General features: G+C 53.6%; 3 protein-coding genes across 8 annotated transcripts; 2 read left to right on the top strand and 1 right to left on the bottom strand.

The window, feature by feature from the left end:
- Positions 1–15,279: 15,279 nt before the first annotated feature.
- On the bottom strand, positions 15,280–32,658 carry CRLF2 (cytokine receptor like factor 2). Its single transcript, XM_068963347.1, has 9 exons — positions 32,577–32,658; positions 29,628–29,660; positions 27,430–27,532; positions 25,518–25,681; positions 24,282–24,415; positions 23,321–23,483; positions 21,796–21,901; positions 19,192–19,276; positions 15,280–15,555 (listed from the first exon to the last, which is right to left on the bottom strand). The coding sequence occupies exons 1-9, from the start codon at positions 32,656–32,658 to the stop codon at positions 15,280–15,282; spliced, it is 1,146 nt and encodes a 381-aa protein (XP_068819448.1).
- Positions 32,659–47,678: 15,020 nt separating this feature from the next.
- CSF2RA (colony stimulating factor 2 receptor subunit alpha) lies at positions 47,679–86,841 on the top strand. 4 transcript variants are annotated; one of them, XM_068962052.1, is made up of 12 exons: positions 47,679–47,861; positions 65,170–65,271; positions 66,452–66,594; positions 67,974–68,097; positions 69,296–69,422; positions 69,517–69,689; positions 70,092–70,225; positions 74,742–74,771; positions 75,931–76,066; positions 78,238–78,334; positions 84,141–84,222; positions 85,345–86,841. In XM_068962052.1, exons 2-12 carry the CDS (start codon positions 65,229–65,231, stop codon positions 85,438–85,440), a joined length of 1,185 nt encoding a protein of 394 aa, XP_068818153.1. In that variant the 5' UTR covers positions 47,679–47,861; positions 65,170–65,228; the 3' UTR covers positions 85,441–86,841. The 4 variants fall into 4 exon arrangements, with proteins under 4 accessions (XP_068818153.1, XP_068818154.1, XP_068818152.1 ...); XM_068962053.1 differs by lacking the exon at positions 47,679–47,861 and adding an exon at positions 49,073–49,196; XM_068962051.1 differs by lacking the exon at positions 47,679–47,861 and adding an exon at positions 59,134–59,232.
- Positions 86,842–93,793: 6,952 nt separating this feature from the next.
- On the top strand, positions 93,794–119,866 carry LOC138070935 (granulocyte-macrophage colony-stimulating factor receptor subunit alpha-like). 3 transcript variants are annotated; one of them, XM_068962316.1, is made up of 12 exons: positions 93,794–94,005; positions 96,708–96,795; positions 101,639–101,778; positions 103,642–103,768; positions 103,885–104,014; positions 106,233–106,417; positions 108,020–108,153; positions 109,583–109,606; positions 111,498–111,633; positions 112,531–112,624; positions 114,576–114,657; positions 117,924–119,866. In XM_068962316.1, exons 2-12 carry the CDS (start codon positions 96,729–96,731, stop codon positions 118,095–118,097), a joined length of 1,293 nt encoding a protein of 430 aa, XP_068818417.1. In that variant the 5' UTR covers positions 93,794–94,005; positions 96,708–96,728; the 3' UTR covers positions 118,098–119,866. The 3 variants fall into 3 exon arrangements, with proteins under 3 accessions (XP_068818417.1, XP_068818416.1, XP_068818418.1); XM_068962315.1 differs by having other exon boundaries at positions 96,702–96,795; XM_068962317.1 differs by lacking the exon at positions 117,924–119,866 and adding an exon at positions 115,248–115,660 and having other exon boundaries at positions 96,702–96,795.
- Positions 119,867–141,252: the final 21,386 nt, after the last annotated feature.

Genomic DNA, 141,252 nt, shown 5'->3' with positions numbered 1-141,252 from the left:
GTCGCAGAGAGTCAGACACGGCTGAGCGAGTAACAACGCTCGACCAGAAATCTCCAGAAGCATGTGTGTGTTCCTTCCTCTTTCTTAGGAGCATTGTTTTACTTATTTTTTTACTGCTGCCCTGTCACCGTGTTATTGGCAGATTTCTGTTTATTTGGGGAGGGCGTGGCTTTAGCGCACACACACGCGCACACACACAGCCCGCCCCCGTGAGCTCCTTGTCACAGAAGAGAATCCTGGCTTCCCTCGGCTTCCGGCTTCCATCCGGCTCCGCGGTGACCCCCGGAGGCAGGAAGTCGCCACCCCGGCCCCTCCCCAGGCAGCAGCTGTCACTCTTGTGGCCTAGAAACAGAGTCGCGCAGAAAGGCTGATTTCACGCGCAAAGAGACCCCGAATCCGGGGGCATGCTGGCTGAGCCGCTCAGTGGTGTCTGACTCTGCCACCCCGTGGACTGTAGCCCTCCAGGCTCCTCTGTCCATGGGCTTCTCCAGGCAAGGATACTGGAGAGGGTTGCCATTTCCTCCACCAGACCCAGGAATCGAACCCAGGAAGCCACCAGGAAAGCTTGGGGAATAAGGCTACACAAATGCCTCCTCAAGGTGGAGTTACTTCCCGAGCTCAGAATATCAGAAAATCGCCTCCCTTTAAAAAAAAAGATTAAAGAAAAAGAAACCCCGCTGCCCCCGAAATCCCTTCTCCAGCAGAACTGATATAATTGAAAGAGTCGGAAAAATTATCATACTCCTACAGACTCACGTCATCACAAACTTTCTTATCACAGTTTGTGCTCGGAAAACCCCCTCGTTTCTCCAGAAAGTAACTTGTTTTCCTCGTGGTGCCTTTTGATCCAGCCAGCCTTCCACCCTCTCACCTCGTAAGATGTTACAGAAGCCCCCGAAATCCTAGCCAACCTCACGGGTGACTCAAAACACATCACAACCGGCAATGCCACTTCAGCCTGTGGGATGGTTTGCACTTAAAAGTCACAGAGAGCCAGTGGAGGAAGCTCTCTGTGTTCTGTTAAAGCACATTTCCACGTGTGATGGAAATGCTCCTTGGTAAAGCTGAATCTCTGCTTTTTAATATGCTGTCTAGGTTTGTCACGGCTTTTCTTCCAAGGAGCACGCGTCTATTTTAAAAGCACACACATCACTTTGCCGAGAAAGGTGCGTCCAGTCAAAGTTATGGTTTTTCCAGTAGTCATGTAAGGATGTGATGTTGGACCATAAAGAAGGCTGCGTGTTGAAGAATTGATGCTTTTAAGCTGTCGTGTTGGAGAAGACTCTCGAGAGTCCCTTGGACTGCAAGGAGATCCAACTGGTCCATCCTAAAGGAGATCAGTCCTGAATATTCACTGGCAGGACTGGTGCGGAAGCTACAATCGTTTGGCCACCTGATGCAAAAAGCTGACTCCTTGGAAAAGACCCTGATGCTGGGAAAGATTGAGGGCACGAGGAGAAGAGGGTGACAGAGGATGAGATGGTTGGATGGCATCACAGATTCGATGGACATGAGTTTGAGCAAGCTCCAGGAGATGGTGAAGGGCAGGGAAGCCTGGCGTGCTGCAGCCCGTGGGGTCACAAAGAGTTGGACACGGCTGAGCGGCTGAACAAATGATGAATCTGTCTCCCATACTGGGAAAAAGTTCTCTTAAGAACTTTCATCAGGAAACTATTAGAAGATGGCAGAGGAATAGGATGGGGAGACCACTTTCTCCCCCCACAAATTCATCAAAAGAACATTTGAACGCCGAGTAAATTTCACGAAGCAACTTCTGAATGCCGGCAGTGGACATCAGGCACCCAGAAAAGCAGCCCATTGTCTTTGAAAGGAGGACAAGACCCTTTAAAAAAAAAAAAATACAGCTGGGTTTGAAGCCAGTTGAGAAACCTATAATGTGTATTATTGATTATTTTCCCATCTCTGTGAAAGCAAAGATACTAAAAATAGTGAAGTCACTTATCACAGCCTCCTCCAAGGCCCTGTGCTGAATTTCGCATGTGTACTTTCCTATTCTTGAAGAGGACTTCCCCACTGCCTAATATGCAGGCATTCTAAAACCTGGATTCATTCTTGAACCTGTGAAAATCAGGCCACACCAGCCTGGGAATACAGTCAGAGACAGAAAAAATGTTTTTCTAATTCTACAGCATCTTGTTACGTTTAAAATAAATTAACAGGATTTTTTGGGGGGGAGAACTTTTATCAATAGACAAAGAGGCCACTTAGGATTAGTCGTGTCCGACTCTTTGCGACCCCATGGACTGTAGTCTGTCCGTGGAATTCTCCAGGCAACAATTTGGGAGTGGGTTGCCATTGCCTTCTCCAAGGATAAACCTAGAGTCTGTCATACACTGTGAAGTAAGTCAGAAAGAGAAAACAAATACCACATATTAACGCATATATATGGAATCCTGGAGAATGGTGCAGGTGGACCTCTGCACAGAGAGGAAGCGGAGACGCAGACGCAGGGACCAGTCATGTGGACACAGCCCGGGAAGGAGAGGCTGGAAGGAATGGAGAGACTAGCGCTGACATACCTACACGTACTTCTAAAATAATAATTTTTAACTTAAAAAATAATATTTTTAACATTAAAAAAGAGAATGCAGCCACTTAAATCTGCATAACAAATGTTAATAAATACCCTATTTCACCAGACTTTCCTAGTCAGCTCCCCATAATTTGCCTTCTCCCCAAATCTGTTTTCCTTTGATTCGCTTAAAAAGGTATGTGAGGACCCCTTTGAGTGATTGGCCTCTGGGGACTGCCAAGTGTGACTGAGACGCTGTGTTAATAAGCTTGAGTTTCTCTTCCTCTTGTTCATCTGTCTGTGGCCAACCTCAGTCATAGGGTTCCACACAGAGAACTTAAGATGAACAGAGGGAAAATCTGTCTTTTCTTCCATATGCTCAGCACTGAATTCTGCTGGAATTATGCATATTGCATGCACAAATCAGCTCTGGCATGGTTCTCCCCCGCTTCTTCTTAATCTTTTGTTAGTTTAATTCACAGGCCCCAGGCACAGAGCCTAAGAGGGTAGAGGGAAAATGTTTTTTCCCCTACAGTTCAAACCTCACTATGGAACTGTCCTCACAGATCAGTTCCTCTTGAGAACCACTTGCAAGCAGAGAATTCTGTAGCCATCTAGGTCTTGGGCCAAATTCTTGGGTCTTGTCCCAAATGCTTCATCTTCGCCATGCACCCAGTGGGCCTGGGGTGTGATGGACATGCTAAGAATGTCCCCGACGCAGCAGGAAGGTCCATAATGGGGGAAAAACGCAGGTTATCAGAGCCTATAAACGTTCATAGAAAGGAGCCTGGATTCCAGGAGGTCCTGACGTGGCCATACCTTTGTGACTTGCTCCTTCACCAGGAACCAGTGGCTGACATGGCTGGGTGGGCCTTGTCCAATCAGTTGAAAGTCTGAATAGAACAAAATCCTGACCTCTTTTTGAATAAAACGAAAGCCTGACACCTTGCTGATTGCTTGATTTCAGTTATGGAAACAGATTCTAAGTAGAAAACCCAGCTCAGAAATGTGTATGACATACACACTGTATGTTGTCAATATGGCCAAATGTGTTTGTAATAATGTGCTATGCAGCATAGCTAAATAAAACAATTTCTAACTCAGAATTTATATGCAAACCCACCTAGATGCAATACACTCAGACTTACAATTAGGGAGCTATTTTAACTTCCAGGAAAGAATAGGAAGCTTTATTTATGGCACTGGGATAGGAAATTATGTGTTTAAGCAAGACAGCAGACACCCACCCTAGACACCAAAAGTATTCTATGCATCCGAGAGGGTGAGTCCATAAAAATATTCTGATCCATGTGAACAAGCAAAGGGTCCTCAACACAGGTCATCAGTCATCACCCTTCAGATTTGATGTTTGAGGGAACCCAGAGGAGTCTGTCTCTGGCCAGAATTCCTAAATGTGGGTGAGCCAAAGATATGTAATGACTTTCATCGTATGAGAAACACCATCTTCCTAGGAGACATTTACGACTCTTTTCCTCCAAGGGGATTCAGATGCAGGAGGCAAATGACGCAGGCCTTAAACGCGTCCTTGCTTCTGCTGAAATGAGCTTCCGGAATCCCATATTTCCAGCAGAATAGGTGGGGACCACCCAGATGTGAGAGGCGGGAGGTGGGAGAGTGGAGGAAAATTGAAATATTCAGTCTTTACCAAGTTCTGGGTCTCACAGCCCAGGGAAGGTAAATAGAGAACCTGAGAAAGTAGGGTCAGCAGGCAACACGTGGAAATCACTCACTCCCTTGTTATAAAATTCAACTGCTTGCAAAATGCCCTCCACAAAAATCTGGGGGTATTAGAGTGTGAATATGTGAGTGTGTCTGTCCTAGCTTGATTTTGCATCCATGAACTCGGTTTAAAAAAATGTGAGTTTTGACTTAAGACTGGGAGCCTCTGAATTTATACAGCTCAGCAGCTCTTAAATTCATGAGGTTTTTTTGGCAGGCACACAGAGGCACGATGTGGAGGCTTCAAATATGCCTCTTAGGGGATTCTTTTTTTAATTGAAGAAAATGTGAAAATAGAGTCAGCAGTGATGTTAACAAAACATGGACATTTTTACTACTTTTCCAGGCCTGGAAAAGGTCTGGAATTTTTTTTTTTTTTTTCCTATTAAAATCCTGTTTGCCCTGTGTGACAGAAACAAGCCCAGAGGGCATTCAGCACTTCTCACCTGGTGGGTGATACGGTACAAAAGATTCTTCTGACAAACATAGGCAGAACATATTATTAAAAGGAACACCCATTTATTTTGTGGAATTTTTTGAGCGTATATTTTTTTCTAGAATCCATTGTTGTGTCAGATTTCCATCAGAAAACTCCTTCTTTCTATCAGGATTCCCTCATAAATTTTATTATTTCTCTGAGAAATCACATTATTTCACCAAGGTTTCCAAGAGATTTATCCATTTATCTGTTAGGATTCTCTCAGAAATCTACTTTCTGTCAGATATAGAGAAGAAGTCTCCTACTTACTCTCAGGTTTCCCTCAGAAATCTTTCTTCTTCTCAGGTTTTCAGAGAAAACTTGTTTCTCTCAGGTTTTAGATTCAAACCTATCTCTTTTAGCAGAATTTCACCAAAAAAAAAAAAAAATTCTTCCTCAGGACTCTACCTCAAACCTCTTTCTTTTCATCAGATTATCCTTCAAATCAACATATCATCAGATTTTATTTCAAAAGTACCTTACTTATGTTAGATATTACCTCAGAATGGCTTAGTTTCAATCAGATTTGCCTCACAACACCTAGTTCAGGTCAGATTTTAACTCAGAACCTCCTAGATTCTATCAGATTTGAACTAAGATCACCCTAGTTTCTGTCAGATTTTGCCTCAGAAGACCCTACTTTCTCAGAAACACCCTACTTTCTCAGAAGACCCTAGTTTCTATGAGATAGTAAATGAAAAACACCGGTTTCTGTAAGATTTGATCTCAGACTTCCCTACTTTCTCTCAGATTTTGCTGCAGAAGATGCTTTCTTCTGTCGTGTTTGCAAAAGAAGCCCCCAAGTTCTGTCACATTTTGGCTCAGAACACCCTAAACTCTGTCAGACATGCCTCACAAGGTGCTCCTTTTGGACAGACTTTGCCTCAGAGGTACTTCTTTCTGCCAGATTTTTACTCCAGAAGGTCCTTCTTTCTGTCGGATTTTGCTTCAGAAAGACTGTCTTCTTATCAGATTCTACCTCAGGAGGTCCTTCTCTCAGATTTTACCTCAGAAGGTCTTTCTCTTAGATTTTACCTCAGAAGGTCTTTCTCTCTGTCAGATTTTACCACAGAAGGTCCTTCTGTCTAATTTTACCTCAGAAGGTCCTTCTGTCAGACTTTACCTAATAGATTCTGTCAGATTTTAAGCCTCAGAAGGTCCTTCTTCATGTCAATTTTTACCTCAGAACCTCCTAATTTCTGTCAGATTTTACCTCAGAACTCCCTGGTTTCCATCAGTTTTCCTCAGAACCCCCTAATTCAAGTCAAATTACACCTCAGAACTCCCTCCAGTCAGTTCAGTCGCTCAGTCATGTCCGATTCTTTGTGACCCCACAGACTGCAGCATACCAGGCCTCTCTGTCCATCACCAACTCCTGGAGTTTGCCCAAACTCATGTCCATCGAGTCGGTGATGCCATCCAACCATCTCATCCTCTGTCGTCCCCTTCTCCTCCCGCCTTCACTCTTTCCCAACATCAGGGTCTTTTCCCATGAGTCAGCTCTTCCCATCAGGTGGCCAAAGGACTGGAGTTTCAGCTTCAGCATCAATCCTTCCAATGAACATTCAGGACTGATTTCCTTTAGGATGGACTGGATGGATCTCCTTGCAGTCCAAGGGACTCTCAAGAGTCTTCTCCGCAACCAGGGGTCAAACCCAGACCCCCTGCATTGGGAATATGGCGTCCTAGCCACTGGACCACCACAGAAGTCCCTCAGCTACTCGTGACTAGCAGAAAACCTTTTGTAAAAGAATCGTTTGGTTGCATGAACTTCCCCTTCACCAAAATCACATATACACGGACCCTCCCCCGACCTCTTCGGAGCAATCTCTCAGACCTTTCTGAGGTGCTATCTTCCGGGCTGCAGATCTCGTTCTGCCCCAGAAAGATCTTGCCTCCCGTCTCTTTCATGCTGTGCATTTTTTTTAAAGGTGACTGTGGACACCGTTCCTTCATTTTTCTAGACACCGCAGACCCCAGCCGAGGGACCCTCGTCCATCCAGGGCCTGATGCGGGGTGGAGGGGGGGCGGGGGTTGGCGATACCACCAGATACGCTGGATGGCCCCAGACAAGACCACCCCGTGTCCACAGCCGAGAGCGTCCCCGAGGAAGGGCGATCACAGCCAGAACCAGGTGCAGCCTTGGACACGTGGGCGGATGACAGTGGAGGGACACAGAGGAGCCAGGCTCCTCTCTGCCAGACAAGGGAGCCCCGAAATCCCGGGCAGGGAAGCTTGTCTCACCTGCCCTGTGCATAAAAGCCAGAAAAGAAGCTCGTGGGATCTCTCCACATAAAGCCCCGAATTCCCACCCACTCAGAAGTGAACACTCCTTTTTCTTTCTTGAAGCAGAGTTGATTTGCAAAGCTGTGTTAGTTTTCCGTGTGCAGCATAGCGATTCAGTAACATCTTTCAGATTCTTCTCCATCACAGTTTATGATAATGTATTGAGTAGAATCCTCTGTGCTACACAGCAGTCCTGGTGCTGAAGCTGAAACTCCAATCCTTTGGCCACCTGATGAGAAGAGCTGACTCACTGGAAAAGACCCTGATGCTGGGAAAGATGGAAAGCGGGAGAAGGGGATGGGATGGCTGGATGCCATCACCCACTCGATGGACACGAGTTTGGGTAAACTCCGAGAGTTAGTGATGGACAGGCAGGCCTGGCGTGTTGCAGTCCAGGGGGTCGCAAAGAGTCGGACACGACTGAGCAACTGAACTGTGGAATATCCTAATATATCCCTTCACCACTTTTCCCCTTTGGTAATCCTAAATTTGTTTTCTGCGTCTGCGTGATGTGAAGTGAAAATGATGCTCACCTCTCTAACTCTCTGCGACCGCATGGACTGTAGCCCACCAGCCTCCTCTGTCCATGGAACTCTCCAGGCAAGGATACTGGAGCGGGTTGCCATTTCCAGGTGATTTTCCCGACCCAGGAATTGAACCCGGGCCTCCTGCACTGCAGGCGGATTCTTTACCGTCTGAGCCACCAGGGAAGCCCCGAGGTTCTGAGCCTCCTCCAGAGAAAATGCTCACAGTGCTTCTAACACAAGCAGGCTGTTCGTGCGTGTGGTTTCCACGTGGAGAGAGTCTGCATTCTACCTGAACAGCAGGAAAAACGTATCAGCGTCCCGGGTGACCTTGGGTTCCCGAGGTTACCGCAGACCCCGCAGGGTAGAGCGTCAGCCGCCCAGGACGGCCCGGCCTCAGCCAGACGGCAGGGACTCCCAGCGGGAGGCGTGGGGCGAGGGGGCCCCCTGCTGGCCACTGCAGCACCTGCCGGAGGTCGCCGGCCGCAAGCTCTCCAAACCCCCGAGGTTCGGGGTTCGCGGAGGATCCCGGGTGCGTTAAGTCTCCGGGCAGGGCCCTCCTCTCCCCTCCCTGGAGGGCACGGGGTGGGGCTGAAAATTCCAAGCCTCGGAACACCGGATTGGTTTCCCTGGCAACCAGCCTCCATCCCGAAGGCTTCCAGGGGCCCCTGGAGGGTTGAAAGGGGCTTGCTATGAATAACAAAAGATGCCCTTCCCCCCTACAATCCTCAGGACATGCTGGGGGTTTTTGAAGAATTTTGTGTCTGGAACCTGGACTGAGAATCTATGTTAATAATGGTTAGGTCAGTACTCTTGCCTGGAAAACCCCTGGACGGAGGAGCCTGGTGGGCTGCAGTCCATGGGGTCCCTGAGGGTCAGACACGACTGAGCGACTTCCCTTTCACTTTTCACTTTCATGCATTCGAGAAGGAAATGGCAATCCACTCCAGTACTCTTGCCTGGAGAATCCCAGGGACGGGGGAGCCTGGTAGGCTGCAGTCCATGGGGTCGGGAAGAGACGGACACGACTGAGCGACTTCACTTTCCCTTTTCACTTTTCATTCATTGGGGAAGGAAATGGCAACCCACTCCAGTGTTCTTGCCTGGAGAATCCCAGGGACTGGGGAGCCTGGTGGGCTGCGGTCTATGGGGTCGCACAGAGTCGGACACGACTGAAGCGCCTTAGCAGCAGCAGTATCAGTACGAAAAGATCTGTCTAGTCAAAGCTCCAGTTTTCCCAGGAGTCACATATAGATGTGAGAGCTGGACCATAAAGAAAGCTGAGCGCTGAAGAATGGATGCTTTTGAACTGTGGTGTTGGAGAAGACTCTTGAGAGTCCCTTGGACTGCAAGGAGATCCAAAGGAAATCAGTCCTGAATAGTCTCTGGAAGGACTGAAGCTGAAATTCCAATCCTTTGGCCACCTGATGCAAAGAGCTGACTCCTTGGAAAAGACCCTGATGCTGGGAAAGACTGAAGGCGGGAGGAGAAGGAGACGACAGAGGAGGAGATGGTTGGATGGCATCACTGACTCCAAGGACATGAATCTGAGCAAACTCTGGGAGACTGTGAAGGACAGGGAAGCCTGGCGTGCTGCAGTCCACAGGGTTGCAAAGAGTCAGACGCGACTTAGCGATTGGAGAACAAAAGCAGGAGATATCCGTCTGTAGCACAAGTCGGCAAAAATCGGTCTTGTTTGGCATGACATTCAGTACCTGCAGACTCTCAGCTGCAACAGAACGTTTCCTTTTCTAAAAAAAAATTGTTTTAACTGGTGTGTGGTCACTTTACAGTGTCGTGCTATCTTCTGCCGTACCGCAGAGTGAACCCGTTCTATGTTTACGTGTGAGAGTGAAGTAGCAGCGTCGGTCATCCAGTCATATCCCACTCTCTGCGGCCCCATGGACTGCAGCCCGCCAGGCTCCTCTGTCCATGGGATGCTCCAGGCCAGAATCCTGGAGTGGGTAGCCACGCCCTTCTCCAGGGGACCTTCCCGACACAGGGATCGAACATGGGTCTCCTGCATTGGCAGGCGAGTTCATGACCGTCTGAGCCACCAGGGAACCCCATATGTTCATATGTATCCACTCTATTTCAGATTTCCTTCCCGTTTAGGTCACTACAGAGCATTTTCTAAAAGACACACTGCAATATTCATAACAGCCCTACCCCTTTACAGTAGCCGAGACATGCAAGCAACCGAAGTGTCCATCAGCAGAGAAATGGGTAAGTGAGAAGTGGTACATATATCCATCCTAAAGGAAATCAGTCCTGAATGTTCACTGGAAGGACTGATGCTGAAGCTGAAACTCCAGTCCTTTGGCCATCTGATGCAAAGAGCCGACTCATTGGAAAAGACCCTGATGCTGGGAAAGATCGAGGACAGGAGGAGAAGGGGGTGACAGAGAATGAGATGGCTGGATGGCATCACTGACTCGATGGACCTGAGTTTGAGCAAGCTCCGTGAGTTGGTGATGGACAGGGAGGCCTGGCGTGCTGCAGTCCATGGGGCTGCAAAGAGTCGGACACGACTGAGCGACTGAACTGAACATATATACAATGGAATATTACACAGCCATAAAAAGGAATGAAACTGAGTCATTTGCTGGTTTTTATTTGCGTTAGTAACAAATTCCAGAGGACCAGAATATCGTGCATAAGATACATGATAGCTAGTATGGCTAACAATATGGATAACGGTATAATACATGCTCTGTTGAGTAAATCCCATGCAACGGATTCCTCTTTCATAACGTCCGTGAACCAAGCTTATTATTAACTCTACGACCTTCTGGGCGTCCCCGGCAGTTCAGCAATATAGAACCCACCTGCCATTGAAAGAGATGAGCGTTCGATCCCTGGGTCAGGGAGATTCCCTGGAGAAGGAGATGGCCACCCACTCCAGCACTGTTGCCTGGAGAACCCCATGGACAGAGGAGCCTGGCGGGCTACGGTCCACAGGGCCATAAAGAGTCAGAGGCAACTGAAGACACACACACACACCCTGCAAACTCCTTGGGAGGAAGAGAAATACTCTCTTTCATAAATAAGCATGCAATCTGTTCATCTGAAAACAGATTTCTGTCTGGTAAATGGTGCAGATAAATGTTCCCCCAGGGAGAGTCTCTCACCCACAGGAATGGAAGTGGAAGGTACGGAAATCCAAGTGGAAGAGGAGTCTAACTCCACCTCCCGAGTTTCAAAGGCTTTGCAGACCCCTGCTTGCATCTGGCCCATGGTACACACCCCTCTGCCGGGGGACCTCTCTCCTTGGTTCTTTCCTCCAGCTGCCCTGGGCGGGACTGCAGGCTTTCAGAACAGACAGGCTCAGAGCGGTCCCTACCCTGCCTGAGGTCACACGGCCCAGCACCATCTGACTCCAAGCCGCTGAGTCCCCCTCTCCGAAGCTCCGGCCCCACGCTGGGCTGCGGTCCCAAGCCCTTCGGAGAGTGGACGTGTGCCCTTTGTGCAACAACGTTCCGTCTGCCTTTTCCCATCGCCTGGGACCGCCAGGCACACGTGGGTGCCCGGCTGGGGTTTTCGGGGGCGTGCAGCTAAAGGCCTTGAGAGTCACTTCTGAGGTTGATCACGGTGATAACCGTGCCTCCGGGGGGCGCAGGGGAAGCACGGCAGAGCGAGAAGGACAAGGTGTAGCCGGAGAGAGAGGGCAGATAGCATCTCTGACTCACGGCCGTCCCCGTACACCAGCCGATATCTTGGGGTGTGATAGGAGCTTAGCGTCAAGGACATCCCCCATCTCAAAGTAGCAGAAACGTGAGCAGCATCGCTCCGGGGCTGGGTCGGAGTGCAGGGGAACTCGGGGTAGAGGCCCTCGTCCTGACTTACGTCTATGGAATCGATTGTCACGGAGCTCCGGCGTGGGGTGTGGTGGAGGTTTATCAGAGTTGTGTTTTCATAGCCTGTGTGTACATGCTGAATGAGGAAGGGAGACCACCCCCTCCAGGAGAGACCAGCCTTTGTTCCAGCAGAGCCTTTTGGTGACAGATGGGCAGGGCCATCTGCTGGGACCCCCAAGCCTCAGAGCTCAAACCCCACCCCTCTACCCAGCCAGGGAGGGTGCTGGTGTCTTTAAGGAGCAGGAATTCTAAACCTCAGTGAGGTCCCCAACACCCCACGGCTGACCTTCTGCATGAAGACGGACACTGGAGCTCCCTGGAAAGGGGCCCGGGTCCCATCACTGCACAGCCCACCAAGAGCAGGACCCCCAGTCCACTTCACCAGGGTGTCAGCCACAGGCTTGGTCATGTAAGACTGTTTGTGACCCTGTGGACTGCAGCCCGCAAGGCTCCTCTGTCCATGGGATGCTCCAGGCAAGGATACTGGAGTGGGTTGCCAGGATACTGGAGTGGATTGCCGTGCCCTCCTCCAGGAGATTTTCCCCACCCAGGGATCGAACCTGGGTCTCCCACATTGTGGGCAAATTCTTCACCCACTGAGCCATCAGGGCCTAAACCTTAGTCCTGTAAGTTTAAGTAAGGCTTTAGCTCACACCCTAAATGATAAGGTTTCTAACACAGCAGACGTCAGCCTTGAGCGTCAATCAGATCTGGTACCACAAGTTCCCTGATGCTTCCTGGGGGGAAGGATGGGGGAAGAGATGGTCAGGGAGTCTGGGACAGATGTCCACACTGCCGTATTTAACATGCAGAACCAACAGGGCCCTGCTGGACAGCACAGGGAACCCCGTGTCACGGGGCAGCCCGGATGGGCGGGGAGTCTGGGGGAGCACGGGTGCACGTGTGTGCGGCTGAGTCCCTTGGCCGCCCACCTGCAACATCACAGCGCTGTTAATCGGTGGTAACTCAATACAGGAGAAAAAGTTCAAACTTTGCTGTTTGACTCAGGGAACTCAAACCAGAGCTCTGTGACACCCTAGACGGACGGGGTGGGGCGGGTGTGAGGGTGAGGCAAGAGGAAGGGGTCATACATACACCTATAGCTGATCCCCTTAAAGAACCCGCCTGCCAAAGCAGGAGACGCGGGTTCGATCCCTGGGTGGGGAAGATCCCCTGGAGGAGGGCATGGCAACCCGCTCTAGTATCCTTGCCTGGAGCATCCCATGGACAGGGGGGCCTGGAGGGGCTGCAGTCCACGGGGTCGCAAAGAGTCAGACACGACTGAAGCCACTTAGCCCAGCACATGGCTGATCCATGTTGATGCAGGCCAGAGACCAACAGAGTGTTGTCATTATCCTTCAGTGAAACAGAAATCAATTAAGAAAAAAAATAAAGTAAAAAGAAGTGGTAGAGTGTTGAAACCGATACCACCTAAGGATGGGGAGTGGGGTTCTGCCACCCTCATTTCATGGATGCCTGTCTGAAGACGAAGCACTGGAGACATGGTCAAACCCAGGGCGCCTGTGAGAGCTCTGAGCAGGACTGCTAAAATGCATTCACACCCTCCTTTCTCTGAACTGTTCAGGGGCCGTGGGATGCCGTGGTTTCAGAACAAAGCAGTTTTTTCTGAAACAGGATGTTCTAAACTTTCTCCCTGCTCACAAAGTCCCCGGCCAGACGCAACCGCCCAGCTTGGGATCTGCCTCGCGGAGCAGTGACTTCTGGGGTCCCTGCTCCCCGACTGGCCACCCTGCACAGCACCTCTGACCCGGACATGAGCCTTCCACACCAGGAGCGACCTGGTGAACGCCCGGCCTCCGCGGCAGGCGTTGGGGGCCCCTGACTGCAGCTGGAAACCTGGCCCCGAGTTGCAAAACCCACATCCCACAGACACAAGACACGTAGCCGTGTTTTCTGCAAAAGGCCCAGGGAACCGGTGGCTGAGCTGAAAAAAAAATGGGATGAGGGTCTTTCTCCGTTTGCAATACTGAAAACTAGTGAGCAGCCGAAAGCAGAGGGTTACTTTATTCGGTGGGAGTGTGTGTAGGACTCCGAGCCAGCATCTCCGTAGCTCTGAGAACACAGCTCTGAGGAGGCCGGAGGGGGAGTCAGGCTGTATGCAAGTTTGCAACTAAGGGAACAGGCAGGTCTGAACTCAAAGATCAGATATCAAGGGCAGGAATTCCTATGTAAGGGAGGGTGCAAGCTTGTGGGCTCACTGAATTCACTCCTTTCAAATGCACCTCGGCTGTCTGGGGCCAAGCCTGTTTCCTCGGCCACCTTAAGGAGTGAAAGAGGTCACGGATGGCTGATTCTTGCATTTTCCTCAGCCCCTCAGCCCCTTAGCGATCACCATGGGCATGGAGTGGCGGGGGGTGGGGGGGGCGGGGGGGGATGGTGTCTTCTGAATCACAGTTTTAGGAGCTCACAGTAATATTTGTCCCTTGGACTGCAAGGAGATCCAACCAATCCATCTTAAAGGAAACCAGTCCTGAATATTCACTGGAAGGACGGATGCTAAAGCTGAAACTCCAATCCTTTGGCCACCTGATGTGAGGAGCTGACTCATTGGAAGAGACCCTGATGCTTGGCAAGATTGAAGGCAGGAGGAGAAGAGGGTGACAGAGGATGAGATGGCTGGATGGCATCACTGACTCAATCGACATGAGTTTGAGTAAACTCCAGGAGTTGGTGAAGGACAGGGAGGCCTGGCGTGCTGCAGTCCATGGGTTCGCAAACAGACACGATTTGGCAACTGACCAACATTCGAACTCGGAGGGGAGAAATCGCTGATGGCTGTGACACGTCTCCTTTATTTGACACGGCAGGAGGTATTTTTCACTTCACACTGGCTTGCTGTTTGTTCACTGATAAAGGTGATTTCTTTCATTTCTACCTTTGTGGAGGAGTTTTCCAGAATGGGGAGACATTCTGCTAAATTAGACATCCTTGACACCACACAGAGACACACACACACACACACACACAGACTCCAGGTATATCTGATCAAGCTTGTTTCCTGCATCCTGAAGACACAGACAAGATAAATTCAGTACCAGCCAAAAAAAAAAAAACCTGAGAAATCAACACTCTCGACGTCTAGAAAGCTCCTGTACCTGAAGTCTAAGGGGATCCAGCTGGCATCTTCCGGTCTCCATGAACAGCAGCAACCACTTACATTCTACCAGAGTTATCCTGCTCACACTTTTAAAAAAATTTCCATATCGAAAAAGAAACAATAACGTCTATTCAACCTGGGACACTTTGTTCCTGCAGAGCGTCGTCACATTCAAGTATCTCTCAGGAGCAAGGTCCTGAGTCGCTGGTTAAACGGAACCCTGGTTTGCAAAAAGGCCTTGGTGATTGCAGGAAGGGGCGTTTCTGCCTGTGTGGGGCGGGAGGCGGGCGGCTGGTGCCAGTCAAGCAGGCGTTCTGCACCTCGCCTGCCGGGCACGTGTGGTGAGTGGCAAATGATGCGGGAACCGGTTGCGAGTGGAAGTGTGGGAAGGACAGGAGCGGGCAGGCATGCGCAACGCAGGGTGGTGTTGGTCTTCTTCCCTTATGATTTATGTGAGCCAGGAGACAGCAAGAACCAGCCCGACCAGGCGTCTGCCGCCTACAGGCAGTCCACCTTCAAGCCCTTGGACGTCGGCATGAATGGGATGCATTGGCTGGGGGTGTAGGGGTGCTGGGTGACCTCAGACATGGGTTGGGGCTTTGGAGCACTGTGTGACCTTAGACGTCAGCATCCTTGGTTCTGGGGAGTCCCCTTTGTGGAGGTTTTTTTGGCTCCCGAGATGTTCCCCCAGGTCGTCAAGCATCAAGGTAGACTGGGATGTTGGCTTGTGAGTTTGCACCCCCTCATAACATCATGTAAGAGTTGTCATTCATCACAAACGTGAAATCCCCAAGAGAGACCACCCCGTGGCCCTGGGGCGGCTGGCAAGGGAGCTGGCCGGAGTCCCCGGTGGCCTCTTCCTCCCCCATCCGTGGGTACAATGGGCTCGTCATCCCCACGGTCTTGGGCGTCTCTGCCTCAGCCGGCTGGACCACCACGGCGTCTTCAGGGGCGCACTCCAGCTCCCCGTCTTCCATTTTGTTCAGGGGCGCCACGTTCTGCGTGTCCTTGATCCACTCCTGCAAAGAGGAAACGTCTGTGATAACCTTATGGTCACCAGGGGGAAGGATGGGGGGAGGGACAGTCAGGGAGTCTGGGATGGACATGGACACACTGCTGGATTTAACATGGAGAACCAGCAAGGACCTGCTGGACAGCACAGGGAACTCTGCTCAATCCTCTGTAATAACCTGATGGTCACCAGGGGGAAGGATGGGGGAAGGGATAGTCAGGGAGTCTGGGATAGACATGGACACACTGCTGGATTTAACATGGAGAACCAGCAAGGACCTGCTGCCCAGCACAGGGAACTCTGCTCAATCCTCTGTAATAACCTTATGGTCACCAGGGGGTGATGGGGGAAGGGACAGTCAGGGAGTCTGGGATGGACATGGACACACGGCTGGATTTAACATGGAGAACCAGCAAGGACCTGCTGCCCAGCACAGGGAACTCTGCTCCATGTCAGGTGGCCGCCTGGATGGGAGGGGAGGTTGGAGGAGAGTGCGTACATGTATATGGATGGCTGAGTCCCCACTTGCTGTCCACACTGTTAATCATCTGTACCACAATACAAACCGTTTTTGGTGTTAAAAAAAATTAAAATTAAAAAAGTTACTGTGGCTCAGACTCTGTGTCGGAAAGCCCTGCCTCCGGACCTGGCGCATCTTCACACACATGCCTGGCGCGGACACTTTCCCCGGTTGGGACAAAAAAGGCTCTCCTGTCTAGCATCTCGGTCCGGAATCCTGTGGTTTTCACACCTGCCTTCTGTCATCAGCCTCAAAGCTCCGGCCTGTGGTCGCTGCAGACACACAAGGGTGCCTGAACATCTTTTCAGAAACCCAGATCCGTTGTTCACTCCCACGTATGCTGTCTGAGATGGGAGTGGTGAGGTGTCAGAAGGAGGACCTTCCGTCAGCAGTCGGCAGGTCCGAGCGGGTGGACGCTGAATTTCTAACAGGTGACCCAAGATTTCCTGAGGTTGGGAGGGACTGCCCTCCTCAAGGGGACTCCTCTCTCCCTTCTAACATGCCTCCCCGGCTCCTTCTTCTAGCCCCAGTTTTGGGGGAAAAAATTGAGGTTCCCTGTCCTAAATTCTGTCGTAATCCCCTTTCCTCTCCCTTGAGGGGAACCGGGACACAACTCCCCAATATGCCCCTTTGACGTGCGGAGGATGCTGACCCGCAGGCGGTTAAGTATCAAGAGTTGCAGAGCGTGTTCTCTGCTCTCCACGTATCCGCCCTAAAATCGATGTCAATATTAATTAATGCCCCTTTGGGAAAGTACATGTACACTTGGAAGAGTCCCCCAGTCCCTTGCAACTCCAGAGGCAACGCTTACCACCTGAGAGAGCTTGAGTCTGCCCAAAACCTCACTAAACGACTCTCATTTCTCATGGGATTCCTAGTCACCTCGTCTCATCTCGCCTGCCACTCACAGATCCCCAAGCCCTTTTCCTTTACCTAGTCTCTTCCGAACAGTCCATCATCCTTTGTTAAAACGGCAAATCAGTGCCACGGTCTGCCTACCTCTTGGGCGTGTTCACGTCTCTCTCTTTAATCTTTCTGGTCTGTTTAATTTGCAGGGCCCCAGGGACAGCACTTAAGAGGTTAGAATAAAAAAAATTTTTTTTTTCTTTTCATCTCCTACAACTAATTAGTTTTACAATTCACTTTGCTCCTCTAAGAAGCTTAATGGACTTCCCAGGTGGTGCTAGTAGTGAAAAAAAAAAAAAAAAACAAACAAAAAAAAAAAAACCCGCCTGCCAACGCAAAGGACCTAAGAGATAGCAGTTTGATCCCCGAGTCAGGAAGATCCCTGGGAGAAGGAAATGGCAAGCCACTTCAGGATTCTTGCCTGGAGAATCCCACGGACAGAGGAGCCTTGGGGGCTGCAGTCCATGGGGTCACAAAGAGTTGGATACAACGGAAGCAATTGAGAAAAAAAAAAAAAAAGGGACCGAACACTAAACTCTCTTTCTAAAATAGCGATATACCCACTTGCTACCCCTCAGAACGTGGGAACGGGACTTAATTTGGAAACGAGGTCTCTTCTTTGCAGACGTGATGGAGTGAAGGGTCTGGGATGAGGTTCCTCCTGGCTGGGGGTGAGCCTAAACCCCATGGCAGGGTCCTTGTAAGACACAGAAGAGGGGAGACAGGGACGCAGAGGAGAAGCCACGTGGAGACAGGGTCGGGGGCAGAGACGGGAGCGAGGCGGCCACCAGCCCAGGGACCGACGCCCGGAGGCCCCGGAAGCTGGAAGAGGCGGGGAGGACCCTCCCCTGGAGCCTCTGCAGGGAGCCCAGCCCTGGGACATCCTGACCTCAGACGTGTGGTCCCCGGGACCGGGGGGGAGGATGAGTGTGTGATGCTTTGCACCCCCAGGTCTGTGGCAGCCCCAGGGAATGCACGGCGCTCTGATCCCGGCGTGCTATCAAATCCACACTGGGTGATGCGGGGAGCCGGACCCCCCGCCTTGCTCCGTCCTCCCCAGTTCCTCCTCGGCCCCCTCCCTGTAAGCGCTTATCAGGGGAACGAAGTTTAACGACCATCAACGTTGAAAAGCGGAAATGCAGGTTTCGCTGTCGGCCCCCTGCAAGTGGGAACAGAGTAAGAACGGAACCTCCTGATAAGATCAGGAGGCGTGGAGGCTGGAAAATCCCATGGTCCTGCGGCGGCGGGGATGTCAAGAGATAGATTTCAAGAGAAGCCGCCCTCGGAGACCCTTGGATCCACTTTCTCTGACCGAAAGAGAAAAACAGTAAACCGCTGCTTCCGGATTCGAAGAGGCTTGCAGGCGTTTAAAGAGGAATGAAAGCCGTTTGTTGTTGTTTTTTTTTCTTTTTCTTTTTCATTAATGATGAATCAGCCCCACTGTTCATTGCAACTCTTTACAATGGCCCAGACCCAGATGCGGCCTAAGTGTCCATCCACACAGTAATTAATGAGCAGACATTTCCTCCTCCAGGGGGATCTTCCCCATCCAGGCGTCGAACCCACGCCTCCTGCTTTGCAGGCGTATTCGTTACCATCTGAGCCACCGGGAAAACCCCCGATAAAGGTCATGTGACGTATATATACACACGGGCATGTTGCTTACTCATAACAAGGATGAAAGAAATGCCATCTGCAGCGACAGACATGGACCTAGAGGTTATCAAACCGAGTCAAGTAAGTCACACAGAGAAGGAGAAATATCCCATGTCAGCCCTTTCATGCAGACTCTAAAGAGAAACGTTACAAGTGAACTTAGGTACAAAACAGGAACAGGCTCACAGGCTCAGAGAAGGAACTTACGGTCACCAGGGGGAGGGTGGGGAAGGGACAGTCAGGGAGTGTGGGATGGACATGGACACACTGCTGCGTTTCACATGGAGAACCAGCAAGGACGTGCTGTCCAGCACAGGGAACTCTGCTCAGTGTCATGTGGCAGCCTGGCTGGGAGGGGAGTTTGGGGGAGAGTGGGTACGGGTACATGTATGGCTGAGTCTCTTTGCTGTCCAGCTGAAACTGTCATTAATTGGCTATACCCCAGTGCAAAATAAAAAGTTGATTTCAAAAAATGCCTCTAGGCAGAAACAAATAAAACATGGAAGAGGGGTGATATTAGGCCTTGCCCAGAGCAAGCGTGTACAGGGAGATGCTGCTTACCTGGAAGTTGCCTTGGTGGGACTCAAAGAGCCCCAAGAAGGAGAACCTGGGATCAGGAACGCTGGGCATGAGAACCTTCTTAATCCTGAAACGGACATGGACAGTCTTGTCAGATGGGCTGGCAGCCCTGAGCGGGGCATCCACGGGGAAAGACCCCCACCAGGGGCCCAGGACAGCAGCATATGGATGTTGGAGACGCAGCCCCTTGGCGCTTGAGAAAAAGCAGAGCCAGGAGATGCTCTCTGCCCTCCCCCATCTGCCTGAAAGGAGAGCATCCCGGTGTGGGCAGGGCTGATTCAAAAATCTGCCTGAAAGGAGAGCATCAATTTCCCTCCTGATTAAAAAAAAAAAAAAAAAGGCAATAATTCCATTCATAAAAGCGTGCCCTCCTGTAGCAGGAAATGGAGAATGAGGCATATCAGCAAGATGGTGTCAGGATGGTTCCATTCGGACAGCCTTCATCTGCCTGCAGTTTGGATCACACATCTCTTAATCACCTCCCCACAATTTACACCCATCCAGACTCCCTCTTCCCCTGTCTGGTGACTTCTCCACAGATTATTGCCCTTTGTTAAAATGCTATAAAAGTCCCCAGATGAACTGCCTGGTTAGCTGTCCACTTGCTCCCTGTGAATGACTTGTGCACTTAAAAATATTACATCCAAAAAGAAACATAGGCATATTCTTCTGTTACTGTCTTTGGTTGGCCAGTTTAATTTGCAGGCCCCTAGCAGCAGAACCTAAGAGAGGTTCTCGTCTGATAGGATGCTAATCCGATGGGGGTGGGATCCTTATAATAAGAGGTGGTCAGCACACAGACACACGCAGAGAGAGGGAGGACCATGTGAGGACCCGGAGGAGACGGCCATCTGCATGCGCAGCAGAGGGGTCTCAGGAGGAGCCAGCCCTGCCCACGCCGGGACCTCAGGCTCCAGCCTCCAGAACTGGGAGAAATAAATGTTGTTTGAACCCCCAGTCTTTGGTGCTTTGTTATGGCAGCGCTGGGAGAATAATACAGTTGATTAGACCACTCACTGTAACAGAAGCTTTCTTAAAGACAGGAGGAGTGTTTCCACCCCGCCCCCCCCAAGAAGTGTATCCTTCAGACTCCCTTAGGAGTGCTTTCAGTTTTGAATTAAAAAACACCGCAGCAAAACAACAAGAGCCAAAAAACATCAGACCTGTCACTCGTCAACACCCCTATCTGACGGCCGCATCTCCTCCCCACTCCCTACTTCCTCTGTTCCCGAGCAGAGAATGACGAAGGTGGCGTCTGTCTGAGCTGGGGAGAGCGGGAAATCTCGACTGGAGAATTAATGGGCAATGTGCAAGAATTAGGAGAATTATCCCCATGCTGTACGCAACCATGGTGGAAGGTCCTTGAAACTGTCTGACTCAGCCTGCCTCAGACCCAGCGTGAGTGGTCCAGAATGGCACCCCATCTTTCTCTAGGCATCACTCCCGTTGTTGCTATGGAAACGGCAACCTGAGAAATAAAGATGGCGCCCACAGCCCTGGGCATCAGTCCCTTGAAACATCACCAACAGTCAAATGCCTGGGCACAACTAAGCTTGAATAAGGCTGGAAATGTCAGCAGTTAAATTATGGCCTGGAAGGATAACAGAGAGAACTATTTAATGCCACATTTTTGAAAAGTTTTCTATGGTTTCAGAGAATCATGTTTGGCTCTATCTGTAACTGGACTTACAAGCTTTTCTTGTCCAATTCTCCTCACATCACTCACCACGTTGTCCAGTTTAATAAATATCAATAAAAATTAAAACATGTTGTACATGCTTGTCATTCTAACATGATAGGAGGACAGAGCTCAGTGCGGTGTGCGTTTGAAAAACGTTCACTACAATAAACTTCGAACAGTTATTAAAAAGCTGAGACATCACTTTGCTGACAAAGGTTGGTACAGTCACAGCTATGTTTTTTTTCCAGTAAGTCATGTACAGATGTGAGAGCTGGACAGGAAAGAAGGCTGAGTGCCGAAGAACTGATGCTTTCAAACTGTGCTGCTGGAGAAGACTTTTGAGAATCCTTGGACAGAAACGAGATCAATCGAATGCTAAAGGAAATGAGTCCTGAATATTCACCGGAAGGACTGATGCTGAAGCTGAAACTCCAATACTTTGACCACCTGATGTGAAGAACTGACTCACTGGAAAAGACCCTGATGCTGGGAAAGATGGAGGGCGGGAGGAGAAGGGGACGACAGAGGATGAGATGGTTGGATGGCATCAGTGACTCGATGGACATGAGTTTGAGCAAGCTCCGGGAGTTGGTGATGGACAGGGAGGCCTGGCGGGCTGCGGTCCACGGAGTCAGACACAACGTAGTGACTAAACAGCAATGCCACCCATAGGAATGAGCATTCCTGCATCTTTTGGTCTTCGTGAGAACATTTCTCAAATTCTGCAGGTTTCTCCACACCTTGGCACTATTCACCTCTGTTTTCTTGTCATGTACCATGCGCATTAGAGAGAAAGTGATTTTCAGCTAAGTAACCACATCACACAAGTATTTTTTTCCCCCCAACTCACTACATATGGGAACCCAAGCCCATGTGTCTGAGGAGTCTGGCGGGGGCGGCCTTACCTGTGTAGTTTCCATAGAGACAGAAGCAGAAGGGAGACTGTCAGGAAGGAGACCATGCCAGCAATTAAAATAAATCTGGGGAAAAGGCTGTTTTCCCAGCACGAATCTAAAGGGAAGTGGAACGAGGCCTGTGAAGTTTGCAGCATGATATGGTCGCGCTCCAATCACCCCCCGCCCCAGCCACGGCCGTGTTTCTTTCCCTCGAGAATTGTCAGCATCAGCAGATCTTGCTTTTGGTGTGAAATATCCTGGTAAGGAGAGGTGGGTACTCTAGAGAGGGAGATGTCGGGCACAAGGGAACTCAGATTCACCTTACTCCCAGGGGTGTTTGAGGGTACCAGGGCTTGATTTGGTCCGTCTGTCTATCTGTCCAGCTGTCTGTGTCTCTGTCCATCTGTCTGTCTATCTATCTGTCCAGCTATCTATCTGCGCCTCTATCCATCTGTCTGTCTCTCCATCTATCTATCTTCCCCGCTGGGTCAGCAGTAGAGAATCTGCCAGCAATGCAGGAGACCCGGGTTCGATCCCCGGGTCGGGAAGATCCCCTGGAGGAGGAAATGGCAACGCACTCCAGTATTCTTGCCTGGAGACTCCCACGGATGGAGGAGCCTGGCGGGCTGCAGTCTATGGGGTCACAGCGTCGAACACGACTGAAGCGAATGAGCAGGCCTCCGCGCAGCTGTCTGCCATCTATCCGTCTATTATCCACCTACTTGTCTACCTCTGGTCACGCCTCTCTGTCGAGCTATACGTCGCATCTATCTGTCTCTGCCGTGTACCCATCATCAACTTACCTACACCCGCTCCCTAAGTCACTTCAGTCGTGTCTGACTCTCTGCGACCCCATGGACTGTAGCCCACCAGGCTCCTCTGTCCGTGGGCTTCTCCAGGCAAGATTACTGGGGTGGGTTGCCATGCCCTCCTCCAGGGGATCTTCCTGATCCAGGGATCGAACCCACGTCTCCTGTTCTGCATTGCAGGCAGATTCTTTACCACTAAGCCATCTGGGAAGCCTCTACTTATCTACGTCTGTAATCTACGGTCATCTCCCCATTAAGCATCTATTATCTCCCATCTCTCTTCTATTTACCGACACACCTATCTATGCATACATATATCCACAGAACAACATTCAGTCGTGTCCGACTCCTTGCGACCCCACGGACTATACCGTCCATGGGATTCCTCAGGCCAGAATGCTGGAGTGGGTAGCCTTTCCCTTCTCCAGGGAATCTTTTCAACCCAGGGCTTGAACCCAGGTCTCCTGCATTGCAGGCAGATTCTTTACAAGCGGAGCCAGCAGGGAAGCCCAACAACATTCAGAAATAACACTTATTATTCTTGCTGGGCCAATAGAAATGAAAGTGAAGCTTAGTGCGATGATAACGGCCACAGGAAGAGCCATTGCTTCCGCAGTGACCTCTGCAGAAGGCCTTGGGGTCATCCCCAAGGTGCCCCAATCCGCCCTCCCCGCACGGAGCCCGCTGGCCCGTATTGGGCAGCGATGCTGCGTGACAAGCATTACCTTGCAGCTCACCCCTCTGCTGGTGCGTCACCTCTGACCAGTCACTGGGGTACGTTTCTGAGCCGTAGGCAAACTCCAGGGCTTTCACCCTGGCCCGGAAGAAATAACACTTCTCAGGATCCAAACCGTCGACGGTGACGTTGCAGGTCTCAGCCTCTGTGGACTGGAGCAGACAAATCACGCACGGTGAGCCCTGACTGACGCTTTACCCGGACGCGTTCTTCTTGTCCCACAGATTTGCTTGAGGTTCCTGCTTCCAGGACTCCCTTCTCCTGTTTCACTTCTCTCTGGGCAGATGTTTATCCTCAAAACAACAGCAGAAGAAAAAAAAAAAAGCCCTTCTCTTCAAAAAGGAAATAAATCCGTCATAACGAACATGGTGAAAAGATGCTTTTGAAGACTTTCTAAGGTCTTCCTTTTTACAAAAGTAATTTTAAACATGTATTTATTTATTTGGCTACATCAGGGCTCAGCTGCAATACGTGGGATCTTCGTCACAGAACACCAGCTCAGTCATTGCCTCACAGGCTGAGCTTCCCTGACGCACATGGAATCCTGGGTTCCCGGACCAGGGATGGAACCCACCCACGTGGCCTGCTTTGCAAGGTGGATTCCTAACCACTAGACCGCCAGGGAAAGTGAAAAAGAAAGTGCCAGCCGCTCAGTCGGGCCTGACTCTCTGCGACCCCGTGGACTGTAGCCCGCCAGGCTCCCCTGTCCATGGGATTCTCCAGCAAAAATACCGGAGTGGGTTGCCATTTCCTCCTCCAGGGGATCTTCCCCACCCAGGGATCGAACCCAGGTCTCCTGCATTGCAGGCAGATTCTTTAGCGTCTGAGCCGCCAGGGAAGCTGATAATCGCGTGAGCAAGTGCATGAAGCCAGTCTGGATGTCTGTGTCTCTCTGCCTCTCCATCCCGGGGGTGCCTACTCACACCCGACCCGGGACGACGTAACCTCACCTGCCACACAGCGTCAAAGACGGTCTTGTGTTGGATTTCATACTGGAGGTCGTTGTATCCCAGGTTGGAGCAGGTCACCGTCACGGCCTCCTCGCGCCACTGGAAGCTCAGGTCGCCGGGGGATCTGGGTTTCACTGCGAATGAGAAAGCACGGTGAGCGGCACCGCCGCGAAGGTAAACACGGCCCGTCTCTGAGCTCACAGCGGTTCCTGGGCTTCGGTTCCCTTTCCTCTCTGCCTGCTGCCCATCCTCTCCCGAATACTGCATGAGACGTGAGGTTTCCTTGTCTTTATCGCAGGGACAGTTAGAAGGGCTAGCCAGCTCTCCAAGCACCCGTGAGGGTCTCGTGGAAAGGCGCTCCCCTGAAAGTGGGGGAGAAAGATTTCAGGATGTGCCACGAAACGAATCGTGTTCCCACCAGTCGCCTTGAGCTGCTGGCCCCTAGGCCTTCACCATCTCCGGAAAGAGGATCATTACAGAGGTCTAACGTAAGATGAGGTCGTAGAGACCGTGGGATTGAACAGGCAGACAGAGAAGCAAAAACATCCTGTGACATCCGTTATATGCAGAGTCTAAAAAGATAGGGCACAATGAATGTAGTTAGAAACCAGAAAGAGACAGAGAGCGGACTTATGGCCACCAGGGGGAGAGGACGGGGGAAGGGAGAGTCAGGGAGTCTGGGACGGACATGGACACACTGCTGCATTTAACACAGAGAACCAGCAAGGGCCTGCTGCCCAGCACAGGGAACTCTGCTGAGTGTCACGTAGCAGCCTCGATGGGAGGGGAGTTTGGGGGAGAATGGGTACATGTGTGTGGAGAATGGGTACATGTGTGTGTGTGACTGGGTCCCTTAGCTGCCCAGCTGGAGTCACCACAGCTTTTTTAATCGGCTACGTTGTTTAGTCGGAAAGTCATGTGCGACTCTTGCGACCCTTTGGATGGTAGCCCCACCAGGCTCCTCTGTCCGTGGGATTCTCCAGGCATCAATACTGGAGTGGGTTGCCATTTCCTTCTCCAGGGGAATCTTCCCCACCCAAGGGTCGAACCTCCCAGCAGATTCTGAGATGGACGTCTGACATTCCAATTGTCAATGAAAAAGAAAGAGAGAAAGGACCACTACATTACAGGAATGTAGATACGAACAGCACGCTTTGGAGAGACTGGGTCACTCCATGTGTACGGCGGCTCCTACCCCGAGACGCATAGTCAATGCTCAAGGTACTTAACACGTACGGTAAGTGCTGATCGCTAGGTTCTTGGTGAGAAGAGGCTGTGTTCCATTCCGGATGGAAAAATACAGAGGCCCATCTCTTTGCACCTCCAGCAGGCACCCGGCACTGCAACCGTGTTGAAGGATATAGCTGGAGCATGGTCTGTATTCCTCCTTTTTATCAAATCTGGAATTTTAAAAAGAGAATCACTCAGTCGTGTCGCGTCCTTGAAAATAGCATCTTGGGGGCTTCCCTGGTGGCTCAGCGGTAAAAACAATCTGCCTGCCGATGCAGGAGACTCGGGTTCGATCCCTAGGCGGGGAAGATCCCACGTGCCACGGAGCAAGCAAGCCCCTGAACCGTAACGCCGGCCCCTACTCTCATCTGCTTCGATGACCTCCCTCCCCTTATGACTACAGCAAGACCTGTCAAAACAGAAAAGGACCCCCCTCTCGCTCAAATGTTGACGGCCCTTCGATGGATCCCGTAGGGGTTGAACGGTGGCGCTGCAAATGGCCTGCCTACCCGCTAACCCGGAACCTGTGAACAAGACCTTATTAAAAAGCAGTGCCTCGGCAGCTGTGATGGAGTGATGGGTCTGAGATGAGGTCCGCCTGGATGGGGGTGGCCCTAAACCCCACTACAGGGTCCTTATAAGACACGGAAGAGGACAGACACGGACGCAGCGGAGAAGCCACGTGGAGACGGAGGCGGAGACGGGAGGGAGGCGGCCGCCAGCCCAGGGACGGACGCCCGGAGCCCCCGGAAGCCGGAAGAGGCGGGGAGGACCCTCCCCTGGAGCCTCTACAGGGAGCCCAGCCCGGGAACACCCTGACTTCAGACGTCTGGTTCTCAGGACTAGGGGAGGATACATTCCGTTTTTTCCCGTTGCTCCAAGTTACCCAGCTTGTTGTAGTTTGTTGAGACCATCTAAGATCCTATTAATGGTATCAATAATAATAATTGCTGTCACATATCAATACCATGAGCAATCAATAAATTGGTATCAATAAATAACTGACCTCCAGAGCAACCAAGCCCTTGATTCAAGGATGCACTTTTAACAGGGATGTGCCAAAATTGGGTAAAGCTTTGAGACTCTGCTGCAGTGTTAACGGGAAGCCTAGAGATAGGTTTACGCTCCATCCTTAAGACTCAACCCCAATCTGTGATGAGATCAAGAATTATCTCCTATATGACAGAAAAAAACGCTGCTCAGAAAGAAAAAAAAAAATGACACGAGCTATCTGTGAGCCCACCTATACCATCCGGCACTTTATTTTTTGCCCCATGAGTCTTATTTTCCCAACAAATTCATCTTAAAAATTTCCCTCTTCTGTTTGCCTTCCCGTCTATCTCGTGTTTTATCAGATGGCAACGACTCAAGCCCTCACTGAACACCCCCCAACTCTTTACAAAACTGAGACCAAATTCATTGGAAAAAAAAAAAAAAAAACCTGCCTCCCACGTGGCCGCTCAGGTCGTTGAGTCAAGCGAGGCAAAGCGCCCCGTGAAAGGGGGAAATGGGTGTTTCTTGGAAGGCGGCCCCTGGTGAGCAGGGAATATAGTTGAAGGCAACACGGTTGAAGGCGGGCAAAGACAGTTGCTGGCACGTTGCAGAGGGCCCCGTGGGGTCAGACCGCTCTGCACCTCCTGCGAGAATCCAGGCGGTTTCCAGCGAGACTCAGGCATCCTCGGTTAGAAGGTCTGGGAGCTGTGGTTACTGGTGGGGGGGTGGGGGGGTGTCCAGAGGGCACATCCACACATTCACACTCGAACTTAACAGTTCTTCACTTCCTGGCTGCCCCCATCGGTGCCGTCTTCCGAGGGAAAACGCTTTAGCCAAAGGCATGGTTTTCGAGGGTCGTGGGGGAGGGGGGGGCGGCGCCTTACTTGCAGACGGACCTGAAATTAATCCCAGTGACGGCACTTACTTGTAAACGAACGTGAAGTTAATCCCGGCGTATGCACTTGTGTTCCAGGTAACCTGCACGGTTTCAAAATTAAAGTTGATCACCTGAAGCTGCAATGCGCTTCCTGTGCAAAAAAAAAAAAAAAAATTTTTTTTAAGATAAGCAGAGAGGACTCTGAGGCGACGCTGGAAAGGCTTTGAAATTTGTAAAATGATGTCAGCACTCGTAAGAATGATGCGGTGCTTTAAAAAAACAAAAAAACAAAACGTTGATGCATCTTATTTAGCCCGGCGTAACCAGAATATTGGCCTGCCATGATGCCTCAGTGGGTAAAGAAGCCATCGGCAAAGCGGAAGTCACCGGAAATGCGGGTTCGATTCCTGGGCCGGGAAGATCCCCCTGGAGGAGGAAATGGCAACCCACTCCAGTGTGCTTGCCTGGAGGATCCCATGGACAGAGGAGCCTGGCGGGCTACAGTCCCCGGGGTCGCAAAGAGTCGGACACAATCAAGTCACTAAGCATGCACGCAACGAGAATATTATCAGTTCAGCATTTAGCCATCGTCATCATTAGATCATCCAGTTATTATCCATCTGTTCTCGGTGTTTATCTATCAATAACGATCACCTGTGTCATCTATCTAGGTGACCAGCTATGTAACGATGTACAGATATCTATCTCGTTAGCTATAATTATCAAGACATTTTACATTTTTACTATGTGTCTAGAGTCTGCGTGTGTTTGGCCCTTATAATACAAGAATGATACAGCTCTTCAAAGGGAGTATAGAAACCATTTTATAGTAACTGTAAAGGGGTCATCGCTTTTCACAGAAGCACTGTGCTGTACGCCTGTAACTGATGCATCGGCTACACGAGCGAGGGTGCGTGCTCCGTGGTGTCCGACTCTTTGCGACCCTGTGGACCACAGCCCGCCGGGCTCCTCTGTCCAAGGGATGCCGCACGCAAGAATCCTGGAGTCGGTTGCTATGCCCTCCTCCAGGGGAATCTTCCCCACTCAGAAATCGAACCCGAGTTTTCCGTGGCTCCTGCTCTGCAGGCGGAATCTGGACCGCTGAGCCACCGGGGAAGCTCATGCATCAGCTCTTTGTCAACTAAAACGTCTATAAATCAATTATCCTTCTGTTAAAAAAGAAATAATGTTTGTGTTTTTTTTTTAAAGGATTGAGTTGTGTGCTTTAAAGAGCTGAATCACCTGGCGAGTGAATTAACTAAGCTGTTAACCAGAGCATTACCCCCCATCCCCCATCCACCTTTTTTGCCTAATTTCATTTCCCCCAGATCCTCCTCACGTCTGACACAGACTTTGTCGTCTAACACGGGTGAGCAGGGAACCCCACGGAGAGGGTCTTGAAAACGGGAGCCTCCTATCTCACAGATCCAGATGGTCCTGAAAGGTCTGGGCGCTTTTGTAAACATGACTTCGTTTCTGTTAACTTCTTCTTTTTTTTTTTAACTTTTTCTCAGAAAACCAACCAACGTCATGAGCAATCTGGACGTGAACAAACGTACGAGCTGCAGGCCTCCGATAGGCAGACACGTCGTGTAAATACCAAGAACTCCCCGCACCCACCCCACCTCTCCCCAGAGGTAGAACCCGCTTCCCGATTTGGAGAGCGTATAGAAAAAAGCGCAGATGAATCGGGGGCATTGGTTCCTCAGATCAGGCGTTCAGAGGGACTTGGAGCCCAGCCCTGCTGGGTATTTCCGAGGGGGTGTGAGTAAGGTCGTCCAGGGCGGCAGATCATGGGGGCAATCGGCACATCATCCGCTACGTCGTGGGAGATAGAGTCTTAGGGCCTTTTTCCATCCGGGAAGGTTGGGGCAGTTCAAGCAGTCTTGGCTGTTACGGATACCACACGGGTTTTACATCTACACACGCTGCTGCTGCTGCTGAGTCGCTTTGATCGGGTCCGACTCTGGGCGACCCCATAGACGGCAGCCCAGCAGGCTCCGCTGTCCCTGAGATTCTCCAGACAAGAACACTGGAGTGGGCTGCCATTGTCTTCTCCACATCTCCATCCATGTCTGTATCTATGTCTGACTTCCCTGGTGGCTCAGATGGTAAAGCGTCTTGCTTACCATGCAGGAGGCCCGGGCTCGATCCCTAGGTCTACAAATAATATCTACGTAGTCATATCTACGTAATCTCATCCCGCTAGCTTCCCAGGTGGCGCTAGAGGTGAAGAATCCACCTACCAACACTGGAGACGCACGAGATGTAGGTTCGATCTCTGGGTCGGGAAGATCCCCTGGAGGAGGGCATGACAACCCACTCCAGTGTTCTCGCCTGGAGAATGCCGTGGACAGAGGAGCCTGACGGGCTACAGTCCACGGGGTCGCACAGAGTCGGACACGACTTGCTCACACACACTCCGTCTCTTGCCCACACCGCCTTCTTACTTCTAGAGCAGCTCGTGAACTCAAGGGCACAGCAGCGAAGACCCAGCAACAGCCAAAAGCAAATACATAGATAAAATTAAAAAATAGCATCTCGAGAGCCGTTGCTTTGTCCCGCGTCTCTGCTACAGACTCAGATTGGGTACCAGGTCGTCTGCTTCGACGACCTCCCTCCCCTTACGACTACAGCAAGACCTGTCGAAACAGAAAAGGACCCCCGTCTCTCTCAAATGTTAGCACCCCTTGAATAGGCCCTGTAGGGCTTGAACTGCGGCGCTGCAGATGGCACGCCTACGTGCTAACCCCAGAACCTGGGAACAGGACCTCATTAAGAAACGGGGTCTTTGCAGGTGTGATGGAGTGAAGGGTCTGAGATGAGGTTCCTCCTGGATGGGGGTGGCCCTAAACCCCATGACAGGGTCCTCATAAGACACAGAAGAGGGGAGACACAGACAGAGAGGAGAAGCCACGTGGAGACGGAGGCAGAGACGGGAGGGAGGCGGCCACCAGCCCAGGGACGGACGCCTGGAGCCCCCAGAAGCCGGAAGAGGTGGGAAGGACCCTCCCCTGGAGCCTCTGCAGGAAGCTCAGCCCTGGGACACCTTGACCTCAGACATCTGGTCCCCAGCCCTGGGGGTGTGTGTGTTTTCCTTGTAAGTTCAAGGGCATTTTTGAGGGGGGCAAAGGTGCCTCATCAGCAACCCAGGAACCCTGCCATCGATGCATGATGGCCTCGGGCGGAAATACTGATAGCCGTGAAGTCTGACTCTGCTCATTAAAAATGGATCAACTGAGTGGAAATGGCCCCTGGGGCTGGGGGGGGTCTCTCGACACAAGTCTGGGACCTTGGGTGGGAAGAGGGGCTGCTTTATTAAGACCATGCCCGGTGGGTTCTTAGGGTCTCACACCCGTAATGACCTCAGGCAAACAAAGGCCGTTCATAAAGTGAGCCCTGCATTTTCCAGGAAGTTCCTACAAAGGATCTGACTGAGCCCAGCTTCACAGGGGGATGAGCCCTCAGCCCTTCCAAGCTCTCTCCCATGTCCTTGAAAGAAAAGCTACGATAAACCTAGACAGTGTATTAAAAAGCAGAGACATCACTTTGCCAGCAAAGGTCCGTCTAGTCAAAGCTATGATTTTCCCAGTAGTCAGGTGTGGACGAGAGTTGGATCCTAAAGAAGGCTGAGCACCCAAGAATGGATGCTTTTGAACTGTGGTGTTGGAGAAGACTCTTGAGAGTCCCTTGGACTGCAAGGAGATCCAACCAGTCCATCCTAAAGGAGATGAGTCCTGGGTGTGCATTGGAAGGACTAATGCTGAAGCTGAAGCTCCAATCCTTTGGCCACCTGCTGCAAAGAACTGACTCATTTGAAAAGACCCCGATGCTGGGAAAGATTGAAGGCAGGAGGAGAAGTGGACGACAGAGGATGCGATGGTTGGATGGCATCACTGATTTGATGGACATGAGTTTGAGCAAGCTCCGGGAGTTGGTGATGGACAGGGAGGCCTGGTATGCTGCGGTCCATGGGGTCGGAAAGAGTCGGACACGACTGAGCAACCGAACAACAAAATCTTACTATTGTATTTGTGCTTAAGTGGTTCAGATTCCAGAGCTGGTCTACACTGCACTTTTCCACCCAAACTCCGGATGCAGGACTGGCAGTCAGGAGGAGGCGACAGCTCTCAAGGAGTCTGTGGCCGTGGGCCCGCCAGGCCTAGCCGGGTCTTCCTCCCTTACCTCTGTTGCTGGAAGACAGGAGGCCAGATCTGGACTCCGATCTGCACACAGCTTGGGAAATTACGTGAGCGTCAGGCCGAGGGACACCCCACATCCAGGCTCCCTCCCCCTCCCCCCTGCTGGAAGCACAGTTCTCTCCCCCCACACACACAGGGCTTCAGCCCAGAAGGTCCCCGAGAACCCGTCCAAACCAGCTGGGCAAGAGGCCATCTCCAACAGGGGTGGTCTAGCGTGGAGTGATGCCCACGGACAGTTCAGAAAAAACGTCAGGAACGTGCCGTCGTCAGCTTCCACCTGGGCCACCCTCAGCGTGAAAGCATTAGTCACTCAGTCATGTCAGACTCTTTGCAACCCCGTGGACTGTGGCCCGCCAGGCTCCTCTGTCCATGGGGATTCTCCAGGCCAGAATACTGGAGTGGGTAGCCATTCCCTTCTCCAGGGCATCTTCCCGACCCAGAGATCGAATCTGGGTCTCCTACATTGCCAGGTGGGTCCTTTACTGTCGGAACCATCAGGGAAACCCCACCACAGAAAGGTAAGTATTCCTTTAAGCAAAAGGCTTGCAACCTCTTTGCAGGCAGGCAGCACAGTGAAACCACCCAGATTTTCAGTTTTCTAGACGCGGGCTCTCGTATTTCTTTTTTTTTTTTCCCATCTGAACCTAGTCCTGAAGGCAATGAAGAGGAGGGTCCTTTACAACAGGCAGACTCGGGTTTGTAGAGACTTCAGTCGTAACTGATTCTTTGTGACCCCCATGGACTGTAACCCTTCAGGCTCCTCTGTCCATGGGGATTCTCCAGGCAAGAAGACCGGAGTGGACTGCCATGCCCTCCTCCAGGAGATCTTGCCGACTGAAGGAGGGGAACCTGTGAAAGCTCTTGTCAGCTTCACAAAGAAAACCGTGAGTTTGCAAAAGACATCATAAAAAGAAAATTTTTTTAAAAAGCAGAGATATTGAAAGCAAGGGCATTTCAGGCAGACAGGTGGCTACAGCTGCAAGCAGGACTTACCCGGTTTGGTTTTCCCTGAAGCGTTCGCGTGTCCCAGCAAGAAGACAGCGGCGGCCGCCCAGGGCAGTAAGACACGCCTCATGGTGGAAGCAGGAGGTGGAGGCATTGAGCAGAAAGTCGACTCCTCCAAGGGGACTTGGGCTCATGACTAACGTATGAAGGTCACCCCTTTTTTAAAAAGGTGGAAAGGAAACTGGGGAAATGACTACAGGAAACACACATGCTTTTATTTTAAAAGATGACTCTGGTCAGAAAGGAAAAAAAAAAAAAATGCAGAATCATTGTTTCAGCCTTGCCGATCATTTGCGCAGCCCTGCCGGATACAACTGTCTAGAGAGGCTGATCAGATAATGGATGTTGCCAGCCAGGGTTCTCAGCCTCTGGTGGGTCTTGAAAGTCCTGTGTTTGGAGACGGAGGCCCAGACAGGTCTCAGCTAGCTGATGGTTTCTGGCTGCTCATCCAGGGTCAGGGAGATTTGGTCCAGCTCCCGATGGTATCAGAGGAAGCATGATGTCTGTGTAAGGGACAAAGTTGGCTGGACTGCAGGGTCTCAGTGGAGAATCACTTCCCAGAGGTTGTCAGGGAGATTTGTCAATGGGCTTTGTCCTGTCAGTGGGCTTTGTCTCGTCAGTGGGCTTTGTTCTGTCAGTGGGCTTTGTCCTGACAGTGGGCTTTGTCCTGCAGGACGAAGCCTGGGTTGACCATCAGGAGCCAACTTCCTCCCACCCGTCAGGTCATAAAACCAGTCCATCCTTAAGAAAATCAAACCTGAATATTCATCAGAAGGACTGATACTGAAGCTCCAATACTTTGACCACCTGATGCGAATAACTGACTCATTGGAAAAGACCCTGATGCTGGGAAAGACTGAGGGCAGGAGGAGAAGGGGATGACAGAGGATGAGATGGTTGGATGGCATCACCGACTCGATGGACATGAGTTTGAGCGAGCTCCGGGAGTTGGTGAAGGACAGGGACGCCTCATGTGCGGCAGTCCGTGGGGTCACAGAGTCAGACACAACTGAGTGATTGAACAACAACTCATACTTGCATCTGAAAGCGCTCCTGGGAGTCAGTGTTGTGGTTCGGTCCACAAGTCGTGTCTGACTCTCTTCGACTCATACTAACAATAACACCCAGCTTGATAACCGTCCTTGTAAAATCATGTTTGAAAAACTACGAAGCTCTAGGACCTCCCTGCAGTCCAGGGGTTAAGAATCCACCTTCCTTCCAATGCAGGGGACCTGGGTTCAATCCCTGGTTGGGGAACAAAGCTCCCACATGCCTCTGGGCAAGTAAACCAGTGTACCACGGATAAAGACGCTGTGGGCCACGGTGAAAGACCCAACATGTTGAAACAGATCAGAAATCGCCAAAGAAATTAATTTAAGACAAATTAAAAACACACACGCACACACACACCAAAAAAAAAAAAAAAAAAACTTCCAACACCTTTTACAGATATTCGCTGATGGAATCTGTGGGCCATGGAGAAAGTGAGCGTAAATTGCCCCATTTTAGAGTCGGAACCTGAGTTTTCCAGAAGCTGACAGTGGTTGAATGCATGCTAAGTCACTCCAGTCGTGTCCGACTCTTTTGCAAACCCATAGACTGTAGCCCACCAGGCTCCTCTGTCCAAGGGATTCTCCAGGCAGAAATACTGGAGTGGGCTGCCATGCCCTCCTCCGGGAGGTCTTCCCGACCCAGGGATCGATCCCTGGCTGATGGACCTCCAATTGTTCATTGTGGTGCAGGGTGAGATTCAGGTCTTCCTGGCCCAAGACTAGGGGTGCTTTGGCCAAGACCATCCTTCTGCAGGTCAGAGGCTCAATGCTGTGGTCTCTGGGTTAAAATCCAGGTGTCAAGTAAGTACATAGATAGGCAAATAGAATAAGTATTTGGATAAACAGGATAAGTAAGTAGACAGAAAAGCAGGCAGACAGAATGAGTAGACACAAAGGATACGTAGACAGATAGGCTAAGTATAAGAAGTACTAAGCAGGTAAATAGAATGAGAAGACAGGCATTATAAGAAGATAGTCAGAATAAGGAGATAGAGAGAGCACATGAGTAGATGGATAATTACAGCATCCTCACGTAGGTCGGGATTTCCCAGCCTCACTCTCACGGACGCCTGGATGGATGGATGGATGGATGCATGGGCAGAGAGGATAAAAATGTGATTAGACAGTGACGCCAGTCCAGGGTTTCTCAGCCTCGGCACCGCCGATGCCTGGGTCTGGACGGCTCTCTGAGGCGGGGCGTCCCGGGTCCCGGGCCCTGCGGGGTGTGGAGCAGCGCCCCTGGGGTCACCCCACCGCACGCCGGGAGCAAGCCCTCCACCACCAGCCGCGACACTGAAACATGCCTGGACGTCTCTGCCCATCGCCCCGCAGCCCACCTCCCTCCTCCCTGCCTCATGCCTCCTCCAGAGAAGCTGGAGCTTTGAGCCCTTGTTTGTCCTTTGAGGGAACGCAAGGGGCATCAAAGGAAGGTCGAAATTCACCATGTCCTCCGGCGTCTCCTGGGAAACCGAGAGAGAGACAGCATGCTGGACATGTTACCAGCTCCGAGAAGGAGTACCTGCTGGGCTTCTGCAGTCTTGGGGGACTACCCGGGAAGCTCTTAGGTTCCCCAGTCTTGCCCTTCAAGGGGACATACAGCTGGAGAAGACGGGGGCAGAAAATAAGCGAGCAAACCTCCCCAGTCCCAGCCCCAAACTCCCCCAGCTCCCTTCCAGATTCCAGGATGGAAACACTCACTCCACGCGAATCCCGAAGACCAGTGGCGCCACCTCTCATGTAGATGACACACCGCCCCTCCCAGAAACCTCCTTCCCCACGCCCCGAGGGTGTGTGCAAAACCACAAGCTGATTCCCTACCGTGTGTTTCTTCCCACCCTGTCAGGCACGGGGTCTGAGTCAGCAAGCCAAGAAAGGCAACAGGGGCGGAGGTGGGAACACGTGGTTGTCCCAGCGGAGCTAGAAACGTCAGCCGTTCTGTCTTGCGGGCGTGGCTGCCCTCCTGCACACGTGGGGATGACTTGGGTGGGCTACGGCTGTGTCTCGTGATGCCACGACGCTTGGAGGCATCCGTGAGCAGCGGAGGGACGTGCCTCCTGATTGACAGCGTGGGTGCGCCTGGGAAGTTCTGCTCAGGGTTGAGAGGGACCACTCACAACGGGAGGCTTGAGTGCGGGGGAATGTGTGAGCATCTTCACACACACACACACACACACACACACACGGCCGCTGGGCTTGGAAAGTAACCCAACAGCTTGAGCGGTCTCTTCCCTGGCTGGGAGACTTGATTTGACAGTCACCCTTCCCAAGGGTCTGGTCACTTCAGCTATTGTCCGCTGGCCAGAGCCAGTCAGGAGCCAGCCCAGGCTCGAGAGACACGGAGCGTCCTTGAGAGGAGCTGTGAAGAATTCACAGCTGGTCCAGTGGTTGAGAATCTGCCTTCTTGGGGGAGGCAATGGCAACCCCCTCCGGTATTCTTGCCTGGAGAATCCCGAGGACAGAGGAGCCTGGTGGGGCTACCGTCCACGGGGTCCCAAAGAATCGGATGCAACTGAGCGACTTTCACTTTCTTCCCCTGGTGGCGCAGTGGTTAAAAAAATCCGCCTGGCGATGTAGGGAGCATGCGTTTGGTCCATTCTCCAGACAGACTCTTCCTGCAGCTACTCAGCCCGTATCCCACAGGGACTGAAGCCCACACACCCTAGACCCCGTGTTTGCAAACAAGAGAAGCTGCTGCCGTGAGAAGCCCTCTCACCACTGCTAGAGAGTAGCCCCCCCACCCCTTTCAATGCGACTAGAGAAACCCGACAAGCACCAACAAAGGCCCAGTGCAGTCAAAAGAAAAAGCACATGAAAAAAAAAAGAAGAATCCACACCCATACGAATGTCTGTTTGATAAGACTCAGCGAGCCGTCCAAAAAAGACACTTGAGTTTTGCATGAATTCAAGATAAGACGGGCTCACGGCGAGGACGCTGATGGCAAGGACGGTTCCACTGCCTTATAGGCCACAGCCTCCAGCCCCCGCATAGCTCTGTTGGAACATGCGAGCGTGCGGCGTGACATGACCTCTTATCTCTCCTCCAGCCGGCCAGGTTGCCAAGGCCAACTGTCACCGAACAGTCCCACGGCTGCGAGCCACCGCCCCCCCCCCCCCCCGGGGCGGTTTGCTATCAGATCCATCTCTCGGGTTTGACACTCCGGTGAGAGCTGTTACATAACAGAAGGGTTTCCGCCGCCCCAGCAGCGAGCAGAGGACGTCTGCAGGGAACAGAGACTGGGGGAAGCTCTCTGCTGGCTCATCTGGAGAGAGATTTGAAGGCGGGCAAGGTGATGATCGAGGACCTTGGAAAAGGAGGGATTGGCTGCAGGCGGCGCGAGAGTGGGACTCGGGGGTCACAGGGCGTCTGCACCACGCAGACCATGCTTGTTGCCCTGTCTGACTCTGTGCGACCCCGTGGACGGCAGCACCCCAGGCCTCCCTGTCCATCACCGACTCCCAGAGTTTACTCAAACTCATGTCCATCGAGTCGGTGATGCCATCCAGCCATCTCATCCTCTGTCGCCCCCTTCTCCTGCCTTCAATCTTTCCCAGCACCAGGGTCTTTTCCGATGAGTCAGCTCCTCACATGAGGTGGCCAGAGTATTGGAGTTTGAGCTTCAGCTTCAGTCCTTCCAGTGAGTATTCAGAGTTGATTTCTTTTAGGAGTGACGGGTAGAGCATCCTTCATTTGTGTCAAACTCTTTTGCGAACCCCTGGACTGTAGCCCACCAGGCTCCTCTGTCCATGGGATTCTCCAGGCAAGAAGACTGGAGTGGGGAGCCTTTCCCTTCTCCAGGGAATCTTCCCAACCCAGGGATCGAACTTGGACAGGTGCCCAATACCTACATCTCAAGGCAGAGAAAAGACAACCTCTTCACTGTCTTGGCCAGACAGCTGCAACGTTGAGCACCAAGGCCTCCCTCCGCCGAGTACACAACCTCTTAAGTGCGTGGAACCCACCCTGCTGACGCTTTGATTTTGCACTGCTGGCTCCCTGAACTGCCAGACGATACATTTCTGCTGTTTTCAGCCACCCCGGCTGCGGTGCTGCGTTACGACCAAGCCCGGAAACTCACACAGGTGTCACCCTAAGTATGGTAGGGGCAGTAAGCTTGGGCCTTCCGTCTGGTGTCCAAATGGCTGCAGTGGACAGAAAGTCCACCTGTTACCCCCAACCTGGCCTGTACTCTGACCACACGGAAAAACCCATCTCCGTGAGAGCCCTGTTCAGATAGCTGAGGATGGCACATGCTACCTTGATTTCCAGGTCAAACAAGCCTCCTTCTCTGATGAGCTCCAAGACTCTTCAGTAGCCTGATACCGTGTCAGATTCAAGATGCTGAGCGACCTTCCATGGACTTCCAGCAGGTGCCCAAACAGTAATGACGGAAAGGGTCCAAGTGCGTCAGTTTCAGAGATGGAAACATCCAGGAAGGGGAAGGAAGGGAAAAAAAGAAACAAAAAAATATATTTTCCCTCTATCCTCTTAGGTTCTGTCTCTGTGCCCCTGCAAATTAAATTGGCAGAAGATCAGTTTGTAGGAAAGAAGAAAGCAGACTTTCCATGTTCAGCAAACAAGGGGGAGAAACTCAGTGATGAGGAATCCCAAGGAACGGTTGGAGTTTGGGGTTTATATACCTAACTCGAGCTGCCCTGGTGGCTCAGTGGCGAAGAACCCACCTGCCAATGCAGGACATGCAGGTTTGACCCGTGGGTCGGGAAGATCCCCTGGAGAAGGAAATGGCAACCCACTCCAGTATTCTTGGCTGAGAAATCCCACGGACGGAGGAGCCTGGTGGGTTGCAGTCCATTGGGTCACAAAACAGTCAGACACCATTGAGCAAGTAAAGGACAACATGCCTAACCCAGGAGGTGATGGGGGGATGGATAAAGCACACTTCAATTCAGTTCAGTCGCTCAGGCGTGTCCGACTCTTTGCGACCCCATGAATCGCAGCACGGCAGGCCTCCCGTCCATCACTAACTCCCGGAGTTCACTCAAACTCACGTCCATCGAGTCGGTGATGCCATCCAGCCATCTCATCCTCTGTCGTCCCCTTCTCCTCCTGCCCCCAATCCCTCCCAGCATGAGGGTCTTTTCCAATGAGCCAGCTCTTCACATGAGGTGTCCAAAGGACTGGAGCTTCAGCTTTAGCATCATTCCTTCCAAAGAAATCCCAGGACCGATCTCCTTCAGAATGGACTGGTTGGATCTCCTTGCAGTCCAAGGGACCCTCAAGAGTCTTCTCCAACAACACAGTTCAAAAGCATCAATTCTTCGGCGCTCAGCTTTCTTCACAGTCCAACTCTCACATCCGAAAGCAACGGGCCTTGAGATGCATACGTGGGTTTTTCAGGAGAACCAACAGGAGCTGAGAGAGGGGGACAGTGTTTACACAGATAACAGTGAATCTTCCACCTCCTTCACGGCTGCATAATTGCCTTGGAGATGGAATTTGCGGGGTGGGGGTGGGGGTTTTTTACTGTCTTCTCCCACCTGGGAGAAGATACACCCCAGAGGAAAGGTATTTATGGAGCCCTATTTCTCAGAAATTGCTGCTTTTGATCAGATAGGGAAGCTCCAAGAAGGCCTTTCCCCCCCCCCCCCCCCCCCGTATCTGTTGCAGTTCAAAGGTCTTCAGCTTAAAACAATATTGACACCAAAAAAATGTCATCTTTCGGGTGTGGTGTATTCAGATCCCACAGCTGAGGAGTAGTCTGCGGAGCCCCTTTCGCCTGGAGGAAACTAAGTACTTCATGAGGCTTCGAAGAAGCAGGTGGAAGGAGAGCGACGGATACCCAGCAAGACAGAAGGACTCACACCAGCTCCTGGGGGCACCAACCCACTGAGCAGCCCTGGAGAGGGCTTGACCGACCGGCACTTTTCGACGAGAGCACCCCGAAAGGGGATCTGTTATTTTCTGCCACCCCCCGCCCCAAGAAATCTGTATACTGGAATTTCCCTGGTGGCCCGGTGGTTGAGAACCCGCTTTGCAGTGGAAGCAGCTCACTGTCCCCGTCCCCTGGAGCTGGGCGGGGTTGCAGCTGCGGGTGTGAGTGGCTGCGTCACCGGCTCTGCACTCACAGCACACGTCTCACTCCCGGCTAACTCCATCCCTGGGCGGGAAACTCGGCTCCCACGTGCTGGAGCAAGACAGCCTGCACACCGTGCTGGGCGAACTCCACTCGTACCGGAGGGAAGAGCGTCAGTGCCGAAACTGAGCTCCAACGCAGACAAGTAAATATAAGCCAATTTTTTTTTTTTTTTAAATTGAAGATTAACTGCTTTGGGCCTCCCTGGTGGCTCAGGTGGTAAAGAATCCGCCTGCAATGCTGGAGACCTGGGTTCCATCCCTGGGCTGGGAAGATTCCCCTGGAGAAGGGAGCGGCGACCCACTCCACTTCTAACTGGTTTACACAATTTTGTTGCTTTCTGTCAAACATCAACAATAAACAAATACTAAAAAAAAAAAAAAAAGAAAGAAAAAAATCTAGCCGTATTAAGCATGATCTTTAGAGTCTGGGTTTCCCTGGTGGCTCAGATGGTTAAGTTTCTGCCTGCCATGCAGGAGACCCAGGTTCGACCCCCTGGAGGAGGAAGAATCCCTGGAGGAGGGCATGGCAACCCACTTCAGTATTCTTGCCTGGAGAATCCTAAGGACGGAGGAGCCTGCTGGGCTACAGTCCACGGGGTTGCAAAGAGTCGGACACGAGGGAGGGACTTCACTCACTTTCAGAGTTCCGGGTTAGCCAAGAGGAAACCTGGCAAAGAGAAAGAGGGGTTCCAGGTGTGGAGGGGTGGCTGACACGATGCAGGGTCTGTTTTTTTCTGCGATGCTATCTGGATGTGGCATCCTAAGTCACCTCACGCCACCTCAGAGTTGGGCTCCTTCACGTGGGCTGCAAGGAGATCCAACCAGTCCATCCTAAGGGAGATCAGTCCTGGGTGTTCATTGGAAGGACTGATGCTGAAGCTGAAACTCCAATCCTTTGGCCATCTTTGGTGAAGAGCTGACTCACTGGAAAAGGCCCTGATGCTGGGAAAGATTGGGGGCAGGAGGAGAAGGGGACGACAGAGGATGAGGGGGCTGGATGGCATCAGCGACTCGATGGACAACAGTTTGGGTGGACTCCGGGAGTTGGTGATGGTCAGGGAGGCCTGGTGCGCTGCGATTCATGGGGTCGCAGAGGGTGAGATGGGAGTTGGTGACTCAGCAGCAGAAACAACAGATGTTCGGCCTCTGGAGGGGATCAGGCTGGTAGCCCTGCCGTCTCTCCCCGCCCCGTGCGGTAACACGGAGGAGGAACACTTGCGTATTCTCTGGACACGCTGCAGACAGCGGCACACCGGATTCACGGTCACAAGGGGAAGAGGGTGGAGGGAAGCCCCAGAGGCGGCGACCTTCTCTTCAGTAGAGACTTTATTTTCAGAGCATTTTACGTTTGCAACCAACCTGAGAAGGAAGTCCAGGCTTTTCCCATATGCGTCCTGTCCCCCACACGGAGAGTTCCCCTGGTGTCAGCAGCCAGCCTCAGCTGGGTGTACCACGTCTCTTAGATCGATATGGATACGTGGTCACTGACACATTGATTGCTATCAGCGTGTGATGAGTGTGATGCTGCGAACACACGGGTCCATTTGAGCCTGACGTGATTAACCTTGTTGTTGAGTCTCTAAGTCGTGTCCGACTCTGGGCAACCCCCTGGACTGTAGCCCGCCAGGCTCCCCTGTCCGTGGGATGCTCCAGGCACGAGCACTGGAGTGGGTTGCCGCGCCGTCTTCCAGGGGATCTTCCCCACCCAGGGATGGAACCCGCGTCTCCCGCGTTGGCAGGAGGGGATCTGTACTGCTGAGCCACCTGCTAAGTCCCTGTTTCAGGCAAAGGACCCAAAAGCGGAAGGAAAGGACCAACAGTAGGAAAAGCCAGCAACTCTGACATCTCCATAGTTTATAAAACAGCAGAAGGGAGGCCTTACATGGCATGCTGTGCGAAACCTGGTCCTTTTTTTTTTTTTTGGCATTGAGCTTACGTGGGCATCCCAGGAGGTGCTCGTGGTAAAGAACCCGCCTGCTGATACACGACACACAGGAGATGTGGGTTCGATCCTTGGGTCGGGAAGATCCCCTGGAGGAGGGCATGGCAACCCACTCCAGTATCCTTGCCTGGAGCATCCCATGGACACAGGAGCCTGGCGGGCTGCAGTCCACAGGGTCGCAGAGAGGCGGACATGCCTGAGGTGACTCAGCACGCACATGGCCTGCGTCAGCCACGGGGTCTTTCCAGCTCACCGTCGGTGGCCCCTGCTTCCCCTTTGCGGCAGATACGCCTCTGAGGACCGGCCGCAGGGCGCCAGGCGGGGGTGCGGCCGTGCAAATCTGTGGGTGTGATAGCTGCTCTGGAGTCACGGCCACGTGTAGCTCCACGGTTACTGACCATCCCCAGCGCTGTGTTTTTGTACAAATATCCCCGGCCACCCACGGTCCTGATTCATGGGCTCATGACGGGGGTGGGGGTGGGGGTGCAGGGCATTGCGCCAGGAGCCTGTGTCAGGTTGTGGAGACAGGAGCCCAAAGCTGGTCGGTCGGAGGGAAGACACAGGAGAGTCAAACGCAGCAGCCTGCCTGTCAGAGCTTCAGACCGCGTTCCCGGGCGGTGGGGTATCTGGGAGCCCGCAGGCTTCTCGAAACCTGCCCCTGGTTGCTGCTCTGTTTCAAGCTCCTGCTTGTTGACTTTTCCTGCACGGCGTCCACTGCTTTCCTGAAAGATATCACCTCCTCGGAAGACAGGAGAGGAGAGTGTTGGCAGTTTGGGGTGGGCAGCTGCAAACCTGGGCTTCCCTGGTGGCTCAGGCGGTGAAGAATCCACCTGCAATGCGGGAGACCTGGGTTCCATCCCTGGGTCGTGAAGACGCCCTGGAGAAGGGAACGGGTCGGAATATTATGTAAAAATATATATATATGATGGGTAAACAGCGAGGTCTTCCTGCAGAGCGCAGGGACCTATATTTGATAGTCTGTGATAAGTCACAAAGGAAAAGAATACGAAAAGCACACATACGTATATGTGAATCACTCTGTCACGCAGCAGACATTAACTCAACGCTGTAAATCAACTCTGCTCTTGTCGTTCAGTAGCTCAGGCATGTCCGACTCTTTGCGACCCCGTGGACTGCAGCACGCCAGGCCTCCCTGTCCATCACCAACTCCCGGAGCTTGCTCAAACTCATGTCCATTGAGTCGGTGACGCCATCCAACCATCCCATCCTCTGTCGTCCCCTTCTCCTCCCGCCCCTCAATCCCTCCCAGCATCAGGGTCTTTTCCAGTGAGTCAGGTCTTCCCATCAGGTGGCCAGAGTAGTGGAGTTTCAGCTTCAGCATCAGTCCTTCCAATGAATATTCAGGGTTGATTTCCTTCAGCACTACACAGTCTGATCTCCTTGCAGTCCAAAGGGACTCTCGACTACAATTTAAAGAGAAAAAAAAAAAAAAAGACAGCCGTTACCAAATTGTTGACACAAGGTCGGGCCTGCCGCCACAAGTGAAAAGTCTGATGGTCTAAACTGCCTGAAAATTTCTCGCTCCTTGTCCCAGAAAGTCACTCTTTTTTTCCTTTGCTCTTGCTGTGATCGCGATGTATGTCTTTCCTCCTCCCTGAGCTGGCGGCTGGGACCCCCACAATACCCCTCCAACAGCACGAAGCACGTTCCTAGCAGCTCCAGAGCCCAGTTGCCCTCTGGCTTCCTGCTTGCTTCATTAGCATTATAAGTGGGGACAAAAATAAATTAATAAATAAGCCCTTCTTCACTAGACGTCTACTGCGGAATACATTTCCATTTTCTTGAGTATCACTGATTGAAATTCCAGCCGGCGATGCAGGAACTATAAAAAAAGCACCCGCCTCCTGACCCCGAATTTTTTTTTTTACCCTGAAAGTGGATATTTTACCCCAGGAAACAGCCCTCCAGGGAATCACCCCTGACTGAGGCTGACTTTTAGGGAAACTGGCTTTTGTAATCTTTAAAAGGACTCAGAGAGAGGGTTTTCAGGAATTCCCTGGGTGATCCTTCGAACTTTTGCACTCCAGGCTTAAAAAAAAAAAAACAAAAAACTGGGTGATTGTGTCCTTCCCTTCCCCCCAAAACTCCATCACCTGCTCCCCGCCCTGCGGCCCCCACCCCACCCCCAAACTACACGCAGCTCTGTCTGGCTTGGTCCTGGGACTCTGCACGGCTAGTGAGCTGACAGCCCCTTTCAAGCTCCCTGCAGAGGACGGTAAGTAGAAGTGAAGCGCTAAATGCTTTGGTTATTCACCAGAGTGAAGTGCCTAAAACAGGGGCTTCCCTGGTGACTCAGACCGTAAAGAATCTGCCTGCAATGCAAGAAACCTGGGCTCAATTCCTGGGTCTGGAAGATGCCCTGGAGGAGGGCATGGCAACCCACTTTGGTATCCTTGCCTGGAGAATCCCATGGACAGGGAAGCCTGGCAGGGCTACGTCCATGGGGTCGCACAAGACTTAGACACATCTTAGCTGCTAAACAGCAAAAACGTGTCCAAATTCACCTACGGATCAGAGATCCCATCACACAGGCCCTCTACGACCTGTGTGTGTGTGCGCGCTTACTTACTCAGTCGTGACCAACTCCTTGCGTCCCCGTGGATGGTAGCCTGCCAGGCTCATCTACAAACCCTGGGGGTGTTTAAGGAAGCCCTGAGGTGGAGGCAGGTTGCTCAAGCAGACCCTGAGTGGCTGACACAGAACCCCTCCCCATGAGGGACCCTGTCTCTCCCGTGCTGGGACTCGTCATCGAGGCTCGGGGACTATGTCTGAGGGGTGCAAAAATCGGGGGTGATTCTGGGGTCTCTGGGTGGTTGATAGAAATCGGGGATGGTCTTTCTGCCATCTTTGGGCAGAGTGGGAAAAATCTGGGGTTATCTTAAGGGTCTTGAGGGATGAGGGATGGAAATTTGGGGTGACTGAGGGAGGGTCTCTGGGGGTGATGGAGGGAAATTTAGGGCAAACGGGGAGGGGGTGAGTCTCTGTAGTGAATGATGGACATTTGGAGTGAGTACAGGGTGCCTGGGTGAGGCTGCTCCGTCCATGGGATTTTCCAGGCAAGAGTACTGGAGTGGGCTGTCATTGAATGGAGAAGGGCATGGCAACCCTCTCCAGTATCCTTGCCTGGAGAATCCCATGGACAGAGGAGCCTGGTGGGCTACAGTCCACGGGGTCGCAGAGAGTCGGACACGACTGAGCGAGTTCACCACCAAAAGGAATTTGGAGTGAGTGGGGTTACTCCCAGGGTGATGGATACCAATGCGGGGTGAATGGGGGTCTTTAGGGTGAGTGGTGGAAAGCTGGGGTGAGTATCTCTAGGGTGGTATGAAAATCTGGGGTGAACAGGGCTGTCTGAGGCGATTGGTGGACATGCGTGGTGAGCCCAAGGGTCTCTGGGATCAGAGATAGAAGTCTGAAGGGAGGGGCGTCTCTGGGGGTGAGTGTAGACAGTCTGGGGTGACTAGAGGGTCTTTGGGGTGAGAGATGGGAAGCTGGGGTGGGTGGGAGGGGGGTGTCTCGGGAGTGAGCCTGGAGGTCGTCAGAAATCCCGTAACCCTAAACCTGCCAGAGATAAAGCCAGGGCCGTGGGGGTCACGCAGACCCCAGGCACAGCCAGGTGCTTTCAGAAGCCCTCTCACCTCCAAGCGGCAGAGAGCAATGCCCCCGCCCCGAGCCCCCGTGTCCCAGTCTCTCTGGCATCTAACCTCTCCCCATCAATTACCTTTTTAAACATTTTTTTTTCCAGGAACAGACGCTCCCCTCTGAGTACAGCCCTGGGGGCCGGGAGGGGGTTTCCGAAACTGCAGAACAATAGAGATAAGCCCTGGCAGATAAGCCCCGGCAGATAAGCACGCTAATCTCCTGTTTAAATTAAAAAAAAAAAAAAAAAAAACTGTGAGCGAGCTGGTTCTGCAACCACCTAGGGGAAAAAAAAAAAATCTGCAGTTATTTCTGCCTTCAGTGTGGATGGGCCAGCGTGGACCTCTGGGGAAGAGTTGCCTGGCGTGGAAGAAAAAAAACCTGACTAGAGGCTGGAAGGGACATAGGGACATCTATGGCTGATTCATGTTGATGCTTGACAGAAAACAGCAAAATTCTGTAATGCTATTATCCTTCAATTAAAAATATATATATATGTATGTATATATATATATATATTTTAAAGAAGGAGGCTTCCTTGGGGCCAGGCGGGTCGGGGTTGGGGGTGGGGTTGCACAGTGGGTGTGCCGGGCTCCAGATCTGGGCGGGAGTTCTTTGCGATTGACCTCGGGCTTTCCTGGTGGCTCAGGGGGAAATCCACCTACCTTGCAGGAGACGGAGTATCATCCCTCCGTCGGGAAGATCCCCTGGAGGAGGGCATGGCAGCCCACTCCAGCGTTCTTGCCTGGAGAATCCCGTGGACAGAGGAGCCTGGGGGGCCACAGTCCTCAGGGTCGCAGAGAGTCCGACACGACTGCCGTACTGACGCTTTCATCATCTGGGCCCTCAGGTGGCCTCACACCGGTCCCTGGGGGCTGGGGGGTGGTCTCTGGCTGACGTTGGAAACCCTGGGACCCAACAGCCAACGGTTTGTCTCCTGAGTTTGAATCACAGTCCATCCCGGGGAAGAATCTCTCAGTTCAGTCGCTCACACGTGTCCGACTATTTGTGACCCTGTGGACTGCAGCACGCTAGGCCTCCCTGTCCGTCACCAACTCCCGGAGCTTTCTCAAAGCAGGGAAGAATAGCTTTTGATTTCGAAGGAGAATTTGGGGTGGGGGCCTTTGAGAACCACCCCCCTCTATTCCAGCATGACCCCTGTGCCCAGTGACACCTCTCACACAAGCGGAGGGGGGGGGCGGTATTGTTCATTCATGTCTGACTCTTTGCGACCCCACGGACTGTAGCCCCGCTAGGCTCCTCTGTCCCTGGAATTCTCTAGTCAAGAATCCTGGAGCGGGTTGCCATGACCTCCTCCGGGGGATCTTCCCCACCCAGGGATCGAACCCGCGCCTTCTGCATTGACAGGCCGGGTCTTTACGGACCGAGCAGGGTGAGTGGGCTCATAGAAACCCCACGCTCTTTCCGCCCAGCCATAACAACAGTCCTGCTTGGCCAAAGATGCGTTCCTGATAATCAGTGCCGATGGGAGGCCCCTTGCAAGGGCGGCAAGGTTCCTTGGACGCCAGCTGGCCTGGATCGGGCTTGCAGAGAGCGCTACTGACCCCTAGTGACGAAAACTTCCAAACTGAGCCAAGACCACCCGCACTTCCAACCACCCCCCATCGCCCGCTCACCCAGCAGCTTAAAGAGCCCGGGGTGGGGACAGACCCTGCCCAGCTCCACCCGGCGGGACCGGAGGGCACAGGCTTTCGGGGCAGCTCAGGGCTTGCTAAGTCAGAAGGCGGAGGGTGGTTTAGTCAGTGTGGGTAGAAATGTTTCTGTTCAGCCGCTCAGTCGTGTCCTGCTCTCTGCGACCCCATGGACTGCAGCACGCCAGGCCTCCCTGTCCATCACCAGCTCCCGGAGCTTGCTCAAACTCATGTCCATCGAGTCGGTGATGCCATCCAGCCATCTCATCCTCGGTCGTCCCCTTCTCCTCCCGCCCCTCAATCCCTCCCAGCATCAGGGTCTTTTCCGATGAGTCAGCTCTTCGCATCAGGGGGCCCAGGGTATTGGAGCTTCAGCTTCAGCACCAGTCCTTCCAATGAAAGCTGTTGCCAGGGCGGAATCTGGAAGTTTCGGTCACTAGGGGTCAGCAGCGCTCCTTGCAGACCCCGCGCAGGCGTGCATGCGTGCTCCGTCGCGTCCGGGTCTTTGTGCCCCCCACCCGGGTAGACTGCACCCCGCCGGGCTCCTCTGGCCGTGGGGGCGGTTCCAGGCGGGCATACTGGGCCCTGGAGCCACTGCTGCCTCCAGGAGAGCTGGACTCCACAGAAAGAAAGTGGAAGTGGAGCTGGGCCCCGTGGGTGCGGGGCGCTGGGGAAACAGAGGGCGCAGAGATGCGACCCTGGGGCGCTAGGGGCGGGCACCGCGGTCTAACCCCCGGGAGACGCCCGGGGTGACGAGATGCTGGGCCAGGAATGTCTCCCGGGGGGCAGCTCAGAGGTGGCCCACGAGGCTCCCGTGGAGTGATCGTCCCGCACGAGACTAAGGCCTGGCCTCTGCGTCTCCAGGAGCTGCAGGTAAGGAGGTCGCATTGTGCATTTAACCATTTTATTTCTGTGCGTATGTTTGACTAAGGCTGGGTCTTCCTTGCTGCACGCCGGCTTTTATCTAGTTGAGGTGAGCAGGGTGGGGTGGTTGGAGTGGGGGGTGCAACCTCTTTGTTGCGGTGCGCGGGCTTCGTTGGGGTTCCCGGAATGAGGATTTTTTTTTTTTCTTGTTTTTTTTTTTCCTGAACCAGGAAGTGAATGGGTGTCTCCTGCATCGGCAGGCAGATTCTTTACCACTGAGGCACGAGGGAAGCCCCAAGGAGGTTATGTTTTCCATTGGCTATCATTGAAGGTGCAGGTCCCAGGGGGCTTTTGTTTGGGGATTGCTTTTTGTCTTTTTTTTTTTTTGGCCACTTTGCAGCCAGTGGGATCTTAGTTCCCCGACCACGGGTTGAGCCTGTGCCCCCAACTGCGGTGGAAGCGCAAGAGTCGTAAGCCCTGGACCGCCAGGGACCTGCCGTTGTTTGGGGATTTCTGACTGTGTGTCCAGAGGGTTCTCACCACAAGCTGGGCAGTGGACGCCGTTCTGTGCATCCTTCCGCGTCCTCCTTCTGCCCAGCGTTTACTGCAGGTGATATTTGACTGTGTCTTCCCCTGGGGGTGGCTTGCTGTGTTTTCTGTAACGTCTTTCCATCATCTTTAATGTCTGTGGAGGCTTTTCTGTTTTTTCTGCAAACTAGGGCAGGAGGTGAAGAAGCAAGACTCTTACCTATTTTTTTATTTTTGCAGTATTTGTTTATTTGGCCGTACCAAGCCTTTGGCTGTGGCAGGCAGGCTCTTTGGTCTTTAGTTGCTACATGTGGGGTCTAGTCCCCTGAACCAGGGATCGAACCCAGGCCCCCTGCTCTGGGAGCTCAGCGTTTCAGCCTCTGGACCAGCAGGCAAGTCCCCACTCTTCCCTTTCTAAGAATGCTTCTTGCTTATGTCTACTGACCTTCAACTTTCTACAGACAATGTATTTTTTTTCAAATTGTTTTCCATTATAGGTTATGACAAGATGTGTAAGTAGACAAGATGTGTACGTATTTCCCTGTGTTATAGGGTAAATCCTTGCTTTCACATATTTTATATAAGATACTTGTGCTTCCCTTGTAGTTCGGTCGGTAAGGAATCTGTCTGCAATGCAGGAGACCCGGTTTGATCCCTGGGTGGGGAAGATGCCCTGGAGAAGGGAGAGGCCGCCCACTCCAGTGTTCTTGCCTGGAGAATCCCAAGGACAGAGGAGCCTGGCAGGGGGCCACAGTCCACGGGGTCGCAAAGAGTTGGACACGACTGAGAGAGACTAGACCGCCGCCGCCATAGGAGGTATTAAATAGAAGTCCCGAGCCGTACAGTGGGTCCGTGTTGGTTATCTATTTTAGGTATAGCACTGCGTATATGTCCATCCCAATTTCGTCATTTACCCCACCCCCCGCCCCCCGCTTGCAACTGTGAATCTGTGCGTCTGTGAGTCTGTTTCAGAGAGAAGTTCGTTTGGGTCATATTTTAGCTTCCACATCCAAGTGATATCATGGGATGCTTGTCTGACTCACTTCCCTTAGCGTGATCTCCTCTAGGTCCAACTCTGTAGCTACAAAGGGCCTTATTTCATTCTTTTTCGTGGCTGAGTACTATTCCGCTGCACGTATGGACCACAGGAGGAACATTCCGGTGCGCGTATGGACCGCACGAGGAACATTCCGTTGCGCGTATGGCCCACGTCTCATTTAATCCATTCCTCCATTGATGGACGCTGAGGTTGCTTCCAAGGGTGGTTGTTTTTTTTTTTTTAATGAATTAGTTTAACTTTTGGACCGCCCTGGGTCTGTGTTGCTGTGTGCAGTTTCTCTCCGGGTGCGGGGCCCAGGCTCTAGAGTGCACTTCAGTACTTGGGGCTTGTGTGCTTAGTTGCTCTGTGGGATGTAGCATCTTCCCTGACCGCGGATGGAACCCACGTCCCCTGCTTTGGAAGGCGGTGTCTTTACCACTGAGCCACCAGGGAAGGCCTGAGTGTTCGTTTTTTAAGAACGAACGTCTTTGACTTGTGTCTTCTGACTTTAAACATCGTATCTATGCATATACATCCGTGTATCTATAAACATTCCAGATTATTTCCCATTATAGGCCTCGCTGGCGGCTCACACCGTAAAGAGTCTGCTGCAAGGTAGGAGACCCGGGTTCGATCCCTGGGTTGGGGAGATCCCCTGGAAAAGGCAATGGCACCCCACTCCAGTAGTCTTGCCTAGAGAATCCCACGGACGGAGGAGCCTGGCGGGCTGCAGTCCGTGGGGTTGCAAAGAGTCGGACACGACTGAGTGGCTTCACGGAAACCTTGTCACAAGACTTTAATATTGGCGCCCGCACTATGCACTAGGCCGTTGCTGCGTGTTTTACATAAGGGACAGAGCATAGCTCCCGGCGCCGCCCAGGAGGTCCTTGTGTTTCATCTATTGTGCATATAGCTGTGTGTCTCTCTTAATGCCAAACTCCCAGTTTATCAACCCTTGGCCGACCACACGTCTGTTCTGCATGGCTGTGAGTCTGTTTCTGCTCTGTAGATAACTTCATTTGTGTGTGTCTCTCTCTTTTTCTTTTTGATTCCACACATAAGCTGTATCAGGCGATATTTGTCTTTTTCTGTGTGACTCATTCCGCTAGTACGGTCATCGCTGGGTACGTCCGTATTGCTGCCAGCGGCATCATTTCATTCTTTTTCGTGGCTGAGTGATACTCCGCTGCATGTGTGGACCACGTCTTCTCTATCTACCCAGCAGTCGAAGGGCTCCGTCGTTGCTTCCGAGGTGTCTGGTTCTTGTTTAGTCGCCCAGGCGTGTCCGACTCTTTGCGACCGTATGGACTGTAGCCCTCCAGGCTCCTCTGTCCATGGGACTCTCCAGGCAAGAATCCTGGAGTGGGGTGCCAGTCCCTTCTCCAGGGCATCTTCCCAACCCAGGGATCGAACTTGGGTCTCCTGCATTGGCAGGCAGATTCTTTACGGCTGAGCCGCCTGGGAATACTCCTCAGCCGTAAAGAAGAATGCAATAGTACCATTTGCAGGCACAGGGATGGACCTAGAGGTTTTCATACTGAGTGAAGGAAGTCAAAGACAGATATCATGTGCTTTCGCTTATATGTGGCATCTAGAAAAATGCTGCAAATACATTTATTTATAAAACGGAAACAGGCTCACAGACTGAAAAAAACAAAAAACAAAAACCTTATGCTTGCCAACCTAGAGCTTCCCTGGTGGCTCAGACAGTAAAGAATCTGCCTGCAGTATGGGAGACCTGGGTTCCATCCCTGGGTCGGGAAGATGCCCTGGAGGAGCGCATGGCAACCCGCTCCAGGATTCTGGCCTGGAGCATCCCCATGGACAGAGGAGCCTGGTGGGCTGCAGTCCATGGGGTCGCGAAGGGTCAGACACGACTGAGTGGCTAACGCCTTCACGTCCTGTGGCTGCCAAAAGAGAATGAAGGGAAGGGATAGATTAGGAGTTGGATATTCGCAGATTCACTCTGCTGCTGCTGCTGCTGAGTCGCTTCAGTCGTGTCCGACTCTGTGTGACTCCAGAGACGGCAGCCCATCAGGCTCCCCCGTCCCTGGGATGCTCCAGGCAAGAACACTGGAGTGGGTTGCCATTTCCTTCTCCAATGTCTGAAAGTGAAAAGTGAAAGGGAAGTCACTCAGTCGTGCCCGACTCTTCACGACCCCACGGACTGTAGCCCACCAGGCTCCCCCGTCCATGGGATGGATTTTCCAGGCAAGAGTACTGGAGTGGGGTGCCACTGCCTTCTCCAATTCACACTACTGTACATGAAATAAATACGCAATAAAGGCCTGCTCTATAGCCCAGGGAACTATGTTCACCGTCATGTAATAACCTATAGTGGAAATGAATCTGAAAAAACACATGTGTGTATATATATGTATATGTTACTGAATCACTTTGCTCTACAGCTAACCCTAACCCAATCTCAGTAGTCAGCTATACTTGCGTTGGGCTTCCCTGCTGGCTCACGTGGTAAATGTCTGCCTGCAATGTGGGACACCCAGGTTGGATCGCTGAATCGGGAAGATCCCCTGGAGAAGGCAATGGCAACCCACTCCAGTGTTCTTGCCTGGAGAATCCCAGGGACAGAGGAGCCTGACAGGGGGCTACAGTCCACAGGGTCGCAGAGAGCCGGACACGACTGAGCTGCTAATATCTTCACTGCACTTTCACACTCCAATTAAAAACCACTAAAGTGGGGACTTCCCTGGCGACCCACTGGTTAAGCCTGCAAGCTTCCACTTTACCGGGTGGGGGTTACACGTTCGATTCCTGGTCGAGGATCTAAGATCTCGCAGTCCTCTTGTATGGCCAATAATAATAATAGATAAAATGAAACTTAAAGAAAAGAAAAAAAAAAAACAACAAAACACCAGCGCAGCCTTCTTGCTGCCTGAAGATCTTTGTCCTGGAGTCTGGGAGGAAGTGAAGCCAGCTCTCACCCACCCCACCCCCGCCCCCCGCCCCCTCTGCAGCCTGGAGTGTGAGGTCCGGCTCAGCCCATCAGGAAGTTGAGAAACTGTGAGGTTGTTTGGAAATGTGTCTCTAGTATCTGGTTTCTTTTCTGGGAAAATCGATGTTACAAGTTTGTGGGCTCCACGCCCGCCCCACCCTCCCACCAAACGCTGGCGCACTGAGATCCTGCCGCCCACACCTCCGTTTTCTCTCGGGAAGCGGCGCTGACCCCGCTTACCCGTGATTGCTTTTCTTCTCTGACCCGGAGGAGAGTCTGGGAAGGGGGAAACGTGGGCTTCTGGCGCGTGAGCCGGTGGGGAGGAGCTGCTGTCAGCAGAAAAGGCAAAGAAGCGCGTCCTTAAGTGCCCGCGCCGAGCTGCTCAGCCTCAGCCGCCTGGCGCCTCGAGCTGGACGAGTCTCCGACGGGGGCGTCCTGGGCCCTGTGTGGGGTGCGAAGGGGTGTCCTTGGGCTCCCCTCATCGCGCGCCTGGGGGACCCTCTGACCCCATCGCGGTCACGGCCAGAATGTCTCCAGATGTTGTTATACTTCCCCTCGGAGGGTAAGGTCCTCCCAGTCTGTGAACCACGGGCATAGGTGTATACGTGGCTGGATGGGTGGGTGGAGGGGTAGATGGGTGGGTGGAGGGGTAGATGGGGGGATGGAGGGATAGATGTATGCATAGATAGATGGGGGGGTGGATAGAAGTATGGCTAGATACATGGACGGATGGATACATGTATGGGTGGATGGATGGATGCATCAGTGGATAGATAGATGGATGGGTGGATGGATTATGGATGGATGGATGGATGGATGGATAGATGGGTAGATGGGTGATGGATGGATGGAAGGGTGGATGGATCGGTAGATGGATGAATGAATGGGCAGATAGATACATGTATGTAAGTATGTATGGATGGATGGATGGATGCATGGATGGATGCATCAGTGGATAGATAGATGGATGGGTGGATGGATGGGTGGGTGGAAGGGTGGATGGATGGATGGGTGGATGGATGGGTGGATGGATGGATGACTGAATGGGCAGATAGATACGTGTGTGTATGGACGGATGGATGGGTGGGTGGGTGGATGGATGGGTGGGTGGGTGGATAGATAGAAGTATGGATAGATACATGGATGGATGGATACGTGTATGTAAGTATGTATGGATGGATGGATGGGTGGATGGATAGATGGATGGATGGGTGGATGGGTGGATGGACGATAGATCAATGGATGGGTGGATGGATGGCTGGCTGGATGGATAGATAGAAGTATGGATAGATACGTGGACGGATGGATACATGTATGGATGGATGGATGGATGCATGGATGGATGCATCAGTGGATAGATAGATGGATGGGTGGATGGATTATGGATGGATGGATGGATGGATAGATGGGTAGATGGGTGATGGATGGATGGAAGGGTGGATGGATCGGTAGATGGATGAATGAATGGGCAGATAGATACATGTATGTAAGTATGTATGGATGGGTGGATGGATGATGGATGGGTGGGTGGATGGGTGGGTGGATGGATGGATGGATGAATGGACAGATAGATGTATAGATAGATGGATGGATGGGTGGGTGGATGGCTGGATGGATAGATAGAAGTATGGATACATGTATGGATGGATGGATGGATGGATACATGGATGCATCAGTGGATAGATAAATGGATGGGTGGATGGATGATGGATGGGTGGGTGGATGGATGGATGGATGGTAGATCAATGGATGGGTGGATGGATGGATAGAGGGATAGATGGATGGATGGATGGATGGGTGGGTGGATGGAGAGAAGTACGGATAGATACGTGGATGGATGGATTTAGGGATGCATGCATAGATGTATCAGTGGATAGATAGATGGATGGGTGGATGGATGATACATGGATAGATGGATGGATAGATGGGTGGGTGGGTGGATGGATGGGTGGGTGGGTGGATAGGTAGAAGTATGGATAGATACATGGACAGATGGATACATGTATGTATGGATGGATGGAGGGATAGATGGATGCATCAGTGGATAGATAAATGGGTGGGTGGATGGATGATGGATGGGTGGAAGGATGGATGGATGGGTGGATGGGTCGGTAGATGGATAGATGAATGAATGGGCAGATAGATACGTGTGTGTATGGACGGATGGATGGATGGGTACCTGGATGACTGGATGGGTGCATGGATGGATCGGTAGATGGGTGGATGAATGAAGGGATGGATCGGTAAGTGGGTGGATGGATGGGTGGATATGCACATACACGAGGCATGATAGGTGAATGATGGCATAACTGTGCTCATCACAGAGAATAGAGACGGACAGGAAAAGAGGCCGAGAGACCGTTAGACTGTCTCGTGGCTGCTCAGGGTTCCTGAGCCTCAGCACTGCTGACACCCGGGGCTGGACGTGTCTCTGATGTGGGGAGTCCTGTGCGCTACGCAGTGAGGAGCAGAAGCCAAGGCCAGTTGGAGAAAAGATGCATTACAGTGTAAGCAAATTTTAAAATCTACAGTGGAGTAAAATTTTATTATTCTAAAAATACGCAATAGCCAACAGGGATCTCCTGTGTAATACAGGGTGCTGTGCTTCCGTTCGGGTTCACGGATAAATACTCTTTTTTAGGTTCCTTTCCATTACAGGTTGTTACAAAGTTTTGCGTGTAGTACCCTGTGCTTCCCAGGTACTCTAGTGGTACAGAAGCCGCCTGCTAATACAGGAGACATAAGGCACTCGGGTTGGATCCCTGTGTGCGGAAGACCCCCTGGAGGAGGGCGTGGCAACCCACTCCAGTGTTCTTGCCTGGAGAATCCCAGGGACAGAGGAGCCTGGCGGGGCTACAGTCCACGGGGATCGCAAAGAGTCGGACACGACTGAGAAACTTTGCAGGCTTGCACGCATATGCACACATATGTATAAGTGAATCACTTTGCGGTACACGTTAAATGAACGCAGCGCTGTATATGAACTCTACTTCAAGGAAAAAAAAAAAATTTTTTTTTAACACGCAGGCCAGAAAACAGAAGTACAGCTGTATCCATCTGCAGGTGGCTGTTACGTAAAGAAAATCTCGATGAGAATCCACTAAAAAAAACAAACAAACAAACTTAGAACTAATGCCCAGATTTGGCCTGGCAGCAGGGTATAAGATTCAGACACACACACACAAGTGCGGTGAGCCATCCAAAAAGAGAGAAATTCAAAAAACAAGTTTATTTGCAATAGCACCCGAAAGATGGAAATATGTCCATTTCTTGTTGTTTTTCAGCTGCTAAGTCTTTTATTTTTTTAATTGGAGGCTAATTACTTTACAATAGTGTATTGGTTTTGCCATACACTGACATGAATCCGCCACGGGTGTACACGTGTTCGCCATCCTGAACCCCGCTCCCCATCCCATCCCTCTGGGTCATCCCAGTGCGCCAGCCCTGAACGCCCTGTCTCATGCATCGAACCTGGACTGGGGATCAATTTCACATGTGATAATTTACATGTTTCAATGCTATTCTCTCAAAGCATCGCACCCTTGCCCTCTCCCACAGAGTCCAAAAGTCTGTTCTTTACATCTGTGTCTCCTTTCCTCTTGTGTATAGGGTTATCGTTACCATCTTTCTAAATTCCATATATTTGCACTAATATACCGTCTTGGTGTTTTTCTCTCTGACTTACTTCACTCTGTATAATCGGCTCCAGTCTCATCCATCTCATTAGAACTGATTCAAATGCATTCTTTTCAATGGCCGAGTAATACTCCATTGTGTATATGTACCACAGCTTTCTCATCCGTTTGTCTGCCGAGGGACATCTAGGTTCCTTCCGTGTCCTGGCTATCGTAAACAGTGCTGCGATGAACATTGGGGTACACGTGTCTCTTTCAGTTCTGGTTTCCTCGGTGTGTATGCCCAGCAGTGAGATTGCTGGGTCATATGGCAGTTCTATTTCCAGTTTTTTACAGAATCTCACAGTTAACCTTTCAGTTCAGTTCAGTCGCTCAGTTGTGTCCGACTCTTTGTGACCCCACGAATAGCAGCACGCCAGGCCTCCCTGTCCATCACCAACTCCCAGAGTTCACTCAGACTCATGTCCATCGAGTTGGTGATGCCATCCAGCCATCTCATCCTCTGTTGTCCCCTTCTCCTCCTGCCCCCAATCCCTCCCAGCATCAGAGTCGTTTCCAATGAGTCATGCATTTCCTTTTCACATGAGGTGGCCAAAGTACTGGAGCTTCAGCTTTAGCATCAATCCTTCCAAAGAACACCCAGGACTGATCTCCTTTAGGATGGACTGGTTGGATCTCCTTGCAGTCCAAGGGACTCTCAAGAGTCTTCTCCAACACCACAGTTCAAAAGCATCCATTCTTCGGCGCTCAGCCTTCTTCACAGTCCAACTCTCACATCCGTACATGACCACAGGAAAAACCATAGCCTTGACTAGACAGAGCTTTGTTGGCAAAGTAATGTCTCTGGTTTTCAATTTGCTATCTAGGTTGGTCATAACTTTCCTTCCAAGGAGTAAACATCTTTTAATTTCATGGCTTCAATCACCATCTGCAGTGATTTTGGAGCCCCTAAAAATAAAGTCTGACACTGTTTCCACTGTTTTCCCATCTATTTCCCATGAAATGATGGGACCAGATGCCATGATGTTTGTTTTCTGAATGTTGAGCTTTAAGCCAACTTTTTCACTCTCCTCTTTCACTTTCATCAAGAGGCTTTTTAGTTCCTCTTTGAGCCCTAAGGGTGGTGTTATCTGCATATCTGAGGTTATTGATATTTCTCCCGGCCATCTTGATTCCAGCTGTGCTTCTTCCAGCCCATGCATGTCTGGAAGAAACAGTTAGAACTGGACATGGAACAACAGGCTGGTTCCAAGTAGGAAAAGGAGTACGTCAAGGCTGTATGTTGTCACCCTGCTTATTTAATTTATATGCAGAGTACATCATGAGTTAACCTTTAATAAAGGGTAAAAGGTATTGTGTGGGGAGGGGGGAGAAGAAAAAAAACAACCCAAGCCTCAAATAGAGACAGTGAAAATGGGAACTTGCGTGCGCTGTGTTACAGGGACCATCCACTGGCCAGCAGCCCCTGTAAGTCGGGGGTCGCTCTGGAGGACTCTGTCCCCCAGGCCCTCTGCCCCGTTCTGCAGCCTCTCTGCACACTGTCCTGAAGGACTCGTAGGTGCCACCCAGGACCAGGCACCATCTCCTTTACTCTCGTTCGCCTTGTTTGCACAAGCTGCTGGGAGCTGGGAGCCGGTCTGGGAACACGCCAGGGCGACGAAGATGAGAAAAAGCACAGAAGGTAAAAACCGGACCTAGAACAGGTCTCGGTGGGGACTTCAGTCGCACACACTGGAGGGAGTCAGGAGGGGAAAGACAGTGTTGGCATCTTGACAGGCTTACGAGGAATCTAGAAAAAGGGCAGAGATGCTCTTGCTTGCAAGGCAGAAATAGAGAGACAGATGCACAGACTCTGAGGGGCGGAGGACGGGGTGGGACGGATTGGGAAATGGAGGTTGACGCGTATACACGGTTGTGGCGTGCGTGCTAAGTCGCTGCAGTCGTGTCTGACTCTTTGTGACCGCGTCGACTGTAGCCCACCAGGCTCCTCTATGCAAGGGATTCTCCAGGCAAGAATACTGGAGTGGGTTGCCGTTTCCTCCTCCAGGGGGTGTTCCTGACACAGAGATCAAGCTCGTGTCCCTTAACGTCTCGTGCGCTGGCAGGCAGATTTTTTACCACTAGCGCCACCTGGGAAGCTCATATTGATACTAAAACTATGTAGGCAGTAGGTCCTTGTACATACTTACATACACACTATATGGGTTAGTACGCGTATTGATACTATGTCTATAGCAGATAAGGAGTCAGAACCCACTGCAGGGGACTCCACTCAGGGCTCTGTGGTGACCTAAATGGGGAGGAAATTCAATAAAGAGGGGATTCACGAATACGTAAGCTGAAGCTCCAATCCTTTGGCCACCTCATGCAAAGAGCTGACTCGTTTGAAAAGACCCTGATGCTGGGAGGGATTGGGGGCAGGAGGAGAAGGGGGCGGCAGAGGATGAGATGGCTGGTGGCATCACCGACTCGATGGACGTGGGTTTGAGCAAGCTCCGGGAGTTGGTGATGGACAGGGAGGCCTGGCGTGCTGCAGTCCGTGGGGTCGCAGAGAGTCAGACACGCCTGAGCGACTGGACTGAACTGAGATGAGGGGACCCACCTGGTACCTGATGTACTTGGGGAGCCTTCTGGTCCAGTTCGTGGGAAGACGACCCTCCTGTGATGAAAATGGTTGCTGAGGTGGGTTCAGTGGTAAAGGACCCTCCCGCCAGTGCAGCAGACAGGGGTTCGGTCTCCCATCGGGGATACAATCCCATGTTCCGTGGAGCAGCTGAGCCTGCGAGTCATGACTGCTGGAACCCGGGGGCCCTGGAGCCCACGCTGCACAGGAGAAACCTCTGCAGCGAGAACCCTGTCTATCACAGCTACAGAAAACCACAGCATGGTCAAAAAATCAAATAAATAAAATACAAAAAAAATTAAAATGGTCAGTGACACCTGGTCCCTGACCTGAGAAGATCTGGTGAAGCGTCTGGTCCAACTCTAAGAAGACAACCTTCTCCACGCGAGTGATGGGCAGGGGTGTGGAGACCAGACGACCCGCCTGTCTCAGTTCCTCCTAGTGGCAGGCGTGGCAAGGGGAGGGAATCGAGGAGAAGGAAAGAGGAACCCGGCCGAAGGCGTCTGGTCGTGCCGTCCACGGGCCATCACCGTCGGGTGAGGAAGAGAGGCGTCAGGACGCTCAGATGTGGAAGCCTCGCGGGAGAGCAATGGGGACCGCAGGTTGGCATGGGGTGTGTGTGTCGTAGGGGAGGGGTGGAACCCGGTCCCCCTTGACCCCCGGGGTCCTCGAAAGTGCCATTTTCCTTCTGTTGCTGCCGTTGATGGCGGGTGCTCCAGGCGGGTCAGAAAACGTGGTCTGCTGTGGGCTAAGTTACTTGAGTCGTGTCCGACTCTTTGCGACCCCGTGGACTGTAGCCCTCCCAGGCTTCTCCAGGGGATTCTCTGGAGTGGGTGGCCATGCCCTCCTCCAGGGGATCTTCCTGACCCAGGGGTCAACCCTGGGTCTCCTGCACGGGCAGGCGAATTCTGTAATGTTTGCACCCCCTGGGAAGCCTTTCGGATGCGGGGCGCCCAGGTAGACAGTGTGGCCGGTGAGCGGTAACCGGCGGGCGCTGCATTCTCAGGTCCGAATGCGCCTGCGGGGAGTTGGCCAGGTTGGGGTGGGCGATTTCGGAGTTCCCCGGGCCAGCCCGTGCCTGTCGGGATTGGAATGAGACTTGGGTTTGCAAGCTGTGTGTGCTGCAGTGATGGGGGTCCGTCGGGGTTACACGTGCTGCCTGGGACGCTGGCATTGCGTTCTGTGTGGCTCAGCTGGTAAAGAATCCGCCTGCAGTGCAGGAGACCCTGGTTCGATTCCTGGGATGGGAAGGTCTGCTGGAGAAGTGAAAAGCTACCCACTCCAGTATTCTGGCCTGGAGAATCCCATGGGCTGTTTATGTGTAGTCCACGGGGTCACAAAGAGTTGGACACGACTGAGCGACTTTGACTCACACACTCCCTGGCACGCCTAAAAGCACGGTGAGCTCCATAGGCAAGCTCGTGCAAGGGTCCCCATTGGACCAGGTTCCTGGTTACCCAGCCCCCTCCCCAGGGTGTGTCCTGAATCTGAAAGACTGTGTCGGCCCCTCCAACGTGGTTGTAAAACTGAAATGGGGAAAGAAAGCGCGGCCTGGTGATCACCAAAACAAGAAGGGAAAGCGGGCATGAGAAAGCAAAGGATGACTCGATTCCATGTATAGGAAGCGTAGCAACACAGGCGAGTCCACGGAGGCAGAAAGTGGCTTCATGGTTGGAGGGGCTGGGGGACGAGAGCTGGAGGCGTCTCCCTTGGGGAGACGGGAAGGTTCTGCAACCAGGCTTTGCGGATGTGCTGAGTGTCGCCGAGTTGTACAAGGGGGCTTCCCTGGAGGCTCAGTGGTAAAGAATCCGTCTGCCGATGCAGGAGACGTGGGTTCCATCCCCGGTTCGGGAAGATCCCCTGGAGAAGGAAGTGGCAACCGACCCTAGTGTTCTTGCCTGGAGAATCACCATGGACAGAGGAGCCTGGGGGGCTGCAGTCCATGGGGTCGCAGAGAGTCGGACACGATTTAGTGACTGAACACACTGGTTTGCATCCCGTGTGAATTTAGCGTGATTCTTTTTTTAAAAAAAAGGGCCAAATTAAGTGAAACAGTGATGAGATTTCTGTGGATTTCGGTCTTCTGACCACTTCTGTGAGGCTCCTGGAAGTGCCTCATAGGATGGGACTGTCAATTAAACCAGGGATTGGCTGAATAAAATACATCATGTTGTTATTCAGTCGCTCAGTCGTGTCCGACTCTTTGCGACCCCAGGGACTGCAGCACGCCAGGCCTCCCTGTCCATCACCAACTCCCGGAGCTTGCTGAAACTCATGTCCATTGAGTCGGTGAGGCCATCCAACCATCTCATCCCCTGTCGTCCCCTTCTCCTCCCGCCTTCAATCTTTCCCAGCATCAGGGTCTTTTCAGTCGTGTCTTGACTTTTTGCAACCCCAGGGACTGCAACACCCCAGACCTCCCTGTCCATCACCAGCTCCCGGAGCTTGCTGCAACTCATGTCCATTGAGTCGGTGATGCCATCCAACCATCCCATCCTCTGTCGTCCCCTTCTCCTCCCGCCTTCAATCTTTCCCAGCATCAGGGTCTTTTCTAATGAGTCAGTTCTTCGCATCAGGTGGCCAAAGGGTTGGAGCTTCAGCTTCAGCATCAGTCCTTCCAGTGAATATTCAGGAGCGATTTCCTTTTGGATGGGCTGGTTGGATCTCCTTGCAGTCCAAGGGACTCTCAAGAGCCTTCTCCAGGATCACGATACATCACAGTCCTGACTATTTCACACTCATTGCAGAGTCTCCTTCGGAGGTTTTCTCACAATCCTTGACCAGAAGCCGGGGTTCTGCGATGAACTGATGATTTACAGCGAGCCACTTTTGGGGGTGGATTTCTGTGTCCCTTTGTGGTATATGAGAACTCTTTTTTTTCAGCCAAGGTTACAGCAGTTTCTGGTTTTTGCTCCATCACGATGAGCAGGAAGCTGGCGGGAGTTCAGTGCACAGGAAGTCAGTGAGGAACTTGGGGTGAAGGGTGTTGATGAGTCCGGTGGGGGAGGGGGGCGCGTGGGTAACCCCTCTGCGTGTCCACCCCCGACCACCACCCGGAGGCCAGTACGACGCTATGCCCCGCGGAGGAGAAAGCTGGACTCAGGGAGCTTGATAAGACAGGTGCTGCCGTCACCAAGGAGGTGGGGAGATGGGTCAGGCTCTGGTTCCCTCCCCCCACCGCCCTGCACCCACGGCCTATCCCCCTCATCTCCCAGTAAGCAAAGCTCAGACCGCAGACATTTCGCAAATTGCAGATGTGAAAATCCAGGAGCTGTGGGGGTGTGTTGATTGAGGAAGATCCTCTCGGAGAGGTTCCGGGGTGCCTCAGGCAGACACCCACACCCCCTCCCGACTCTAGGAAGCAGCCTCCCCCCACGGGTGGGGGGTCAGACAGCAGACCCCCGGGAAAGACGAAGTCTGCATGGGGCAGGGTCTCGGGGGGACAGTCCCTGGGGCAGGGGAACAGGAGATGACGGTCAGGTGGGAAAGTTGGAACCGCGCTGGTCGGTGGTTTGGTTTGGTTTGGTTTTTCCTCTGTGATGTCCAGTGAGGTTCCCTGGGGGGACGGGGTTGAAGGCGGGTGGGCAGGGATCTGAGGCTGGGTGCTTGTCCCCAGGTGTGCTGACGGACAGGTGTCCCTGTCCTTAAGGAGGGAGGGTGTTTGTGGCCCCCCACGCTTGGCATCCGGCCGGGAGGACCTCGTGAAAACGCAGATGGTCTGAGTGAGTCTGAGAAGAGAAGGCAGCAGAGGATTAAACATAGGAGGCCCAGGGAACTCATTAGCAGAGACGCTGGGGGTGTCACACAGGGTGGGAGCTTCTCGGGTGGCTCAGCGGTTGAAAAAAAAAAAATGTGCCTGCAAGGCAGAAGATGCAGGAAACGCCGTAGGTTCGATCCCTGGGTCGGGAGATGCCCTGGAGGAGGGCATGGCAACCCACTCCAGTGTTCTGGCCTGGAGAATCCCATGGACGGAGGAGCCGGGCGGGCTGCAGTCCACGGGGTCGCAAGGGTCAGATATGACTGAGCGACTAAGCGGGAGGGTCCTGTCTGGAGCGTGTGCAGGGTCAGCAGAGCGCGACCGCCATGTACGGGCCTCCGAGACATCACCCGGGGGGACTGGGCGTGCGAGCGCAGCTGGGGTGTGGGGACCTGGGGGGTCTTTGCCAGTGGAGACACCCACGGGAGCCAAGAGGTTCCCCCAGGGTAGACGCCTGTGTCGCCAGAGGGGAGACGCCGGCCAAGAATGGGATGCCGCGGAGAACCCGGGCCGGCGGTCTGCGGGGTGGTGGGTCCCACAAGGGGGTCCGAGAGCCTCAGGGGAGGGTGGACGAAGCCCCCTGGGTGGGAACTGAAGGCACTGAGCTGGACGTGAGTCCGAGATGCAAGGTCCTTGGAGCAGAGCGGAGCTGCAGCTGAGTGGAGGCGTGGAAGACGGTGTGTGAGGACCACAGGGAGGAAGGGAAGATGAAACGAGACCGGAACGATGCAGGGATGCAGGGAGGGGGAGAGAAGGAAGGGAGAGATGGAGGGAAACAGGCAAGGAGTCAAGAAGATCGGAGGGAAAAAACCAGAAAAACAAAAAACCCTTGTCATTCGTCACCGCAACCCCCAGGAAAGGAACTCCGCAACAGACAGAGGCCACCTTGAGACCGGGAGACCCCATAAACCCAAGGACGTGATGGAAAATAGGGCCGTGCCCGGCAAAATAGACACAGAGAGGCAGAAACCTTGGGGAAAAGATCGAGTTCAAAGGATGGGATTCCCGGGAGCACGAAGACATGAGGAGGGGGTCTGCAAGAACTGAGCTCGAGACAAATGGAGATTTGCGCTGTAGACAAATTGAAAGGCACGTTGCTCGTGGTAGCAACACCGGAAGGGGATCAGCACGACCCAAAGCAGCCGGGTCTGATTCCTGGTGGCCCCGTGGACCGGAGCCCCGCCAGGCTCCTCTGTCCGTGGGAGGGATTCTCCAGGCAGGAACGCTGGGGCGGGTTGCCACGCCCTCCTCCAGGGGCATCTTGCCGGCCCAGGAATCGAAACCTAGTCTCTTGCGTTGGCAGCCGGGCTCTTCACCACCTGAGCTACCAGCAAAGCACAACCGAGAAACGCTGCTGGGGAATCGGTGGGCACGTCCACGGCTGCTACCCCAAACACAGCTGCACAATCGGGTGTTTTCCCTAGAGTGTGGCTTTGTGGGGGATAGAGCACGGCACCTTGGTAGTTTTTATTTTTTTTTAAGTTTAATTTCTTGATTTTTATATTTTTGCCCGAGATGTGTGGCATGTGAGATCCTAGTTCCCCAACCAGCGACGGAACCGGAGCCCCGTGCGTGGGAAGCTTGCCGTCTTAACCCCTGGACTACCAGGGAAGTCCCTAAATTTTTTTCTTTAATGTTAGTGCAGTTTATTTGCTTAGGGCGAGCGTAGGTTTGCAGAAACATGAGGTTCGGAAAGTGTTGGGAATTCCTGCGTGCCCACTTCCTCCTAGAGTTAGTTCCCCAGTGATGGACGCCAAGCGTCAGTGTGGAACACCTCTTACAATTGACGGAGCAAGTTTGATGCCATATTCTTGACTCAAAGTCACAATTTGCATCAGGGGTCACTCTTGCTGTTGTCCAAAACTTTGGCCACCAGATGCAAAGAACTGCCGCATTGGAAAAGACCCTGGTGCTGGGAAAGATTGAGGGCAGGAGGAGAAGGGGGCGACAGAGGGTGAGATGGTTGGATGGCATCACCGACTTGATGGACATGAGTTTGAGTGAACTCCGGGAGTTGGTGATGGACAGGGAGGCCTGGTGTGCTGCAGTCCATGGGGTCACAAAGAGTCAGACACGACTGGGCGAGTGAGATGAGCTGAACTTGCGGTTGGATCTTCTGTGGGTTTGGACAAATGTGTGATGGCACGTATTCATCATTAGAGCAGAATATTTCCACTGCCCTCAAAGTTTCCTGCACCTGTTCATCCCTCCTGTTCTCAGAACCCCTGAGAACCACTGACGCTTTCTCTATCTCCATTGTTTTTCACTTGCTCAGTCGAGTCCGACTCTCTGGGAGCCCATGGGCTGTAGCCCGCCAGACTCCTCCGTCCATGGGATTCTCCGGGCAGGAATACTGGAGTGGGTGGCCATCCCCTCCTCCAGGGGATCTTACCCACCCAGGGATCGAACCAGAATCTCACGTCTCCTGTGTTGGCAGGCAGATTCTTTACCACTACGCCACCTGGGAAGCCCATGCACTTTGAACCCTTTGTTTCAAATTGTCTTTTTAGTTAATTCATTTTTTTTAGCTGCAGCGTGTACCATGGGGGATCTTAGGACACCGATCCGGGATCCCCTGCAGTCCCCTGCGTTGGGAGGACAGGGTCTTAACCACTCTAAGCAAGTGACCCAAGCTGCTGGCCAGGTCAGCATGCCAATGCTGACCGTCACTCTGGAGAGAGTCCTGTGTTGTTGGGTTTTTTTTCCCCCCCATCTCGCTGGGGAAACATCACTGGTGTCCACATCAAGAGTCCCACGAAGGCTGGTTTTTCTCTCCCCACAGACCTTCTGCGTCGTCTGGGCAGCCCCACGAGTCTCCTGGCGACGGTTCTCCTCCTCTCTATGGTGCTCGACTCCGCATGGCTCCTCACCCAGGAGCAGCAGGGTGAGTATGTGGAGGTGCCTGACCTCTTTCTGCTTCCGCCATTCCCCTGACCCCAGCTTCGGGGACACATGCCTATCAGTTCAGCGCAGTCGCTCAGTCGCGTCCGACGCTCTGCGACCCCTTGGACTGCAGCACGCCAGGCCTCCCTGTCCATCACCAACTCCCGGAGTTCACTCAAACTCACGTCCATCAAGTCCGTGATGCCATCCAACCATCTCATCCTCTGTCGTCCCCTTCTCCTCCCGCCTTCAATCTTCCCCAGCATCAGGGTCTTTTTAAATGAGTCAGCTCTTCACATCAGGTGGCCAAAGGATTGGAGTTTCAGCTTCAGCATCAGTCTTTCCAATGAATATTCAGGACTGATTTCCTTTAGGGTGGACTAGTTGGATCTCCTTGCAGTCTGAGGGACTCTCAAGAGTCTTCTCCAGCACCACAGTTCAAAAGCATCCATTCTTCAGCCCTCAGCTTTCTTTAGGGTCCAGCTCTCACATCCATTCACGACCACTGGGAGAACCACAGCCTTGACTGGACGGGCCTTTGCTGGCAAGCCTGTGGCTGTGTCTGGCTTCACAATTGTCTGTCTATTCAACAGTCTGCTGGCATCATTCCTCCTGTGTGCTCACCCCTTGTGGTGATGTGAATGGTTCCCCTCCCCTCCTGCAGGCACAGCTGATGGTGCCCGACTCCCTTCCCGTGACGAGATGGGATTAGCTCGCCTCTGCTCCTTCTCGCTCAGCTGGTCTTCATTTATTTTCACAGTAGACGTCTCCACTGGGCCTGCCCTGGTGGCTCAGTGGTAAAGAATCTGCCTGCAGTGAAGGAGACACGGGTTCCATCCCTGGGTCGGGAAGTCCCCGCGGAAGGAGGGCATGGCAACCCACTCCCGTGTTCTTGCCTGGAGAAGCCCACGGACAGAGGAGCCTGGTGGGCTGCAGTCCGGCGGGTCACAAAGACTCAGACGTGGCTTAGTGACTGTACAGCAACAGAGACGTCTCCACTTGGGGAAAAGGGCAGGAAGGAGAGACGGGACAGAGGGGAGGGGACAAAGAGGATTTGACAGAGGTGGGTGGCAGTGATCCCCAGCGCCGATCTTTGCTTGTAAGACCTGAGACGAATTGCTTAAGTGGGTGTGGAGTTGGGAAAAGGGGCGTTTCTTGATTCCTGAGGTCACGTCTTGCAGATCTTCCAGCCGTGAAGCCAGACGCCAGTCTAAATGTGAAGTTTGACCCACAGACGACGAAGCTGACTTGGGACTGCAAGGAAAACACTACCTATGGGGAATGTGTGCTGATTCACAAAGAGAAGGGGCTGATTAAGAAAAAGGTAAGGTGGCTTGGGGATGAGTTTGAGCAAAGTCCGGGAGACGGTGAAGGACAAGGGAGGCCCGGCGTGGCTGCGGTCCATGGGGTCACGAAGAGTCGGACGTGAGTGAGCCACTGAGCTACAACAACGAGGTCAATTGCACGGGCCCCACTGGGGTCCTCTGTAGACCTCTCCCACTCCAGGACTCTTGCCTAGAAACTCGAACGGACGGAGGAGCCTGGTGTCCACGGGGTCGCAAAGTGTCGGACACGACTGAGCGACTTCACTTGTCACCAGGCATGAGAGAGTGACCTGGGGATACGTCAAGGAAGTCACGGCTCGAGCTGCACCAGGGAAGTGGCCCTCGTGCCCAGTATGTGTTCAGTAGGCTGACTGCCTGGGGGAGCCGCGTCCTTCTTGCTCAGTTGGTCCCCATGCTACACTCGATCCTGAGAACGAAATAGCATTCGCTCCGCCTGTGGCATGGAATCAAACTAAAGAGACCGCCTTGGGTACAGTCTAAACAGGACACTCCTGAGGGAATGACGCCTGTGAGACAAGGCAGGAAAAGTCAGTCCCGTAGAAGAGGGTGTGGGGACTTCCCTGCTGGTGAAGACTTTGAGCTTCCAGTAGAGGGGGTTGTGGGTTCAGTTCCCGGGTCTGGGAACTAACATTCCCACAGGCTGCACGGTGTTGCCAAAAACACAAGGAGGGGACGTGTGAGGTTCCAAAAAGAGTGTAAAGCGATGAGGGCGCACAGGACAGGCCAACCTGCATCCCTTGGGAGTTTGTGAGAACGAGAGGCTCCCAGACCCTCACCCGGGAATCGTGTAACCAGACTGTACGTTTTCACAAGATCCCTGGTGAGCTCCAGGCGGGTTCGGAGGGAGGTTCAATATGTATACTTTTAGCCGATTCACACTGTTGCAGCAGAAACTAACAGAACATTGTAAAGCAGTGTGCTTATCCCTTCAGTCCTGTATGACTCTCTGCGATCCTACGGACTGCAGCCCACCAGGCTCCTCTGTCCATGGGATTCTCCAGGCGAGAATACTGAAGTGGGTTGCCAGGCCCTCCTCCAGAGGATCTTTGCGACCCAGGGATTGAACCTGGGTCTCCTGTATTGCAGGCGGATTCTTTACCCACTGAGCCACCTGGGAAGCCGAAAGCCATTATACTCCAATTAAAAATATATATATATTTTTTTTCTTAAAAAGGTGAGCTCTGAACACTGACTTTCTGAACGTTGCTAGCGGGCCTCTTCTCAAAGAAGGTGCCTGGGTGAGATTTCACACAGGGAGGTGGATGGCGTGACCAGGGTCAGCGCAGGAGCAAAGACCGAGGAGGACGAGAGGAAAGAAGACAGGTTCTTAACCCACCGGCTGGTTGCATCTCTCCAGGTCAAACACAATGATTGCCAGTGCACATTTCCAGACTGCTCTCTGCACGGGGGAGTCACGCTCGCCGTTGAAGTGAGTATCAACCAGAGACGGCTTTCAGAGACGCTGGTCTACACTAACCCAGGTAGGGAGAGCATGGGGCGGGGTGACCCTTCTGCTCCCCGCGAGCATTCAGACTCCCTTGTCCCGCCTTTTTCCGTTTGATGGACACATACTTGACACACAGGGATTGTGTATGTCTGAGGATTTTTTTGGCTCTGTTTTGTCATTTCGGTGCTTTTCTGTTTGGCCGTTCCTTTGCGGCTTGTGGAATCTGACTTCCCTGGCCGGGGATGGAACCCAGGCCCACAGCAGTGAAAGTGTGGCTCCCTAACCAGGGGACCGCCAGGGAGCTCCCACGTTTGCTGTTTGGATGCGCGCACGCCTTCTGAAGTGGTACCAGCTAAGAAACAGCCAAGGAACAGGAATCCAGTTCTTCGAGCTGTTCATGTACCTATTCTGTTGCGGGTGTTTTTGCTGGTTGGTTGGTTTTTTTGTGGTGAGAACCCTTCAGGAGTCTTCTCTCTTCCGTTCAGTTCATTCACTTCAGTCGTGTCCGACTCTTTGCAACCCCATGGACTGCAGCACGCCAGGCTTCCCTGTTCTTTACCAACTCCCGGAGCTTGCTCAAACTCATGTCCATCGACTCAGTGACGCCATCCACCCATCTCATCCTCTGTCGTCCCCTCCTCCTCCCGCCTTCAATCTTTCCCAGCATCGGGGTCTTTTCCAGTGAGTCGGCTCTTCGCATCAGGTGGCCAAAGCATTGGAGTTTCAGCTTCAGCATCAGTCTTTCCAATGAATATTTAGGACGGATTTCCTTTAGGATGGACTGGTTGGATCTCCTTGCAGTCCAAGGGACTCTCAAGAGTCTTCTCCAGCACCACAGTTAAAAAGCATCAATTCTTTGGTGCTCAGCTTTCTTTATAGTCCAGCTCTCACATCCATACGTGACTACTGGGAAAACCATAGCTTGGACTACATAGACCTTGGTCGCCAAAGTAGTGTCTCTGCCTTTTAATATGCTGTCTAGGTTGGTCATAGCTGTTCTTCCAAGGAGCAAGCGTCTTTTAATTTCGTTTCTTTTCTCTTAGGGAATTTCAAGCGGACGATACAGTATTGTCAACTGTATCCGCCAGCGTTGGTTTTAGACCGCTGGGACGTCTTCTTCTGTTTTGGGGGGAAGAGTCTGAGAAGGACTGGTATTGATTCTCCTTTGAAGCATGAAGCCATTGGGTCCATCCCTCTTTAAACGCCACTGTTTTCTTTCTGTCCCTTCCCAGGTAAGGAGGGCACAGCTGCCGAAAACTTCTCCTGTGTTATCTACGATGCGGATTTCATGAACTGCAGCTGGGCCAAGGGCCGAGCGGCTCCCGACGACGTCCAGTATTTTTTGTACATGCGATCAAAGTAAGTGTTGACCTCATGTAGACAACCCTGGGAAATGCCGTGAGGAAGGGAAAAACTGCCCTGATGGTTCTCTGAACGTTTGGGGATCTGACAGGAAAAGAATCGAGAGGGAATGTCCTCGTTACCTGCAAGACTCGGGGACCCACGTGGGATGTCACCTCCGAGACTTCTCAGGGTTAACGTCGTACAGTTACTTCCTGGTTAACGGTACCAGCCATGAAGCAGGAATCCAGTTCTTTGACTCAGTTTTGCTGCTAAAGGAAATTGGTGAGAACAACCACCTGGAATTTAAAACCACTGCTTAGTTAGATGTGATGGAATTTGTGTAGGCATCTGCATGGAAGTTCCTGGAAATGCTGTAATAAATGACCACAGACTGGGAGGCTTAAAACAATGGGAATGGATTGTCCCAGGGTTCTGGAGGCCAGAAATCTTGGTCCCTTTTGCAGTGTCTGAAACAGCCCCTGCTCCCACGTCTGTCTGCTAGCTCCTGGTGACAGCCAGCAGCCCTTGGCTTATACATGAATTATTGCAACTTCTGAACCTGCTCCCTCCTCCTGGTGAACTCGGGAGCTCCCCTTAGTGTCGGGATGGGAGAAAGGGGTCTCCCCTCCGTGGACCAGGGGAGGCGTTCTGCATCAGAGGTGCCGCCGGGGGGTCTCGTTACAGAGCAGTACAACCCACCCGACAATATCAGCGTCCAGTGCAACGCGTCCTACTGCCTCATCCAGTGGGAAAAGCCCAGGACCCGGCAGGCACGGTCCAACAGGGAGTTCCAGTACCAGCTGGACATCCAGAGATGGGTGAGCGGGCTCGGCGCCGGGCAGGGCAGTGAGGCTCAGGGAGCCTGGCAGCCAGCCCCACAGGGCGACCGGAGGAGCTGGGGCACGAGAGGGGGGCGCGGACGGGTGAGCGTCGGGGAAGATCCAGGGCCCGGGGGTGCGGAACTGCTGGGCGCCGGGGGAATCCAGGGCCCGGGGGCGCAGAACTGCTGGGCGCCGGGGGAATCCAGGGCCCGGGGGTGTGGAACTGCTGGGCGCCAGGAGAGATCCAGGGCCCGGGGGCGCGGAACTGCTGGGCGCCGGGGGAATCCAGGGCCCGGGGGCGTGGAACTGCTGGGCGCCGGGGGAATCCAGGACCCCGGGGCGTGGAACTGCTGGGCGCCAGGAGAGATCCAGGGCCCGGGGGCGCGGAACTGCTGGGCGCCAGGAGAGATCCAGGGCCCGGGGGGGCGGAACTGCTGGGCGCCGGGGGAATCAAGGGTGTACCCAAGGCCCCTGTGCACGGTGTGGACGGGGTGAGCCATCCGAAACCTGCTTGGCTAGACCCAGTGTAGACAAGGCTTCTCGGCTCCAACCCCACATGGGGACCGATCTTAGATGCGAGCCCTGTACTCAAAGGCCATTTGAACCCAGTGTAGACGGGGTGAGCCGACGAACCCATCTGCATAGACCCAGTGTAATCGATGATCCTCAGTTCCAGCCTACATGGGGACCGATTTTAAACAAGAGCCCTCTACTGCAAGTCAGCTGCGCCCAGTGTAGACAGCGAGAGACCCTCTCCTCACGGCCCCCTGGACGCGGTGTAGACACGGAGACGCCCTGTCCTCACGGCCCCCTGGACCCGGTGTAGACACGAGAGACCCTCTCCTCACGGCCCCCTGGACCAGTGTAGACACGATCTCACCCTCTCCTCACAGCCCCCTGGACCAGTGTAGACAGGATCACACCCTCTCCTCACGGCCCCCTGGACCCAGTGTAGACACGATCTCACCCTCTCCTCAGGTCCCCCTGGACCCAGTGTAGACAGGATCACACCCTCTCCTCACGGCCCCCTGGACCCAGTGTAGACACGATCTCACCCTCTCCTCAGGTCCCCCTGGACCCAGTGTAGACACGATCACACCCTCTCCTCACGGCCCCCTGGACCCAGTGTAGACACGATCACGCCCTCTCCTCACGGCCCCCTGGCCCCAGTGTAGACACGATCACACCCTCTCCCCACGGCCCCCTGGACCCAGTGTAGACACGGAGACGCCCTCTCCTCACGTCCCCCTCGACCAAGTGTAGACACGGAGACGCCTTCTCCTCAGGTCCCCCTGCACCCAGTGTAGACACGGAGATGCCTTCTCCTCACGGCCCCTTGGACCAGTGTAGACACGATCACGCCCTCTCCTCACGGCCCCCTGGACCAGTGTAGACACGATCACGCCCTCTCCTCACGGCCCCCTGGCCCCAGTGTAGACACGGAGACGCCTTCTCCTCATGGCCCCCTCGACCCAGTGTAGACACAGAGACGCCCTCTCCTCACGGCCCCCTGGACACAGTGTAGACACGGAGACACCCTCTCCTCACGGTCCCTTGGACCCAGTGTAGACACAATCACACCCTCTCCTCACGGCCCCCTGGACCCAGTGTAGACATGATCACACCCTCTCCCCACGGCCCCCTGGACCCAGTGTAGACACGGAGACGCCCTCTCCTCACGGCCCCCTGGACCCAGTGTAGACACGAGAGACCGGCTACTCACGTCCCCCTGGACCTGGTGTAGACACAGAGACAGCTTCTCCTTAGTCCCCCTGGACCCAGTGTAGACACGATCACACCCTCTCCTCACGGCCCCCTGGACCCAGTGTAGACAGGATCACACCCTCTCCTCACGGCCCCCTGGACCCAGTGTAGACAAGAGACGCCCTCTCCTCACGGCCCCCTGGACCAGTGTAGACATGATCTCACCCTCTCCTCACAGCCCCCTGGACCAGTGTAGACAGGATCACACCCTCTCCTCACGGCCCCCTGGACCCAGTGTAGACACGATCTCACCCTCTCCTCAGGTCCCCCTGGACCCAGTGTAGACACGGAGACGCCCTCTCCTCAGGTCCCCTGGACCCAGTGTAGACACGATCACGCCCTCTCCTCACGGCCCCCTGGCCCCAGTGTAGACACGATCACACCCTCTCCTCACGGCCCCCTGGACCCAGTGTAGACACGATCACGCCCTCTCCTCACGGCCCCCTGGCCCCAGTGTAGACACGATCACACCCTCTCCCCACGGCCCCCTGGACCCAGTGTAGACACGGAGACGCCCTCTCCTCACGTCCCCCTCGACCAAGTGTAGACACGGAGACGCCTTCTCCTCAGGTCCCCCTGCACCCAGTGTAGACACGGAGATGCCTTCTCCTCACGGCCCCCTGGACCAGTGTAGACACGATCACGCCCTCTCCTCACGGCCCCCTGGCCCCAGTGTAGACACGGAGACGCCTTCTCCTCATGGCCCCCTCGACCCAGTGTAGACACAGAGACGCCCTCTCCTCACGGCCCCCTGGACACAGTGTAGACACGGAGACACCCTCTCCTCACGGTCCCTTGGACCCAGTGTAGACACGATCACACCCTCTCCTCACGGCCCCCTGGACCCAGTGTAGACATGATCACACCCTCTCCCCACGGCCCCCTGGACCCAGTGTAGACACGGAGACGCCCTCTCCTCACGGCCCCCTGGACCCAGTGTAGACACGAGAGACCGGCTACTCACGTCCCCCTGGACCTGGTGTAGACACAGAGACAGCTTCTCCTTAGTCCCCCTGGACCCAGTGTAGACACGATCACACCCTCTCCTCACGGCCCCCTGGACCCAGTGTAGACAGGATCACACCCTCTCCTCACGGCCCCCTGGACCCAGTGTAGACAAGAGACGCCCTCTCCTCACGGCCCCCTGGACCCAGTGTAGACATGATCACACCCTCTCACGTCCCCATAGACCCAGTGTAGACACGGAGACGCCCTCTCCTCACGGCCCCCTGGACCCCGTGTAGACATAATCACACCCTCTGCTTACAGCCCCCTGGACCCAGTATAGACACGAGAGACCCTCTCCTCTCGGCCCCCTGGCCCCAGTGTAGACACGATCACACCCTCTCCTCACGGCCCCCTCGACCCAGTGTAGACACGAGAGACCCTCTCCTCACGGCCCCTTGGACCCAGTGTAGACACGATCACACCCTCTCCTCACGTCCCCCTCGACCAAGTGTAGACACGATCACGCCCTCTCCTCACGGCCCCCTGGCCCCAGTGTAGACACGGAGACGCCTTCTCCTCAGGTTCCCCTGGACCCAGTGTAGACAGGATCACACCCTCTCCTCACGGCCCCCTGGCCCCAGTGTAGACACGGAGACGCCTTCTCCTCAGGTTCCCCTGGACCCAGTGTAGACAGGATCACACCCTCTCCTCACGGCCCCCTCGACCCAGTGTAGACACGATCACACCCTCTCCTCACGGCCCCCTGGACCCAGTGTAGACACGGAGACGCCCTCTCCTCAGGTCCCCCTGGACCAAGTGTAGACAGGATCACACCCTCTCCTCACGGCCCCCTGGACCCAGTGTAGACACGGAGACGCCCTCTCCTCACGTCCCCCTCGACCAAGTGTAGACACGGAGACGCCCTCTGCTCACGGCCCCCTGGACCCAGTGTAGACACGGAGACGCCCTCGCCTCACGGCCCCCTCGACCCAGTGTAGACAGGATGACACCCTGTCCTCACGGCCCCCTGGACCAGTGTAGACACGGAGACACCCTGTCCTCACGGCCCCCTGGACCCAGTGTAGACACGATCTCACCCTCTCCTCACGGCCCCCTGGACCAGTGTAGACACGAGCGACCCTTCTCCTCACGGCCCCCTCGACCCAGTGTAGACACGGAGACGCCTTCTCCTCACATCCCCTTGGACCCGGCGGAGACAGCCTCTCCTGACGGCCCCCGGACCTAGTGTAGACACCAGAGACCCTCTCCTCACGGCCCCCTGAACCCAGTTAGACACCGAGATGCCCTCTCCTCACGTCCCCCTGGACCCAGTGTAGACACGATCTCACCCTGTCCTCACGGCCCCCTGGACCCAGTGTAGACACGAGAGACCCTCTCCTCACGGCCCCCTGGACGCAGTGTAGACACGATCTCACCCTCTCCTCACGGCCCCCTGGACCCGGTGTAGACAGTGTGGACCCTCTTCTCACGTGCACCCTGACCCAGTGTAGACAGTGAGATACCGTCTGCTCCCAGTGCACGTGGGTTCTTCGTAAGATCCAGCAGCTGCTCAGTTTCCTTCGGAGCCCTGCAGCAGCGCCACCCCTGTCCTGTGGATAGATGTCCTCCTTCTTGTGCTGCCAACTCCCCGTTAGGAGGAATATAAGGGGCTCAACCCTTTGTTGGCCACTCTCGCTTTTGTTTTTTGTTGACTTCCTGGAAAGGCGAGATGGGGTGAGATCTATTAGCAGTTTCAAAATGGAGAAAAGTGAATATTCTGCTTTGCTTTGGTTTTTCCTAGCGTGATACCAGCAGCAGCAGAAGTCAGCTGGTGAGTGACAACGCTGACCCAACATCACCCTTGTAGTTCAATCCTGCGTGGGTGTGGTCACGCCCAGGCGCTTCAGTCGTGGCCAACTCTTTGTGACCCTGTGGACTGTAGCCTCTCTGTCCTTGGGACTCTCCGGGCAAGGATACTGGAGTGGGTTGCCATGCCCTCCTCCAGGGGAATCTTCCTGACCGGAGGATCGAACTTGCATCTGCCTACGTCTCCCGCATTGCAGGTGGATTCTTTACTCACACAGCCTCCAGGGAAGCCCCAGTTTAATCATACAATAGCCATCAATGGACACACACCAATTGAAATTGTTCCAGCGGTGGCCTGGATGGGGTGACATAAAAGTCAGATGATGGGATTTCCCGAGAGCTGTGGTCTGCGATGTTTTTGGTACCAGGGACCAGTTGTGCAGGAGACAGATTTTGCATGGACAGCGAGGGATGGTTTGGGGTGATTGAAGAAGAAGAAGGTGGTTTAAGGATGACTGAAGAGCGTTGCGTTTACTGTGCACTTCGCTTCCGTTGTTGCCTGAGCTCTACCTCAGGTCTTGAGGCCTTAGGTCCCAGAGGCTGAGGACCCCTGCCTTCGCATATCATCTGGGCAGTGCTAGAGTGGCACCCCTAGGTACCACTGGGGTGGGGCCTCCCCCTTCTATCCATGTTGGTCCAGGAAATACTCCTTGAAGTATCACAGAGGTGATTGCCTCCCTCAAAACTCCTCTCGAGGTTGGTCATCAAAGTACTTTTTGTTGATTTTTTTCTGAGCTTCACCACCACTGTGACCTCGGTATCATCCCCTGTCCGATGAGGAACTTAAACTTGGTCCTCTGAACATCCTTCGCGGGGCCATCATCCGTCTGTGGGTCTGTGCACATCCCCTTCAGCTCATGAACCGTTGCTGTGTCTGTCCTGAACGATCCCAGAAGCCCCAGGAGTAGCCACTCAGAAAATGCAGGACAATCACCCATTCTCTCTATTTATCTAAGCATCTCTCTGAACTATTCAGGACGCAAATTACAACATTCACGCCCAGGTTGGGAGGGTGTGGGCTTAAATTTACCACTTCAGTTGGGCAACTGAAAAGACACACACACACAGCCCTCACTCTTTTTCTCAACACAGGTGGCACCTCTAACTTTCTGCTTTCTCCAAAGATTGTAGTATTTGGTGACTCCGGGAACAGATACAACTTTCCGAAGCCGGGATCCAAAGCAAAACATACTGTGAAGATAAGGACGGCGGACGCCCGGAAAGCCCGCTGGGGTGCCTGGAGCCTGCCCGTTGAGTTCGGTAGGTGTCCTGAGACCGTCCCCGGACAGGTCCTGGCATTCTGAGGCCTTCTCTGAGCCGTTCTGGGAAGAGTTCCCGTCCCCGAGCCCCTGGTGACACTGTCCCCCTGGCATCAGCAACACCTAGTGAGTGAAAGTGAAAGTTACCCAGTCGTGTCCGACTCTCTGTGACCCCATGGACTGTAGCCCACCAGGCTCCTCTGTCCATGGGATTGCCCAGGCAAGAATCCTGAAGTGGGTTGCCATACCCTCCTCCAGGGGATCTTCCCAACCTAGGGATTGAACCCGGGTCTCCTGCATTGCAGGCAGATTCTTTACTATCTGAGCCACCAGGCAAAGATTAATTTAAACTATGGGCGAGAAAAAAAAAAAATGTTGACTTTTCCCAGAATACAGTTCTGAACAGACTCAGCTCACTTCCACATGACATTTTTTTTTTTGGTTTCACCTGCCATCCGCGATATGCACTTTTGACAACTGATGTATTGCTTAAAAGAAAAGATAACTGCTTTGCTTAACAAGTCACATTTGTTCTGTGTATACTGAGAAGTGTTGCAACAGGGAACGCGTCCATCGGGTTATAATCACTCTGATAGACTGAGAGTTTCTCGTTGTATTTTGGACTATTCACAGATGAAAAATGTGCCCTAGTTAAGAAAAATAATTTTGGAGAAGGAAATGGCAACCCACTCCAGTATTCTTGCCTGGGAAATCCCATGGACAGAGGAACCTGGTGGGCTACAGTCCATGGGGTCGCAAAGAGTCGGACACAGCTGAGAGACTAACACAGAGAAACGAAAATAGCTTATCGTAAAGAGCACTTATTCTAAATGACACGTGAAATGAAAGCTTAAGGATAGATGGGACGGGACTTCTCTCCTGGTCCAGCAGTTAAGATCTGCCTTCCAATGCAGGGGATGTGCGTTCGACCCCTGGTCGGGGAGCTAAGACCGCACATGCCTTCAGGGGAAAAGGCCAAAGCATAACACAGAGGCCATAAGGAATTCCCTGGCTGTCGAGAGGCTAGGAGGCTTCCCTCCCAGTGTTCAATCCCTGGTCATGGAACTCGATCCCTCGTGCCACAGCTAAGCCCCAGCACAGTCAAATCAGGGAAAAAATATTAGAAGAAGAATTAATATTGTAATAAATTCACCAAATGGGAGTGAACGGAGTTTACAGCTGTTTGCCTGGAACTGTTCATCCTACTCAGCTACTGAGCCTTTCTTCTGTCCATTTTTAAATTGAATGGTCTTTAGGTTGCTATGTTCTAAGAGTGCTTCGGGGGTTTTGAACATGCTCTGGGGCTCATCTCTTGTTCAGTCACTCAGTCGTGTCCGACTCTTTGCAACACCATGGACCGCAGCACGCCAGGGCTCCCTGTCCATCACTGTCTCCTGGAGTTTGCTGAAACCCATGTCCATCGCGTTGGTGATGCCATCCCACCATCTCATCCTCTGCCGACCCCTTCTCCTCCTGCCTTCAGTAGCACCAGGGTCTCTTCCAGTGAGTCAGCTCTTTGCATCAGGTGGCCAAAGTATTGGAGTTTCAACTTCAGCATCAGTCCTTCCAGTGAACACCCAGGACTGATCTCCTTTAGGATGGACTGCTTGGATCTCCTTGCAGTCCAAGGGACTCTCAAGAGTCTTCTCCAGCCTCACAGTTGGAAAGCATCAATTCTTCGGCACTCTGCCTTCTTTTTGGTCCAGCTCTCACATCCATACATGACTACTGGAAAAAACGGTAGCTTTGACTAGACGGACCTTTGTCGGCAAAGTACAGTCTCCTGTCTGTCAGACATTTTCTGTGAAAGCTCCGGGTTAGGGTACTGTCATAGATTTCCCTTCTTGTGAGGCTTGTCTGGTGGCTCAGACGGTAAGGAATCCTCCTGCAATTCAGGAGACACAGGTTTGGTCCCTGCTTGGGGAAGATCCCCTGAAGGAGGAAACGGCAACCCACTCCAGTATTCTTGCCTGGAGAATCCCATGGACAGAGGAGCCTGGCGGGCTGCAGTCCGTGGGGTCGCAAAGGGTAAGACGTGGCAGAGGGACGAACGCTTTCAGTTTCCCTGGCCGAACGTCCTCGTCCGCGAGCCCGTGAGCTGGCTGAGTGAGGACAGCGGCTCCCCCGCACCTTCGGGGTCCCTGGCATGTCCCCCCGCTCTGTCTTCCCCAGGCTCCGAAGAACCAGAGTCCAGCCTGGTGTACATCTACGTTATGGTGGTTCTGGGGACCCTCGTCTGTGGCCTGACCCTCGGCTGCCTTTTCAAAAGGTAACCCCGGGGAGTCCCGGGTCGGCTAACCCCCGTGCTTGTTCTAAAGTCGCCCCGCCCCGATCGGCTTACAGAGATGAGAAGGCAGCCTGCAAACGCCCCAGGCGGTCCAAGCCGCCGTGTAGATTTTCCATGAGAAAATTTATCTGGGGAAAACAGTGTTGACTTGAAAAAAAATCGCACAATGTGAATGTTGCGAGTTTATGTTTTCTTGGGGGCAAAACTAGGACCATGGGCTTCCCTGGGGGCTCAGTGGTGAGGAATCCGTCTGCAGTGCAGGAGACCTGGGTTTGATCCCTGGGCTGGGAAGATCCCCTGGAGGAGAGCATGGCAACCCACTCCAGGATTCTCGCCTGGAGAATCCCACGGACAGAGGAGCCTGGCGGGCTACAGTCCACGGGGTCGCAGAGAGTCAGACACGACTGAGCGACTGAACGAACAAAAGGATGAATGAAGGGCTGCAGCCCGGGACACAGCGCCTCGATAGCTCTGAGGAGCTGCTGCAAAGAGACAGGGAAGGCAGGTTGGCGTATATGTGATTTTGCTGAAGCGGGAGTTCACGCAATCAAGCATATATATATATTTTTTTTTTTGCAGAAGGTCTCTGCTAGTCATGGGGAGCAGACATCACCGTGAAGCGTTTCATTGCTTGTCTAGCTATGAGGAGATGCGAGAGTTGGGCTCATAAAATCGGTTCCTGGGAATATCTAACTATTTGAAGACCTGTCCTGCCAGTTTGTTTGTTTTTTTTTTCCTCCAGAGCACAGAGTGGCTCATGTCTGCTCTCCACCCTGAACTTCTTTCGGGAGGTGATTGAAGGTCAGCAGCTGCAGAAGCAGCTGGTTTAATCCTTGTAGAGATAGATGAAGTTTTGAAAGAGTGAGTCGCTCAGTCGTGCCCGACTCTTTGCAACCCCGTAGACCATAGCCCGCCAGGCTCCTCCGTCCGTGGGATTCTCCAGGCGGGAATCCTGGAGTGGCTTGCCATGCCCTCTTCCAGGGGATCTTCCCGAACCAAGGGTCGAACCCAGCTGTCCTGCACTGCAGGCGGATTCTTTCGCATGTGAGTTAGCAGGAAAGCCCCCTTACAGCTCAGCTGTGCTCCAAGGCCCGGCTTCCGTGTTTTTCGGAGCATCTGGAATTCTTGGAATGTTCCTCCTTGACAGACTTCTCTTTTCCCATAGCGTGTTACTCAGCCCCAGCTTCCAGGCCACTACAGGCGGCGTCCCCCCGCCACAGGGACCCCGCTAGCCTTTTTCCTGTCATATGAGCTCAGCAATCACGCAGGCTCTCTCAGATGCCCCGGAAGGAAGCCTGGCGTGTGCAGAATAAAGCTTGCGAGCTCTGCAGAGCCCCGGGGAGATTTGGCTCATGGGGAGACCCTCCTGCAGAGCGTGTGGGTCCCGTGGGCGTTGACCCGAGGCGTCTTTGTCACCAGGCTGCCCCGCCCCCACCATGGTTGGGTATCCTGTGTCTCCCCAGAGACAAGGGGAGACCCTGAGTGCCTGCTGCAAGAAGCTGCAAGGCATCACGGTGTTTGGAACACGAGGAAGACCGTGGGCAGCCCGACCACAGATGGTAGAGGCAGGAGCACGGGTCATGTTTTAACACCAAAGACTGATTTTAATCAAAAGCTGTGTGACTTCCTGTGGCTGCCAGAACCAGTGACCTCAGCTGGGGGGCTTAAAACCGCAGACATCCATCCTGCCCCAGTCCCAGGGACAACACGTCTGAGGTCAGGGGGTCCCAGGGCTGAGCTCCCTGCAGAGGCTCCGGGGAAGGCCCTCCCCGCCTCTTCCAGCTTCTGGGGGCTCTGGGCGTCTGTCCCTGGGCTGGTGGCCGCCTCCCTCCCGTCTCCGCCTCCGTCTCCACGTGGCTTCTCCGCTGCGTCCGTGTCTCTCCTCTTCCGTGTCTTATAAGGACCCTGTCCCTGGGTTTAGGGCCACCCCCGCCCAGGAGGACCTCATCTCAGACCCTTCACTCCGTCACAGCTGCGGAGACCCCATTTCATAACAAGCTCCCTTTCCCAGGCTTCAGGACTCGAGTGGATCTTTGGGGCCACCGTTCAGCTCAGCACAGCATCTTACGAGGTCACACAGTTGCCTCCTTGTCATGAGAACGAAAACAAGTGCCCATGTGTTCGTTCAGCACCACTGAGATGCTGGGGCACCATGGAATAGCCCTAAAAATGTGTGCCATCCACAGCAAACTGTGTCAGTCTGGAATCGTGGTCTTCAAGGCTGGGTATATCTCCCAGCCTTTTAAAACCAGAGAGCGTGGATTCCTCCAAGCTGCTCAAGACTGGGCACATACCACCACTGCCGTCTCTGCACCCAAGACAGTGAATATTCAGTTGAGTTCAGTCGCTCAGTCATGTCCAATTCTTTGCGACCCCATGGACTGCAGCACGCCAGGCCTCCCTGTCCTTCTCCTTCACCAGCTCCCAGAGCTTGCTCAAACTCATGTCCATCGAGCCGGTGATGCCATCCAACCATCTCATCCTCTGTCATCCAATACTCTGGTTTCTCTTCAAAGACAGTGAATGAAGGTTCTGGAAAGACCTTCCTAGGCATTTCTTAAGTACATCCGCAAAGGGTATATTATATTCGCTGGAGTGTAAGATTGGAGGCCGTCCTTCTGTGATTTTTTTTTAAGATTTCTTTTTTGGTGGATCATTATTATTTTTTTTAATGTCTCTCCTTTTCTTTTATTTTTCTTTTATTTTTGGAGTTTGAAGTTTTTATGTTGTAAATTGAAGAAAGTAGGGAAAACCACTAGACCATTCAGGTATGACCTAAATCAAATTCCTTAAGATTATACAGTGGAAGTGAGAAATAGATTTAAGGGCCTAGATCTGATAGATAGAGTGCCTGATGAACTATGGATGGAGGTTCGTGACATTGTACAGGAGACAGAGATCAAGACCATCCCCATGGAAAAGAAATGCAAAAAAGCAAAATGGCTGTCTGGGGAGGCCTTACAGATAGCTGTGAGAAGAAGAGAAGCGAAAAGCAAAGGAGAAAAGGAAAGATACAAGCATCTGAATGGAGTTCCAAAGAATAGCAAGGAGAGATAAGAAAGCCTTCCTCAGCAATCAATGCAAAGAAATAGAGGAAAACAACAGAATGGGAAAGACTAGAGATCTCTTCAAGAAAATTAGAGATACCAAGGGAACATTTCATGCAAAGATGGGCTCGATAAAGGACAGAAATGGTCTGGACCTAACAGAAGCAGAAGATATTAAGAAGAGGTGGCAAGAATCCATGGAAGAACTGAACAAAAAAGATCTTCATGACCAAGATACTCACGATGGTGTGATCACTCACCTAGAGCCAGACATCCTGGAATGTGAAGTCAAATGGGCCTTAGAAAGCATCACTACGAACAAAACTAGTGGAGGTGATGGAATTCCAGTTGAGCTTTTTCAAATCCTGAAAGATGATGCTGTGAAAGTGCTACACTCAATATGTCAGCAAAGTTGGAAAACTCAGCAGCGGCCACAGGACTGGAAAAGGTCAGTTTTCATTCCAATCCCAAAGAAAGGTGATGCCAAAGAATGCTCAAACTACCACACAATTGCACTCATCTCACATGCTAGTAAAGTAATGCTCAAAATTCTCCAAGCCAGGCTTCAACAATACGTGAACCGTGAACTTCCTGATGTTCAAGCTGGTTTTAGAAAAGGCAAAGGAATCAGAGATTAAATTGCCAATATCCGCTGGATCATCGAAAAAGCGAGAGAGTTCCAGAAAACCATCTATTTCTGCCTTATTGACTATGCCAAAGCCTTTGACTGTGTGGATCACAATAAATGTGGAAAATTCTGAAAGAGATGGGAATACCATACATCTGACCTGCCTCTTGAGAAACCTATATGCAGGTCAGGAAGCAACAGTTAGAACTGGACATGGAACAACAGACTGGTTCCAAATAGGAAAAGGAGTACATCAAGCCTGTATATTGTCACCCTGCTTATTTAACTTCCATGCAGAGTACATCATGAGAAACACTGGACTGGAAGAAGCACAAGCTGGAATCCAGATTGCCGGGAGAAATATCAATAACCTCAGATATGCAGATGACACCACCCTTATGGCAGAAAGTGAAGAGGAACTAAAAAGCCTCTTGATGAAAGTGAAAGAGGAGAGTGAAAAAGTTGGCTTAAAGCTCAGCATTCAGAAAACAAAGATCATGGCATCCGGTCCCATCACTTCATGGGAAATAGATGGGGAAACAGTGGAAACAGTGTCAGACTTTATTTTTCTGGGCTCCAAAATCACTGCAGATGGTGATTGCAGCCATGAAGTTAAAGGACGCTTACTCCTTGAAAGGAAAGTTATGACCAACCTACATAGCATATTCAAAAGCAGAGACATTACTTTGCCAACAAAGTTCCGTCTAGTCGTGGCTATGGTTTTTCCAGTGGTCATGTATGGATGTGAGAGTTGGACTATGAAGAAGGCTGAGCACCAAAGAATTGATGCTTTTGAACTGTGGTGTTGGAGAAGACTCTTGAGAGTCCCTTGAACTGCAAGGAGATCCAACCAGTCCACCCTAAAGGAGATCAGTCCTGGGTGTTCATTGGAAGGACTGATGGCTAAACCTGAAACTCCGTTACTTTGGCCACCTCATGCGAAGAGTTGACTCATTGGAAAAGACTCTGATGCTGGGAGGGATTGGGGGCAGGAGGAGAAGGGGACAACAGAGGATGAGATGGCTGGATGGCATCAACGACTCGATGGACATGAGTTTGGGTGAACTCCGGGAGTTGGTGATGGACAGGGAGGCCTGGAGTGCTGCAATTCATGGGGTCCTGAAGAGTCGGACACGACTGACTGAACTGAACTGAACTGATAGCCAATAAACAATGTTGCGATAGTTTCCGGTAGACAGCAAAGGGACTCAGCCATACATACACACGTATCCATTCTCCCCCAAACTCCCCTCCCATCCAGGCTGCCACGTGACATTGAGCAGAGTTCCCTGTGCTGCCCAGCAGGTTCTTGTTGGTTCTCCATGTTAAATACAGCAGTGTGTCCATGTCTACCCCTAATTCCCTGACTATCCCTTCCCCCATCCTTCCCCCTGGTGACCATAAGGTTATTACAGAGGATTGAGCAGAGATCCCTGTGCTGGACAGCAGGTCCTTGCTGGTTCTCCATGTTAAATCCAGCAGTGTGTCCATGTCCATCCCAGACTCCCTAACTATCCTTCTTCCCATCTCCCCACTCCCTCGTAACGATAAGTTGGTTTTCTAAGTCTGTGAGTCTCTTTCTGTTTTGTAGGTAAGTTGGCATCATTTCCTTTTAGACTCCACATGTAAGGGAAGCCACACGATATTTCTCCTTCTCTGTCTGACTGACTTCACTCAGTGTGACAATCTCTGGGTCCATCCATGTTGCTGCAGGTGGCATTGTTTCATTCTTTTTAACAGTTGCGTAATAGTCCATCATGTATATATACCATGATGTACCTCATTTTTAAAGTGTTTACTGAATTGGTTACAATCGTGCTTCCGTTTTATGGTGTTTTTTTGTCTGCGAGGTATGTGGGATCGTAGCTTCCTGACCAGGGATCACACTGGCATCCCAGGGCCCGAACTCACACCCCCTGCCTTGGAAGGTGACATCTTAACTCCCGGACCTCCAGGGGAAGTCTCCCCTTCTATGATTCTTAAAGGGAACTGTTCTGAAGGCGTGAGTCCAGAGGGCGTGTTTGCACTTAACATAGCGTGCCTCTCCTCTGGGAGCCAGGACAAAAGTGTGGGCCTGTCCGTCTTCTCTTCATCTCGTCTCTTATCTCCCCAGGTTCCTCAAGACCCACAGGTTATTCCCTCCGGTTCCACAGATCAAAGATAAATTGAATGATAACCAACAAGTCGACCACGAGGTATGTCCGGGATGAGTGAGGGGCCAGCCACGATGGACAGGTGGGGAACGGTGAGCCCAGAAGCTCGTCTGTGCCCAGCCAAAGCTGAGGTCCACAGGAGGAGGCTGGAATCCCGTGTCCTGCTCACTGGCTTTCTCCGGGGCAGGGTGGGGGCGGGTGGGGGTTTCGTCTGCAAGCTGTGTCCGGGGAAATTAGCCTGGTTGTGGAGAAGGAGGAGGAGAGAAGGGGAAGATGGGGATGGCAGAGACAGAGACAGACCTAACGAGGTCCAGCCAGATCTCTAGCACACAGAGGGGACGATAAACAATAAGGAACAGGAGACAAGAGAGACAGACTGAACGGGGCCCAGCCAGATCTCCAGGGGGCAGCACACAGGATGAAAAAGGACACGGGACAAGACAAACACCGCCCCCACCCCCCGATATGTCGCGCTTCCCTGGTGGCTCAGATAGTAAAGAACCCGCCCGCAATGTGGGAGACCCTGGTTCGGTCCCTGGGTTGGGAAGATCCCCTGGAGAAGCGGAATGGCAACCCACTCCAGTATTCTTGGGCTTCCCTTGTGGCTCAGATGGTTAAAAAAAAACCAACAAAAAACCTCTGCATGCAATGAGGGAGACCTGGGTTTGATTCCCTGGGTTGGGAAGATCCCCTAGAGGAGGGAATGGCAACTCAGTTCAGTATTCTTGCCTGGAGAATCCTCATGAGTAGAGGAGAGCCTGGTGGGTTATATATACTCCATGGGGTCACCAAGAGTTGGACACAGCTGAGCGACTAACACTTTCACTTTCAAATGTGGGAAACCCTCCCCTGCACTTGGGTTCACCCGTCGAGCCCATCTTCCCGAGGCAGGGACTGCGTCCGCCTCCTCCACGTTCTGCCGTCATGCCCTGGTGGGTTCCTGGGGAGGTCTAGGGTCCCGCGACACTCTCCTTCCGAGCTCTGAGCTCCGTGTGGTCCCAGTGAGTGTGGTACGCCAGTCTCAGACGTCCCTCCCCCAGCTCATCTGCCGCCGATGAGCTCCCACTCGGAGACCAGGCTCCCATTTCTGTCTAAACTCTCCACCTCCGTGGGGCCTCCGGGGGCTTCTGGGGAGCTGACATCCCTGCCTTTCTCCCCCATCAGATGCTATGGGAGAAGTTTACACACGAAGCGGGAAAAGGTGACAAGGAAGAGGTCTTAACCGTGGAGACAGTCTCAGAAGCCCCAGCGAAACTGTGAATTCCAGGCGTCTCCATACCCGGGACTTTCTGGAAGCTGTTTACTTTTTTAAAAATATTTTTTAAACATTTCTTAAGTATTTTATTTACTGTTTTCTAATGAAGCTTTTTTAAATTGTTGTGTTTTTATAGCATTCTATCTTTTTGTTCTTTTAACGAGGCTTCCCAGGAAGTCAGTGGTAAAGTACTCGCCTGTGAATCGAAGAAACTCAGGTTCGATTCCTGGGTCGGAAAGAATCCCTGGAGAAGGAAATGGCAACTCACTCCAGTATGCTTGCCTGGAGAGTCCCATGGACAGAGGAGCCTGGGATCCTCTCTGGGGTCATGAAGAACCAACTAATCAACAACTGGTTTTTTTACTCTAAAAGATAATGTCCTGTTTCTCAAAGGTGCTTTTGTAGCTGGAGGGATGTTTGAATGCCTTTCAAATCTGAACAACTTAATGCACCTCTCAGCGCCTCCTGGAACCCCATCCCCTCGTCACACGCAGGTGTCCAGACTGCCAGTGGCCGCTGGGGCTGGAACGCCGTCTCCCCTGCCTCTGCTTTTACTGGCGGACAGAATACACCCTCCTGTCTTGGTTTTTCTTTTTTTTTCCTGCATCAGCTGCAGTTTAGAAAGAAAGGAGTTTCCAGCGGCTACTGTCACAGGACCTCCATGATGGACTTGGCATGGCAGGAATCTATCCGTTAACACCTCGTACGGTCTCCTGTGTAATTCTTTTAACAGTCTCTGTGATGAGCTGACCCCCAGGCGGGTGGTCCACGACCCAGTCTCCATCTCGGGATCCTGGCATTCTTCACCGCTGTTAAATTCCTTGTGTCGGAAGGCAACCCGTTTGTGGGTTCCGGGATTTAGGATATCACTGGGGATGTTATTCTGTCCACCACACGGGGAGGGGACGCAGACGTCCTTGGGGACATTTTTCTGTCCACCGCACGGTGTCCCAAAGAGGGGAGATTGGCTGAGCCGGGAGCCATCCCCAGACCTGCAGATTCAAACGTCACCCTCTGGGTGTAGAGGCCCCTTTCCCCCCACCCTTCTTCCCCCTCATAACATGTCCTGTGCATTCCTCCCGTTCCCCTGGAGTCCTCCACCAAAACCAGCTGAGTCGTACGCTTTTTGCACAAACCGGCAAAGCCTTTTTTGTTGTTTTTTTTAAACTCCGGTCTTTTCTCGAGCTTTGTGAGCCATTTTAGCCAATTACCCAGCCCCACGGAGGGGGTCTTGGGAAGCCTGACTTATAAGCTGGTCAGTCAGAAGTCTGGGCTGCCTGGGACCCCCCTCCCCAGGAGGGGTCTGAAGAGACTGGGATCAGAAGCCTTGGGGAACCGGTTTTTCATGCTGGAAAATGACCTGGAAGCTGACACACTGCCAGGTGAAAACGCATCGGGGCTAGAAATGATCTGGAGACAACAGCTGTGTCATTTTAGCATGTGAATATTACAGAACTCAGGAAACATGAGCTATTTGCTGTTTCTGTTTGTACACACATTGCTTTTATTTCATTTTTTTAGATTCCAAAAGGATGGTTGCCAATGGGGAAAGGCAGGTAGGGTTCATGGGCGGGGGAGCAGGGTAATTTAGATGTTTGGGGTTAAAAGTGTGAACTGTAAATTGATCAATGGATATAAAGTGTTAGTCGTAAAATAGATAAGCAACAGAGATTTATGGTATACCTCAGGGAATCAGATAATCCTATTCCATATGATGTCAGACACTATAATGAAAAGGGGTCTGAGAAAAATGTATGTCTCCATAAGGGAATCACTTTGCTGTACCCCTGAAACTAACACAGTGTTGTAAGTCAGCCACGTGTTCAGTCGTCTCCGAGTCTCTGCGACCCCACGGGCCGTAGCCCCCCAGGCTCCTCTGTCCATGGGACCCTCCGGGCAAGAACACTGGAGTGGGCTGCCGTGCCCTCCACCAGGGAATCTTCCCAAGCATCACACCTCTGTCTCCTGCGTTGGCGGGCGGATTCTTTACCACTGAGCTACCAGGGAAACTATACTTTAAAATTAAAAAAAAAAAAAGTCAAGTCACTCTAGAGGCGTCCCAGGTGACTCCCTGGCAAAGAATATGCCTGCCAGTGCAGGAGACGCGGGTTCGATCCCTGGGTTGGGAAGACCCCCTGGAGGAAGAAAGGGCAGCCCACTCCAGTATTGCCTGGAGAATCCCATGGACAGAGGAGCCTGGGGGGGCTACAGTCCATGGGGTCTCAGAGAGTCGGACACGATGGAGCGGCTGGACAACAGCAAGAAGGTTATTGTAGTGAGAAAAAGGAAACAGTTCTTCAACCAGACGCCCCTGGCACGGAGGATCTGATACCCCCAGCTCCCCTCCCATCCTGTTCCCCCCAGAAGGGTCCCCTCCTGGCCCCTGCTTGGCACTGAGGCTGCTGGCCCAGCTGTTCTGTCTCTGCCGCCCGGGAGGCAGCTGTATACCCTCCTGGGTTTGCACCACGACGCAAACCCAGACCTGTGGTTTGCACCACGATGCCCCTGCAGGAACCAGTGACCGTGGAGTCGAGCGTATCGGGAACTGGTGTCTGCAGTGGTGCCTGGGAGGATGAGGAAGCTGGCACAGCTGGGCTGGTGGGGTTGGTCCGGGCGACCCCAGCCGCCTCCTGGGTCCTCTCCGTGCAGGAAGGCACAGGGCAAGCACGTGCTTCCTGGGGCCCTTCTCGGGGCCGCTCTGCAGCTGGCTGAGTCACATCCTGAAATAGACAGCTGATGTGCTCACTTAGGACTGAGTTACCGGGCATGGATGCATGGAGCAGGGTCCGTTTCAGCATCATGGGATCCCCGGGGTGGAGGGTGGGCGCTGGGAGTGGGGTGTGTGTGTGTGTGTGTGTGTGTGTGAATCGCTCAGTCGCGTAAGATTCTCTCCGAACCCATGGACTGTAGCCCAACAGGGTCCTCTGTCCATGGGGTTCTCCAGGCAGGAATGCTGCAGTGGGTTGCTGTTTCAGTATTCTTGTCTGGGAAATCTCATGGACGGAGGAGCCCGGTGGGCTATTACAGTCCAGGAGAGGGAGGGAGGCAGAGAATAGTTCCCACCCCGAGAGAGCCAGCTCCCGAGGAAGAAGCTGAGAACATGTCACGTGGAGAAGGAGGAAGTGGACGGCGTGTGAGTGACGTTCGTCTTTGAATCTGAAATTCCCCCCAACTTACAGCTTCTTCCTTGTTGTTATTCAGTCGCTGAGTCGTGTCCAGCTCTTTGCGACCCCATGGACTGCAGCACGCCAGGCCTCCCTGTCCATCACCAATTCCCAGAGCTCACTCAAACTCATGTCCATCGAGTCGGTGATGCCATCCAGCCATCTCATCCTCTGTCGTCCCCTTCTCCTCCCGCCCGCAATCTTTCCCAGCATCAGGGTCTTTTCCAATAAGTTGGCTGTTCCCATCAGATGGCCAAAGTACTGGAATTTTCAGCTTCAGCATCAGTCCTACCAGTGAATATTCAGGACTGATCTCTTGCCTGCAGACCACTGAAGGTTCAGCCACACCCTTGCTGGTGGGTCAGCTCCGCTCAAAGCAACTGGGAAACCGTAGCAGTCAGAGTTCTCCAGAGAAATAAGACGAACAGGGTGGAGATTTGTGATGCATGGGTGGATAGATGGGATAGACAGAGAGATCGGCGGGGAGACGGGTGGGGAGAGGTGGTAGAGAGAGAGAGATGGTAGGTAGAGATGTTAGGTAAGTAGGTAGACAGATAGGCAAACAGAGATGATCGGGTTCATAGAAAGTGAAAATGAAGTCGCTCAGTCGCGTGTCCGACTCTGCGACCCCAGGGACTGTAGCCCATCAGGCTCCTCCATCCGTGGGATTTTCCAGGCAAGAGTGCTGGAGTGGATTGCCATTTCCTTAGATGATAAATAAATAGGGAGACAGACGGGTAGGTAGAGATGGTAGACAGATAGGCAAATAGTAGTAGAGATAATAGGTAAATAGGCAGGTAGAGATGATAGGCATAAACGCAGATATGGCTGATAGATACAGACGGTCGGTGGAGAGAGAGACAAGCGGACACAGACATGATCGGTAGGTAGGCGCAGGTGATAGATGGACCAATGGGTAGAAAGATAGATGGACAGGCAGACAGAGACGACACATGGGTAAAGTAGACGATAGGTAAATAGGTAGGTGGCAGATATAGATAGGAAGATAGACACGGGTAATAGACAGAGACGCTGGATATGTAGATAGAGCTGGTAGGGAAATAGGGAGACGAGTGAATAGAGAGGAGAGGGAGACGGGTGCATACAGACAATAGACTGGTACGTAGACCGGTACGCAGGCAGACAGACAGACAGGTGGATGGAGGTGAGGGGTGAATGGAAAAATAGGTACGTAAACAGGCAGGTGGGCAGAGATGAAAGTGAAGTCGCTCAGTCGTGTCTGAGTCTTTGCAGCCCCGTGGACTGTAGCCCATCAGGCTCCTCTGTCCATGGGGTCCTCCAGGCAAGAGTCCTGCAGTGGGTTGCCATTTCCTTCTCCAGGGGATCTTTCCCCAACCCAGGGGTGGAACCCGGGTCTCCCGCATTGCAGGCAGACGCTTTAACCTCTGAGCCACCAGGGAGGCCAGGCAGAGATGCTAGATAGACAGACAGGCAGTTCGATAGGTGGGCAGAGATGATGGCTAGGTCGACAGAGATGATATATAAATAGAAAAATCGGTGGATCAGTAGATAGGTAGGCAGAGATGACAGACAGACAGACACATAGGTAGACGGATGGACGGGTAGACAGAGATGATAGGTAAGTAGAGAGTAGCTAAATAGTAGATGATGGATGGATGGACAGCTATAGATGTATATAGGCAGACACAGATCGACTGATGGGTACATATGTAATTCATAGATGAAAGAGATGAGATGTCGGAGAAGGCAATGGCAGCCCACTCCAGTACCCTTGGCCTGGCAAATCCCATGGACGGAGGAGCCTGGTGGGCTGCAGTCCACGGGGTCGCTAGGAGTCAGGCACGACTGAGCGACTTCCCTTTCACTTTTCACTTTCCTGCATTGGAGAAGGAAATGGCTGCCCACTCCAGTGTTCTTGCCTGGAGAATCCCAGGGAGGGGGGAGCCTGGTGGGCTGCCGTCTATGGGGCCGCACAGAGTCGGACACGACTGAAGCGACTTAGCAGCAGCAGCAGCAGCAGAGATGAGATGTAAGCTGTGGATATAGAGATTTATGTGTGTGTGTGTGTGTGGATATACGTATGGATGTGTATAGATGCATATAGGGAGAGACAGAATCTTATACAGCTGGCCCTCCTCAGCTACAAGTGCAGAACCCAGGGCCAACTGTATACACACGAAGAGAGATATACAGATATCTACCTATATATAGAAAGAGATGCAGCTACACATAGCTACTTGGAGAAAGGTAGACACGTATGGTGATAGATAATGCATAAGGAAGGAGAGACGCTGATTTCAAGGAATTGGCTCGTGCGATTGTGAGGCTGCTGAGTGTGAAGTCCGCAGGTCAGGGGGCCGGGCTGGACACCCAGGCAGGAGTTGACACTGCGGTTCTGGAGACAGAATTTCATCTTCTCTGAGAAACCTCCATGTCTGCTTTCCAGACTTTAGCTGGAATTCTCTGGTGGTCCCGTGGTTATGACTCACTGCTTCCAGTGCAAGAGGTGACAGTTCGATCCCTGGTCGGGGAACTAAGATCCCACATGCTGTGCAGTGCGGCCAAATTTAAAAAAAAAAAAAAAGTCTCTTCACCTGATTAGACGAGGCCCACCACCACATGGAGCTTCTTCTCTTTGCTTCAAGCCCCACCCCCCCGCCATAAAAGACCTTCGCCTGATTAGACGAGGCCCACCACCACATGGAGCTTCTTCTCTTTGCTTCAAGCCCCATCCCCCCCGCCATAAAAGACCTTCGCCTGATTAGATGAGGCCCACCACTGCATGGAGCTTCTTCTCTTTGCTTCAAGCCACCCCCCCGCCATAAAAGACCTTCGCCTGATTAGATGAGGCCCACCACCACATGGAGCTTCTTCTCTTTGCTTCAAGCCCCTCCCCCATAAAAGACCTTTGCCTGATTAGATGAGGCCCACCACCACATGGAGCTTCTTCGCTTTGCTTCAAGCACCCCCACCGGCCATAAAAGACCTTCGCCTGATTAGATGAGGCCCACCACCACATGGAGCTTCTTCTCTTTGCTTCAAGCCCCCCCATAAAAGACCTTTGCCTGATTAGATGAGGCCCACCACCACATGGAGCTTCTTCGCTTTGCTTCAAGCACCCCCACCGGCCATAAAAGACCTTTGCCTGATTAGATGAGGCCCACCACCGCATGGACCGTTTTTTTTTTCTTTGCTTCAAATCTCCCTCCCCACACATTAAAAAAATGAAAAACTTCACCTGATTACACAAGGCTCACCACCACTGGAGCCTGTTCTCTTTACTTCAAGCAAGCTGGTTGTGAACTTGAGTCACACCTACAAAGCCTGTTCCCAGCCACCCCCTCGGGGAAGCATGTGAATGAATGGGGCTGTCACCTGGACAGGGACGCATGAACTGACCACCCCGGGAATATGTACAGCACATCCCAATCGATAGCAGTGTCTCACTATCAGCGTATCCACGGTAACAGATGTACAGGCTGCCCGCTGCAGGATGTTCATTAGGGGGCTCACGGGAAAATAGGGGAGGGCGGAGGAGAGGTCCACGGGCGCTCTGTGCCTCCTGCGAGGTGTCTCTGAAAAGCCAAAACTGTGAAAAAATAAAGTCCATTAGTAATAATCCCCCTGGCAACGCAGGAGACAGGAGAGCAGAGGGACGATCTCCCGGAGGAGCGCCTGGCAACCCACCCCAGCGTGCTTCCCTAGAGAATCCCGGGGACAGAGGAGCCTCGCGGGCTGCAGTCCACGGGGCGGCGGAGCGTCAGGCGCGGCGGAGCGAACGAGCGCACGGCGATCGTAGGAAATTATTATCGAAGCCAGGAGGGAGAAGATAAACAGCCGGTATCTGCCGAGCGTTCTCAGGGCCTTCTGCAGCGAAACCCGCAGAGTTCTGCAGCAGAGTCGGTCCCGGCCGACTCTGTCTTTTAAGGTGATGAAACCCAGCAGTTAAGACAGAAACATGAGACTTGAGGAAATGTCATTTGTGGGCGGGACCGCAGAACAAACCGAGTCGCTGCCGACTTGCACAGTTTCCGGCTGTGTCTCTCTGTGTCTCTCTCTCTCTCTCAGATGAGCTCCCAGCGGCAGCAGCTGACTGGTTGGGGCCTCAGGGTCCCCGGGAGCCCGTCTCTCTGTCTCCGTCTGTCTGAGGCACGGGGTGGGGACGGCCTCTGCAGTGGGCGGTGCCTGCTGGCTCCGGGGGCCACGCTAGGCATCCCCGGTCCTTCCGTGGGTGCTTGTGCCAGGTCAGAGGTGAAAAGGCACATGGGTTTGCAGATTCGCAGCCTCCGCGCCTCCTCCGGCGAATTTCTCTGTCTCCTCCCCTGCGTCAGCTCCCACAGGTAACCCCGCACCCCGGAGCCTCAGGGCCAGAGCAGACGCTTTCCACTCACATCTTCCTGTACTTCCTCACCCTGCTTATTTAACTTCTGTGCAGAGTACATCATGAGAAATGCTGGGCTGAAAATGGCAGAAAGCGAAGAAGAACTAAGGAGCCTCTTGATAACAGTGAAAGAGGAGAGTGGAAAATGCTGGCTTAAAACTCAGCATACAGAAAACGAAGATCATGGCATCCGGTCCCATCACTTCATGGGAAATAGATGGGGAAACAGTGGATACAGTCTGGCAGACTTCAGTCCATGGGGTTGCAGAGAGTCGGACACGACTGAGTAACACTTCATTGCAAACGAGTGTGAGTGATTCCTTAGGGAGAGATGGACTGAAAGTCAGCTCAGTTCATCCCTCCCTCTGCCCCCAGGCCCCTGGGGGACAGAGACCCGGAGAAGAGCCAGTCACAGCCTCTGGCAGAGCTTCCAAGCTGAAAGGGAACCAGCTCCCCAGTGGCTGCAGAGGAAGCTCTAAGGAGATGCCAGTTTCCCAAACACGGTGACACCGAGCCGACACCCCAGTGACCCCCGCCACCCCGCCACCCCCGACCAGAAGATGCAGGAAAGCCAAGTGGCCATCTAGCTCCCTGCTGCTAAAAGAGGAACCTTGGGAGGTTGATTAAACAAAAGAAAAGAAAAAAAAACTGAGGGGGCAGGCTTGAGAGGGAACATGGACTGTGTTATGACACTTCCTGTTCCCTGAGATGATGATAACGGCGGGCTGGTCACTCGGTGATGACGAAGGCTCTGCTGATAAGAGATTATTTCTGCAATCGCTGACCTGGGGGAGGCTCCATTTAAAGAGAGAAGGAGAGAGAGAGAGCGTGTTCGTGGCGAGGACCAGACTCAGGCTCTTTGTCACACCTGCCCCCCCATACATCCGGAAGGGCATTGCGGGCCTCCCCTCACCTAGGGAACCTGCTACCAAGGCGTCCAGCACTGCCCACCTGCCACGTACCCCGGGCAGGCAGGACAGCGGCTTCAAGGAGCCCCACATTCACACAGTTGGTTGAGAAAGATCCAGAAAGTTGACGGACTGGTAAGTGGACGGTTCCCCCGTCTTATGGGGGCTTGCTCTGACCGATAGGATCCTCTGACCACGTGGGTTTGTGATGGGACGGGAGACTGGAGTCGGGGAGAGACGGCCTCACCCTGGGGGAGGCTGGAGGAAGAAGCTACCGGGGTGAAAGTCACGCCACCCGAGCTTCGGGAAGGGAAGGGTGGACACTGGGCCTTCTGCATTTCCGGCTGACGTGGCGGGCAGTCACGGGCTGGTAGGGTCCGATTCCTCTGTACGCCGTGTTATCTGCGTGCGTGCTTAGTCACTCAGGCATGTCCGACTCTTCGCAGCCCCATGGACTGTAGCCCCGCCAGGCTCCTCTGTCCATGGGACTCTCCAGGCAAGAAGACTGCAGTGGGTTGCCATGCCCTCCTCCAGGGAATCTTCCTGACCCAGGGATCGAACCTGGGTCTCCTGCCTTGACAGGTGGATTCTTTGCCTCTAGCGTCACCTGGGAAGCCTGCGCTATCTACCTGTAAAATATTTCCTCTGGGGGTGTCTGTAAGCTATGAAGTCCTCGACGGTTTTGTTCTCACGGGACAACACGCACGGGACTGATTTCCACTCCCATCCCCTTCGGTCTTGCTGGGGACACGGACCCTCGGTGGGGACACAGCTCCCTCTGGCCCGGCTCCTGGTGATGCCCAGGGAGGGTATGGGGGGCGTCTCTCCCCCGGGAAGCACAGAAGTGGGATCACCTTCACTCCGTCCTCATGAAAGTGAACAGAAGCGGCGGGAGAACTTCAGCCTGTGCCCAGAAGCAAGCAGAGGTTTTTTCTTTAACCTCCTGACCGCGCGGCTTGTCCGATCTCAGATCGAACCCAGATTCTCCGCAGTGAGGGTACAGAGACGTCACCGCTGGACCACCGCCAGGTTCCCCCAGGAAGCCTTTCCATGCCTTGCGCTGCAAAGCATCTGGGAGCCATCGGTAGCCAGTGGGGACGTTTAGGTTCCTTGGGTGGAGAAGCAATGGCAAGCCACTCTGGTATTCTCCCCTGGAAAAGTCCCTGGACAGAGGAGCCCGGCGGGGCTACACTCCATGGAGGTGCAGAGAGTCGGACACGACTGAGCAACTAAGCAGAAGAGGTGAGGGTCTGGGACTTTGCTGGGGGCCAAGTGCCTGAGATGCCGCATTCCCAATGCAGGGGCGTGGGTTCTATTCCTGGTCAGGGGACTAGACCCCACGTGTGGCAACTAACACCCAGCTCAGCCAAATAAGGAAGGAAGGAAAGAAGGAAGGGAGGGAAGAAATGAGCGTTTGCAGCACAAGTGGCCCGGGAGGCAGCTGAGTTCGTGGATGTGTTCAGGGAACAGGTGACGGGTGAGCTGATGATGGTCAGAGACGTTTCAGGGGACTTCCGCACACACGGAGATGAATTTGTCTCCAAAGGAGGTTGGCAGCTGTCCCCCAGAAGAAGCCGAAATGCCGAGGGTCCTTGCACCCCGTGCGGTTGGTGGCCTCCTGGCTGCTATCAGCTCCGCCTGCAAAGCTGTGTGATTGTCAGGCAGCTCACCTGCAGCTTCCCTCCTGATCACCTCTGTGCAACCAGCAAGGGCCTGCCCATCTCTTTGTGTTCATAGAGTCATGAAGAAATCAGAGGGGAAAAAAAAAATCTACTCGAATGCACAAAACCCAGCCCTGTAATCACCAAGCATAAAGAGAACCTCCATCAGAATATTCTAGGACTTCTTACAGACTTTTTTTTTTTTTCTTGCTGCCCTGGTGAAAGGAGCAGTTTTCTCAAAGGGGAGGTAAGTGTTTAGGAGTCAGCTGATCTTCCTAAGGCATGCTTTTATCCCCTAGGTTGTTGCTGGGAGTGTTCCTACCTGCAGGGGCCTTTGTGAGCAAAAGAGAATGGAAGAAACAGGGTATCTGACTCAGGGAGAGACAGTTGCCTCATGCCCCAAAGTGGATGCTGTGGACCCAGCATCCTCATCATACATCCCTTCTTTTCATTGGGGGTGTCACCTCCCCAGACCCTCCCTGACCACTTAGGAGAAAATCAGCTTAAAATAATATTGATTAGCCACTCCCAAGTATACCTCTCAGGAGCAGTAATGTGGACCAGTGGTAGTGGGCTGAGGGGAGGAAAAACAGGTTGGGCAGAGCCCAGAAAATGTTTCTTTAATCCCAGTTTGCTGAGACTTGTCATCATAAATATGTGTTAAATTTTTTGATGCTTTTGATTGAGTTTCAAACAGAATTTAAAAGGGAATTTCATGTTGATGTATGGCAGAAGCTAGCACAAAATTTTGCAAAGCAATTATCTTCCAGTAAAAAATTTTTAGAAAAATGGAATCTGATCATGCCAGCTAACACAGAGGTGTACAAGGAGGATGGTAACCTCACACTGTGCTCTGATGGAATATTGCTGACCACATAGGGACATATGGACAAACCAAAAACCCTTTAGAGGGGTGGAAGAAGTGAGGCCACCAGTGAACAGAAGAAGGGATATGTAATGAGAATGCAGGTCCCTGGCAGCCACTTTGGGATATGAGGCAACATTGTCTGGCCCTGGGCCAAGTGCCTTGGGCCTACCATTTTTCTCTACTCACAAAGGCTCCGGCAGCTAGGTTCTGATTCCCAATGACTGCCTGGAGGTTGTGCTAAGAAGGAAGTCCTCCTGCCTCAACTGGAATCCGTTTTCTGAACTGCTGTCTCCTGTTTGGAGGTTTAGGCCCAGCTTCAGACCCGCAGCATGGTGGTCCTGTTGGATTTCGTAAGCCTCCTGGTACTCCTGAACTCAGCACGCTCCACGGTCCTGGGTAAGTGCCAGCTAGTCAGTCTTCCAACGCTGGGGAGTCCGTGATGTGGTGAGGGTTGCCGCCCTCCTAACCCCTGAAAGGACAAAGTCTCTCATGACCCGAGTACCTTCCCACCGCTGCTAGGCGAAGGGGATCTTCTTACAGATCATTCTAGAGGTGGATACCGTTCTCATTCAGCAGAATCAGGGACTCAAGGGTGAGGGTGAGGCCTACAGCTCCAGCCCCAGGTCCTAAACTCAGCTGGGATCTCAGATTTGCTGTCTGTATTAGGGCTGTTGGTGCTCAGTAGCTCAGTCGTGTCCAACTCTATGACCCTATGGACTGCAGCCTCCATGCGAGTTGCGAGGGGCCTCTCAGGATTCCTCTGCAGTCGCTGCCGGGGCCGAGGTCTTCATCTGGAGTTTAGGCCGGAACCTCAGGGTTCCTCTCCAGTGCTGACATGGATCTTGGGGTTCCTCTGGAGTTTCCACAGGGGAGTCACGCCTCGACAGGCTTCCCTGTCTTTCAGTATTTCCCGGAGCTTGCTCAAACTCATGTGCGTTGAGTCGCTGATGCCATCCAACCATCTCATCCTCTGCCATCCCCTTCTCCTCCCACCCTCAATCTTTCCCAGCATCAGGGTCTTTTCCAGTGAGTCATCTCTTCGCATCAGGTGGCCAAAGGATTGGAGTTTCAGCTTCAGCATCAGTCCTTCCAATGCACACCCAGGACTGATCCTTTAGGATGGACTGGTTGAATCTCCTTGCAGCCCAAGGGACTCTCAAGAGTCTTCTCCAACACCACAAGTAGAAAGCATCAGTTCTTTGGCACTCAGCTTTCTTTATAGTCCAACTCTCACATCCATACATGACTACCGGAAAAACCATAGCCTTGACTAGACGGACCTTTGTTGGCAAAGTGATGTCTCTGCTTTTAAAGATGCTGTCTAGGTTGGTCATAACTTTTCTTCCAAGGAGCAAGCATCTTTTCATTGCACTCCTGCAGTCACCGTCCGCTGTGATTTTGGTGCCCAAGAAAATAAAGTCTGTTACTGTTTCCATTTTTTCCCCCATCTATTTGCCATGAAGTGATGGGACCCGATGCCACGATCCTAGTTTTCTGAATGTTGAGTTTCAAGCCAGCTTTCCATCATTGAAAACGAAATTCCCTGAAAATCCCCAGGAAGCCTCTCGATGAAGTGGGCAGAGAAAGAAAACAATTTTCTTGTGAAATAAGCCCAGAACCAGAGCAGACTGTGCGTTGCAGGCAGCTCGCTAAAGAGGTCAGACAGACGGAAATATACCTCACCTCATGACAGAAGCAAGTCCAACACATTACCTGATGTGAGACGCTCCGGTGATTTGGCCGTCTGATGCAAAGAGCCAACTCATTGGGGTAAAAAAAAAAAAAACTCTGAACCTGGGAAAGACTGAGGACAGCAGGAGAAGGGGATGACAGAGGATGAGATGTTTCGATGGCATCACCAACTCAGTGCACATGAGATTGAGCAAGCTCCAGGAGTTGGTGATGGACAGGGAGGTCTGGCATGCTGCAGTGCATGGGGTCACAAAGAGCTGGACACGACTGAGCGACTCAACAACAACCCTTTACCTTCAGTGGGTTTGCCATTTGGAGCTAGGTTCTGGCTATAGCTGGATTGTCTCCTCTTATGAAACTGGGGAGGTGGGTGCACCTTTCTCCCAGGGTCACGTCTGGCCAGAGGTTTTATTTAGACAGTTAAAAGATTTATATGCATTTGAAAAGGTCAAGCAGAGAAAAGACGAGAGAAGGTGAGGTGGGTGGTGAGAATGTCTTCGTTCAGGGCAGACTTGTCCTGACAGGTGGTATCTGTCCAGCACCACCTCCTTCACTCCAGTCCCCAGCTCAAAGGGGACTCTCCCGGACAGCACACCACCACCCCCAGACACACACAACTCACCCGTGCCCTCCTCCATCCTGAATGCCCAGAAAGGGGAAGCCGCTCAGTTAAACCAACACGTCATGCCCTGCCTTTGCGTCTGTGCTGACAACATGGACGGTCCGGCTCCTACGCATCCTCTCCAACAACTACCAGCTGGTTCTTCAAATCATTACCATAGGTAGCCATCACTGTAGCACCGCTTCTCAAGCGGCACTGAAAGAACCCGCCTGGCAGTGCAGGAGACGTTAGACGCTTGGGTTCCATTCCTGGGTGGGGAAGAAACCCCCTGGAGGAGGGCATGGCAAGCCACTCCGGTATTCCCGCCTGGGGAATCCCATGGACAGAGGAGCCCTGCAGGCTACAGTCCAAGGGTTTGCAGAGTTGGACACGACTGATCTCATGAGGATAATGGGGCGCTTCACCAGACTTTGGATTTGGGTCTGTCTGATCATTCACGATGCCCACCATGTTTCATGCGCTCCTGAGTGTCCCTGCATAAGAAAGAAAGAAAGTGAAGTCGCTCAGTCGTGTCCCACTCTCTGCAACCCCGTGGACGGCAGCCTGCACCAGGCTCCTCTGTCCATGGGATTTTCTAGGCAAGAGTACTGGAGGGGGTTGCCATTTCCTTCTCCAGGGGAATCTTCCCGACCCAGGGATCGAACCCAGGTCTCCCGCGTTGTAGACAGACGCTTTACCTCTGAGCCACCAGGGAAGTTCCTGCACTGTTTACGTTAAAGCAACTCGCTTCGGTATTTCCCTGGTGCTTCGGTGGCTTAGGTCTCCTCCTCCTTCCAGTGTAGAGGGTGTGGGTTCAATCCCTGGCTGGGGAGCTAAGACACCCCCGCCCACGTGCCCCGTGGCCAAAGAGCCAAACGTGAAATACAGGCAGTGTGGTAACAGATTCGATAAAAGACGGGGAGAGAAATGGTCCACGTCAGAATAAAATAGCTAATCCCGGGGAGAGGCAAGTACTGTGTGGTGTCCCTTAAATGTGGCATCTAAAAAATACCAGTAACTAGTGAGTGTAACAAAAAAGAAGCCTCCTCCCAGGTGTAGCAGAAGGATCAGTGGTTCCCGGTGTGGAGATGGAAGTGGGGGCTGGGCAGGATAGGGGCAGGGATTCGTAAGAGCCAGGAGGTCAAACTATTAGGCATGAAATAAATAAGACATGAGGATGGATTGTAAAACGCAGGGAATATGTCCCATGTTCTATAGTAACTGTAAACGAATCACAACCTTTAAAAGTGGTGAATCGCTACGTTGTACTTACGTCGTAACATATTGAAAGGTTGTTGCTGAACCACGAGAAGACGCGGGGATTTTTGGCCTCTGGAGAAGAATTCAATCCAAGGCCGGAGACGAGGCTTGATCGCTGAGAGCTTCTGTGTAATACGGTTTTATTAAGGTGTAAAAGAGAGAGAGACAAAGCTTCTGACAGAGGCATCAGAAGGGGGCAGAAAGAGTACGCCCTGCTGGTCTTCAGCTGGATGGGACATAGTCACTGCTGCTGCTGCTGCTGCGGAGTCGCTTCAGTCGTGTCCGACTCTGTGCGACCCCATAGACAGCAGCCCACCAGGCTCCCTTGTCCCTGGGATTCTCCACACTAGCAGTCTGCTAATTAAAGGAAGGAAATGTCTCAACACTCAGAGAGTGGCATCAGGCCCCTCACCCACAAGATGCATTGTGAGATAATCTTGGCACCAGGTGAGCCATCCCGGGCCGTAAAGCGGCTGGCGTGAATCTTGAAGAAAGGCAGATTCCCATTCAAACGTATAGTTTCATTAACATAGATGAAGAGAACAGTAGCTGAGTCTCACAGACTGGCTTGTCAAGTCAGTTCTGAGCCATTAGGCGGAACGGACCTGAAGACAGAGGCTGGGATAAATGGATAGCACCAGGAACATGCCGTAAGGCAAGCATTTCCATAAGGAAAATGCGACGGTTAGCTCAAGGCTTGAGAAAAGGCAAGTTCAGCTGGAACCAGGTGTCATTCTGGCAACACAGTATTTTAGGATAAACCTCTTTTGAAATGTCCATAGAGAAGGCAAAAAACACGTATCACTAGCTTGTCTCCTCCTGCCGCTTAAGAGAGAGAGAGACAATGTCTGACGCTTGCAGCCTATTTCCTCCATTTGGAAACCCCTGGCCTTCCTGCCTGTTACCCCCTCAATATTATATACGTATATTCTATATATTCTATTTTAATATACTGTGTTATATTTACAGTTATACCTACTTATATATAAATATATGTATTATATATTTGTGTTATAATTCTATTATATAATATATTTAACATAATAATATACAATCTATGTTATATAATATATTTACTATATAATATTGGAGAAGGAAATGGCAACCCACTCTACTATTCTTGCCTGGAGAATCCCATGGATGGAGAAGCTTGGTGGGCTACAGTCCACGGGTCGCAGAGTCGGACACGACTGAGCGACTTCACTTTCACTGTACTTATATATAAATCTATGTATTATATATTTGTGTTATAATTATGTTTATTGTATAATATATTCACCATAATATACAATATGTTGTATAATATAGGAAATAGAATAATATGTAATACATAAATATAGAGAGATATACATTTCTATATTACGATATGAACATAATCCTCTGCATTTATTTGTACATTGTAATATATTCATATAATATATTTGTATGTTGGTGGTGATTTAGTCGCTAAGTGATGTCTGACTCTTTGCGACTGCAGGGACTGTAGCCCGCCAGGCTCCTCTGTGCCCAGGATGCTCCAGGAAAGGATACTGGGGTGGGTTGCCAGGCCCTCCTCCAGGGTCTTCCCGACCCAGGGACAGAATCTGCGTCTCCTGCGCAGCAGGCGGGTTCTTTACCATCTGAACTACCAGGGAAACCCTGATTCTCCCTCACTGTCTTTTTGGTTCTGCTTTTTAATTACGGCAGGAGAGAAGGAATCTCCTATTATAAACCTGCATCTAGATCCAAGGAAAAGAATATTAAGCTGGAATTCCCGGAGAACCGTGACTCAGCAAACATGTACGATAGCCACACCTCTTGACCCGGACACCAGCCAAGAGCCGCAGGTGGGTGCTCACGGCCCTCGTCCTGGGGGTCTGTCTGCTCCTTCTCAATCTTGAATTTCCCTGTAAAATGCCTCACTCTTTAACATTTTTGGCTGGGAGGAAAACACATTTCCTCCATCTTCTTAGGTTCAGTGATGAGGGTCTGCAGATGAAGTGAACAAAAGCCAGATTACCAGGAGAAAAAGCATCCCAGTTTATTCACTTTTTGTTGTTTTTTTTGCCCACTCGGCATATGGCACCTTAGTTCTCCTACCAGGAATTGAGTGCACAGCCCCCCTGCACTTAACCATGGAGTCTTGACCATGGGTCACCAGGGAAATCCCAACATTCCTAATTGTTACATAAACGAGGCTTCGCAGAAAAGACGTGAAGTGATCAGACTAGGGAGTTTGTGTGGCTTTTTAACAAAAGGTAATAACTTACAGAAACGTGAGGAGACAAAGAAAACGGGATTTGGGTTTCTGGGGCTGAAACATTGTGGGGAAATGATTAAGAAATGTGTCAGGAAACTAGTGGAAGATGAAGGTTGTTTTAAGTTCGTTAAGTTAAACTTCCCTTAAGTTCCTTGTGGTTAGGACTCTCGGCTTTCACGGCTGCGTTCAGTCCCTGGTGAAGGATCTGAAATCTCACAAGCTGCAACAGTGCGGCGTAAGAAAGAAGAAACGTATTTTATGAGGTCACCTTGAAGCTGCTTCCCCATCTCAGTTGGTAAAGCTCAGCCTCCTCAGTCCGATATGGACATGATAGGATGTGTAGGCCCGCTTCACAGGGGGGAATCTGTGCCTGCTTTTATGCAGATAGCTAGTGGTTCTGCATTTGTCGATTCTTAACGGCCTTTAGCTCTGAAGAATCTTTATGCCAAAGTGGCATGTTCGGGGGATCCCCCAAAGCATTAATTTGAAAAGATGCATGCACCCCAGTCTTTGCAACAGCACTGTCCACGAGAACGAGGACACAGACGCAACCTAGGTGTTCACTGACACTGAGTGGATAAAGGTGTGGTACGTATACACAGTGCAATGTCGCTCAGCCGTGAACGAGAACAAAGAGCCGCCATTTGCAGCGACGTGGGTGGACCTGGAGGGTATGCGGCGGCGTGAAATACGTCAGGCAAAGACAAATATTAGGTGATACCATTTGTACGTGAAATCTACAGCGGACCTCGGACCGGTGAACAAAGCGAAACAGAAGGAGACGCGCAGCTGCAGAGCCTGAAGTAGACGTGACCCTGGGGAGAGGGCGGTGGCAAGGGGAAGAGAAAAGCACCAAGAGCAACGAACCGCTACGATCCAGTAAGCTCCCGGGAACCGCTACCATCCAGTAAAGCTCCCGGGAACCACTACGCTCCAGTAAAGCTCCCGGGATATGTGAGGCAACACAGGGCAAGGACGCAACGCTATACTGCAACGAGAAACGGGGCGCGTGCACGCGTGCCAAGCCGCTTCAGCCGTAGTCAAGTCTTGGCGACCCCGTGGACTGCAGCCCCGCCAGGCTCCTCCGTCCATGCCGTTCTGCAGGCAAGAAGCCTGGAGTGGGGTGCCCTTTCCCCCTCCAGGGGAGCTTCCCGACCCAGGGATGGAACCCATGCCTCTTGCATTGGCAAGCGGACTCTTTACCACGTAGCGCCACCTGGGAACCCCCGAAATGTGATTTTATAACCTTTAAAAATTGCGAACCACACTGTCGTATGGCTGAAACTAATCTCACACGGTCCGTTAACTGTACGGCGGTAAAAAGGACGGGGGTCCTCGCGGGGGTGCCCCACCCTACCCCGAGTGGCTGGAACTGCCGCGGGATTGAATCCGATTGCAGGGAGCCCACACCACAGGCTGTACGCTTACTCTCGCTTCTGCACCCTTGCAGGTCAGAAACAACGACACCTACTTCTGCTCGTTTCCCAATGCCGTCCTGCACAGGGGCGCCACGCTGACCGTGAACGCCACCTCTGAGGGCCAGGAGTTCTCAGAAGAGCTGGCCTTTAACAACTCAGGTGACGTCTCCCTGTCCGCTGGGCACCTTTCTGACAGTGCCCAGCGTCCGCGTGGCCGGCGGGGTGCCGGTGATGACTCGGCCGGTGGTGAGGATCTGGCTGTCTTGTCTTCCCAGGCAAGGAGGGCTCCGGAGCCCAGAACCTCTCGTGCATCATCTACAACATCCGACTCATGAACTGCAGCTGGACGCGGGGCCCGGCCGCCCCTGCAGACGTGCGGTATCAGCTGTACATGTGGACCTCTCTGTAAGCCTGGCTAGGGTCCTGATGCTGAATGCTGGGTGAGCCACGGGCTTGTAACTTGGTCGAGGGACTCCCTGGGGTCCTGATGCTGAATGCTGGGTGAGCCATGGGCTTGTCCCACGGAGCAGGGACTCACAGGGTTCCTGATGCTGAACTCTGAATGAGCCATGGGCCCCCTATGGAGCAGGGACTCCCTGGGGTACCTGATGCTGAGTGCTGGGTGAGCCGTGGGCTTGTCCCACGGAGCAGGGACTCACAGGGTTCCTGATGCTGAACTCTGAATGAGCCGTGGGCCCCCTATGGAGCAGGGACTCCCTGGGGTACCTGATGCTGAGTGCTGGGTGAGCCGTGGGCTTGTCCCATGGAGTAGGGACTCACAGGGTTCCTGATGCTGAACTCTGAATGAGCCGTGGGCCCCCTATGGAGCAGGGACTCATAGGGTCCTGATGCCGAATGCTGGGTGAGTCGAAGGCCCCCTATGGAGCAGGGACTCACAGGGTCCTGATGCTGAGTGCTGGGTGAGCCGTGGGCTGCCCCCCATGGTGCAGGGACTCACAGGGTCCTGGTGCTGAGTGCTGGGTGAGCCACGGGCTTGTAACTTGGTCCAGGGACTCACAGGGTTCCTGATGCTGAACTCTGAATGAGCCGTGGGCCCCCTATGGAGCAGGGACTCCCTGGGGTACCTGATGCTGAATGCTGGGTGAGCTGTGGGCTTGTCCCATGGAGCAGGGACTTTCTGGGGTCCTGATGCTGAACAATGAGTGAGCCGAGGGCTCCCCCATGGTGCAGGGACTCACAGGGTCCTGATGCTGAATGCTGGGTGAGCCACGGGCTTGTAACTTGGTCGAGGGACTCCCTGGGGTCCTGATGCTGGATGCTGGGTGAGCCATGGGCTTGTCCCACGGAGCAGGGACTCACAGGGTTCCTGATGCTGAACTCTGAATGAGCCGTGGGCCGCCTATGGAGCAGGGACTCCCTGGGGTACCTGATGCTGAATGCTGGGTGAGCCTCGGGGTTGTCCCATGGTGCAGGGACTCCCTGGGGTCCTGATGCTGAATGCTGGGAGAGCCGTGGGCCCCCATGGTGCAGGGACTCACAGGGATCCTGATGCTAAATGCTGGGAGAGCCGAGGGCTCCCCCATGGAGCAGGGACTCACAGGGTCCTGATGCTGAATGCTGAGTGAGCCGAGGGCCCCCCATGGTGCAGGGACTCCCTGGGGTCCTGATGCTGAATGCTGGGTGATCTGTGGGCTGCCCCCCGTGGAGCAGGGACTCACAGGGTCCTGATGCTGAATGCTGGGAGAGCTGAGGGCTCCCCCATGGAGCAGGGACTCACAGGGTCCTGATGCTGAATGCTGAGTGAGCCGAGGGCCCCCCATGGTGCAGGGACTCCCTGGAGTCCTGATGCTGAATGCTGGGTGATCTGTGGGCTGCCCCCCGTGGAGCAGGGACTCACAGGGTCCTGATGCTGAATGCTGGGGGAGCCGTGGGCTGGGCCATAGTCTGAGGCCTCACTGGAGCTTTGCTATGCTTCGTCACTCAATCGTGTCCGACTGGTTTCGACCCCTCGGTCTGTAGCCCGCCCAGGCTCCTCTGTCCGTGGGATTCTCCAGGCGGGTATCCTGGAGGGGGTCGCCATGCCCTCCTCCTGGGGATCGGATGCTAAACGCTGAGCCCGTCCCATAGTCCAGAGGTGTTTCTTCTGAGACTGGAGGACGTCGATCTACAAGGTCCAAACATCCAGAGAGAAAACCTCCCACCTCCCTTTTTCTCCATGCTGCTCATTGCTCCAAGTTGTGAAGCCCCCTGTGGTCCGAGAGTGTCAGGAAATTAGCAATTTTGTATCATTTTTTAACAACTGAAGTACAGTTGAAACTGAAGCACAATAGTTTCAAGTAGACAGCGTGCCCACACACACAGACACAGCATGTATATATGTGTGTGAGCTTCCCAGGTGGCGCCCGTGGTAAAGAACCCTCCAGCCAATGCAGGGAACGCAAGAGACGCAGGTTTGATCCCTGGGTTGGGAAGATCCCCTGGAGGAAGGCATGGCAACGCACTCCAGTGTTCCTGCCCGGAGAATCCCATGGACAGAGGCGCCTGGCGGGCTGCAGTCCATGGGGGCTGAGAGAGTCGGACACGCCGAGCCACTGCACGAGAGCAACCCCAGGGGGACGCACACTGCTTAGCTGCTCCTTGACGTCTTCCTTGGACGCCACAGGCATGGAAACGTGTCCGAGTGCAGCCGCTACACCCTCGACTCGGCCGGGACGCGCGTGGGCTGCCATTTCGACGAGCTCGGCGAAGGCCACACCACGGACGATTACTTCTTCCTGGTGAACGGGACCAGCAGCGACGCGGACATCCCGTTTTTGGACTTTCCTAGCGTGAACGGCCCCAGGCTGGGTAAGGGCGAATCACTCTCCTTGTATTCCTCTGCCCCTCTGCCAGCCGTCCGCTTCATGGAGTTTGCATTTGTCCCCGGGCTCTGGAGGCTGTGCGTTGCGTCCCAGACTGGCCTCAGCAGGATCTAGATTAGGGGTGAAAGACCCTGATGCTGGGAAAGATTGAGGGCGGGAGGAGAAGGGGACGACAGAGGAGGAGATGCTTGGACGGCATCACCGACTCGACGGACATGAGTTTGAGGAAACTGTGGGAGACGGTGATGGACAGGGAGGCCTGGCGTGCTGCAGTCCACGGGGTCGCTAAGAGTCGGACAGGAGTGAGCGACTGAACAACAAGCAGAGACGCGGAGAGGGAGACAGGGGGCGTAACTCTCCCTTGGGGTGGGATGTGCATGCTTGCGTCGCACGTGAACAAGTTGGACTGACGGACGCAGCCTTGGAAAGGAATTCCTCTCCGGTTAGGGGACCTACTGTCCTTCTGGAGAACTCTCCAACGTCACACAGTCTGGTTCCAGACAGACCCTCCGCTGGGTTGGCCGGTGTTTTCCTTCAGTTGGGCCCGTGGGTGACTTCAGGCGAGTGTGTGTTTCGTCGCTCAGTCGTGTCCAGCGCTTTGCGGTGTGCAAACTGCGTGGAGGTGTGGAAGTGTCTCAAAAAAACTAAAAACCGAACTAACGTGTGACCCAGCAGTTCCACTCCTGGCTACATATCTTAAAACAATAAAACACCAAAAACACAAAACTGAAAATACGAGTTCAGAAAGATAACACGCACCCCAAATGTTCATAGCAGCGTGGTTGATGATTGCCAAGATAAGGAAGCCATCTAAAATGCTCATTACCTGGTGAATGGCTAAAGAAGACACAGGACATATACACAGTGAAATACTGTGCTAACTTGCCTCAGTCGCTGAGACCTCATGGACTGTAGCCCACCAGGCTCCTATGTCCATGGGATTCTCCAGACAAGAACACGGGGGTGGGTTGCCATGCCCTCCTCCAGGGGATCTTCCCGACCCAGGGATGGAACCCAAGTCTCCTGGATTGGCAGGTGGATTTTTTACCACTGAGCCCCCCTGGGAAGCCCAAGTGACTCCAAGACTTGACACCAAGCCTGGCCACTTGGGTGGTCCACGTAGATGCTGGCTGAGTCTGCTTCCCGCTTGGAGGGTGTCCCGGAAAAAAGGCGAGGGATGTGCCCGGAGAACATTCTCCTAATGGCAGCCCACTCTGCTGTTCTTGCCTGGAGAATCTCCACGGACAAAGGAGCCTGGTGGGGCTGTAGTCCATGGGGTCACAAAGGGTCGGACCCTACTGAAGCGACTTAGCTCGCTTGGCAGCATCTCTGCCTGGGGCTCCAGCGAGTCTGCAAGGCAGAGGCAGAGGACGGGGGGGGGCCCGGCCAGGAGCGGACAAGCCCAGGATGCGCGCTTAGCCCACCTGAGGTTTTGCTTCCTCAAGACTCAGGGTTTGTCCGGGTTCTATGCAACAACACGGGAATGGGACCAGGTTAAGCGGGGGATGTCCTTCCGCTGCCTGGCACCCACTCGACTCCTGCGGGTTGCGGGCTTGTAACCCTGTTTCGTGTTTGGGTCTCTTCTCAGAAAAGTATAACCCGCCGGCGAACCTCACCGTCAAGGACAACGTATCGCATTACGTGATTCGCTGGGATGCCCCCGCCATGAGATACAGCCTGTCCAACAGCGTCTTGTGTTACGCGCTGGACATCCAGAAGACGGTGAGGCCCTGACCCTCCGTGGAGAAACTCGGACTGCGTCTCCTCCATTCCTCTCGCTTTGGGGTCCCCCCCCCCGCCACACACACACACTCGGGTGCCCCTCTTTGCCTCACGAGTCTCTTCTCTGCTTACTGTCTCTTTGTCCTAAAAGTGCCGCTCATTCCTCTTAAAATTTTTAAATTTCTTTCATTTTTGGCTGCGCTGAGCCTTTGTCGCTGCACGTGGGCCTTTTTCTCTAGTTGCAGACAGCGGAGGCTGCTCGCTAGGGTCAGCAGTTTCAAAGCCCGGGCTTACTTGCTGCACGACATGCGGGATCTTCCTGGACCAGGGATCGAACCCATGCCTCCTGCATCGGCAGGCCGAGCGTTAACCACAGACCCCCACCCCCACCGCAGGGAAGTCCGTGCGCATTCATTTTTGCTGACGTTCACTTATGAACTGTTTTTTTTTTTTTTTTCTTTTCTGTCGTCAATGTTCTTGGTGGTCGTACCTAGGAAACCCGTTTGCATCGCCCGAGGTCATACAGATGGTGCTTGTGTTTGAGTCTCAGGGTTTCGTGGTTCTAGCGGTTCCGTTTAGGGCTTTCATCTGCCTCTGCTGTCTGCCTCTCTCCACCCCAAGGAAAGCAAGTTCCCTCAGAGCAGGGTCCCCGATAAAAAGAAAATAAATCAACATTCATTCATTCCCGTACAGAGCTCACATACTGAAAGGTAGCATCCTTCCTTCCCAAGTGGAGACGAAAGGCAAGAACAGGAGAGAAAACCTTCTCTGGGGGGGAAAAAAATGTGTTCCTTCTTTTTCTTTTTGGCTACACATCTTTTGTGGTCTTTGTTCCCGACCAGGGATAGAACCCCTGCCCTCAGCGGTGAAAACACATAGAGTCCTAACCACCAGATCGCCAGGGTTGCTGTTGTTCAGCCGATCGTAGGGTCAGGAAGACCCCCTGGAGAACTGCATGGCACAGAGGAGCCTGGTGGGCTGCAGTCCAGGGGGTCACAAAGAGTCAGGCACGACGGAGGGATGAACAGAACAGGAACTGTGGTAAAGAATCCACCTGCCAGAATACAGGAGACGTGTGTTTAATCCCTGGGGGGGAAGATCCCCTGGAGAAGGAAACGGCAACCCACTCCAGTATTCTTGCCTGGAGAATCCCATGGACAGAGGAGCCTGGTGGGGCTGCAGTCCACAGGGTCCCACAGGGTCAGACATATGAGCAACTGACCACTCACTCCCAGAAGCCTTTTGCTTTCAGCTTGATAAGAGAAACTCCGAGAAGCCTCTTTTAAATCCCTGCATCTGTGGAAACGCGATTATCTCCAGCTTAAACTAATCCTCGCAGCGCTCCTGGGATTCCCAGGGGGTTCTCGCGTTTGCAGACAAAGCCGAAAGGCCAGGCGCTTAGCATCTCTCCTTTGCTCTCTCTTTACAGGGCAGCTTTTCCAAGAGAGAACCCGTAAGTATGCCTTCCTTTCTCTGCTGCAGCCGTGGTTGGGTCATAGATGCTCAGACTCCCTCCCTTGGCGGGCAGGGCGCTCAGCTCAGCCTCGGATCCCTGTATGCCCCCATTTAGGGGTCACCAGGCTCTGGTGACCGATGGAGAATTTGCGGTCTCCCAGACGCCTCTGACTCAGCTCAGGCAGCCTGGTGTCACCCTCCTCCTGGACGGAATAACATCACGGTGCCGAATGGGCCTCCTTGCACCTTCTGAGCCACACACTGTAGTGAAAGGGTCCCTGGAGAAGTCAGGTCCACCGACAACCACACAGCAGGACTTTATTCAGAAACAGGGTCTCTGCAGAGGTGATGGAGTGAGGGTCTGAGATGAGGTCCTCCTGGATGGGGGTGGCCCTAAACCCAAGGACAGGGTCCTTTTAAGACACAGAAGAGGAGAGACACGGATGCAGAGGAGAAGCCACGTGGAGACGGAGGCGGAGACCGGAGGGAGGCGGCCACCAGCCCAGGGACGGATGCCTGGAGCCCCTGGAAGCTGGAAGAAGCGGGGAGGACCCTCCCCTGGAGCCTCTGGACAGAGCCCAGCCCCAGATCTTTGGGGCCACCGGGCACCCCCAGGCCCCACCCCGCTTTCCTCCCTGACCACCCAGCCTCTCCAGACTTGCAGGTTCCAAGAGAGCCCCAGGGAGTGTCCAGGGACTGCATGCTCTGACCCCCAGCGGGAGGGAAAGGACAGCCCAGTGTCTGTCTGCGTGTGGGAGAGGCGTCCATGGGCTCAGAGCCGGGCTGCGCCCTACACGTTCCTGCCCTGCCCTGAGTCGTGTGTGTAGAATCCTTTCGCTTTTTTTTCTTTCAACAATTTTTTTGAAGCATTTTTATTTTATTTATCTTGGCCGTACCACGAGGCACGTGGGATCTTAGTTCCCAGGCCAGGGATCGAACCTGCACCCCCAGAAGTGGACGTGCAGTCGTAATGACTGGACCTCCCCGGGAAGTCCCCCCTCTGTGTAGACTCAGAATATCCGCAAGCCCACGGCCCAAGGGCACGGGGACTCTGCAGGAGGCCCGAACACAGACGGACAGCTGTACTTGCTCAGTCGTGTCCAACTCTTTCAGACCCCACGGACTGCAGCCCACCAGGCACCTCTGTCCTCTGTTACCTCCCAGAGTTGGCTCAGGTTCATGCCCATCGAGTCAGTGATGCCCTCCAACCATCTCATCCTCTGTCGTCCCCTTCTCCTCCCACCTTTAATCTTTCCCAGCATCAGGGTCTTTTCCGATGAGTCAGCTCTTCCCATCAGGTGGCCAAAGGACTGGAGCTTCAGCTTTAGGATCATTCCTTCCAAAGAACACCCAGGGCTGATCCCCTTCAGAATGGACTGGTTGGATCTCCTTGCAGTCCAAGGGACTCTCAAGAGTCTTCTGCAACACCACAGTTCAAAAGTTCTTGGGCGCTCAGCTTTCTTCACAGTCCAACTCTCACATCCATACATGAGCACTGGGAAAACCATAGCCTTGACTAGACGGGCCTTTTGTTGGCAACGTGATGTCTCCGCTTTTTAATTCGCTGTCTAGGTCTGTCAGAGCTTTTCTCCCAAGGAGCAAGCGTCTTTTAATTTCATGGCTGCAGTCACCGTCTGCAGTGACTTTGGAGCCCAAGAAAGTAAAGTCTGACACTTTCCATTTTCTATGCACCCGTTTGCCATAAAGTGATGGGAGCCCCGGGATGCGAGACGGCAAAGCCCCTTCGGGCCCCCACAGTGGGCTGGGAGGGAGGGACCAGAGGCGGCGGGTGCACTGTGCCCCCAGCTGTCGGGGGGCACCCCCTCCGCCTTCTCCATGTTTCCAGTCTGGTATCTGTGGCCGTCACAGCATCCTGTTGTCTTTCAAAGGTTTTCCTAAGCAGACAATATAAAAATGAGTACAGGCTGCCCAGCTCTGACGTGAGGGGAGAGCACACCGCCCGCATGAGGGTGCGGCACGTGCGGTTTCAAATCTGGAGTGAGTGGAGCTCCACGCGCCGTTTCGGTGAGTCTCCCGGAAGCACCCGGAGATGCTGACATGTGCCTGCTGGGGACAGGAATGACCTTTCCTTTGAATCTTGCAGTCCAATCCTCCTTTTTTTTTTTTTAACAGTTTCTCTTTTATTTCAAGCCAGTTCACCTTCATTTTTGTTGTTCAGTTGCTCATAGACACTTCTTTCTCTCACCCTTGAGATTTCACAATTACGCATTCATTCCTTTGGCTATGCAGTGCAGAACTGAAAGTTAATATCCGCTGACGAGGAAGGCATTGTGCAGTCTTCATTGTGCCTTCATGGAAAAGTAATTGGTGGATCATCTTTTCAGAGTGGCAAGGGGGGAGGTGGGGAGATTTGTTGTTTAGCTCCTCAGTTGTGCCTGACTCTTTGCGACCCCATGCACTGCGGCACACCAGGCTTCCCTGTCCTTCACCATCTCTGAGAGCTTGCTCAAACTCATGTCCATTGAGTCGGTGATGCCATCCAACCATTTCATCCTCTGCTGCCTCCTTCTCCTCCCACCTTCAATCTTTCCCAGCATCAGGGTCTTTTCCAGTGAGTCAGTTCTTCGCATGAGGTGGCCAAAGGGGTGGAGCTTCAGCTTCAGCATCCGTCCTTCCAGTGAACATTCAGAGTTGATTTCCTCTAGGATGGACTACTTGGGGACAGTGACCTACGGTGGGGTGTGGTGGGCGCGGGATCCCAGAAGAACGGATTCTTTGGAGCCATCCTTCTCAAATCCCTGGGGTCCCTCTGTCTGGAAGTTCCCCCTCCTCCTCTCCAGCCCTGCTTCTGCCCCCACATCTCCCGCCCTGTCGTCCGATACCAGGGGTGGGCGGCCAGGGCCCGCGTGTGCCAACCGGAGCGCGCAGTCACTCCTGACCCTCTGCTTGTCTGCCGACCAGGTGTCCCAGAGGAGAATTTCTTGGTGGCCTCGATCGGGCTGGCGGTGGGGGCCGCGGTTTTGTTTGGCATGGCCCTGATGTTCCTCTGTAAAAGGTAAGACAGACACAAACCCCCATATAAACTCAAAGCGGCAGGTCAGAATCCACGCACAGAAGGGCCCACACCTGTCACTGCAGACCCACGGAGTGGCCAGAATCCCAGACTCGGAATGTAGCGTGGAGATTGCTCTGGGTGGAGGCGTTGGGAACACGGGGTGGCTGTTATTAAGGGGCCCGTGTTTCCACGTTGGTCTGTCGTGGGGCCGAGTCACGGCACCATTTAATTTCCTGTGTTCCCAGGCGTTGAGTGGTTAGTGCCAAATGCACTCTTCATTTTGTGCCTGAAGGCACAAAAGCCTCTTTGAAAAGAGGCTTCCAAGAGAGAGGTGAGGCCAGGGGTCTCTGCAGATAACACAAACCTGTGCGGAAGATGGGTCCCGAGCACATGGCTGGGCAAAGCGAGGGGCCCAGTTAGGGGGCAGTCCCTGGCGTCACAATCCAAAAATGCCTCCCAGGGGACCCTGCAGGCTCAACCGGGAAGGTGGTGGAGGCCGGCTACGACCGCAGCCGCCACACGGGGGCGGCAGCGAGCTGCTCGCCCATTTCCAAGCCCCAGTTTCTCAAAAGCGGGAGAAGGGGGCGACAGAGGATGAGAGGGTTGGATGGCATCACCGACTCCATGCACACGAGTCTGAGCAAACTCCGGGAGATGGTGACGGACAGGGAGGCCTGGCGCGCTGCAGTCCATGGGGTCGCAAAGAGTCGGAGACGACTGAGCGACTGGACTGAAGCGAGGAACGCAGGGCTGGACTCTGGTCGCGGGGAGGCCCGGGCTGTGCGCCATCAGCTGCAGCTGCGGGCGCAGGCCCTGCCCGCTTTCCTGGCTGCCCCCTCGCACCTGCGCAGGCGTATTGACAGCCGGGGGATTCGCCCCTGCAGTGTCCGGAGAAAGGCTGCCCGTAGGAGACCCCAGGCCGGGGGCTGCTGCGGGCGCGCGGAGGGCAGTTGAGGGCGTTTTCGTATCCACGCTGGGTGTGTCTGGAACGTTTCATTCACAAGGACCAGAATCAGTGATGGGGTGTCTAGGGGCTCTCATATAGAAGGCATTCTGTGAGGGCACACGGGGGCTTCCCAGGAGGCCCTAGTGTAAAGAACCCACCCGCCACGGTAAGAGATGCAGGGTCGATCCCTGGGCGGGGAAGATCCCCTGGAGAAGAGCGTGGCAACCCACTCCAGTATTCTTGCCTGTAGGGTCCCTGTCTACAGCCTGGCGCGCTACAGTCCACGGGGTTGCAAAGAGTCGGATATGACTGAGCGACTTAGGGCGTGCACACACACACATACGCACGCACGCACGCGCGCACACACGCACGCGCACGCGCACGAGGACAGGGGGCGTCCTGGCAGTGTTTGTATGGCATCCAGGAGGCTTTGGGGCCTGGAGGGGGGACGCTTCAGGGTGCTCAGAGGGGCTCGGGTCCCTGGAGGGTCTTGAGGTCACATGCTCGCCGGCTTTCCGCAGACAGGCTGCAGGAGTGGCTGGCGCCGGTCCCGAGGCCGCCTGCCTCCGGGTTTCCGCTCGGGCTGCGGCGTGGGGCCTGGGGTCAGGGCTCCTCGCTCGCGGGGGCAGGGTCTCCTGTCTCAGCTGTCTGTCCTCGCGGCCCGCCCCGCAGTCGGGGCTGAGGCGGGCAGCTCCGTCAGGCGGTGAGCGGTCCCCGGGACGCCCGGCCTCCCTGCCCAGACCCACGGGGCGCCCCTAGCACCGACCCGCCAGCTCGGGACGGTGGCCAGGGCCAGCCACGTGGGCTCCTGGTGCTCACCGCGCCCCGGGCGAGGAGGCAGAGCTCCTCGGGCAGCGCTGTCCGCCCCGGCCCGCGTTCGCCCCTGAGGCCGGCCGCGCCACACGCAGAGCCGGCCTCGCCACGGGGCCGGGCGCACTCGGACAGGACAGCGCCCCTCGCAGCTCTGAGGCTGGGCCGCGAGCGTCTCTCGTCTCTTCCCGCCAGGCTCTCGCTGAGGAAGAAGCTCTTTCCACCCATCCCGCGGGTGAAGCAGGAACTCGCCGGCTCATTCCTGGCCAGCCTGGAGGTGAGCGAGGCCGCCTCCCGGGCGCCGCCTGGGCGGGGAGACTGGCGCTCGGAGACGCGGGGGGCGCGAGTGTGCCCGGTGTTGAAGGCCGGCTTGGGGCAGTCAGTGGGCAGGGCAGGGGAGGGGAGGGCCGTGGAGGGCCCTGGGGGAGGAGGGGTCTAGCGCAGGGGCGGGGCCTAGGGCGGGGAGGGGCGTGGAGGGCAGTGGGGAGGGGACGGGCCTAGGGGAGGAGGGGCCTAGGGGAGGACGGGCCTAACGCAGGGGCGGGGCTAGGGGGGAGGGGCGTGGAGGGCAGTGGGGAGGGGAGGGGCCTAAGGCAGGGAGGGCGTGGAGGGGAGGGGCGTGAAGGGGAGGGGCGTGAAGGGGAGGGTTGGGACAGGACGGGAGGGGGGTGCAGGGCAGGGCTGAGGGCTCATGCGGAGGAGGGGACACGGGTGTCCAGCTGCCCGCACCCACAGCTGCTTCTGCAGCGAAGTAGAGAAAGCGACACAAGGCGACTTATCTCCACGTGGGAAACTGCGGATCTTGGGTTTTGTCCCTTTCTGGGGTCGCCATGGAAACCGCGGTGCGCTCACCTTGGGATCTTCCAGGAGTGGCATCTGCAAAGACCGCATTTCCGATCCAAGCACCCGTGTGCCCTCCTGGGTGGATGCTGAATTTTGGCAGGAGGGCGCCCGTGTGACCCACAAGCTGCTGCCCATCCCCGACCCCGTGGTGGCTGGAGGCAGGAACCCTCCCGGGAACAGCTCTGCACCCCTGACTTCGTCTCCCCATCCGCCACACGTGCCTCTATCCCCGTGAGAAAGCAGAGATGCCCCTAAACCACGACCTGTGTTCTGAGCCGAAAGCCACTTCCCCAGGAAGCCCCCTCCCCGGCTTCCAGTGCCCCTGGGTTTGTTCGGTGGAGCCCGTTGACTCCAAAACAGTTTTGCGTTTCTTGATCTGTGCCTGACGGTGGTTCACTGTGCTTAGCGCTGCACAGATTGTCAACGATCTGAACCTTCCAGAGGTCCCACACTGACCTCTCCCCTCTGCCCTGCACATGCGTGCATACGTACTAAGTCACTTTAGTCGTGTCCAACTCTGTGCGACCCTGTGAAACACAGCTGGCCAGGCTCCTCTGTCCATGGGATTCTCCAGGCAAGGATACTGGAGTGGGTTACCATGCCCTCCTCCAGGGGGTCTTCCCCACCTAGGGATCCAGTCCAGGTCTCCGGCATTGAAAGGCGGGTTCTTTACCACTAGCACCACCTGGGAAATGTCCTGCCCTGCACAGGTGAATCCCAGGTCCTTCAAATGTGTGGTCCTGCATGTGAGACTCAGTGGCTTGACATCAAGGGTCCTTATTTCCTGGAGGGTGGAGTTGTGAACTTCCCACCCCCAGCCCTGACTCTCAGCCTTACGCCAGCCGGGATCACCCACTGCCTAAACTGGGGAGTGGGGCTCCCCACGTTTTCAGTCAGCCACGCACCTGGCTCCCCAGGCCACTGATCCCTCTGGTCACCTCCGTACTTGGGGTCTAGACACACCAACTTGGTGGGGCTGTGGCATCCACCAGAGGTCACGCCAAGACAGGGGAGGGTCTGTTCAAAATCGGGAACTGTCTCTCTGTGATTCCCCGGGAGATGGCAAAGACCCATCCCTCCACCTGGATTGCAGGCATCTCCGAGATGATTGTACCCATGATGTGTTCATTCTTTATTTAAAAACAAAAAAAAGGATTATTGAGATTTCACTCACATGTCGTAGAATCCACCCATTAAAGTCACAGTTGGGGGCGTTTAGCAAGTTCCCAGCGGTGTGCAGCCATCAGCTGTGTCTAGGTCCAGGACATGCTCATCGCCCCCAGGACACCCTGTCTACATCTGCAGTCACTTCTCCCCTGCGTGCCGCAGTCCCTGGCAGCCACAAACCCACTTGCTGTCTCTGTGGACTCGCCTGTTCCGGACGTTTCCTTTCAGTGGAGCCACATGCCGTGCGGCCTTCTGTGTCTCCTTCTCTCACTGAGCAGCGTCTGTTCAGGGTCCATGCACATTGTAGCCCGTGTCAGACCTTCTCTCCTTTTCATGGTTGTGTAAAATTCCACTGTGTGGGTGGCCCCCATGCTGTTTACTGACCCATCCATCCATCCATCATCCATCATCCATCCATCATCCACCCATCATCCATCCATCATCCATCATCCATCCATCATCCATCATCCATCATCCATCCATCCACCCATCATCCATCCATCATCCACCCATCATCCATCATCCATCCATCATCCATCATCCATCATCCATCATCCATCCATCATCCATCATCCATCCATCATCCATCATCCACCCATCATCCATCCATCATCCATCCATCCATCCATCATCCATCCATCATCCATCATCCATCATCCATCCATCATCCATCATCCATCCATCCATCCATCATCCATCCATCCATCCATCATCCATCCATCATCCATCCATCCACCCATCATCCATCCATCATCCACCCATCATCCATCATCCATCCATCATCCATCCATCATCCATCCATCCATCCATCATCCATCCATCATCCATCATCCATCCATCCATCCACCCATCATCCATCCATCATCCACCCATCATCCATCCATCATCCATCATCCATCATCCATCATCCACCCATCATCCATCCATCATCCATCCATCCATCCATCATCCATCCATCATCCATCATCCATCCATCCATCCATCATCCATCCATCATCCATCCATCATCCATCATCCATCATCCATCATCCATCATCCACCCATCATCCATCCATCATCCATCCATCCATCCATCATCCATCCATCATCCATCATCCATCCATCCATCCATCATCCATCCATCATCCATCCATCATCCATCATCCATCATCCATCATCCATCATCCATCCATCATCCATCCATCATCCATCCATCCATCCATCATCCATCCATCATCCACCCATCATCCATCATCCATCCATCATCCATCCATCCATCCATCATCCATCCATCCATCCATCATCCATCCATCATCCATCATCCATCATCCACCCATCATCCATCCATCCACCCATCATCCATCCATCACCCACCCATCATCCATCCATCATCCATCCATCATCCATCATCCATCATCCATCCACCCACCATCCATCATCCATCCGTGGATACACAGGCCCTTTCCACCTTCTGGCCATCATGAGTACCACTGATTGGGAGCACCAGGAACTCCAGAGTGTGGCCTCACCTGTGCGCTGTGTCCTTTCTTCTAGGAGACAGCCTCGTGTGGAGGCCCTACGCCATCAGCCTCCCAGGACCCCGAGGACATCTTCATCGTGGAGGAAACCCTGTTGTTGGCGAGTGAACCAGCAAAGACGGGAGGTCCAGCCCCAGCCCCCAACCCTTATGTAAACATCCCTTCTGGGGGCCCTCTGCTCAACCACTGAGAGGACTCTGATTCGCCTGGCCCGCCGCCTGCTGCCCGATCCCACCGCCTCAGCCTCTGCTACGTCGTCCCCCACTTCCCTGCCCGCTGGCCACCGCAGCACCCACCTTTCCCAGCTGCGGGAGGCACCGGCCGCCAGCCCGTCGCCCAGACGTGCCCGGTAGCTGGCTGAGGATATTGGCAGAGTCTGGCTCACACTCTGGTCCAAGTTGTCCCTGTGAAGATGGGCACCAAACTTGCCCGTAACAGCACAGACTTGGGGATGAAGAAATAACGGGATGTCCGGTCTCCATGGGTTCAGGAAGATGCCCTGGAGGAAGGCACGGCAACCTACTCCAGGATTCTTGCCTGGAGAATCCCACGACAGAGGAGCTTGGTGGGCTACAGTGCGTGGAGTCACGAAGAGACGGACACGACTGAGCGATTAACCAACGACACAAGGCACAGCATTCACACGGTGGAGCCACCCCATGTCGGTAAATACAGGACAGCGTCAGTGGGGAAGGGTGCCCCAAAATTGACGCTTTTGAACTGTGTTGCTGGAGAAGACTCTTGAGAGTCCCTTGGACTGCAAGGAGACCCAACCTGTCCATCCTAAAGGAGATCAGTCCTGGGTGTTCATTGGAAGGACTGATGCTGAAGCTGAAACTCCAATCCTTTGGCCACCTCATGTGAAGAGCTGACTCTTTGGACAAGATCCTGATGCTGGGAAAGATTGGAGGTGGGAGGAGAAGGGGACGACAGAGGATGAGATGGTTGGATGGCATCACCGACTCAATGGACATGAGTTTGAGCAAGCTCCAGGAATTGGTGATGGACAGGGAGGCCTGGCGTGCTGCAGTCCATGGGGTTGCAAAGAGTCGGACAGGACTGAGTGACTGAACCGACTGATCTGAAGGGTGCCAGCCAAGCAGATAACCTGGGAAAGGACGGAGGCTTTAGGAGAAACGGCCTCTGTCCGTTTTGGGGGCGAAGGGAGCAGACGCAGGATGAGGACGGAAGACGTCTGGTGGAGCGTGATTCTCTTCCATGGTGTCCCTAACAACCACACGTGAAGCATCTTGCTGGGTTCCATTCAGGTCCAGGAAGGACCCATCTCCTGGGCACAGCTCTCTCACGCTTGGGCTGCCGGCTGGCCGTGCTAGAAGCAGAGACACCCAGCTTCAACAGCGGGAGCCCCCGGCACCGATTTCCCGGGAACACCATGAGCCGGTCCCAAGTCCACGCTGCAGAGAAACAGGCGTTTCGCAAGAGACGGCAGCAGCTGGTAAGATTGCACTGCGAAACTTCCGTGTTTGGGGCTGGCGTCTTCTGAAGCGCTTGCAGTGTTTCGAGAAAATGAGATGAGATGAGGTTGTGGAATCAGAGAAGGGGCCCGCTACCGCTGCGGCCGTGGAGCCTGCGGCCCCAGGATACGCCGTGTGGTCACCCCAGCGAGTCTCCGGGGCGAGGCGCCGCCTGTGATCACCGGGCGGGGATGACTGGAGGCGCCCCAGCTCCGGCCGGGAGTGGCCTGGACTCGGAAAGACCGGCTTCTCTTCTGCCATCAGCTCCGGCTTAAAATGGGCTTGGACTCCGGAACACGCTGATTGACAGGGATGAGCTTATGAGTAAGTTGAATGTCAGAACCCAGGGACTTTCTTGTCTGTCCGATGGTGGAGACTTGGCCTTCCAGTGCACGGGGGGTGTGGGTTTGATTTCTGGTGGGGAACCTAAGATCCCACATGCTTCAACGCCAATAAACCAGAACATAAGACAGCAATATTGTAACAAACTGAATACAGGCTTTAAAAATTGTTGTTGTTGTCGAGTCTCTCGGTCGTGTCCAATTCTTTGCAACCCTATGGACTGCAGCATGCCAGACTTCCCGTGTTCCTTACTCTGTCCTGGCGCTTGCTGGAACTCACGTTTATTGTCAGAGATGCCATCCAGCCATCTCATCCTCTGTCGTCCTCTTCGTCTCCGGCCCTCAGTCTTTCCCAGCATCACCGTCTTTTCCAAAGAGTCATTTCTTCACATCAGGTGCCCAAAGGATTGGAGCTTCAGCTTCGGCATCAGTCCTTCCAATGAAACAGCAATGGGATTTTCTGTAATGGGATTCACTGGCTTTTTTTTTCTGTGAAACTGATCCATATCCCTATGAATACCATCATTGGTGGTGGCCGAGCACCTTTTTAGAAAAGTTATCTTAAAAAAAGAAAAGAAAAGTTATCTTTCCTCTTGCAGACTGGTGAACAAGTGAGGATTTGAGAAGCTCAGGGAGCAAAAATTGGTTTACGTGGTTTCTGTTTCTTTCTTTTTTTTGTCTTCCAAAATGTTTTCTATTTGTAAATGAAAATAATTTCACAGTAGGGTTGGGGGGAAAAAAATGTAGCAAAGGTCTTCCTCCTCAGACAGGGAGCTGGAGAATCATAAGTGCCTCGTGCCCAGAGGTCAGGCTTGGAGCCAGTCTGGGAGGTGGGAAGGGGGTAGGTATCAAGTTCTCGGAGGTCACAGAGGGCAAACCTGGGGGATCTCGGAGCAAGGAGCGGCCCCCGCCCCCCACCAGCCCCCAACACGCACACACACACACAAGGAGGATGGCTTGGCCACTGTGGGCGGGAGTGTTATTTGCTGGAAAATCAGGGAAGCCCCTCGTCTTGGGGGAACCCCACGGGCGACGGTTGCGGAGATAACAAAATGAGAGTACCTCCTGCCGGCTCAGTAAACAAGAAAGGTCTCGGCCAGCAGCGAGCTCTGGGCTCCGGTCGTGAAGGCGGGCTCCTGAAGCTTTGATCCTCCGCGTCCTGTGGAGATGGACCCCGGGGGCGCCGTGGGATCACACATCTGTCATTCCTGAAGGCGAACAAGGGAACAGCGTTGGCCCCAGACAGCTGAGATGCACGGGAAAGGAATGACTTTGGTGAGCCCAGAGGCCCGCACCTCCCCGGACGCAGAACCATCAGTTTGCCAACTCGGCTCTCATCTTTCGTGTCTCCACTGCCTGGCCCCCAAACTGGTGTATCGCGTGCTTCCCCCTCCCGCCTCCTCGGAGCAGTTTTCTCAGAGCTACGTTTTCCAAGAGCGAAGTCTCAGAGCCAAGACTAAGATGCTATCTCCCGGGGCTCTGAGTCCTAAACGTGCCCGAATAGAAAGTGTCTCCTTCCAGGTCGTGACTGTATTTTATTTTACTTTTTTTTAGTTGACAGAGAGTAGGCTGGCTTGACTCCCAAGGGCACGGCCAGCTGTGTGTCCTGTGGCCTGCGTGTGGGCATTGGTCCCCGCCTGAGGCTGAGTGGGAGGGGGTTTTAGGGGCTGTGCTTCCGGGAAGACAGGCAGAGACCCCTCTCCACCTCCCGCCCCAGGGACTGACTGATAGGTCCAGCATCTGCTTGGACACTCAGAACTGCCCATTTGGCTGGGATCCCAGACAGAGAGCGCTGTCGTCCAGCCCCCGATGGTCATGGGGCCTTGGGATGATGTCCGTCACCCGTGCGGCCACAGGCTTCCCAGGATCCGCCCATTAGAGGTCACACTTGAGCGAAACCGCCGGCCCTGACCAGGGCACCCTGGTGACCGTGTGCGTGAGTTATTTTTATATGGCAAGAGATCCTGAGAAGGGACACGGATCCGACGGGCCACCACCCACTGGCAGAGTTCAAGAAAGGTCTCCCTCCTTTCAGTATCTCGCCGGCACCCTTCTGGGCTGCGCAACGCGTGCGCCAACCGGGAGGACCCCGATTCAGAGCCATTGGCCGTAGGTAACCTGCAAACGCGCACTCTCGAGTCTGTCCTCTCGCTGTCCTCCCCGACGCGACGGAAGCAAGTCTGAGAAAGCTCCGGGAGTCAGGGATGGACGGGGAGGCCCAGTGTGCTGCGCGGTCCAGGGGGCTGCAGACAGTCGGACACGCCCGAGCGGACGAACCACGAAGCTCATTTCCATCAAAGCCGGGACCGCGAGCCACGGCGCAGAGCGGTTGTCCTGGGTTCCCTTACCTCCGTGTTCTCCGCCCGGGGGAGCCCCCCTGTCCCAATGAAACCTCTTGCTTTCTCAGCACGTGTGTGTCTCTTCAGACGGTTCATTTCTGAGCGTCGCAGAAGAGCCCGCTCTCGGGCCCTGGGGAAGGCGTCCCCTCGCTTCTTGCGCCGAGGCTGCTGCGCCCTGCTGGCCACAACCGCAGGGGGCAGGGGGTGAGGGGAACTCAGGGACACAGCTGCCCGGCGCCGGGGCTTGAGAAGCCGCGATTCTGGTCTCCCTCCCGGCCCAGCTGCTCGGAGCCCTGGGCTCGCCCAGTCCCGCTCGCGTTTCCCCGTTTCTGTTCCGCGAAGACTCCGCCCCACCTGGAGGGCCGGATCCCGGCAGCAGGGTGAACAAGCGCGTCCTTCTCTGGCACTCCTGGTTCTGTGCCGGCTTTTCTGAAGCTGGTCAGTGGTGGTCGGAGGGCACTCAAGCACGAGCAAGGAAACGGGCGATGGAGGAGCTAGTGGGGGCGGGGGAAGGCAGGTGGGGATGGGCCGGGGTCCCCGGAGCCGGGGACCGACGGGTCTGCGGTGCCAGGGAGGGTCAGGGCTTAGCGCACACATGCCCACAGACCTCCGTGCCTCAGACCCAGATGCTGAGCCTCAGCACCTCCCACTTGGTGGGGACGCTGGCGGGGCTGTGAGCAGATCTCGGGGTGCACGGTTCCTGACACAGGCCTGGCACTGGCAGCTCCCATCACAGCACATCCAGGCTTCCCTGGTGCCACAGGCGGTAAAGAATCCGCCTGCCACGCGAGACCCGGGGTCCACGCCTGGGTGGGGAACATCCCCTGGAGGAGGGCGTGGCGACCCACTCCAGTGTTCTCGCCTGCAGAATCCCATGGACAGAGGAGCCTGGCGGGCTGCAGTCCGTGGGGCTAGAGTCCAAGGCAACCCACTCCAGTGTTCTCGCCTGGAGAATCCCCCTGGACAGAGGAGCCTGGCTGGCTACAGTCCATGGGGTTGCAGAGAGTGGGACACGACTGAGCGACTGAACAATGCCCACAGGGAGACTGTGCCCCATCACATTGTTCAAATCAAACAAGTCTTATTTAAAAAAAAAAAAAAGGAGAAAAGAAAAAGGGAAAGAAAGAAAACAAATGAAAAAATAAAGAAAAGACAGAATATAAAGATGGAAAGACAGAAAGGAAGGAAAAAAAGGGGGAAAGAAAAAAGAAAGGGTGGAAAATAGAAATAGAAAAGAAAGATGCCAAGGCAGACAGGAAGAAAGAAAAGAATGTGGGGAGACAAAGGGAAAAAACAGATAAAAAGAAATAAGACAGAAAAGACATGGAAAGGAAGAAGGAAAAGAAAGGGGAAAAAACAAATCAAGGGAAATGAGACAGAAAAGAAAGTTGGAAAGACAGCAAACACGGGAAATGAGAGGAAGAAAGGCAGAGAGGAAGAAGGAATGGAAAGGGGAAAAGAAAAAGGGAAAAAAGAAATACAGATAAGACAGAAAAGAACGGAATGACAGAAAGGAAGAAAGAAAAGAATGTAGAAAAAAGAAAGAAATAAGACAGAAAAGATGGAAAGATAAAAAATAGGAAAGAAAGATGGAGAGACAGAAAGGAAGCAAGAAAGAAAAGCAAAAAAAAAAAAAGCAAGAGAAGGAAAGGAAAGAGGAGAGAACGGGGAGGAAAAGAGGGTGAAAGCCGAAGCCGGGCAGCCCCCGCGAGGCCCCTCCCCTGGCCCCCTCGGTGCTGCGGCTGGAACTCGGAACGTCCGTGTCTGCACGCCCAGCGCTCACCCCTTCTCCTTGGTGGCTGCACCTTCTTGTCAGAGCCCGGGACGGCGGGAGGGCCAGCCGGCGTGTGTCATAACCTCGGGGCCAGCTCCAAGCTCAGCGTGGCCTCCTTATCTCTGCAGGCCCCTGCTGCCCCCGCTTCTGCAGAAACTGCCCGGTTCCTCCCCCCTACCCACCCAGCCCCGTGTCGGGGCGCAGGGCAGACACGCTGCCTGGAAAGGGGTCCACCCGGGGCTCAGCGCCGTGCGGGCCATGTCCGCTCTGGACTGACGGCAATCCCCTCACTTGGGTCATCTGTCCCCCTCCTCTGTCTCCCTGGAACCCCCCCACCAGCTCCCCATCATCCTACTTCCATCATAGACCAAGAGGGGCCTGAGACAAGAGGCGTGCAGCCCAGGCGGTCATTGTCCATCGGGCATTCTAGAATCGCCCTGGTGTTTAGCAAGATGGTCATTATCCCTGAGAGGGGCAAAGCGACCAGGGATCCGACCCTTTCCTGGGGGTGGGGGACAGTGACTTTCATCTCCCGGAGCGGGTACTCGGGAACCAAGACTCCTGCTCTGTGGCAGGCGGGCGGCCGTCACAGAGGACTCCACGTTGGACGGCTGCAATCCACAGGAAACCATCCTCTCCCGCAGTCCTGGGGACCACACGTCTGAGGTCCTGGGGTCCCAGGACAGTTCAAGGGGTCCCAGGACTGAGCTCCCTCTAAGGAGTCTCTAGGGGAGGGTCCTCCCCGCCTCTTCCAGCTCCTGGGGGCTCCAGGCATCTGTCCCTGGGCAGGTGGCCATCCCGCTCCTGTCTCTGCCTCCATCCACAAGCGGCTGTATCCTACCTACGTGCCCGTGTACAAGCAGCTGCCTACTCAGGACGGCGGCCCCGTGGGATGTGGGGACCACGCTGTCCAAGCTGGACTCTGTGTTACCCTCATCCTTACCCCTGCGAGAGAGTCCCGGTTCCACAAGAGGTCAGGCTCTGAGGTTCCAGGTGGACGTGCGAGGCCTAGGTGGGGGGAGAGGGGACGGGAGACGGGGAAGCAGGCGGGAGGACCCAGCCCACAGCATCAGGCCCCGTCTGATGGGGCGGAGCCCCGTCAGACTCTGGCCTGCATCCCGGGTAAGACCCCCACACACAGCCCCACCCAAGAGGTGGGGAAGGCAGACGGCTGCCCATGGAGACACAGTATTGAACACCACCTCCTGGGGGACTCCGGGATTTGGCTCGCATCTCGTGGCCGCTGAGATGTGTTGTCCAGGGTCCGTCAGGAGGAGGGACCAGCAAGCGGGGCTGGAACCCAGGGGCTGTGACAGACACACGGACGGGTGACCCATGTTGAGCGAGGGCAAGGAGGAGGCCCCGGGCACGGGGAAGTCAGAGACGGCGCCTGGGAGCATCCTGGTGGGCGTTCCGGGCTGAAAGGTGGACGTGTCGGACTGAGACACAGGCATCCAGCATGTGGGGGCGCCCGGGGGCACCTCCCTGTCCCTGCGGGCACGAGCGGTCACTCCCACGGGGACCTCGACCAAGGCGGGGCATCCAGGCAACCAGGGGCCCCCCAGACATTCGTTCTGGCTGGCTCCAGGAAATTGCCCAAGACCGAGGTGGAGGGGTGGGCAGCCGCTGGGGTCCTGACAAAGCAGAAGCTGCAAAGGAGAAGTGAGAACAGGAAAAGAAATACTTTGAAAGAGAAAGTGTTTCTTCCAGGAAAAACCCAGGGCCGTTGCCAGGGTCCTGACCCCCAGATTCTAATTCTGACTCGAGGGCAGGGGAGGAGGGGCCAGATGCCAGACTCGCTCACACCCTCACGGGGTTGATGCTTTTTTTTTTTTCTGATGGAGTGGAGCCGCCTCCCCTCATGGGGCAGAAAACACACACACACACACACACACACACAGAAGGTTTCTTTCTCCTTCAGGAAGCAGACTGCAGCACGCGGCCGGGAAGTCAAGCCCAGGGTCCACCCCCAGGCCAGCAGGACAGGCACCAGGGAGGGGCCGCCTGTCTCCCACTGACGTCAGACTCTCCTCTGCATCCCAGGTAAGACCCCCACACACAGCCCTCACCCAGGAGGCGGGGAAGGCAGACACCTGCCCCTGGAGAGTCAGTCCTGAGCAGCACCTCCTGGGGGACACCGGGATTCGGAACACATCTCGTGGCCACTGAGGTGTGTCGTCCGGGGTCCATCGCAGGCTGGATCCAAAGGCTTTATGCCCGAGAAGCAATGATGGAGGGTCTAGCTAACCAATGCAGGTGAAGCAGGTTCGATCCCTGGGTCGGGAAGATCCCCTGGAGGAGGGCACGGCAACCCACTCCAGTGTCCTTGCCTGGAGAATCCCATGCACGGAGGAGCCTGGTGGGCTACAGTTCACGGGGTCGCAAAGAGTCAATGTTTTGTGCTGGGTCTTATGGCTGAAGGAATGAGCTGGCCGGAGACCAGGACGAGAGGCTCCCGGTAACCACAGCGCCCACCAACTCTTTCTGGCTCAAATTCCTGTCACCTCCAACCCAGGCAAGGCGGGCTGCTAATGTCGAGAGCTCCAGCGTCTCCCCCTTCCAATTCTGCGGACCCCAGCCCCCAGCCTCTGGGGGCCAAGGTCTGTCCAGGCAGGCCCTGTCCCTTCGTCCTTTGGGGTCAGCAGCATACGATGACCAAGTTCATGCCATTAGGGTCTTTAAAGATGTGAGCACCTCCAAGCGAGGGTGGAAGCCTGCGGGTGGACACGAATGTCATGGGACTGGAGCGCTGTATACGCTGTGGCAGGGCGGGGAGCTCGGCTCACCTGAGCAGAAGCCAGGAGCCCACCGCCGCCCTTCCAGGGACATCCCCGAGGGCCGTCTCCATGGATGAAGACGAGCCCCAGGCCCTGCTCATCGGATCGTGATGAGAGTCGCCCCAGTCGTGTCCGACTCTTTGCGACCCCGTAGACCATACAGCCCATGGGATTCTCCAGGCCAGAATACTGGCGTAGATAGCCGTTCCCTTCTCCAAGGGAATCTTCCCTCCCAGGGATGGAACCCAGGTGTCCTGCGTTGCAGCCGGATTCTTTACCAGATGAGCCAGCAGGGAAGCCCAAGAATATTGGAGTGGGTGGCCTTGCCCTTCTCCAGGGCAGCTTCCTGACCCAGGGATGGACCAGGTCTCCTGCATTGCAGCCGGATTCTTTACCAGCTGAGCCACCAGGGAAGCCCCCTCATCTGATACTTGTTCACTGTCTGGATTTTTTTTTTTTCTCCCCGTGAGAGCTTGCTACCTGGACCATTTGTTGTTATTCAGTGGTGTCCAGTTCTTTGCAGTCCCATGGATGGTAGCCCCGCCAGGCTCCTCTGTCCATGGGGACTCTCCCAGGCAAGAAGACTGGAGTGGGTTGCCATTTCATCCTCCAGGGGAATCTTCCTGACCCAGGGATCGAACCTGCCTCTCCTACACGGGCAGGCAGACTCTATCACTGAGCCACCCAGGGAGCCAGGAATCTCGTGGGCAAGGCGTTGCGCTGTCCAGGATTGCGACGCTGGGCTTGGAGGCAGCCTCCTCTCAAACTCGGTGCCTAATGCCTCACTCTCCACACCCCGATCCTTGTTCTTTAACTGGATTGCCAGGCGTCCATCCCTGTATACCTCCCCGTGATACCAAGTCTTGGGTCTTCCCTGTTGACCTGTCCTGAGAAGGAGTCTCTCCCGGCTTCCCCCTCAGTTCAGCGAGAACTACGAGAGTCAGCCTCCGGGATCAAATGTGTGTGAAAGCTGGCGCTTTTGTGCGGGGGGGTGGGGGGAGGAGGCGGGGGGCAGGGCACAGGTCAGCCCTGGGAAGTCTCATGGGAGCCTCGGGCCAGGCTGGGGAGGAGGCAACGTCCTGGACGGCTGGAGTCTAGGCTGCGTATCGTGATGGAGCAGCTGAGAAAGCCCTGAAGGATGGAGGGGAGGGTCCTCGTCCCTCCTCATCAATTACAGGCTAGATTCTTGAGGTGAGGTGCGCTGGGAGGGGGCACACTGGGGGAGCAATGCTGAGGCCCTGGGGAGGGGCAGCCCCCAGGCAGGGGAGCGTCCCGGGCTCCATCTGTGTGGCCGCCGCCCACTGGCCCGCAGGCGCCGGTGGCGTTTGCGTGAGTGTCGCAAGCAGGTGGGGAGGGGTGGGTGGGCTCCACCAGGAGACCCCGCGGCTGGGGCCTGGGAGGTGCGGAAGGCGGAGCCCCCGGGGAAGGTTCAGGAGAGCCAGCCTGCTGAGGGGGGTGCTTCATGGGGACTCCGGGGCAGAATTCTGGCGGGGGTGGTGTGACAGCACAGACTGCATTACCGTAACTCGCTCTGAGCAGGAAACTGAGTCCATGTGATTTCATGCATTTAATTGCACTTCCTTCCACTGTGTGTGAGCCCAGCATTTCCCGGCACTGCCTGGAAGGTGCTTTCCGGGCTCCTGTATGGGGTGGTGCCAAGGGTGAGTTATAACCCAGGGCGGGAGCGCCCGTGGAGACAGGCTGATACACATGCGGGCATGCAGACATACAGGCGCACAGAAACGCAAACACATGTAATGTGTGCACACAGACACACACAGATACATATGCATACACAGCACACACAGACACGTGTGCACACATGCAGACATGCAAGCACGTTTTCACACACAGACACGCAAACACGTGTGTGCACACAGATACACACATGAAGATGCTCACACAGATACATGTGGATGCATGCAAGGCCCACAGAGACCCGTGTGTGCACACATGCAGGTAATGTGTGCTCATGTGTGCACATACAGAGACATGTAGTTTGCACAGATGCACACACGAGACACACACACAGGTGCACACAAGCACCAGACATATTCCCAGAGATACATATATGCACACATATGCACACACAGTGTCTCAACAGACACAAGTAGCATCTGCACACAGGCACACACAGGCACATGCATACAGTGCACACAGATGCATGTATAACACATGCACACACGTGCACTCATGCACATACACACATGCACACAAACATATACACACAGATACACATGGGCACACATACACTCAATGCACAAGCTCATAAATGCATGCATACACACGTGCACACAGGCATGCATGTACACATTCATGCGTACAGACAGACACATATAGATACACTCTGCACACATGTAAACACATGCACACACATACAGACACATAGTGCACACAGATGCACGTATATGACACATGTACACACGTGCACTCACACGCACACACATGCACACAGAAATATACACACAGGTACACACGTGCACACATATGCACACTCCGTGCACACACATAAACACTTGCATGCACACACATGTGCACACAGACATATTCACAGAGATATACCCATGCACATATATGCCTGCAGTCACATAAACACAAGTAATGGGTGCACACATCCATACACATGCACAGACATATACACAGACATACGTACATGCCACACACACATAAACACAGGTAACGTGTCATCATATGTCTGGATATACATATAAAGAGACATGTAGTTTTCACAGATGCATGTACAAGACACATACACACGTGCACACACAGGCATGTACACACGTGTACACAGACATACGCATGCACATACAGGCACAGTAAACACATAAGCATATGGATACACATGCAGACGTAGGCATGCAGTATACACGGGTACACACAGGTACAAATGTACACACACACACACTCAGTGCACACACACGCATATGCACATGTAGGCATGCAGTGTACACGAGTACACACGTATGCACACTCAGCACACACACATGCATAGACACATGTGCACACATGCACACACACAGGAGGCTCCCCTCCTGAAGCGGCTCCCTGCCCTTCCAGCAGGACACCCCCGGGGGGTTCGGTCCCCTCCCGCCCCCTTCCCCAGGCGTCCCCGCAGCCACCCCACTAGTCACTGTGTCTTCTCCTCCAGCTGACGCCCGCCATCCTGTGGGAACTGCCTCGCCCATGGCCCTCCCTGGGCTGGCCGTGCTCCTGATACTCATCTGCTTCTCGATGACCACGGACCATGGTAGGAAAAGCCGGAGGGAAACGGCCCCGTGCGGTGTGCCAGGGTCCCTGGGGCTGTGCAGCTTTTCAGTTAAACGGCCGTCGCTGGGGTCTCGGCCGCGCGGCTTGGCCGCCGTACGAGATAATCAGCCGCTTCCCACCGTAGCCCTCTTCTCAGCCGACTTGGCGGGTACATCTTGCAAGACTCGGACCTCGGAGCTAAGATGGTCATACTGATACGGTCACGAGGCTACAGCCAGAGCTGCTGGTGTAGCTGGGGCGCCGGGATCCGTCTCTTATCTTTGATTTCCTGTCATCCTTTTCCTGGGTCGGGAGATGTCCATGGGAAAGTGAAGGTGACGGGCTGAACTCTCTCCTCAGCAAGTTCACGTGCTCAAGTCGTAACCAACAGAACCCCAGAACGGGAGTTGCCTGGAAATAGAGCCTTGACACGTGCTCTGTTTTAAATATACATATAGGCTGTTTGGGGTTTTCACTTCGGCATGCAGGCTTTTGTCGATAATTTCAGCAAGCGGGGGCCTTCTCTGTAGCTGCGATGTGCAGGCTTCTTGTTGCCTTGGCTTCCCTTCTTGTGGATCACGGGCTCTAGGGCATGGGTTAAAGGACAGAGTTTGGGACTTCCCTGGCCGTCCAGTGGTTAAGGCTTTGTCTTCTGATGCAAAGGACGCAGGTTCCATCCCTGGTCAGGGAGGTGAGATTTTTCGCCTTTGTGGCCAAGAATCAAAAACGTAAAATGGAAGCAATATTGTAACAAATTCAATAAAGACTTAAAAACTGGCCCACATAAAAAAAAAAAAAGATGCTTTGGGGGCAACCCCATCCTGTTCTTCTGACATTCCTCCTGGAGATTTAAGGGAGGTGGGGGCGCAGAACAGGGTCTCAGGTTCCCAGGATCGTCACTGATGATGGTGGATAGTGAGCAATTCACGAAACCATCGTGAGACTCCTCGGGGGTAACAGTTGATCAAGACGTGAGAACGGGTGACGGAGATTGTCACGCCGCGTGCCCATCTCTGACAGTCTGGCTGATTTGTGGTGAAGGTTGTGGCTAACTGAGAACATTCAGAGTGGGGATTAGGGGAGCTAGCCAGATGCTGCACGAGAGGTTCCCCGGGGGACGCCCTCACCCTCAGCTGCCCCAGGTACGGAGCTCGTACGTTGCTTCGGCACCCAGCAGTAAGTGCAGTGGGCTCCAGCTGCAAACCCGGGGATGCTGGTGGGATTCAAGGACACACGGTACCCACCAGGCAGGCGTGTGCCCTGGCGAGGGTCTGCACGGGAAGCCCGTCCGTGCAGACTTCTCTGGCTGAGCAGCGGATCCCGCACAGGGGCCGAGGGGGCGATGTACTCCTCGGGTTCCTGTCCGACTTCCCCCGCATGCAGATGGGAACCAGGCTTTGGGCGACAGAAGGGCGCGGAGCCCGGGCAGCCGCTCACCACAGACGCTCTGTGATTGCGTCAGACAGGGTGACCTGCCTGCGGTGACAGCCACAACGTTGCATAACTGAGAAAGGTTTGTTCCTTCCACACATGGTGGTGGAACGGAGGTGTGCGTGCAGCTGTGCATGTGTGTGTATGTGTCTCTGTGTTTGCACGTATATATGTGTGTATGTGTGTATACGTGTGTGTGCATATGTCTATACACATACACCCATCCCATAGATGCATGTGTATGTGGTGTGTATACATGTGTATACATGTGTATACGTGTGTGTGCTCATGTATATGTTTGTGTGCATACGTGTGTGTGCATGTGTCTAAACACACACACCCATCCCATACATGCATGTGTATGTGGTGTGCATACATGCGTGTATGTGTACGTGCCTGTGTATATGGATGTGTGTATACATGTGTGTGCATATGTGTGTCTGTACACACAACCATCCCATACATGAATGTGTACGTGGTATGTATACATATGTGTGTACGTGTGTGCTCATGTGTATGTGTATACGTGTGTGTATGTGTGTCTATACACACACACACCCCATACATGCATGTGTATATGGTGTGTATACGTATGTGTATACGTGTGTGCTCATGTGTATGTGTGTATACGTGTGTGTATATGTGTCTACACACACACCCCATCCATGCATGTGTATGCGGTGTGCATACGTGTGTATGTGCACGTGCCTGTGTATATGGATGTGTGTCTGCATGTGTGTATATGCATATACACCCACCCCCATACACGCATGTGTATACTGTGTGCATACATGTGTGGACATGCATGTACGGATGGATGACTGCATGTGCTTATGTGTGTCTCTGTGTGTCTGCATGTGTGTATGTACATATACACTCACCCCCATACATATACATGTGTGTTGTGTGTGTATGTGTCTCTATGGGCATGTGCGTGTATGGATGTGTGTGCATGTTAAGGTGTTCATGCGTGCATGCATACGTGTGTCTGTGTGCATGTGTGTGTTGTATGTGTGTGCATATGTGTATGTGTGTCCATGTGCCTGTGTGTGCATTTGCTTACATATATGTGTGTGTCTATGGGCATGTGCGTGCATGCATGTGTGTACATGTATAGGTGTGTCCGTGTGCATGTGTATTATATGTGTATGTGTGTGCATATGTGTATGTGTGTCCATGTGCCTGTGTGTGTGTGTGTGTGTGTGTGTGTATGTGTGTTGGGGGTGTATGTCTCCCTGGGGGCTACTGGCTTATGCAGCTTTGCATTGCCTTAATAAAATAACATAGTCTGGGGGATTAAGTGACAGATTTCTTTGTCATAGCCCTGGAGACCAGACATCTGAGGTCAAGGGGTCCCACGGCTGAGCTCCCTGCAGAGGCTCCAGGGGAGGGTCCTTCCCGCCTCTTCCAGCTTCTGGGGGCTCCGGGCGTCCGTCCCTGGGCTGGTGGCCGCCTCCCTCCCGTCCCTGCCTCCGCCTCCACGTGGCTTCTCCTCTGCGTCCCTGCCTCCCCTTTGCTGTCTCTTTCAAGGACGCTGTCCTTGGGTTTAGGGCCACCCCCACCCAGGAGGACGTTGTCTCAGACCCTTCACTCCATCGCATACTGCAAAGAACCCTGTTTCCAGAGAAGGTCCGATTCTCAGGTCCTATGATGGTTTGTGGGGGAAGGGTGGAGAGAGACCAGCGTTCATTCCACCCCAGCTAGCTCCATCATCTCCTCGGAGGAGTGTGTAGAGGCTTCCCAGGGCGGGTTTTCAGGGGCCGCAGCAGCAAGGACCCCAGGTGGCTTCTGTCCGCCTCTCCGTGTCGAGACCAGTCCCGTGACCGCAGCTGGTGACCGGAGGGCCTCGGAGATGCAAGAGCTCTAGAAGGGGACGGAGCTTCCTTCACATCTCAGGCTGCTGCCCCGCCCCCCACGTCCTGCCTCTTCTCTGCCCCCAGCTGTCCTGGGGCCGAGGCTGCCGCCACCTCTGGGATCACATCAGGCCCCTGAGTAAGGAGGAGTCACTGACCACAGGCAGGAAGAGACCGCCTCTCAGGGAGACACGGTGAAGGAAGCGGGCTGCAGGCTGCAACACTGTTACATGACCCACCCTTCAAGCCCTGCTAAAAATACAGCCTTGGTGGAACTGCATTAGAGGGGCTTGTGGGTACAGGAGACAGTGGAAGAGGAGACACTAAGTCATATGGAGAAGTGGTTAGCCTTTCACCACTGAGCCTCAATTAGCGCGCGGATTTTTCATAGCTTTTCAGGGGAAGCACGTGTTCTTCCATTTCTAGTTTGCTGAGAGCTTTTAATCTTCAGGGGTGTCAAAATGCTGTCAAAATATTCAGAAAAGAGAAACAAAAGTTGGGACTTCCCTGGGGGTCCACTGGTTAAGACTCCGTGTTTCCAGTGTAGGAGACACGGGTTTGATCCCTGCTCTGGGTCTGAACATCCTGCACGCCACATGGTATAGCCAGAAGAGAAAAAAAATAGATGAAAAAAGTCTCAAAGTATTTCCTGCTTCTGTTGAGGAGATCATCAGTTTTCTGTTAAAAAGGGTGAATTATAGTGATGGTTAAAATAGCCGTGCATTCTTAGAGTAAGTGTCTTGGGTCAAGAGGTGTTACCAGGCTTATACGTTGCCCTAGTTTACGAGCTCTCATTGTCTAAAGGGATTTTGTATCTGTGTGATAAGGCATATTGGCCTCTAGTTTCAGTTCAGTTCAGTTGCTCAGTCGTGTCTGACTCTTCGCGACCCCATGGACTGCAGCACGCCAGGCTTCCCTGTCCGTCACCAACTGCCAGAGCTTGCTCAAGCTCATGATCATTGAGTCGGTGATGCCATCCAACCATCTCATCCTCTGTCTTCCCCTTCTCCTCCCGCCTTAAATCTTACCCAGCATCAGGGTCTTTTCCAATGTGTCAGCTCTTCACATCAGGTGGGCAAAGTCTTGGAGCTTCAGCTTCAGCTTCAGTCCTTCCAATGAATATTCGGGACTGATCTCCTTTAAGATGGACTGGTTGGATCTCCTTGCAGACCAAGGGAGTCTCAAGAGTCTTTTCTAAAACCAGTTCAAAAGCATCAATTCTTCAGCGCTCAGCTTTCTTCTTGGCCCAACTCTCACATCCATACATGACTCCTGGAAAAAAAAAAACAAAACACATAGCTTTGACTAGAGTGTCTCTAGTTTACTTTTTTTATTATTATTATTCATTTATTATTCTTATTTATTTTGGGCTTCCCTGGTGGCTCAGACAGTAAAGAATCTGCCTGCAATACAGAAGACCTGGGTTCAGACCCTGGGTCAGTAAGATTCCCTGGAAAAGGGAACAGCAACCCGCTCCAGTATCCTTGCCTGGAGTATCCCATGGACAGACAGAGAAGCCTGGTGGGCTACAGTCCATGGGGTCACAAAGACTGAGACACGACTGAGTGACCGAACTGAACGGCTGTTTTAACAGACTTCCCTATTCCTCTCATCATCTGCCATGTATGGCGCGACTTCTTTCTTTAACATTTATTTGGGTCTGTCTTGTGGCACTCGGGTTGCTCTATAGTTGTGCCGTGTGGGCTCACTTGCCCCGAAGCACGTGAGATCTTAGTTCCGTGACCAGGGATAGAACTCACGTCCGCTACACTGGAAGGTGGGTTCTTAACCACTGGACCACCAGGGAGGTCCCAACGGGATGATTTCTTAGCCCAGATATTTCTGGTCAGAGTCAACACATTCCTGCTTCTCTGTGCGTCTACTACTGTTTTATCAGGTGCCACCCTGTAAACCCATCCTGTAAAGCCATCCTGTAAAGGGTGGGTCGGTGAAGGTCTGCTCTGCTCGCCGTCTTTAAAGATGGTTGGGCTTCCCAGGTGGCACAGCAGTGAAGAATCCTCCTGCCAAAGCTGGAGATGTAACAGACATGAGTCCCATCCCTGGGTGGGGAAGATGCCCTGGAGGAGGGTATGGCAACCCAGTCAAGTACTCTGGCCTGGAGAATCCCATGGACAGAGGAGCCTGGCAGGCTGCAGTCCCTGGGGTCGCAAAGAGTCGGATACGACTGAAGCGACTTAGCACGCACGCATGCAGTGTTCCTTTCAGCCGTAGAGCAAAGTGCATCAGCTGTATGAACACAGCTTTCTTCAACATGTGCGGCTGAGAAAGGTACATTTCCTAACAACAAGGATGGGAGAGGTGACCTGTTTTCCTGATGTTTTCCCCCTCATCATTTATGAGAAGGTGGGATCACTAAGCTGCTACAAATTCCTGACTTTGAATTTGTACAAATTCGTGGTTGCTCCTGGCAACCGCGTCTCTGCCTAGAACTCAGCTTCCCAAAGGCTGACTCCCCACACACAGTTTAAGCGTGGTGTGTCTCTCTCCCACTCTGTAGCCATCTCTGATCCAGACCCACCGATTAAGAACTTAAGGATAGATCCAGAAAGAAAAAGATTGGTCTGGGACCAGCACGGAAATGTTTCTGAAATTGGGTGTTACGTCAATTCGAAAATTTTAAGAAAGGTAAGACGTCTTCAATGCACTTAGCATCACAGAGACATGGGTTCCACCCTTGGGCCCAGGGGTCATTTATGGGCACCACGGCTCAAGAAATCCACAGTGACACCTACTGGACACGACTGGTGTGAAAAGGGGCTGAGATATTGCAGCTGGACGGACAAGCCCAGTTGAAAATGATGTTGTTCAGGCACTCAGTCGTGTCTGCGTCTTTGCAACCCCATAGACTGCATCAGGCCAGGCTTCCCTGTCCATCACCAACTCCTGGGGCTTGCTGAAACTCATGTCCATCGAGTTGGTGATGCCATCGAACCATCTCGTCCTCTGTCGTCCCCTTCTCCTCCTGCCCTCAATCTTTCCCAGCATCAGGGTCTTTTCGAATGAGTCAGTTCTTCACATCAGGTGGCCAAAGTATTGGAGTTTCAGCTTCAGCCTCAGTCCTTCCAGTGAAAGTTCAGGGTTGATCTCCTTTAGGATGGACTGGTTGGATCTCCAGGTGACTTGATTTTATTGCGAATAAATTGCTTCCTCTCTCTCAGGCAACAAAGAACCCCTATTGCACTCTTGGCGACTTGTCATGCGAAGTGAAAAACTACACCGTGAAGGTGATGAAAGGTCAGCCGTTCTCTGATTGGATTCTGTATCCAAAGCAAGGTGAGGGGTAGACGCTCTCCTGGGGTTTCGTTTGCTTTTGATCACCCGTTAGCGTTCTGAATGCTGAGATAATTACTTCTAACTTGGATGGATGGGTCATAGCTTTGTGGGAAAAAGGCCGTTTCTTGAGAGTCCCTTGGACTGCAAGGAGATCCAACCAGTCCATCCTAAAGGAAATCAGTCCAACCAGTGTTCACTGGAAGGACTGATGTTGAAGCTGGAGCTCCAATACTTTGACCACCCGATGCGAAGAACTGACTCATTTGAAAAGACCCTGATGCTGGGAAAGATTGAAGGCAGGAGGAGAAGGGGACGACAGAGGATGAGATGGTTGGATGGCATCACCGACTCCATGGACATAAGTTTGTGATGGGAGCTGGTGATGAACAGGGAGGCCTGACGTGCTGCAGTCCATGGGATCGCAAAGAGTCGGACACGACTGAGCGACTGAACTGCACTGAACTGATGTTCAAATTCGTGTCCACTGTGTCCTTGAGGATTGACTGGTTATCTCTCCTTGCAGTCCAAGTTAATGTCTGCCGTACAGCACACGGACTCCGTGGTATACACGTCTATTCTTTCCCGTATTCTTTTGCATGACGGTTTTTCTCGGGAGAGAGGGTATAGTTCCCTGTGGTCCACAGAGCCGGACCCTGGTGTTTATCGAGGAGCTCACTTTCCCCACCCCTCCCTTTTCTTGGCGAACCCCAAGGCAACCCCCGGGCGGCCGCGGACAACCTGACCTGCCGGGTGCACGACGTGGATCAGCTCAGCTGCAGCTGGGCGGTGGGCGAGGAGGCCCCGGCGGACGTGCAATACCAATTCTACCTGGAGCAGTCCGTGTAGGTGTGACCTCGCGCTCCGCTGGGCTCCGACCCCAAGCCCCGCCCCCCCCAACCCCAGGGGCGCGCTTCAGGACCGGGCTTTAGGGGGCGGGCCTTCAGGGGCGGGGCTTTGGGGCGGGGCTTTGAGACGGGGTTTCAGGGGCGGGGCTTCAGGACGGGGCTTTAGGGGGCGGGCCTTCAGGGGTGGGCCTTCGGAGAGGGGCTTTGGGGGCGGAGCTTCAGGGGCGAGGCATCAGGTCTGGGCTTTAGGGGGCGGGCCTTCAGGGGCGGGCCTTCGGGGAGGGGCTTCAGGGGCAAGGCTTTGGGGCGGGGCTTTGTGTAGGGCGGGGCTTCAGGGCGGGGCGGGGCTTTGGGACGGGATTTCAGGACGGGGCTTTAGAGGGTGGGCCTTCAGGGGTGGGCCTTCGGGCCTGGGCTTCAGGGATGAAGCTTCAGGGGCGAGGTTTTGGGGGCGGGGCTTCAGGACGGGGCCTTTGGGGCAGGGCTCTAGGGGCGGGCCTTCATGGGGCGGGGCGGGGCTTCAGGGACAGGGCTTTGGGACGGCGTTTCAGGGGCGGGGCTTTAGGGGCGGAGCTTCAGGGTCGCCCTCTGACCCGGCCCCACGTGCCCGCTGCCGGTCCAGGGAGACGTGGCAGTGTCCCAAGTACACGCAGAACCAGCAGGGCGTCAATGTCCAGTGCCATTTTGACAGCATCTCCCTTCAACCTCAACGCCAAGCTCAGTTTCGTTTCCTGGTGAATGGTACCAGCAGTGACTCCGAAGTCCCCTGCCGCGTAATGATTCATAGATTGCAAGAAATTGGTGAGAAAACATGAAAACCTCCTTCACGTGCCCCCCCTCCCCTGCAGTTCCTTGTCTTTGCGATGCTGGCATCTTGTGGTGGAGAGTGGGGCAGGGTACCCCACCCTTGGAACCAAAGGGTAACCTAAGGGTAACACCAAGGGTCTTTGGTTACAAAACCCTTGGAACGAAATGCCTCAAGCTGGGGGCTGTGTGTTAACTCGCTCAGCCGTGTCTGGCTCTTTGCGACCCCGTGGGGTGCAGCACGCCGGGCTTCCCTGTCCATCACCAACTCCCAGAGTCCACCCAAACCCATGTCCATTGAGTCGCTGATGCCATCTAACCATCTCATCCTCTGTTGTCCCTTTCTCCTCCCGCCTTAAATCTTTCCCAGCGTCAGGGTCTTTTCAAGTGAGTCAGTTCTTTGCATCAGGTGGCGGAAGGATTGGAGTTTCAGCTTCAGCATCAGTCCTACCAATGAATGTTCAGGGTTGATTTCCACAGACTCTAGGGCACTCGGATTTCAGTCGTTGCAGCTCATGGGCTCGCTGGTTCTGGCTCCCCGGCTCCAGAGCACAGTCTCAACAGTTGTAGCCCACCGGCGTAGCTGCTCCAGGGGATGTGGGATCTTCCCGGACCAGGGATTGAACTCCTGTCCTCTGCACTGGCAGATGGATTTGTATCCACTGGATGGCTCCACAGGGGAGCAAGTCCTAGGAGGCCTGTTTTAAAATTATCTATGGGAAACAATTTTTTTCCTGATGCTTTACTCATTGAAGTGTTTGTTTGTTTTTTCCTCCCCTAGAAATATTAGCTGCCCCGAACATCACAAAAAAGTGGTGTAATGAAAACGACTCTTTCATGGAATGGGAAGTAAGGAGTCTCTTTACTGAAGACATCAAATATGAGCTTGAGATACAGAAGGTATGCATGCCGCCTCCCGGGTGGGCATCTCTTGCGGTCTGATGCCCCAGACTCTGGAGTTTTGGGGGGAGTCAAAGCGTCCGAAGCAAAGAGGAACCGTGAGATAACTGAGCTGCGGTGAAACCCGAAGCGATTGGCTGTTTGGGACCCGCCCCCCCGTCGCCCCCGGCCCCCCCAGCCCCCCCCACCCCCCGCCGTCTGTCGGTTAAGACATCCTCTTTCAGTGCAGGGCGTGTGAGTTGAATGCCTGGTTGGGGACCTAAGATCCCACATGCCTCGAGGCAAAAAAAAAAAAAAAAGAACATAAGAGAGAAGCTATATTGAAACAGATTCGATAAGGACTTTAAGAATGGTCCAGAAAGAAAAAAAAAAATAGAGAGAGCAAAAACAAAAAAAAGGAATTGGGTGTTTGAAAGACTGACCTTGGAAAAGAAGTCAGAACGTGCAGGAGTTTTCTGTCGTGTTTGGGGTGGAGGAGACATGCTCAGCTGTCGTTGTTCAGGAGACAAATGACGTGATAGGAAAAAAAAAAAAAACAAGGCTGAAACAGACACTGGGGAAACCCTCTGATCGCACGTCACGTGCATGTGTCTGTGCTAACTCCCGGCAGTCGTATCCGACACTTTGCGTCCCCACGGACTGCAGCCCGCCAGGCTCCTCTGTCCATGGGATGCTCCAGGCAACAACGCTGGAGTGGGTTTGCCCGTCCTCCTGTAGGGGATCTTTCTGACCCAGGATCGAACCCGAGTGTCTTATGTCCCCTGCACTGGCAGGCAGGTTCTTTACCACTAGCATCACCTGGTCGTATGTCAGAGAGCCTGCAGTTTCCGTGTGAGAAATGAACCTACTCGTATAATGGTCCCCAAGTTCGACACCACTTGAGGAACGGGATGCCTGAAATATGGCCACAGAGAGGAATCCTACCACCGAGAACCGGAGGGTCCTATTTTACAATAGCCTGGACATGGAAGCCACCTAGATGTCCATTGGCAGAGGAACGGATAAAGAAGATGTGGTCCACATATAAACGATGGAATATTACTCAGTCATGAGAAGGGATGCATTTGAGTCAGTTCTACTGAGGCGCGCGAACCTAGAGCCTCTTATACAGAGCAAAGTAAGTCAGAAAGAGAAAAGCGAATGTCGTACATTAACGCCTGTACAGGGGAGGAGTTTGTCTCAGATGGTACAGAATCAGCCTGCAACGCAGGAGACCTGGGTTCGATCCCTGGGTCGGGAAGGTCCCCTGGAGGAGGGCCTGGCAACCCACTCCAGGATTCTTGCCTGGAGAATCCCATGGACAGAGGAGCCTCAGGGGCTACAGTCCATGGGGTCGGGGAGAGTCAGAAACGGCCGAGTGCACGCACGGCCGCAGTGCGTGTATATAAATCCCGAGCTCCTCATTGGTCCTTCCCCCAGATGCTTTTTCATCCATGGACACATTATAAGCAGTTGCCTCTATTTATTACTTTTGGGGGCTTCTCTGGTGGCTCAGATGGTAAAGAATCCGCCTGCCAGCACAGAAGACCCAGGTTCGATCCCTGGGTCGGGTAGACCCCCTGGAGAAGGGCCTGGCAACCCACTCCAAGGTTGTTGCCTGGACCGTCCCATACGTATGACGTCTGTGATTTCTGTTCAGTGAGTGGTTAGTGCCGACTTTTCTGTGGCCATGAAACCGCTCGGACCAATGAGAGCCTTTCTTGGGTCTGGATCAGACTCCCACGCCCTCCTGTTCTCTTACAGGGCACGGACCTCGCCTACAAAGAGGAGGTGGGTATCCACCCCGTGCGCCCCCCGCAATCTGCCGTCCCAAGCACAGGCTCCTCATTTCAATCAGTGTCCAGACCCTCTGAGACGAAACTCCCCAGTGCTCGGACCGGGCGTTATCACCTACATACCCCTCCTTCGCGGCTACATCCCTCGGGACTCGGTGACAGCATCGTCACACCCAACTAACTGCATCTAACCCGCAGAGGCTGCCGTTCCCACCGGAGTCATGAACCCGTCTCCGTTGTCTCTCTGTCTCTGCGCCTCCCTCCCGTCTCTGCCTCCATCTCCACCTGGCTTCTCCTCTCTGTCTGTGTCTCCCCTCTTGTGTGTCTTATGAGGACCCTGTCATGGAGTTTAGGGCCACCCCCATCCAGGAGGACCTCATCTCAGACCCTGCACCCCATCACCTCTGCAGAGACCCTGTTCCGTAATAAAGGCGTCTTCTGAGACTCTGAGTGTTAGGATCCCCCCCACACGTGAATCTGGAGAGGCCCCG

The sequence above is a fragment of the Capricornis sumatraensis genome, chromosome X (assembly GCF_032405125.1).
Source record: "Capricornis sumatraensis isolate serow.1 chromosome X, serow.2, whole genome shotgun sequence".
Lineage (NCBI taxonomy): Eukaryota > Metazoa > Chordata > Mammalia > Artiodactyla > Bovidae > Capricornis > Capricornis sumatraensis.
Note: the sequence above shows the minus strand (reverse complement) of the source record. Positions and strands in the feature narration are given on the sequence as shown.

Excerpts from the sequence above, each read along its gene's own strand:
- CRLF2 (XM_068963347.1), bottom strand. The coding sequence starts at position 32,658 with ATGAGGCGTGTCTTACTGCCCTGGGCGGCCGCCGCTGTCTTCTTGCTG. Across the intron at positions 29,661-32,576 it reads TTCAGGGAAAACCAAACCGG|ATCGAACCTACATCTCGTGC; the intron begins GTAAGTCCTGCT and ends CCCGACCCAGAG. Across the intron at positions 19,277-21,795 it reads TCTCTATGGAAACTACACAG|GATTAAGAAGGTTCTCATGC; the intron begins GTAAGGCCGCCC and ends TGTCCGTTTCAG.
- CSF2RA (XM_068962051.1), top strand. The coding sequence starts at position 59,196 with ATGTGGAAGCCTCGCGGGAGAGCAATGGGGACCGCAG. Across the intron at positions 66,595-67,973 it reads AGGGGCTGATTAAGAAAAAG|GTCAAACACAATGATTGCCA; the intron begins GTAAGGTGGCTT and ends GCATCTCTCCAG. Across the intron at positions 68,098-69,295 it reads GCTGGTCTACACTAACCCAG|GTAAGGAGGGCACAGCTGCC; the intron begins GTAGGGAGAGCA and ends GTCCCTTCCCAG.
- LOC138070935 (XM_068962316.1), top strand. The coding sequence starts at position 96,729 with ATGGTGGTCCTGTTGGATTTCGTAAGCCTCCTGGTACTCCTGAACTCA. Across the intron at positions 104,015-106,232 it reads CTGTACATGTGGACCTCTCT|GCATGGAAACGTGTCCGAGT; the intron begins GTAAGCCTGGCT and ends TGGACGCCACAG. Across the intron at positions 112,625-114,575 it reads CTGATGTTCCTCTGTAAAAG|GCTCTCGCTGAGGAAGAAGC; the intron begins GTAAGACAGACA and ends TCTTCCCGCCAG.